At 48.8% G+C, this 142,217-nt stretch overlaps 2 protein-coding genes across 13 annotated transcripts; both read left to right on the forward strand.

The window, feature by feature from the left end:
- The first annotated feature begins 5,859 nt into the window (after window positions 1–5,859).
- Window positions 5,860–69,824, forward strand: NFYC (nuclear transcription factor Y subunit gamma). Of its 12 annotated transcripts, none has more exons than XM_058553814.1 (10): window positions 5,860–6,022; window positions 40,662–40,774; window positions 48,236–48,307; window positions 49,689–49,802; window positions 53,232–53,327; window positions 58,406–58,579; window positions 61,781–61,939; window positions 65,019–65,126; window positions 67,606–67,665; window positions 68,605–69,824. In XM_058553814.1, the coding sequence occupies exons 2-10, from the start codon at window positions 40,670–40,672 to the stop codon at window positions 69,034–69,036; spliced, it is 1,320 nt and encodes a 439-aa protein (XP_058409797.1). In that variant the 5' UTR covers window positions 5,860–6,022; window positions 40,662–40,669; the 3' UTR covers window positions 69,037–69,824. The 12 variants fall into 12 exon arrangements, with proteins under 12 accessions (XP_058409797.1, XP_058409798.1, XP_058409801.1 ...); XM_058553815.1 differs by having other exon boundaries at window positions 5,860–6,018; XM_058553818.1 differs by lacking the exon at window positions 5,860–6,022 and adding an exon at window positions 6,040–6,061.
- Window positions 69,825–80,683: 10,859 nt separating this feature from the next.
- On the forward strand, window positions 80,684–133,579 carry KCNQ4 (potassium voltage-gated channel subfamily Q member 4). The gene is made up of 14 exons (XM_058553825.1): window positions 80,684–81,111; window positions 110,935–111,025; window positions 111,687–111,813; window positions 112,030–112,205; window positions 112,922–113,047; window positions 113,426–113,536; window positions 113,705–113,800; window positions 116,677–116,765; window positions 118,459–118,620; window positions 125,712–125,932; window positions 127,662–127,761; window positions 129,986–130,117; window positions 132,404–132,533; window positions 133,332–133,579. Exons 1-14 carry the CDS (start codon window positions 80,798–80,800, stop codon window positions 133,542–133,544), a joined length of 2,088 nt encoding a protein of 695 aa, XP_058409808.1. The 5' UTR covers window positions 80,684–80,797; the 3' UTR covers window positions 133,545–133,579.
- Window positions 133,580–142,217: the final 8,638 nt, after the last annotated feature.

Here is a 142,217-nt window from a genome sequence, read left to right on the forward strand (position 1 = left end):
TCCTCCCAGCCATGAAACCTGGGAGTCATACTAAATATCTTCATTTCTCTTGCTCCCCACTCCTGCAATAGCCAATCAATAGTCAAGTCCTTCCAATCCTATGTTGGCAATACCACCTCTGCATTTGTATCCTCTTCCCTCCATTCTCATTGCTACTGTGTTCAGGCCCTCATTACATCTTGCCTGAACTATTGTGGAAGTCTCCAGTTGCTTATTCTGAAATCCTGTTCTGTCCTAATCTCTCTGCTAGATCGTCTTTAAACACAGTTTTGACCATGTCACTCCTCTTTGTAAAATTTCTATCATTGGGAATGTAAAATGGTGTAGCTGCTGTGAAAAACAGTGTGGTTGCTCAAAAAATTAAACATAGAACTACTGTATGATCCAGCAATTTTACTTCTGAGTATATATCCAAAAGAATTGAAAGCAGGGACTCAAACAAATATTTGTATGCCATGTTCATAGCAGCCTCCCACAGTAGCCAAAAGATGGAAACAATCTAAATGTCCATTGACGGATGAATGGATAAACAAAATGTGCTATATACACACAATAGAATACTATATTCAGCCATAAAAAGAAATGAAATTTTGGTACATGCTACGACATGAAGGAACCTTGAACACATTATGCTAAGTGAAATAAGCCAGACACAAAAGGACAAATATTATATGATTCCACTTACGTGAGATACCTAGAATAGTCAAATTGATAGAGACAGAAAACAAAACTGGTTACCAGGAACTGGGGGAGGGGAGGATGGGGAGTTATTGTTTAATGGGTACAGAGTTTCAGTATGGGCCCATGAAAAAATTCTGATGAAAAAATTCTGTTTGTAATGGTTGCACAACAATGTGAATATACTTAATGCCGCTGAACTGTACACTTAAAAATGGTAAAACAAAACCAAAAACCTTCCACCACTGACTCTCCACAGCAGAAAATAAAACCCAAGAGCCTTAATCTGACCTTAATATATCTTTTCAGATGATTCTTCTTCCTTTCCCTCTTACTCCATATTTCCTCAGTTGATCCCTGGCTTCCTATATTTGCTCTAGTGGCCACCTGCATGTATCATGTAGACCTAATTCTACTTATTTTTCAAGACCCAGTTCCAATATCACATCCTTGCAAATCTTGCCTGAACTCCTCCCCTATTTTTCACAGTAGGTAGAAGTAATCTCTCCCTTTTTGGAATTCCTACAGCACATGAATTGTATTTCTCTTTAGCACTTACTGCTTTTCTTTTAGATCAAAGAAGGCACACAATGAGATAGAGGGGTATAGCTTAAGGTAGTCCAGCAGGCCATCTAGACAGGTCCCTCTACAGTGATATAACCTTAAGGAATTTACCGTCATCCCAGAACTGGTCGTCAGCCTTGCAAATTCAGAAGCCTGATTTTAATAGTAAACATAGAGTGGAGCCATCTTCCAGGGGGGCTCTTGTATTCACTAAATTCACAGAAACTGATAGTTATATAAACCATAATCCAATAGATTAATGTAAATTAAAAATGCAATTATCAAAAGAACTGGGATCCTCTAAAGATATTCCACGCTCATGGATTGGAAGAATAAACATAGTTAAAATGTCCATATTACCTAAAGCAATCTATAGATTCAATGCAATCCCAATCAGAATCCCAATGACATTCTTCATGGAAATAGAACAAAGAATCCTAAAATTTATATGGAACAACAAAAGACCTCAAATAGCCAAAGCAATCCTGAGAAAAAAGAGCAAAGCTAGAAATATCACAATCCCTGACTTCAAAATATACTACAAAGTTATAGTAATCAAAACAGTATGGTACTGGCAGAAAAACAGACATATAGATTAATGGAACAAAATTGAAAGCCCAGAAATAAAACCACACATCTACGGACAGCTAATCTTCAACAAAGGAGCCAAGAACATACAATAGAGAAAGGAAAGTCTCTTCAAAAAATGGTGTTGGGAAAACTGGACAGCCACATGTGAAAGAATGAAAGTAGACCATTATCTTACACCATACACAAAAATTAACTCAAAATGGATTAAAGACTTGAAGGTAAGACGTGTAACCATAAAACTCCTAAAAGAAAATATAGGCAGTACACTCTTTGACATTGGTCTTAGCAGTATCTTTTAGAATACCACGTCTACTCAGGTAAGGCAAACAAAACAAAAAAGAAACAAATGAGACTACATCAGATTAAAAAGCTTCTGCAAGGCAAAGGAAACCATGAACAAAACAAAAAGACAACTCACCAACTGGGAGAAAATATTTGCAAATCATATATCTGACAAGGGGTTAATTTCTAAAATATATAAAGAACTCATACAACTCAACCACAAAAAAACAAACAACCCAATCAAAAAGTGGGCAGAGGATATGAGCAGACATTTTTTCAAAGAAGATGTACAGATGGCCAACAGGCACATGAAATGATGTTCAACATCACTAATTATTAGGGAAATGCAAATCAAAACTACAATGAGATATCAACTTATACCTGTCAGAATGGCTATAATTAACAAGACAAAAAATAAAAAATATTGGAGAGGATGTGGAGAAAAGGGAACCCTCATACGCTGCTGGTGGGAATGCAAACTGGTGCTCTATGGAAAACAGACTTTTCAAAAAATTAAAAATAGAAATACCATATGATCCAGCTATCCCACGACTGGATATTTATCCAAAGAACAAGAAATCAACAATTCAAAGAGATTTATGCACCCCTATGTTCATTGCAGCATTATTCACAACAGCCAAGATGTGGAAGCAACCCAAGTGCCCATCAAAAGATGAATGCATAAAGAAGACGTAGTATATATATACAATGGAACATACTCAGCCATAAAAAAGGACAAAATCGTACCATTTGCAACGTGGATGGACCTTGAGGGTATTATACTGAGCAAAATAAGCCAGACAGAGAAAGACAAACACCCTATGATTTCACTCATATGTGGAAGATAAACACATGGATAAGGAGAACAGATTAGTGGTTACTAGAGGGGAAAGGGGTCAGGCGGAGTGCGAAAGGGGTAAAGGGACACATATGTATGGTAATGGATAAAAACTAGACTATTGGTGGCGAGCAGGATGCAGTCTGCACAGAAACTGATATATAATAATGTACACCTGAAATTACACAGTTATAAGCGATTATGACCTCAATAAAATAATTAAATTTAAAAAAAAAGGAGCTGGGATCCTCTAGAAGGCAGATCACTAGATTCTGTCCCTATAGGTGAGACATTTGCTGGGTGAGCACAGAATCACACCAGGAAAGCATGTTGAAGCATTTCTTAGCTGAGGCAGCCTGAAATATTCTCACCCACTACAGGGATAACATGGACAAGGAAATCCATGCCAGTGCTTGCCTCTGTGACTGCCTTGTGGCTGTCATGGCTAATTAAGCCCTTTGGTTCACAGAATCTCATTCCAAACAGAATACAGAATGATTGGTTGACAAGATTGATTAGGCTTCCATTTATTAAATTACAATCACATCTGCCTTCTTCAGATTCCTCCCATATGACCTGGATCAGAGTTTGGTTTGTTTTTTAATCATGTTTGTAGACAAGCTCTTGGCTTACCCCCACAAATAGCTAATTTCAGGGCTATATTAGTCAGTTTAGGCTAGCTAGGTTATGTGGCAGTAACAAACAACTAAAATAATCTGAGTGGCTTACAACAACAAAGGTTTATTTCTTACTCACGTTACATTACATGTCATGTATGTCTGCTGTGGCTCTGCACATCTTCATTCTGGGACCAAAGCTGGAGAAGCAGCTCTATCTGGGACATGCAGCTCTCATGGCAGAGGAAAAGTAATATGCCAGAATCATGAGATGGCCTATACATTTCTGCTCAGAAGTGCTCATGCCATTTCTACTCACATTTCATTGATCAAATCAAGGCCAAACTTGATGACATTAGGGTGAGAAGTATAATCTCCTAGGGACAGGCCACATGGGGGGGTTGTTTACAAAAGGAGGGGCAGAGAATATTGATAATAGTCTACAGCAAGGACTAATATTCAGCCTGTATGCACCAGTGTGGCTGTTACCAGTTACAATATTGACTACAAAAATATTGAAATACTTTCATACTAGCTGGTAAACAGCTCCTGTCCCAAGCCTCCTGACAACTCCCCTCCCCTGGCATCCCCTGGGGCCTACTATTCACAAACTAGCAACTGAAGGGTTAACACCTAGCACAGAAGGCTATCTCCAGGACCCATCCTGGACTTCAAATTTGCTAGATCAATGCAAATTAATGCTAGATTAATACTCATATTAAATATTTTTACTATCACCCTTGGCTAATTTCCTCAACTATGTAAACTCTTATTAGTCTAATTCTGAGGGCAACCTGATTTCCAGGCTCTCGGAGGGAAACTGACTGCAGCCTCTATGCACTGTCGATACTTATTATAATAATAACTAATAATACTAATTAGTGCTGCTCCCTACACATTTTTCCTCTCTTTTGCCAACATAGTATAGGCAGTAATTGCTCAATAAATATTTGTAGAGACTTACCTAGCTTATTCCCGTTAGCTAAGCTCATCTCTCTACTATCTCAACATAGTATTTCTTATTTTCGGTTTGCCTGTTTTTAATTTTTTATGCCATTTCTATGTCTGAAAATGTCATCATTATCACTAACTTCTTTATGACACTTTTGCAATTTACAAAGCACTCTTCCTTACACTATTTCATTCAATCTCCCCGATACTCCCAGGAGGTAGGAATTAGATCATTTTACAAATGAAGAAATTGAGACTCAGTGAAGTCAGGTGTCTTACAGCTAGTTAGGTTTCATGCATTCATTCATCAAATATTTATTGAGTACCTGAAGTGAGATTTACTAAGGTTGGATTTGCAAACAATTCTCCTGAATTCAAGTCAAGGGTTTATTCCACTATTCTCAACGACTTTATCACCAGGGTCATAAACTCAAAGGACGGAAACAATAGTGTGTTGCTTTTATTGGACCCCTTCAACACAAGTCTCAGAAAGGCTCCAAGGTCATTTGTAAACTTCAAGGTGACCACCAGCAGGAGCAGTCTCATTTCCCTCTGTTTGCTACTTAATGCACTGTTTCACTGTAGATAATTCCATTCAATACATATTTGATGACTTTATCTACGGGTTTCGGAGCTATTCAAATTGAGTTTTCACACTTACTAGCTGTGGGACCTTGATCAAGTTACCTAACCCTTTTGAACTTCAGTTTTCTCATTCGTAAAACAGAAATAATACTAATGCCTTTGGACTAAGTGGTTGCGGAGATTAAAGAAAGTATGAGAAGATGTAATGCTCATTGTAGCTGTGGTTTCTAATTGTCTTTGATGAAGTTTTTAACTCTGCATTCAAATGAGAAAAACAATGTCTATGTCGACATAAGGTTACAAGCTGACCATTCTTGGGAAGTGCTGTTCTTCATCCTGGAGTATATAATTTTACAGTTTTGGTGTTAAATTCCCTCTTTTATGGTATTGGTAGCTATCTTAACGGCGCACTTAATCTGGCATCCCCACGTCGTCCTTCCTCCCCCAGCTCTTTCCTCCCAAACTAAAAAAAGAAAATAAAAACTACTTATTCCCTAAAAATCAAGCGTGCGCAGCACAGCAGATTCACAGGGAGAGAACGCCCAGTGGAGGTCACCAGGCAACGCCTCCGGATCCCCTACAAGGGGGCGGCGCCAGAAGGCTCTCAGATCTCATTCCGCCTCACCATGTCGTCCCCCTTTCCCAATTCTCGCGAGACTTCAAGCAACTTAGCTTCTGCGCATTACAAGATACTGGGAGTCGAGGCGCCAAGGGAGAGGGAGGGGGAGGGGGAGGGGGAGGGGACGGGGGAGACGGTACAAACGGCGTGGCCGCCATCTTGTTTGTACCCCCGCTTCGCGCGCGCTCCGTTCTCCGTGACGCACGATTCCCCCTCCCTTCCGCCGTGCCCAGGCCTCTGCATTGCTCCACTCCGCAGGAGCAGTCCTGCTCTTCCCTGACTCCTGAGCAGAGGCATGTGAGTGTGCGGGAGCGTCTGCGGGAGGGAGGGTGAGCGGTGAGTGGCGGCGGCGGCGGCGGGGGGAGGGGCAGCGCTTCCCGCCGTCGGCGGAGACCTCACTTCCCTCGCACGGCCGCTGCTGTAGTTCGGTCCGGTCTGCCCGCCGCCATGTTGTATTGTCGCCCGGCCCTCCGCTCTTGCTGCCGCCGCGCTCGTGGGGTCCGTGCGCCTCGTCGGCCCGGCCCGCGGGCTTTCTCCCATTGGCGGAAGGCGACGGCGGGGGGGCTCGCTCGTGATTGGTCGATGGCGGGGAGGCCGCGGACCTGGCACCTTATTGGTCGCGCTGTCTCCGGCCTGGGGGGTGATGAAGGAATCCGAGGCTGCGGGGATTCGCGCGTCTTGGGCTCGGACTGCGGGGTGATGACCCCCTGCGGCTCAGCAGTTGAGTGGAGGCTGAGGACGAGCCTGGAGGCCTTAGTGGGAAAGAGGGTGATGGTCTGGCAGGTACTTCGGAGGTATCCTGTGCATGGCCGGAGTGGTAGACACTCTTAATTCCAGAGGTACTCTCCTTGGAACATGAGGGGTCCAGGATAGGGGCGTGCAAGCCCCAAAAGTCCTAGGCTTGGAAACACTGAAACCCGAGTTACGGGCTGAGAGGGTCTTAGAGATCCAGGGATGCTAGGCTTGGAGTGTAACAGGATTTGGGAGTGACTCTGATGTCCATGGAGGGCAGGTCTGGGGGCATGGTATAGCATCAGTGTCCTAGGGACATATCTGAACGATGAGATCAGATCAGGGGTTCTGCTAGAGAGTGCCAGCATTGAAACACTGAGGTTTTGGTGGAGCCCTGGAGTCCAAATTTACCGGATCTGGGATGTGGTGTGAGGAGGAAGTAAACAGACTCAGGCTAAGGGAGGGATGCTGTTGGACAGGTGTGCCCTGTCTTAATAACTGAATCCCAAACCAGGAGGCGTAGCATTAAGTAGTGACAGAACTGTAGGAGTGAGAAAGTACGAAGCATTTTGGGGAACATTTTCAGATTTGGGAGTTATATTGAGAGCAATTATAGATTATTGAGTCTCAGGACCATGCAGCTAGTTTTGAGATGTTCTGTATGAGTTCTGCTCTAGGAAGGATACAGGTCAGGGCTGAGTTTCCAAAGCTACGCTTTCTAGCAAAGCAAATATTAGATACTTGGCAAATATTTGTTGAATGCATATTGTTAGGTTCCTCTTTAGTGAAAGAGAGCTTGACAGAGATTCTGGATCTTGGCTCATTTATTTCCTTTTATATGTGCCTAAAAAATACACTCAGTCTCTTATGTACTTAATTTTTTTTTTTAGTTAAGCAGCCCAGAACGAAAATAATCTAGTGCATAGTTTCTTGCATCTTGTCTTAAGTAACAGGACTTGTCAACACTTTCTGGTTCATGTTTCAAAAAGCTTTTGTTCTAATCTAGAGTTGTTAGAGTCAGCTTGTTGGGGGTACATTCCTTTTTCCATTGAATTGTAATGACTTGGTTTGTTCTATCTTTGCTCCTCTCAAGGTTTGAAGATCATGGAAATACATTTATGTTAAACTGCTATGTTTTCCTAATTTGTGTTTCCTTGTCTGTATTAGGTGGTCCTTTCTAGCTTTAGGTAGATGTTACACTTCCGTTTTTATACTAATTTCAAGAAACTCCTGTGGTTTTCAAATTTGGTTAGTTCTATGTGAATGCAACTACATTTTCGAGAGAAGGGGAAAGTAGTATAGGAAGATTCTGATGTCTTGGGGCACATTTAATATCACATTCCTGTTACGTAGGCATTATCCCCATATTGCAGATGAGAAAATTGAGATCAGAGAGAGGTTAAGTAGCTTGTCCAGTGTCACTCAGTAGTTGAGCTGAGATTCAAATACTAGTTGCCTGATGCCAAAGCCTGTAGTTGTATGTGCTGCATCATGCTATCAACATAAACTGGACTAGTTGAACTCCAAGATAGTTTTGTATTTCAAAGTGGATCATCTTTCTTTGATTTCTGGTTGTTAAGAGTGTATTGAGTGGGAGAATATAATTAGTAAGAATTTGTTGTACTGTTTCAAAGATTCAGACCACAGAATGGTAACCATATGGAATATAGGTTCTTCAACTAGGTATTTAAATCATATTCCTTGGTTTCTATTGTGAAGGGAAAGATTTACAAAGTAAACTGCTGGAGTTTTCCTGAACTCAGGTAGATAATGGGGAAAAACACATACAGAAAGTTTAAGAATCTGCATTCTTTAAAAACTAGGCTTCGGAATATTGGGGACATAGTCTTTCTATATATGGAAGTGATTAATGCTAAGCAGTGAGGAACTACCAAGTGCATAGTGTCAAGAGCTCACTAGGGAGCTTTTTCGAACATCACCACTTCTTTAGGATGTTTGTCTGCAAACACTGGGACCTATCCAAAGCCTAGTGCCTTCTTCCAACCGTGGGCTCATGATTCTAGGATATGCTTATCCTGGATGATGTGTAAAATTAAAACTGGATACAACAAAATATTTGCAATTCCAATTTTGCGTGGAAACCTTTAAATCAGGTTTCAGGGGAAGACTAGTAAATTGGAAGTCTTAATTGCTTTGTGTATTGAAATGATTAGGTGAGAGTCTCCTCCCTTTTATTTGCAATTACATTGCAGTGTGAAAGAGTAAGAATCAAAAGTATGAGGGGAATTTGGGCTTGCCATGCATTTTGTACATTGGTCATCTCAGCTTCGTTTGGCTTAGTCATGAAGTTAACCAAATGTGAAGAATGTAACGGCATCCATTACTTAGTTTCTTTTTTAGTAAGTCGAGACAAGGTTACAAAAACAATTATATGCATACCTCTTTTTTATTCAGCAAGCATTTCTTGACTACTTGCTCTTCAGTACCAGTGGCCACCATCATTCTCCTTAGACCCATGGCCACTTGCTGGGCCTTGTTATCATCTGGAATTGACAAATCTGGAACTCCCAGCAGGTCTGGATAGGTCTGAGTTTATATTAAAAACTTGTGAACATCAGCTTTGTCTTTTAAGCAGAAGTCATGCCAGTGCTCTATACTTTACAGACTGTGTCTATGTCATCTTAATTAATCTTTATAACAGATAATTCTGTTATCTCATTTATGCTTACACTGTTTTCCATTTGTTCAAAACTGATTCATTGTACTAGAAGATACAAGGTTTCTTATCCCCATTTACAGAGAAATGGGGGCAGTGAAATTAGGGGCCATGCTAGGTGTCTCTTTAGGCAATTTTGAAATTCACATGTCTTATCTTTTAGTTCAGAGATACTGAGCCACTAAAGATCTGTGAATCAAACTAAGGAATAATATCATAGTTACTATCCTTTATTGAGTGCTTATACTGTACCAGCTAGGGTATAAATGTATTATATAAATTATCCTCACACAGTAGGAGGTAGATACTATTACCACCTGCATTTTTACCTGTGAGGAAACTGAAGAGTTAAGTAATTTGCTCAAGGTCACATAGCCAGTAAGGGGCAGAGCCCAGATTCAAACATAGGTCTGTAACTCTTAATTCTTAACACAATTTGTGGAGCCCTTACTCTTAAACACTGTGTTCTCTTGACACCATAGAATATTATGAGAAAAGAAAAATCCTTGCATCTTAGCTCAGAAAGTGACCTTCAGTTCCTTTAGGCTTGTCCTTTGTACTGAGGCCCTAGAGTGTGATGACCTTGACAAGGTCACTTAACGACGCAAGGGCAGAGCCAAGTCTAGCCAGATCACTGGATTCCCAGACCAGTGCTCATTCCACTGGACAGCATTGCCTCTCTTGTGGAAGCATTGACTTGATAGCAGAGATGACTTTAAGGTACCTTTTGTGTTTTGACAAATTTGCCTCATTCACAGGAGGGAGAATGGCAGAGGACATTATTAGGGTCACAAATGACCTTCTTGAAGTTCATTCCAGCCTCAGGCATACCACCTAGGAAGAACATTCCTTAGCCAGCAAGTTGTTCTTTTCCATTCTATTTCTTGTACTCAAAGCAAACTGAGTTATCTGATGTCTTACAGTCTCTCTTTTCATTTTGTTTATGCAGTTTTTCATGCATGCACTGTGACTAGTTAGGAAGGCTACAAGGTCATTTTAGTATTTTCCAACAGAGACTCAAAGCACCTAACATAATTTAAGTAGATTAATTGTAGGAGGAAATGGATTTAAAATACTTTGGGCAAAAGGTACCTTTGGAAGGGGCGCTGACGTTGGAGTCAGACCTGGGAAAGAACTCTGTCTCTGCAATGCATTTACCCTCTGTGTAAGCTGGGGGTCAGATTCTTAACCTGTCTGAGCCTTAGTTTCTTCCTTTGTGAAGTAGTGGTAATAATACCTATCTTATAGAGTGATTGTGAAAAATGAGTACAATAGCATATGGTTGGTGCCTGTCACTGAGTGGGCCTTAATAAATGAGACAGCATATCACTTTCTTTTTAGAGCAGCATAAAATCTGTCCTGACAGCCAGTTAGAGCTTCCCTGGTGAGGAGGCCTTTTGTAATTATCTGCTCTGTGAGGTAAAGTAAGCTTTCTACATGGGGGAGCAACCACTTGACATGAAAGAAATAACCTAATTTAGTTGTGCTCTTGTGGTTTAGGAGCTGATTTACAGTGGACCAGTGTGAGGTCAGTATTACTTACGAATGCACAAAGTGTTAGAGTCAGTTGTTTCAGGGTTGGGTTGTCTCCTGATTGCCTCTGTTAATCCTGAGGTTCCAAGTGGTAATGATTCTGATGAGATAAAAACTTCTTCATATTTGCCAAATAGCAGTGATTATTGATATCATGACAACTAGTTTTATCATTCTGTCCAGAAAGAGATTTGTATTATAGTCATTTAAAATTTTTGCTAATTGTAGAAATTGTCAGTTGAGTGGGACTGTCAGTTTGGTTTGTAGTCACCTGGGTAACGTTTGCTTTGAAGTAGGCAAGAAGACAACATTGTGGAATGGTTCCGGACAAAATCTTTCTGCCTGCAGAAATTTTTGCTAGGTTGCAAAATTTGCTGCATCCTTCCCACACTTCTCCATGTTTTATCAGTGATGTACCTGATAGCAAGGAGGCAACACCTGTCCTCATTTTCAGCATGGGACTTGTATTTTCCATTTTGGTTTAAGTTCTTGCTTGTCGCAGGCAGATTACTTCTAAATTCAGTGTGCTTTCTTTTATATGGTGAGAGCTTTCTAATGGATAAACTTCAGGTGCAGTTGAGAGAGAGAGAACTAGTCTAACCTTTGCAATTGAATGCTTCTAGTAGAATAGGTTTAAATTAAAGGTTCAACTCTCCATGTCCAAGGTATATAAGGTGTCCTATTTAAATGAATACCCTTCATTTAAAATCAACAGTATGTCATTGTAAATCAGATTCAAGAATTATTCTTAAATACATTCATGGATATGAGCAGTGCTTCAATAAATGCTTCAGTGACTCATAGGAAATGATAAAGGAGTATAGGATATTTTGTATCATGTCACTGCCTTAAATCTATTAGAGTTACTGAAGGTTGTCACAGTCCCTAATTACTGTTAACCCTGTCCTCAGGAACTGCAAATTGTCCAGTGATCTATATGAACTGGGATTCTTTCCCAGTATTAAGAAAATATATCTCGGGGCTGGCCCCGTGGCTTAGCGGTTAAGTGCGCGCGCTCTGCTGCTGGCGGCCCAGGGTTCGGATCCCGGGCGTGCACCGACGCACCGCTTCTCCGGCCATGCTGAGGCTGCGTCCCACATACAGCAACTAGAAGGATGTGCAGCTATGACATACAACTATCTACTGGGGCTTTGGGGGAAAAAATAAATGAAATTATAAAAAAAAATTAAAAAAAAAAAGAAAATATATCTCTTTACCAGTGGCATGATCTGTCCATTTAAAAGAGAAAAGAGAAAGTATGTGCTATCTGCACTGTTGAGCATATTTGTCATTTTTACCTGTCTTAAATTATTACTGTACCCTGAAGGTCAGTAGCTTAGAATTTGCTCATTATCAAATAACAAAGTTGGGGCCTTTTTAAGAAGCAAATCATACTTGGTTGGCAATAATTTGGGAGGCAGAGGGTTGCTATTTATGGTGATATTGAATGTCATTTTCAGTAGGACTAAATTAAAAAGGGAAAAACCATAGTGTGTGTAAAACTCCAACCTTTGGAAGGTGGTCAGAATAGAGTTGCCTGTAGTCTTCTTTTCATTCCACTAAAATTTGTAAGTTGGCTTACAGCAGCATTTCCCAAGCTGTTTCATTGAACATTAGTTCTTATACAATACTAATAAGTGTTCTCTGGGGATGAGAAAAGAATCTGACAAAATAATGGCCAAAGTGAAATGCATCTCTATACTGCAGAATTAATATTCAGAGTCTTTGTGCTCATGTGCCTTATGACCCTTCAAGAGAAAGGGTACATTATGCAGTGTTTCTCGAACTTATTTAGCTGTGGATCCCTGTTTGTAAGAACACCTAATAAGCATTTCATGTTATGACTAGTGTGTAGTGGAGCCCAGTTGAGCAGTTCTGATATAGAGAGTTTCTGAATAAAAAATGAATCCTTTTGTATAAGACAGCTTGGCCAGTAATGGGAAAGGACTTTTCTGGGAACATATATTTCTCCAACTTAACATAGACTCTTAGTGATTTTAAAGGTCATCTAATCCCATTGCCAATAACAATAACAATAATAGCAGCTACTATTTTTTGGAGCATTTGCTGTTTATTAGGCACAGTGTTGTTATTCTGCATGCATTATTCACCACTGGTTTTAATGATTTTTTATCTTCTTAATATTTCCCATTCATCTACTTTTTAACATCTCCACTACTACCTTTTTCAGTGACTAGATTACTGCAGTGTCTTATTTTTCCTGTTGTCTGTCTAGAGCGCTGCCATTCTTCTACCATGTCCCTTTCTCCATACTGTACCCAAAATGATCTTTTAAAAGGGTAATTCTGTGTGCCAGTCCCATGCTTAAAACTCTTCAGTGGCTCACCATTCTCCTCAGAATAAAGGTCTAGATTCTTAGCCTTGTCCAGCCCTGTTTACTTTTCTAACTTTAATTCTAGCCTCTTGCCTCTGGGCTGCTGCCATTCCAAACTATAGCCCTTCCAGAAATGTAATGCTTTCTCTCAGCTCCAGGCCTTGGCACGTGTAGTTTGCTTATCTGTCTCAGTAGGTTTCTATTCTTCTTAGCATTTTAAATCTCCTGAGAAGCCTTCTGTGATCAGCCTGCAACTGAGTTAGGCCCTGGGTCAGGTGCTCTGCTTATGTTCTTTTTCTTTTTTTTTTTTAAAGGTTTTTTTTAGTTCATCTATGGTTATGGTTCCAATTTTTTTTTTTTAATTTTATTTATTTATTTTTTTCCCCCAAATCCCCAGCAGATAGTTGTATGTTATAGCTGCACATCCTTCTAGTTGCTGTAAGTGGGACGCGGCCTCAGCATGGCTGGAGAAGCAGTGTGTCGGTTCGCGCCTGGGGTCCGAACCAGGGGCCAGCAGCGGAGTGCGTTCACCTAACCGCTAAGCCACGGGGCCGGCCCTGCTTATGTTCTATACTATGCATTTGTCTCTCTTGTAACTCTTAACACATAGTACTATGTCTATTTTAATTTTCCTGTTATAATAGACTTTAATCTCCTTGAGGACAGGGACTGTGTCTTGTTGAAGATCCCTAGATCTTAGTTAGCACAGTGCCTACACATATAAGTATTTATCGAATGAATGAAAGTATCCTAAATCCTTACAACCTTGCAAAATGTGTTACAGTTTAGGAAATTGGCCTCAGTGGGGTTAAGTAACTAGCCAGAGGTTACTCAGCTAAAAAGAGGTGAGGAGGGAATAGAATCTAAATCTGTTTAGTTGCAAAGACTGGGCTTTTCTTTTCTTTTTTTTTTTTGAGAAAGATTGGCCCTGAACTAACATCTGTTCCCAATCTTCCTCTTTTTTTTTTTTTCTCCCTACAGCCCCAGTACATAGTTGTATATCCTAGTTGTAGGTCCTTCTAGTTCCTCTGTGTGGGACCTCGCCTCAGCATGGCTTGATGAGTGGTGAGTAGGTCTGCGCCCAGGATCCAACCAGCGAACCCCGCCGAAGCGCAACGTGCAAACTTAACCGCTGCGCCACTGGGCCGGCCCCAAGACTGAGCTTGTTTTCCCTGCTTTTTCACGTGGCTACTCTTTTTCATCTTATCTTCACATCTTCCTTTCAAGTGTTCAAACAGCCTATGCTAAAACCCCATCCATAGCAGCTTGTGGCATCTTTGGACAGCTCTGAGAGCTGAAATAGGTCCCTCTTAGAATAGTTTTCCATCCATTGGTCTTAATTTATGCTTTGGAGAATATAATTTATTTTTTAAAAACAAATAATTCAGAATTTATAATCCACTTAAGGTCTCATTTATTAGTTTACTGTATTCATTTATTGAGCAAGCATTTACTGAGCACCAGCGCTATTCTTATGATGTTATCATTGCTCAAAATGTTTCTGGGACTTCTTTGGGAATTATCTTCAGAACTTCTGTCAGATTCTTTTGAAAATACGTCAACATACTTTTTTGTAAACCTTGAAGGTGGATATAATTTGGGAAATAGCTAATAGTTGTTCAGGACCAAGTCAGATGAAAGATATGGGTCAGAAGTTAAAATCAAGCAGCTCTCAGTTTTCTTTGATCTGCTTATAATTTTTAAAAAATTTGAACTAGTATTGAAAATGGAAAGATTTAACATTAAAACCATCCGGTTTCCATTTTGTTTTGTTTTAATTAGACAAAGTGATACTATTTATGAAGCTGTTGCAGTTCTGGAAGAGATAATGAGGGTAGTTGTACAAGGAATGGGCTTAATGGATGTTCTCTGCAATGCTATTTATAATATTTTAAAATTGAAGACATTGAAATTATTCATTAATATAGAACTGATTAAAAATTTGTGGTACATCCATGCAGTGGAATATAATTCAATTATTATAAATGATATATATTTGATATGGAAAATTACTCACATTTATTTAAGTGAAAAAAATTACAAAACAGTTTGTATAGTGTTGTCTAATAATGGGGGGACTAAGCCTCGTTTCTCATTTACATAACAAAAATTTCTGAAAGTATATAACCCAAAATACTAATAGTGCTTGATTCTGCATGGTTGGATTAAAAGTGTTCTTAAAATAATACTTTGGGGCTGGCGCTGTGGTGTAGTGGTTAAGTTTGGTGTGCTCTGCTTCAGCGGCCTGGGTTTGGATCCCAGGTGCGGACCCACAACACTTATCAGCCTTGCTGTGGCAGCAACCCACATACAAAATAGAGGAAGATGGGCACAGATGTTAGTTCAGTGCCACTCTTCCTCAAGCAAAAAGAGGAAGATTGGCAACAGGTGTTAGCTCAGAGCCAGTCTTCCTCACCAAAAAAAAACCTGTTCTAGCATCAACTTTTTGTGTCCAGGATCTGGCTTTTGCTTCTTTTATTGAATCTGAAGCTTTTAGTGCAGCAGCCCAGTATTCCTCCATGGCCCTTGTCAGGGGAGCTGAGTACTGTAGTAGATGTCTCTTTAGATGGGACATGCACTCTCCAGTTTTCCTCAATCCCCACTACTCTCTGTTATTTCATTGACACCATGGCTAAGGTTGGGTTTGATTTCTAGCTCTACTAGCACTGGAGATGTAATGTGGGTATAAATAAAACACAGTCGCTGCCTTCAAGAAGTCCTTCTCTGGTAATAGAGATAGGGTAAAAGGTAATTATGATATGTGACAAGTGCTGTAGTCAAGTATATATTTAGATATTAATTGAGCACCTACCACGTGATAGGTATTAATGCTAAGTGCTTTCACTTACCTCATTTAAGCCTCAGCACTCCTGTGAGTTGGTGTTATTTTTTCCATTTTATACGTGAAGCATTGAGCTCAGAGATGATTAAGTAACTTGGCCAAGGTCTTACAGCTACTAAGTAGGTAGCTATGATTCAAAATCAATTTTCTGACCAAGAGCATCACTTCCCACCCTGCTGCCTTTGAGAACATTAAAGCTTGAACCATGTAATCAGAGGCACTGATTTTGTCTCGTGATCTGGGAGTTTTTTAGGGCAAGACGATGCAGTTGTCTGGTGTAGAGGACTGCTGAGATCCAGGACCAGGGAAGAATGTGAGTTGGAATCCCAGAGATCCCATGAGGCTCTTAGTTCACAGTAATGACAGGCTAGTGAAGGGAAAGCTATAGTAAGTGAGTGGATCAGGCTGCCAAATGGAAATTCCAGGATAATTTGAATTCTCTTCCCACTAATGACCTGAATTCTACTAAGGTGACTGTTGATGAGAAATGGGGGTTGAAGTGTTTTTCTTGTAAACTGCCAAGAACTAATAAAAACTATGCCAGAGACCTTCACAGAGTATCAAGGGACACATTTGGTTTAATCTGGTACATCAAAAGCAGAGTCGAAGAGTAGGCTTTTGGAACAATAACCAGACCTCGGCCAGGATTGGTGGTGAAAGCCCTGGTTTTCTGGCATAAAAACTGGGGAAGATTTTTAGTAGCAGCTGGTAGTCCTCCCACACTGCCCTTTATGGCTCAGGAGTTGCTTTCTGCAGGGTTGCAGGGTATACTGGGGATAGAAGAGAGACATTCCTTCATAGTAGCTTTAGGGCCTTAAGGAGATAGGCCTCTCTGAACGTTAACCCCCGTGTAAAACAGGCATTTGGATTGGATGACTTATAGCACTTTGCATTTTTTCAGTGCTTATTCAGGCACAGTACAATATACTTTACATATGTTAGCTCGTTTAATCCTTATAGTGGCTCTGTGATATGGATGGTGATAGCCGTATATTACAGATGAGGAAACTGAGGCTCAGGGTTAGTCCAGTGTCGTACAGTTAAAAAACAGAGGAGTCAGAATTTGAAACTAGCTCTGCCTGACTCCCAAGTGCTTAGTCATTTTGCCATAGTGACACTAATTAAGTGGTGTGAACATGTTCTCCCTATTCCTCTGCCTCCCTCCCCTCAATTGAGCTTCCTTGCAGCTGACTTGACCCCCACTGTTGGGGGTGAAGGGAAGCTCTAGTGTGGATAAGGCACACAACTGGCCTATTGGCCTTCTGCCTTCTCTTTCCAGGCTGGTAGCTGTTCAGAATCTGTGATCTGGGCCGGCCCCGTGGCTTAGCTGTTAAGTGCGCGTGCTCCGCTGCTGGCGGCCCGGGTTCGGATCCCGGGCGCGCTCTGACACACCGCTTCTCCGGCCATGCTGAGGCCGCATCCCACGTACAGCAACTAGAAGGATGTGCAGCTATGACATACAACTATCTACTGGGGCTTTGGGGGGGGGAAATAATAAATAAATAAAATCTTAAAAAAAAAAAAAGAATCTGTGATCTAAACTTTTGGGAAAAGAACTATAGTACCTGCAACTCTGTAGCTTCAGGAATCGCCCCACAATGCACCCTGTTGCACTCTGTTAGCATAACTAAACTCTTATTTAGATGCCATAGTGAAATTGCCGTGCAATCCCTTTGTACTTTAATGTATACTGTTTTTAATGATTTAGTTGTTAATTGTTTCAAGTCCTTATAAATTATAAATGTGACTTGCTGCTGGTTAAATGTTCCTAATAGTTTGGTTATAAAATTGGTATCAACTTATAGGGTGCTGTTTTGTCAAATACTTAGTTAGCTAGGTCTCTAACCAACAGATCAAATTCAACATTAGTCAAATTTCTAAATTTTAAATGAATAAAGTTGGATGTAGTGGTTATGCTATCTGTACATAAATGTGACACCTAAGAATTTCCTTGGATGTGTCCTGAGGTGCTCCATGTCTTGGTAAGCAGTGTGGTGCAGTGGAAAGAGTACTACCCTAGGTGGGACCTGAGTTTGCATCCTAGATGTATGGCTAGGGGTCAGTTGTTAACTTCTCTGAACCTCACTCCTTCTCACATGTAAAAGGGGATAGTGAGGAATACAAGGGTAAAGTCGGTAACGTACCTAGCACAGAACCTGGCACTAATTGGTGTTCAGAAATTATTTCATTTCACTGTGGGAAATGAGTAGAATGCATGTAGAGAAATTAGTATGGCAAAGTGATCAGACAGACCACTTTGCTTCTGTTTCAGGGCTCTGCCGAATCTCTGCATATGCCCACAATGACCTCTCATGTAAGATCAACCGAGGTATTTCTAGAAAAGATCTCATCTACCTGGCAAAACAGTTGTTTTCCTTAGTCCTGGGATACTTAGCTTTGATGGGAGGAAGCAGATCTAAGGAGATTATTAAAGGCCTCAGGTAATAGTGAGGTGTTTCTATTTGAATATTTTGTTTAAAAAAATTAAATAAAAGAAAAAATAGGGACATGTTAACTGATTTTCACCATATTAGGAGGCTCCCTTAAAACATAAATAGTTGGGCCTAAAATCCATAAGCAAATCTTCGACCACCACTGGTAAACTTCAGCACCCCAGAATGTCTTCAGTAACGACAGTACTTACAATGTCTCTCCTGAGGTCAGCCCTGCTGCTTATTCTTGAAAATATGGTAGAAAAGTTTATCCTCTATGATAGCACAACTCTGTAATATTAAAAGCTAATCAGTAACATTTTGTGACCATCCTAAATAAATTAGTTAATCCATCAAACTATAATGTGCTTTAAATAATAATATAGGCGCTGATGTTCTATCTTTGCCAGTTTTTTTTCCCTTTGTCATTGTATTTTCATTTTGGGTTCCTGGTAGACTCTTTGGAAATGCCAGTGTCCCTATCACTAACTTCATATATTACCCCAGAATTTTCCTATTTAGATTAATTTGTTTCAAAATAAAGTAATTTGCTTTGGTACTAATATGTGCTTTTAAAATTGCCATGAATGTAATGACAGATGCCTTTTTAGAAATCCTGCAAACTATCGTATGGCCATTGGTATCACTCTTTGTTACTGTTATAAAGAAGCTGCATTTTCTTTGGAGCCATTGGATTAAGTCACCCAGTTTTCTTTTTCTTCTGCTGCTAAAGCTCAACAGAAAACTGAAGATAGTTAAGTCATACAACTTTCAAACCTTGTGCACATTGCTTCTTTGGTTTACTGCCATAGGATACTGTAGCAATATCTTACAGACATCTTTGATGGCCAATCAGAAGCAGTTAAATTACCTTAAATTTTTTAAATGGAACTCTGACAGCCAATAAGAAATCCTTTGGGTGGGAACTCTAACAGCCTTTTCACATGATTTTAAGAACAATTCTAAATTTGCAGTATCCTCTGTTTTGGAAGCACATGTGGCCCTAGTGCATCTGCTGTGTGCATTTGCCAGGCATTTCCAAGGCTTAAGTTTCTCATAGTTCGAAGTCTGGATCTGACCCCTGTTCTGCTTCTCAAGGTAACTTTAAAACAGGAAGTGTACAAAGGAGATAACTGATGACGTGAACAACCAATCATGGCTTTGTGTTCTTAGCCCTAAAGCCGCTCAGCCAATGGGACCACTCTGGAGGCAAGGTTTGGTGTCAAATAGCATGCTAGATTGAATGCCTTTGACTGTTAAAGTGGAAGGAGGCTGCAGGGTTTCATTGGAGCCTCGGAGTTTTTCACTGAGGCAGGGGTCAGCTGAAAGACAAAGAAAAATGGCGAATAGTTTGGTGGGGGGTGGGAGGACAGCTGTTCGGGTTTTCTCTGGAGTGGACATTCCAGACTCAGGTTTCTGCATCTCCTGCTGCCTTTTGTTTCCTCCGTTCTTTTGGGGGGGAGGGATAGGAGTGACTTAAATTCTCCCTGTCCATGGAGATATAAATAACTACATGTAAAATTAATGCAGTTCTCGGTAAGTTTAATTCTTTGTTTTGTGTTAAAATGGTAGAAACTGTTTAGCTTCAGAGAGTGTAGACAAGTTGCACTGTTTCAGAAAATGGCCACTTTACATTCCATGCATACCTTTTGGTGCACCTAGAATACCTTGCTCTGTTTAGATTTTGCATGCCCTTCAACTAGGATTTCTTTTGCTAGTTGAGTTTCGACAAGATCAGGTACATGAGAAAGGCTAATCATTTTTTAGGGGCACACAGAAGCAAAGCACTTTCTCTTTGCATTGGGTAAACTTAACTGTTTTCCAAATAATTTTCCTTTGTTCAAGTGCACTGAAGCTTTCCTACAGAATAAGCTGAATTGTTGTAAGACTTTTTCTATTTCCATGCACTTTGTTGACATCTGTGTTTTCAGAGGTAGAAGCAACACTGTTGCTGTTCTAAATTTGTGTGAAAATAGGATTTGCACTGATGGAGGTTCTAATGGTGAAGGCCCACATGCCAATGTGAAATTCTCCCATAACTTTCTTGATTTACCTGCCTGCTTCTAGATTCTGATAAGTACCAATTAATTAAGTAACAATCTTTGTTTTAAAATGCACATTTTAGGTTAGAATGCTGGTTAGGAAATACTTCTCCATTATATTGGCAGTGACAAGAGCAAATCTTTCTCTACCAATTTCACACATTTTGTCAGGCGTTGATTTGATTCTTTAAAATGATGTGAACAAAATGCTTTTCGTTTTCTGTATGAAATATTTGAAATCTTAATTTACCTGCAATTTGTGAATAGGAAAGTTAAGAGGACAGGCACTCTTATCTTTTGCCCTTGATGTTTTTTCCTCTTTAGGGATATGAAGCTAATGCAGGTTGCTAATGTGTAAGCAGCCAGTTCTTATGAATAATGAAATCTACTACCTCATGGACTAAGATCTGTAATACACTTGATTTTAAAAAGCAATTATTTGTTTTCTTTTTATTTGCAAATATGGAATGAAGGTCATTGGAACATTTCTGCAGCAGACTCAGTGTGGAGCAGTGAGCCAGCAGCCCTCAGTCGCTGGGTAGGGAAAAGGAGCAGGCCCTATTAGAGGAAAAGTTTGGAGGGTGCTGATTTGCCTTTCCCTCGCTTCCCTCGCTTCCCTTTGAGTAAAGGATTTACCTGAGAGCATGATAGGGGTTTAGATTTTGGGCTGTTCGAATTGGAGTGGTATAGCCAAGTTGCTAGATGCAGGCCTCTGTCGTTGCTCGCAAAAGTGACCTTGAAAAACTGCCGGAAAGATTGAAGGACGAAGTTTGTTTATACAGATTTGGACTGAAAAAGCTCTATTTGAGATGAAAAGAGACTGTACTTCTGATGTTCAAGTTGAGTGGTTAGTAGGAATATGTTCTAGATTCAGATTAGGAGTTGTCAAGCAGTAAGACAATAGGACTGCATTCATTCTCTCTCCCACTCTTCTCTGTTCCCTCCCCCCAGCAAAAAAATTCTGAATCCTTTTGGTATGATAGTTTAGTGAACTGCCTAACAGATTCAGAATTCCTTGCACACTACCTTGTCTTCTGTGTAATCTAAAGGGTTCTTAGTGAAGAATGGTATTTAAGGAGTTCAAAGTAGTTATGTTTGTGAAACTTCTTTTGGAGAATTGGAGTGCTTATGGTAAGAAAACAGTCATTCTGGGTAGTTAAGTCCTAAGGGAAAGGAGTATGTGTTAAGGATTACATTTTAACAGATAATTATTCTAATTTAAATTTATTTTTTACAAGTCATTGATTTATATATTATCAGTTGCTCCAGGTTTTATATATGATTTAAAAAATAGTTGTAGATACTGAATGACCCTATTGGCCATGGGAGAAGGCCTGGAGCAGGGGAGGCAGAAGGTAAGTGGGGCACAGTATGAGGCCTAGATAAAACTCTTCATATGAAGAACTTTGTGGATTTAGCTTCTTGGAAAGATATCTAGCCACTACCTCTAGCCTGGGTTCTTAACCTTTTTAGGGTCATGGACTCTGAGAATCTGACCCACTACCTGGAAAAATGCACATAGGCGTGCCTATGCAGAACTGCTGGTGACTAAGATATTTTCCAGTATATGTCGAATGGTGTTTAATGATCTCGTTTAACACTTTAGCCAGATAAATGTTTCCCAGAGAAATGAAGAAAACTGTACTTCCATAAGGAGCAAAGACCTTCTAGAGCTAACTATAACTTAGACTGGGGGTGTGTGTGGGTGGGGGAGACAGGTGGGGTTTGAGAGTTGGGCATTCATTTACTCTGATTACAGTTTTTGAGGCAGCATGGTGCAGTAGCAAAAGCAGGGCATTGAAAGTCAGGAGACCTGTATTCAGGTCCCACTCAGCTATCACCAGCTTTGTGAGCTTGGACAAGTCAGCCATTTAGTGTCAGCTTCCTCACATGTAAAAATGGGACCTAAAAATAGCGCCTTCCTATTTAGTGGTGAGTCTCAAATGAGATCATGTATGTCAAAGTGCTTTGCAAATTTCGAACTGCTGCATAAATATTAGTTGTTACTAATCTAGACTGTTAGGGGGTTAAATACTTAGGAAGATAGTTGTGGCATCAAAGAAAAAAATGCCAGTGTTTTAATATGTTTACAAAGGAGTTTGTTTAAACCCGACACGTCTCTTTTTAAACTGGTTCCACATGCCTTCACTTGCATATTCCTGTTTATGCTGACATGACCCTATGCAATGCACACATTGAGACCATCAAACTCTCCCTTACCAAGATTCCTATGAAAGAATTTTAACCCCTTTGTCAAAAATTAAGGGCCTCTCAGAATAAGATGAAATGGGAATGCTGATTTTTTAAAAACCCTTATTAGATTTAGGAACCTCTCAGAATAAAATCTGGAAATCTATTCTGATTGGACACTAAGATTTGCATTATAATGCAAGTAAGTTGTAATAGTTGCAGATGTTTACCAAGCAGAGGTTACATCTTTAGTTTGTGCACCAAATATTTATAAAGTACACCGGAGCCGTTTTTTTTGTTTGCTTTGTGGTCATATGATCTCCTTTCTGTCAGTTTTAAGCCTGGGAGGTAGTTACAGCTTGCAAAGTAGTAGCAAGCAAGCAACTGTTGGGATGAAGACTTTTTTAAAAAAAATAATTGGTCTCTCATCAAAACAAACACTAGCATAAATTTCGCACAGTTGATACCTACTCTGAGATACATTTCCAAGATAAATGATGGAAACTCATGGGGATTTCTTTTCCACCCGTTTTACATGCCTGTTGTCATCTATTTTCAGGACTTTTTTTTTTGTCCCCCTTCCCTGGGGTGGGGTAGATATTTTGTGATCTATTTGATTTCCTGTCCTATTAAGTCCTTCCTCTCAGGCATGGTCAGTCAGCATTGATGTCTGCCTCCTTTCTGTGCGTTGCAAAAATCATATTCAGACAGAATAAGTTTTGGCAAAATTGCCATTGGCCTCTCCAAATAAAATTCCAGTTCCAGGGATGTGTATGTTTGAAAACAGCGATCATGGTCACTGTGGACTCTGTGTTCCTAAAACAAGATGAGATCTCAGTTTAAAGAAGCTATATACTTTTGTGGAGGCTTCAGTAACCCAAAAAGCATTCTGTTTTTTTTTTGTGAGGAAGATCAGCCCTGAGCTAACATCTGCCAATCCTCCTCTTTTTGCTGAGGAAGACTGGCCCTGGGCTAACATCCATGCCTGTCTTCCTCTACTTTATATGGGAGGCTGCCACGGCCTGGCGTGACAAGTGGTGCATCGGTGCATGCCCGGGATCCAAACCGGCGAACCCCGGGCCGCCGCAGCAGAGCGCGCACACTTAACTGCTTGCGCCACCGGGCTGGCCCCCGAAAAAGCATTCTTAAAGCTAATCACTTATACATGGGCTTCTTCATGAATGAAGTTATTTTTGCATATCTCTATCCCCAATAATAAATGCATACAAAGTTTGTGTACTCTTAAGTTAGGCTGATGGAAATTATTTAGGGATGGTCTAGTTCCCTTCTTATAAAGTGGGGAAGTTGAGGCCCAGAGAGGTTAGGTGCCCCAGTCTTTCAGCTTTTTAATGACTGGCCTATGCAAGTTCAGAGATTCAACTCCCACTCAGTTCATTCCGTGTTCCTTTTATTCCTCTAGGTTGTTTTTACTTATTATTTTTCATATTTCTCTTCCTTTTGGTCCATCTGTGCAGGTTTGCTATTTGAACACAGAAGGAACAGAGAAAAAATGGGCCATGGAAAAGGTTCAGAAGTCTCCACGTGGAGTCTGTTAGTTAGAAAGTCTGCTGTGGCAGCAGACTTACCATCCCTTTTGGGATCTGAAGATCTGTTGCCTCAGCCAGTTGCTTATTCAGAAAGCTGAGAATCAGCTGGGAAGCTAATGGTGCCCACCTGGCTGAGGTGTCCCAGAGAGCTGGGTTACTTTTATACATGCAAGGAAGTAAACTAAGGTATGCAAATACAACCTTCGTGCCACTTAGTTGTTTCTTTTTTTGTTTTGTTTTGTCTTTTTTGTTAACACACCTCAAGAACAAGCTAATTCCCAAACAAGTTTGGGCCTGGTTCTTCAAGTGAGTCCTTAAGCCAACCTGTATTTAATAAACCAAGATCCCAGGATCATTTTAAGGCATTTGACAAGACTGAAATAGAAATCATTGTCTATATACTCCCAAAATAGTGTTTTAACTATGCCAACTTTGCTCTTGACCATCAGCAAAGTGGTATTGTGTGTCTGCACGTGTGTGTTTGAGTAGTTGGGGATTTGGTTTTTGTTCTTATTTTGCATATTCTCTGATAGACTAAAATCTACTGGAGACCTTTTCTCTTTTGTAGTTGGATTTCTTTTCATCACCTTCATATATTTGAACAAAAGTTATAGTTTATTGAAAGAAGGAGCGCTGGAATGATGTAACTTACGTAATATTTAAGTCCTGAGGTATACTGTGACTGAAAATCAAAATAGACACAGCTGGATAGTATCTACCTCATGTCTGCATTTCCCAGAAGCTTGATTTGCTTTTTAATCTGTTCTTTCTGCTACCTCACTATTGGGCCCAGCTCTATAGAACTTGTCAGATTCTGTTTGTATTATCACCATTATCTTCCCGTCTCTCACCTTGGCATCCCAAAGCAAGACCTCATTGTTCAATAATTGACCAAAAATTTTTCTCTATTTGGGGTTTTTACTGTAAATTAAGTTACAGTTCTGTACCCTGCAGTGAAAAAGAGCAGTTGAAGGGTAAGAAATGAAGGTAAATTCCAGTGTAAAGGCAGAAGTGAAGGAAAAAAAACACCTAGTAAATGTTTAACTTTCAAGTGGCATAACATAGCTTGTGACCTTGTGTTCCTTAGTTCAAAGGAAGAAAGGAGACTAAAATAACCAAAGCAAATAGCAGTGCTGATTCACTTGGTTATCCTTTTTTTGGGAAGTACTATCATTTTGTTCTGTCTCCATAGTTTCAATTACATAGAAAACTAAAGGGAAGACCTGCTTGACTGGGAATATCCAGATGAAATGAATTTTTCCTTTAACCACTTAGGCTATGTAGTTCTTACCTTTGAGAAAATACTAAAGTTGGATGCTTTACACTTCCTTTCACTAATTCACCATGCATGCATGCATGCCTTTCACGTGGTGATTTAAAAAATGTATACAAATACAATTTTACTCCAGAATCTAAATCTGGTAAGGGAGACAGATGATGCATATCAAGTATATGAAACTGTTATGGAAAGTACAAGCAAAGGACACAGAATTCAGAGGAGGGCAGACCTTTACTTTTGGCTTAGGAATGAAGGAAGGCAGTTTAACTGGGCGTTGAACTCAGGGAGGTAGGGACAAGGGCATTCCAGGCATGGAGAACAGGAGGAGCAAGGTCGTGATTCAAACAGTGCAGCCTGGCCTGAAGAAAGCAGTAAATGGTCCAGTCTGCTTAGAGCATAAGGAGATGAGTTAGGGACAGGAGGGAGTGGCGAAAGAAAGAAGTCTAGAGAAGTAAGTTATGGTCAGATGTTGGAGGGCCTTGACTGCCAAGCTAAGAAATTTGAATTGTCTCTGCTTTACATTGGTGAACCATTGAAGATTTTGGGTAATAGGTTGATGTAGCATTATCAGAGCTGTGCTTTTATATAAGACTTATTAAACATCATTGTGTAGAAATGAGAAGAATTTGAGAATACATTAGAAATAGTGAACAGTGCAGTGAGTTTACCTACTAGATTCACATTACTTACAGGATTGTTAGGAGGGTTGACAGAGATAGCAATGTAAAGGGCTTAGAAGCATACCCGGCACATGGCACTAAGTGAGTATTAGCTATTATCATGATCATTATTTTTATTATTATTCATGGAGGTGATGAGGGCCTGAACAGAGGTAGAGGCAGTATGAAGCAAGATGAACATTGTTGGACACTCTTATTACAGAATTTAGCAGTTGGTTAGAATTGAAGAACAGAGTGTCCAGGGTGACTCTGAGATTTCAAGCCTGGGTGACTGGAGGATAGAAACAGAAGAGTTAGAAGGATCAAGCTTGGGGAAAGAGGAAGATAGATGTGATTTTGGCGGATAGATGGAGTTTGGAGTTCTGGGCGGCTTTCTAGTTGGAGATGTCCAGCAGGCAGCTATACATGTAGGCCTGGAGCTTTGGAGAAATGTGAGAATTGGTAATGTATATTTAGAATTTAAGCTCATAGAGATTATAGCTGAACCTGGGGAATGGATGTGAGAGAAGCAAGAGAGAGAATGGACAGAAGGACCAGAAGAATAAAGCTTCATTCATGTTAAAGATGGAGACACAGAAAAGTTGAGACATCTAGAAAGGAGCATGGAGGAGTCTTCTAGGTCAGTGTTCTCTAAGCTGTTTTGATTGCACACCCCTATTATCTGAGCGTGCAGCTCCCATATGTGAATTAGTATTCTTCACTCTAAAAAGTCACGTGTTAATTTTTTAAATGTTAGTTTAGTTAAAACTAAAGAATATCTATAACTTCCCTTACCCAGGCATGCATAACAAAGTAAAGGTGTCGCTGCTAGCCCACATTTTTCTCAGGATACTTAGACAGCATGTGTGATACACAATCTTGTGACAAGTTAAACTGAGTGAGGGCATCAGTATCAGCCCATAGGTTAAATGTTCAGAAAGCTAATACTAACATTTTCTGGTTGTGCTTTGACATGTGCAAGATTAGAAGTACTGCCCTAGAATCTGATGGCTGTCACTTGTTCTGAAAATGTACGAATGTTTTCTTGAAATGTTATTCAGTAGTTCCTTGAGATTAGTTATATATATGTTTATGTATGTATGTTGTGTATATATATAACCTTAAGCTTTCTTATTTAAACTTTTACACATCTTATTTAAACTTGCACACGTCTCCATCTTGTGCAAAGACTAGAGATTTTTTTTCTGAGTTGCATTGGGCTTAATCTTACTAATGTTAGCTTTGTAAAATCTCAAATGGCAGCATTCTGCATGAAGCCAAACATGTACACATGTAGGAATTGTCAGCATTTGCTTAGCAAGTAATTTATAGCCATATGATTATGATAACACTGATGAGCAACACACAATAAATTACGGGGAATAGCATAGGCTCATCTATAGCAGAAAAATTATAAGGCACTTATATTTAGTTTCTAGGCTAGGTATGTTGTAATTATCCTCAATCTAAAATAAAGGCAATAAGAAAGTTTTCACTAGAGAAATAATGGTAAATTTCCAGCCATCTTAGCTGGTTATTTATATCCTGAACTCCATGATTATTTCTCTCCTGATAATTAACTGGCCAAATGCCCATGAAGCTGCCCTTAAAGGTAGTTAAGCAATGGAATCGTATATGATGTTTATATAAAGCATAGTACTTTATAGTTAATGGAGTAATTTTATATTTAGTCTCTCACTTGGTATTTACCTAAAGTAGGTAGGACAGAGGATTATTATCCCCATTTGGTGGGTGAGGAAAGAAGAGGCAGAGCCTAGTGATACAAGCCCTGTGCTCTTTGCACTATAACTTGTTACTGTATATGAGAAACAAGCTGTAGCTGTCTCCATCTTATGGGACTAATTCCTCCTCCCACCTCCCTTTTTCCTTTGTTTGCTCTTCCTTCAAAAGGCACAGATTTAAAAAAATTGGGAATTTTCCCAGAGTTCTTACATAATCTTACATTATAGGACTGAACAAGTTGATCATAAAAAGAGAAATATAGAGTCAAATTGACTTATTTTTTGAGTTTTTATCAAACAAGATAGGTGAACACAGCCACCTTTCTTTTCAGAACAAAGCATAGTGTAGATAGATACTATATGAGTGCTACCAGTGTGTTAGGAAGTTGTCTTTTGTGAATCCTAAATTCACTAAGGTCAGATAAGTAGTTGAACTTTTTCCAAATAGATATGAGGGTAGAGTTGTGTTATGTATTCTGTGGTGTGCCTTAGCTGTGCAAATGCACACTTTGTGGTATATATTGGGTACCTCCTAGGTTTGGGTTCTTATCTTAAACCACAGAGATTGGTATTTTTAGATGTCATAGTGTTCTTAAATAATCAGTTGCTTTATATTTCCTAGCTGTGATTTATAGTCCTTGCTTTACCCCTAATGAGGTAGTTACAACAAAAGAATTCTGATTTCTTGGACTGATGGCTGCATAATTAAAATAACATTGTCATCATGTTCACAATGTAGCAATAGCTATAATTTTGAAACACTGCATAGAATTTAGCCAGATGATTCCTCCTGTAAATGTGCAGCTATGGAAACATCTCCAACAAGGGGACTAGACTAAGGCTATTCCTCTAAACTATAGTGAAAGGATAGTGACTTCCCATCACCAGGCCCCCAGTGAGTGAACTTGATCTTCCAGATCTTTTCATCGCCACTCTTGGTTGGTGACCACATATCCCCAAGTCCTAGTCCTTGTGTTCAACTACAGCTTTAACAAACTTGAAAACCTTACACTTTCCACTTTGAAATGTGTAAGAATCTGGCATCTTGGCATTTTAGAGTACTTTTTCCAGGAGAATGATCAGGAAAACTAAAGGTAAAAGGGCTTGATGGATTTATGTTCCAGGCTGAGAATACCCATAGGTTCTTAAGTTTTTGGTCCTCTATTGAGTTATCAATTCTAAAGAGGTAGGAGAGCATGCGGTGACAGAGCACAGAACTGAGAATCAGGGCATATGGGTTTTAGTTCCACCTCTGGCAGATGGTTGCCCTGTGACCCAAGGCAAGTCCCTCAGTCTGTCTGGATCGAGTATCTTTATCTGTCAGAAGGGAATATTAGTACCTGTGCTGTGTTTGTAGTGAAAAACAAATAAGATAATGTAAAGAAAGCTACTGTAATTTACAAGGTGTAAGGCGTGTACAAATGTAAGGGATTAGCATAACCATCTCAGTTGCTTTGCACTCTTTGAAGTTGTCTTTACATCTCAGTTCCTGGCAGCTGTATACATGGAGGTGGGGGATTTAGGGTTTGATTGGCTTGGAGGATTTGTTTTTTCTCATTCCCTGTCTCTCTCTCTCTCTCCCCCCCCCCTCCTCCGCTCCCTCCCTCCCCCCCCATCAGGGATGAAAGACAGTAAGCAGAGGGCAGAATTCAGTGTATCTGTGAATCAGCAGAAGCCATACAGCCAAATCAATACAGCCAAGCTCATATTGACATTCTTATAACACCCTCCAGGTTTTTAATTGGGAATTCTCTGCCCAAACTCCCCTCCTCACCCCTCAGTTTTTAGATGGATTAACTCACCAGCACAATATCCCATTTTCCAGTGGAGTCTATGATTAGATAATTGTCTACATTTGTGCTACATTTTCTAAAGTAGAACAAGTTTCTCTCCATCCCTACTCTTTTTTGACTTTTCCATTGGATTACTGCTCAAAGGTGTTTGCACAGCTGAGCACAGGTACTTAAGAAGGGATTTCCCCTTAGGCACATTGCAAAGAAAAGAACCCAGAGTGAGGCCAAAGGTACTTGGGGTCTTAAAATTGACCCCAATTTTTGAGGTCAATTTTAAGGAGGAGCTTGAGGAGCTTGTGTTTGTTCATTCAATAGATGTGTGTTGAATCCCCACTATGTCCAAGGCATGTTTCCCTTGAGGATGTGCCAGAAACAAAGACAGTTACATAAGAACTGGGGAAAAAATAAGAGCATGGAAATTTTAAGTTTAAGAAATAATGTGCCTTGGGCCGGCCCCGTGGCTTAGCGGTTAAGTGCGCACGCTCCGCTGCTGGTGGCCCGGGTTCGGATCCTGGCCGCACACTGACGCACTGCTTCTCCGGCCATGCTGAGGCCGCATCCCACATACAGCAACTAGAAGGATGTGCAGCTATGACATACAACTATCTACTGGGGCTTTGGGGGAAAAAAAGGAGGAGGATTGGCAATAGATGTTAGCTCAGAGCCGGTCTTCCTCAGCAAAAAGGAGGATTAGCATGGATGTTAGCTCAGGGCTGATCTTCCTCACACACACAAAAAAAGAAATAATGTGCCTAATAATAATAATAATATGTCACACAAACAAGTCTGAAGAAAGTGAATATGCTAATTGTAGAAATAGATTTTTGTGTGTGTGTGTGTGAGGAAGATCAGCCCTGAGCTAACATCCATGCCAATCCTCCTCTTTTTGCTGAGGAAGACTGGCCCTGAGCTAACATCTGTGCCTATCTTTCTCCACTTTATGTGGGACGCCGCCACAGCATGGCCTGACAAGCGGTGTGTCAGTGCGCCCCTGGGATCTGAACCCGGGCTGCCAGCAGCGGAGCGCGCGCACTTAACCGCTACGCCACGGGGCTGGCCCTAGAAATAAATTTTATTGGGTGCTGGGAATGGTTTCTTGGGGAGAAAAAAATTTAGTGGTCACTTTTGAGTGAATGTGTATATTTAATTTAATTTCTTCTAGTTGCACTGTAAAAGCAAGCTTCTTAACAGTGCTGTTCCCAAAAAACCTTAAAAAGTTGATTTCAATCCATGAGATAGTCTCAAAAAACTCTTGCTTTCAAAACATGTTCAGTGTACTCCAGGATCTTGGATGGGAATGGAAGCAGCCAGAGCTCTCTTCAGAGCTCAAAACACAATCTTTTTCTTGGGTGGTGGGGCCAGGTGGGGTGAGATGTTGCCTAGACTGCAGATCTCCTCTACCCTCCAACATAATAAAATTCCTTCTGCAAGAAAACAGCCACACAGTCCTAGGTTACAGAAGTCTAAGGTGTCCAAGGAGACGTGTTCTAAGAGTTTAAATGGTTTTGAATTAGTCTGGAGGGAAAACCTGCAAAGCTACTGATCATTGACATTTCCAGGGATTTAAATTCAGAGGATTCCTAGTCATTTCCATCTTGAATTCTTTGCTAATTTGGAACTAGGACATTCATTCTAAATTTAATAGTTTAAAGGGCTTTAAAAATTATTTCATGTTTATAAAAGACATGGGAGAAGATTTCTCTCTGTGCGTTTGTTTCCATGCTTCTGAAACTGGATTCTTAGGAAACATGTTAAAAACTAAGTAAGTAGTCTAAATTAGAGAGAGAAGGAAGCAAGTTGGGTTACTTGCTACAGTACTTAAAGGAGATTGGTCTTTGGGCTTGGCACTGTGTCTGAGACTATTCAGGCCAGGGGTAGATGTCTTGTCTAGCTCTGTGCAATGATGGTGATATGCCATCTGGCTTTTGTATGATGCTTGATATTTTTTGAGGCCTTCTAACATATTTTCCCATTTGTGTGCTGCAGTTGCCTATGAGGTGCTGCTGTATGTGAACAGAGGCCCCAAGAAGTTAAGTGATTTGCCCAAGATCATCAACATACAGCAAGTTAGTAGCCAGAGAGCAAGAAGCTCCAGGTCCAATACATTTTCTTTATGTACTTACCTGTACTTTACTGCCCCCCACTGGTCACAGCTGCATATTCATAGGTGCTACTGACTGACCTAGAGATATGCAAAGGGGAAGGATAAATAGAAAAGAAAAAAGAGTGACAGAGTATGGAAGGAGAGACAACAAAGAAATAAGAGAACGATGCTCATATGATAGGAGACAGCTTTGCCATTAGCATCTGCTCTTTTATGATTGCCACAGTGATGTTGGGGGCAAGTGAATAAAAATGATCTTTTGGGTTAAGGATTTGAGTCAGTAATCCAAACAGAGACTGTTCATCTCTCTGAACAGTTATATTGAATATACACATGCCTTAAAACAGTGCAAAAAGTGAGAGTGAACAAGCTATACTAAATCAAGAACAGAATTTTAGAGCTTTTGTATTTCTGACTCCACCATTTACTATATTGTGACCTTTAGCAAGTAACTTAAGATACCCAATCCTCAGCTTTCTTATCTGTCAAATTGGAATAATATTGAAATCTTTATCACTGAGCTGAGTGACGATCAATTGAGGGTAAGGTATGTAACAAGTAGTTTGTAAACTCTAAAGCTCTTAAGTTGGCATCTTTGAAACATTCTTCAGAATCACACTTCTCACCTCTCCTGGGCGTACACAAACACCGGATCCTGCCAGAAGCTGGGCAAGTTGTTGTTGTCAGGGTTTCTGAATCCCAGAAGGCATCCAGTAAGCCAAATGGCTCTTTGTTTTAGGATACAATTTAACTCAGGCTGCAGGCACTATTTCTCTCTCTTGCTCGTGTCAGAATTCTCTTTCAGGCTCAGGGCCTGAAAAACCAGTTACTCACCATTCTTCCTGCAAGAATTTATTTACTCTCATTAGGTTGCAGGGTCAAAGAGATTAACAAATATTTCTGTGCAGCAGAGGAGGCTGGCCTAGCTCACTCCTAATAGAGGCTGAACAGGTGAGGGAGCCATGTAACAGCTGTGTGATCTAGGACCAGCTTCTCAACCTCTGGCACTCAGTTTCCCCATCAGTGAGTGAGTGATAACACTACCTCTGTCATGGAAGGATTCAATGAAATAAAACACTTAACGTGTTTTAGAATGAGGTTCTAAATATTATGTGATCCTTTTTTGGTAAAAGGCCAGATAATATTTTTGGCTTGCGGGTCATATGGTTTCTGTTGTAACACTTCAAATCCACTGTTAACAGCGTGAAAGCAGCCATAGATAATATAAATGAAGGACAGTTGCAGTCTTCTAGTAAAACTTAATTTACAAAAACATGCTGCAGGTCACATTTGTAGGCTGTGGGCTGTAGTTTGTGGGCCCGTGCTTTAGAATACCTCACTAAAATATTTGGTCTTTATTCTCTGTCATACAAAATACTGATAGTGTTTTATTGCTGCCGTAAATGCAGGGATGGTTGAAGTTGAGCATTAACAAAGGAATGAGGAAGAAAGTGTGAAGTAAGATGTTTACATAGCATTTCTATTCTGCAGGAACAGGTTTTAAAATGTTCTGTTCATGCTTTCCTATGAGTTTCATTGCTTATACCAGTTGCTGTGCCTTCATTTTTTTCTAGTTATACTATAGCTGTATTATGATCTAGCACCTATTTAAAAGATTATGTTGTAGTAGATAGCAAACAGAAAAATGTTTTTGTTTTGAAGGAGAAGCGTCTCTGCTGCCAGTTTGAAAATGTGTCCTTATGAGCAGATCTTTAGGGAGAGTAGTGTGCAGCCAGTTCCAACCCTTAGTCTTTTGGGAAGCATGGTTTTTTCCAGTAGGCAGTTTGAAAAGCTGCTTCGTACTTAGCCTCTTGGAGCTAGAGACAGATGCATTCTCAAACGCTGAACTTGGCATTAATCAGGGCTGGAGAAAGGGGTCTCCATCTCCAGTAAGGCTACATTATTCATTCTTATAGTAGTGGGTACTGTGTAATAGCCTGCCAGTATGATCGTTTGGTATCCAGTTATGTAAGGGTTAAGAACCTAAGTAGTAAGGTTTCTGGCACTAAGCTTAGTGCTTTCTTGCTTAAGAAGAAACCTTAGATGAGCTTAAATAAAGACTGTTGAACTCTCTTTTCTCTGTAGTCACCCTGCTTTTCCCTTGTATCCATTCATTTATTGCATCCTCAAGTAGTGAATGTAGGCCTTCCATACCAGACCACCCCTTTGGCATATGTGTTCAGTGTACATCACTCCTGGAATGACTTAGTCGAGTGACTGGCCCAAGGCCAGCAGTGAATAGGCAACAGACCAGTTCTCAAACATGGGTCTTTTAATTTCCAGAGCAGTGTTATATTTCTCCTTTTGAAATTGTCAATTTGAGATTGGTTTTATTGTGGAGAACATATGCCTCCTCAAGGCTTCAAATGATTTTAGCCATCGTGATTGATAATAGCATATGTCCTTAGGTCCATCTGCACAAACATAAGAACCAAATTGTCTGTTGGTGGAATTGTTTTGTTTTGAAAATCTCAGTTCTCCAATGTAGTTTTCACTTTTCTTTGTAGTTTGGAAGAATATCTAAAATAGCAAGCACAAATTAGCTTAAATTCTATCCCTTCTTCTTATCTATTTATTCATATTAATATTTTCTTTCTCTTTATCTCTCACTCACTATTTGAAATATAACATCCCAACAGTTTTAGCCAATTCAAATAAAGAAACCTGTAACTAACTTCAGTGAATACCTGAGTAGTACTGGAACATAAAATGCAGGTGATAGGGCTGCCAATTGGGCAAAATAAAAAACATGTCATCTAATGACAAAGGAAGACATGATCAAAATGCAAGTCAAAAGAGGGAGTAAAGAAGCTGCGTGCTTTGAACGTAGGGCGATACTTGTTGATATATGTGAAGTTGGAGACAGACAGGAATGACTGGGAACACGCACAGCATGAAAGGCCTAAAGGCTGCAGGTTGGATTGGGGGCCATTAAGGGGAAAGACGGTTGATACCAATGTTTAGATTTGTTTTTCAGTCAAAACTGGGCTAAGAGATATTTGCTCGCATTTGACTATAAGCATTATTTTTAGGTAAAACTTGACTGCCTCGGATGGGTCCACTCTAGTACTTTATTTTTTATTTTTTTTCCCCCCAAAGCCCCAGTAGATAGTCATATGTCATAGATGCACATCCTTCTAGTTGCTGTACGTGGGATGCGGCCTCAGCATTGCCGGAGAAGCGGTGCGTCGGTGCGCGCCCGGGATCCGAACCCGGGCCACCAGCAGCGGAGCGCGCGCACTTAACCGCTAAGCCACGGGGCCAGCCCCGCTCTAGTACTTTAATAGGAAGCAGCATTGGTCAACAATTTGGCTTCATTTTAGGGGAGCTTCCTGTGGTCTTTTTTCCTTGCACAGTTGTTGTGATGTTAGGGTTTTAGATATTATCTCCTGACAACATCTGTTTGGTTTTAGTTACTTCAACAAGCTATATTGTGGGTTTAGGCGTATTATAAAGGACTTTCGTAGAGAGAATGGGGTATACACCAAGAAATAGAGAACGGAAGCCTAAAGGTACAGAGTTTTAGAAACTAGGGAATATTGTAGCAAAGCCTTATATTTCTTTGCATTTTATGAGTTTGATCATTTTGATACATCCTGTTCCATGTCCAGGCATATCATTATGGGAGGATTTGGCAAGCATGGTACCTGGTCAAAAGCAAGAGCTTGAAAGATTTCTAAGACAATCTTAAGAGCACTCTGCTTCTGGGATGTTTTGAAACCTGCTTAGGTCCCTTTTTCCTTCTTCAAGAATGATAAAGAGTACTTGCATATTAGAGTGACGGCTAGATTGTCCACCTCTGAGTGATCTGATTGAATCATCTCATTTCCTCCATGGTTTTCTCCTTATCTTCCTGTGAATGGATGGCCAAACAGAGGTGTTTGCCCTTCTCCTCCTCCTGCTTACCTATTGTCATTAATTTTTCAAACATTTCTAATCTATCTAAGATTCTGACTTTCAAAAGATTTACATTTGGTGAGGCCGGCCTGGTGGCATAGTGGTTAAGTTTAACAAGCTCCACTTCAGCAGCCTAAGGTTCACAGGTTCGGATCCCAGGCGCGGACCTACACTACTCATCAAAGCCATGCTGTGGCAGCAACCCACATACAAAATAGAGGAAGACTGGCACAGATGTTAGCTCAGGGCCACTCTTCCTCAAGCAAAAAAGAGGAGGATTGGCAACAATTAGTAGCTCAGGGCCAGTCTTCCTCACACACACACACACACACACACACACACACACACACAAATTTGCATTTCGGAATGGTACGCACCCATGTTTCCAGCCTTCCAGTCTGCCTTGCAACTTTCAGGACCTTCCTGTGTGTGTGTCTTACTATCATGCCCTTTTATCTTAAATTCACTTCAGTAAGTCAAGTGGATTTCTGATTGTAGTCCTTTTTACTTTAAAGGCCCAGAGAGAACCTCATTTATTCTGAGCTTCCCAGAATAGTTTGTATAACCACTTTCTTTGGTGGTTCAAACAATCCCAATAAGTCTGTTTCAGAGCCAAGCTTTCCATGAGGCCTCTTTTTCTCAGAAAGGCCATACCTAGCAACTCTTCTTCATTCAGGAGTAATTACTTATCAGACTGTGTGCTAGATGCTGTCAGGATCCAGAGATGAATCATACTCAGGTCCTACCCATGAGGAGCTTGTAAACCAGAAGGGGAAATATGATAAGACAAACACATAAATTATGATCATACAAGGTAATGTAGGTGGGGGCAGAAAGAGGTACAGATCAAGGGCTCTGAAAGTTCACAGGAAGGAGTGATCACTTCCAGATGGGGATATTTAGAGATGACTAGTGGAGAGATGGCAATTGAGTTGAGCATTGGAGAAGCTGCCTTTTCATGATAGACTTTGATTCTTCCCTTTCTAACTTTGGAAAGCAAACTGTACTTTTTGTTTGTTTGTTTGAGGAAGATTAGCCCTGACCTAACATCTGTGCCCGTCGTCTTCTGTTTTGCATGTGGGTCACCACCGTAGTGTGGCCTTACAAGTGGTGTAGGTCTGCACCCAGGATCTGAACCTACGAACCCGGGCTGCTGAAGCGGAGCATGCAGAACTTGAACCACTCGGCCACAGAGGTGGCCCCTGTAAACTGTTTTTAAAACCAAATAAATTAATGGATATTGGGAGTTGAGATTACTTCCAGCAACAGCCATTCAATACTTCATCTGATCCTTAAGTCTTTATTAAATAGTTAAATAGGCAGTCTTATTCAAGTATTTATAAAATAATTAATGAACATGAATGATAAATCTGTTATTAATAATGAATTAAATCTGGGAAATTCTATATTGCATTTTTCATAAGAATGATCTAAGCTAATGTGGCTTGGTCTTAAGGCAGTTTTGTCCTTGTCAACTGTATATAAATAGCTTCATCCTGTGATAGAGATAGCAAGTTAACATGGAATAAAAAGGATCCTGGAATTACAAATCTCTTTCTTTCTTTTAAATGCATCCCTTCTCTCATCACCCTGGAAGATGAACCTGGCATATTTTCCATGGGCTGTAGATGTTATAAATAGGTTACTTCTGTAGCAAAATCAAATCATTTGCAATTAATGTATTAAATATTAAAATAAGTGATAAGATAAGTAAGGTTACTTTATTTTTTTAACATGTTGAGGTGTTTGGTGAGCAAAATTTGTTTGTGTTTATGATTAGGTTTTATTCTTTTAATGTTGTACCTTAGAAAATACTGAGAACATAAAATTTGTTGCTTGAGATTCGGTCTCATTTTTAAAGCCCCGTGTAAAGACTGGATCTGCTTTAAGGAAAGCCTTTTGAATAAAAATACTCATCTTTTCTAGGAGTTTACAGTAACAATTTATTTTCTCCCAAGAGGAAATTAAAAGAATTAGCTACTAATCATCATCATCTCTGTGCAAAGATGCTAGAAAACATGCTCCAAACCTTTTTCTCTTTTTCCTCATGAGAGGATCTTCTGTCCCTGATGAGGAGACTACCTTTGTTTTTTGAAGTCGGGAATTTATAAAAACAGGTTTCTGGATGGAGAAATCTTAAAAGCTAACTTTAAAGCCAAAGCTCAGGGCTGGCCCGGTGGCTTAGCAGTTGGGTGCGTGCGCTCTGCTACTGGCAGCCCGGGTTTGGGTCCCGGGCGCGCACCGACGCACCGCTTCTCCGGCCATGCTGAGGCTGCGTCCCACATAACAGCAACTAGGAGGATGTGCAGCTATGACATACAACTATCTACTAGGGCTTTGGGGGGAAAAAAAAAAGGGAGGAAGATTGGCAATAGATGTTAGCTCAGGGCCAGTCTTCCTCAGCAAAAAGAGGAGGATTAGCACAGATGTTAGCTCAGGGCTGATCTTCCTCACACACACACACACACACACACACACACACAAAAAGCCAAAGCTCAAATGGAACTTTGTTTGTAAATTCAACTTAATATAAAGAAGAACCATCAGAGCTGTCCAAAGATGGAAAAGAATGCCTTACCAGTAAGCCAGTTTCCCAGAACTGGAGAGGGAGGCTCCATGTTTAAGCTAAATGTGACCACTTAAGGTCAGACTGAGGAGGTTGGGCAGAGGGTGAAGTAGAGTTGTATCTTTTAGAGGGGTAGGCCTGGGTGGCTCTTAATGTCTTTTTTAGTCCTGAACTTATATGATGCAGTAAAATATAAAGGACATTACTACTGACTTATGTTTTTTGCCATTATCCATTTGTGATTTTCTGGTTCAGATGGGCCTCTCAAGTTACAAACTTAACCTTTAGTACATTTTGAGTTCCAGAAAGATTTGTTAACTTCTGTTTTGTACTCAACCCCCACTCCAACAGTGTGTGGCTCTGAGCCAGCCAAAGATTCATTCATGATCTATTGACAGCACAGATGTTTGGGAACTGATTGTGCCAGCACATCCTTAGTTGGGGCAATTCGAAATTTAAGAGCAGACTGTACACAGACTGTTTTAAAAGTGCTTCTTAAATCTTGCACCTTTTAATGTTTGTGGGAAGAGATCAGAGGACAACCAAAACTTGCTACCAACTTTCTGAATCGCACAGACCTTTGCACTCAGAGTAAACCTACCCATTATTAGCAAGTATCCAAAGATAGCACACTGGCAATTGTGCATCTTCTTTCTTTGACCGTAGCAGTTGTTATGCCAGATTTTGCTAAGATCAGGCCTGTCTGTGGATCCATCCAATAAAAGGTCAGATTTTAAAGTTTTTGATGATTATTTTCATTTCTAGAAAGATTTTTTTTTTTATTTAACTCACTCTCTTCATTGTCATGGGTACCTCGTAAGAATCTATTAATAAAAATAGTTAAACTTCTCTAGATTACCTCAATTTCTTTGTTCTTGGTACATCTAAGAGAATAGTGTATAGGCCATGTGCATATGGTAATAAGTGAAAATGTCATGGGAGGTGAGTTGAGGGGACCTTTCTTGGTTATTTAGGACAAAAGATTTTATCTAGTCATTTCCAACTTCAACACATTTCCATTTCAACACTCTTCATTTTAATTCCCTCCAGAAACTCCCAAGATCATATTGCTTCCTAGTACTTAGAGTTCCTGTTGGTGTATAGAGCTGCTTCTAGCCCTCCAGCACCAGAAATTGGCTCTAAACCTTTTCCAATTACATCATCACCCGCTAATGTCATTACACCAGAGTGAACTCTGCTTTGAAGATTGTACTCTTGTTTTCCTTCCATTTCTTTCTTATCATCATTTCCTTTAGAAGGAAAAAGAAAAAAAAATCAGAGACCTCTAGGACAATCCCAGGCAAACATTTAAGAGTGAATCAAACATCCTCACAGTCTAAACCTAGATTTATCAGCCTTCATTCCACTCTGCTGATGGAGTGATCTGCCCGCATGCAGCCACATGAAGCCTGGAAAGTAACACATTTGGTCATGTGACACTTGGCTTTGGTGCTTTTCTTTCAGGCCTTCAGAATTAGTTCTTAATGACTTACGTAGCTCTCCACCAGCATCCATTGAAACCTTTTCAAATAATTGCCCAGACTAGAAATTCTTAGGACATCCTTAAATTTCTCATTCTTTGCGTTTAGTTAAACTGTTCCTTGCATTTAAGTATTTGCCAGATAAGCATTTAAGCCATCTGGAGTTTTTTACTTTTCCCATGTAAATCTTTTAAGACATTACAATATTATATACAGTTATAGCTGATGTGGGGATCCTTATTCATCTTACCTCCCCCATCACAAAGCAGTTGACCAAATGCAGGTCTGACCCTCTTCTCTCTATCCTAAATTTAATTCCCCATGGTTTTTTAATCATCTTTTAAAGCTTCCAGGTGATAGTGTACTTTGTTTGGCTTTGTGCCTAAGAGTAAGGTTCAGGTAAGGAAAGAACTGGGAAGTAGTTTCAATTCAGAGACTTTGTGCCACCCACTCAATTATTGGCCTAGGCTTTAGTGCTTTTGTGTCTTTTGAGGCAGATTAGCTTGAGATGAGAAGGAATAATAATATTATCAGTAGCCCCAAAGAAATGGGGGCACAGTGCCTAAAACAAAAGCATAAACTTAGCACTTATTTTTTCGAGACTTTGGGTTTACATTTCTGTATAGTATTCATCACTGGGGATGCATAATATATCCGCTGCAGGCTATGGCATGGAGTGTGAGAAGCTACATTGAACTTGAAAAAACATTGGAGGGAATGGCCTTGAAAATTATGGACCAGACTAGGGCAACCAAGTACTTTCTTCCACCTTCTATCCCCCCAAGATGAGACATTAAAAGCCCTTGGCTTGATTCACATTAGGATTTCAGTTTGGTTTTCTAGCAATTTTAGATTTTCTAGTTGGAGCTCCTTGATAGTCTCTGTGGTATAAGCTGGAGAGAAGGGATAACTTCCCTTTGTGTGTTTTTGCTAAGATTTAAGTCTGTGTTAAAAACCTCTTCACAATATACCTTCTTGGATTGAAAATTTTAATGAATTAGTAAAAATACCCACAAAGATATAAATAACCTGGGCAAAAAGTCTGGCTTTATTATTTCTAATGTGTCTCATGTATGTGTTTTCAGTTGTCAGAATGTCCACAGAAGGAGGATTTGGTGGTACTAGCAGCAGTGATGCCCAGCAAAGCCTACAGTCCTTCTGGCCTCGAGTCATGGAAGAAATCCGGAATTTAACAGTGGTAAGAAAGAATGAGAAACTCTTAAATAGTATAAAGAGCCATGAGATGAATAACCAAAACTTAGACTAAAACATTTTTAATCTCAAGCACATTTACAAAGGTATAGTTCATTTCCTGACCTTTGGTTGGGAAAATGAAAGTATAATTTACCTTAGGTGAGGTAACTAGAAGGATTTTTTAATATCTTAGTGGCTTTCCTTAGGCATGTGGGTGTGTACTGGACGCTTTGACTTGGAGATAGTTTCATGTGAGGCATATCTTTTAGAGGATACAGAAAAGCAGAGCTCTCATTTGCCTTTAGTAGCTGTGGCTCATTTCTCAGGCCTGTTTTAGTGGCTCTGCCAAATTTCTAGAACCTGATGAAAACTACTGGGCAATTTATTCAACAACAAATCTGTTCTAGGCAGGCAGTCTTTCCAGGTGTTAAAAGATACACTTAGAGTAGGGTTTCTCAAGAGCAGCATTATTGACATTTTGGACCAGATAATTCTTTGTTGTGAGGGATGTCCTGTGCGTTGTAGAATGTTTGGCAGCATCCCTGGCCTTTACTCACTAGATGCCAGTAGCACCCGTCCTCCAGTTGTGACAACCAAAAATGTCTCCAGACATTGACAAATGTCTCCTCGGGGCTAAAATCATCCCCTGGTGAGAACCACTGACTTAGAAGAATCAAATATAACACTGGCCCTTGAGGAGCTTACAATCTGGTAATTACAATGAGAGTCATTTATTCAATAAGTATTTATTAAATATTTACTGAGTTAGGTGCAGTGTTGAGTCTGAAGCAATACAAGTCAAAGTGCTCTGGGAGCACAGAGGACGTAGTGCTTATTCCTCCCTGGTTGAGTTAGGGAGGCTTTAAGGAAAGGGGACATTTCTCTTGGGTCTTGAAATATGGGTAAGCATTCACTAGATGGGGAAGATGGGAGAATATATCTTAGGCAGAGAGAAGGGCATTTGTAAATCATGGAAGCCCAGAGGGGATGGCCTTATGTTTAGAGGAACAGCAAGAAGTTCCGAATGGGCTGGAGGTTACTGTGTGGGTAGTGGGGGTGGGGATAGGAGTAAAGTGGTGTAACAGTTGATAGCAGGAGGTGAGACAGGTTAGAACTGGAATATTTTCAGAGTATAGTGTCATGTCCTTAATGAAGAATGTTCCATTTGGTGTCATCTCAGCAAACACTGAAGGAGCTCTCTGTGTTAGATGTGTCATTCCTGCCCTGAAGGTATTAGCATCCTGGCAGAGCAGACACTGGATTCCTTCCTAATGTAGAACTCATGTTGCAATTTCTTAGAGTTAGCGTGGCCTTTAACCTCTGACGTGCATCTCCTGTGGCTGTCTATGCTGGATACTGTGGATCCAGTAGTGAACCGGACAGACAAGATCATTGCACTCACAGGTCGGGGAGACAGACTATAAACAAATAATGAATGAATAAAATAAACAAAATAACTTCTCATTGTGATATATGCCCACTGACTTCAGGGGTAAAAAACTAATTCATATTCTGGAAGTACCTGTGGGATATCATGTTTGTTTATGTGGGGGATTTTCAGCAGTTGAACTTAATTTGGCCTCTCAGAGTGGCCTGTGTTCACAGGTGGATTTCCACTGAAAAGTCATTGTTTCTCTTCTGCAGCCTAAAGATGGCAGTTCTATACTGCCTCAGATATAAAACAGAAGGGAGGAAAAAATAAAAATAGGAAGTCAAAAGCGAGGTGCTTTTGTCCATATTTTGAAGGGATAGTCTCATGGTTAAGCTGCTCAGGTTTTAGCACTGGAGTCAGCCTGGTGTAGAACTGGTGCCCTGCTGGGGTGTGGTGGGGCTAGACCAGTGCATCAAGTCTGCGCTCCAGGTTGAGTGCAGAACAGAAATCCAGGATCAGCAAGTGGCCAGATAAACTCTGGAGGTTCAAGCTCAGCACTTAACTTTTCTGTGTTTTGTTGAGGTTTGGTTTTTTAAAAAAAATTTTGGTAAAAAAGCAAATGAAATTTACCATATTAACCATGTAAAAATGTACAGTTCAGTGGTGTAAAGTATATTCACATTGTTGTGAAACAGATCTCCAGGGCTTTTTCATTTTGCAGAACTGAAACTCTATCCCCGTTGAACAATAACTACCATTTTCCCCATCTCCCCAGGCCCTGGTAACCAACATTCTACTTTCTGTTTCTATGAATTTGCCTACTGCAAGTACCTCATATAAGTGGAATCATATGGTATTTGTCTTTTTGTGACTGGCTTAGTACACTTAACATAATGCCTTCAGGGTTCATCCATGTTGTAGTGTGTGACAGAATTTCTTTCCTTTTTTTTTTTTTTTTTTTTTTTTTTTTTTTTGTGAGGAGATCAGCCCTGTGCTAACATCCGCCAATCCTCCTCTTTTTTTGCTGAGGAAGACGGCCCTGGGCTAACATCTGTGCCCATCTTCCTCCACTTTATATGGGACGCCGCCACAGCATGGCTTGCCAAGCAGTGCGTCGGTGCGCGCCCAGGATCCGAACCAGCGAACCCCGGGCCGCCGCAGCGGAGCGCGCGCACTTAACCGCTTGCGCCACCGGGCCGGCCCCATTTCTTTCCTTTTTTAATGCTGAATAATATCCCACATACACGTGTATATACCACATGTTGTTTATCCATTCATCTGTCAGTGGCCATTTCTTGGCTATAGTGAATAATGCTGCAGTGAACATGAGCATGGGCTTTGATTTTTATCCTGCTAGGTTTAATTTAAGTTTGCTTGCCAACAAAGCCAAATTGTGCTGTTGACCAACTTCTAGTACCTAGAGAACTAGTCCAAAGTGGATTACTTGGAGGGATTCCGTTTTGGTTTGTTTTGTTAATAAAGAGAAAGAAGAGCAAGGAGGAAAGTTGTCTTGAATCATTCTTCTGTTGATGGCTAACTAAAAGTTTCCTCCCATGTTCCCTTGAAAAAGACTCCTTGACTGCTACCATGGTCTCTCTTACATCAGATGGATGCTTAGAACAACGTTTGGCGTATAATAGGTGCACGATAAATATTGGAATGAATCAGACTCCTCCACTTCAGCTTTAGTGTGAAGTAACATCAGTGCCAAGTTTGAGTGAGAATGCAATCCAGCCAAGTCGGGGTGATCTTTGTCCTTGTAAGACTCTGCCTGTGGCACATGAAGGCATCTCCTTCTCTGGCTGCACCTCTGCTGTGTAACATGACCAGATATTTTAGCATTTAGTCTGTGCTTTCCAGAACTCAGCAGCGCTTATAACCAGATTATGATTCCTCAGATATGTCAGACTCTCTTAGGTTGACATCTCAAAATGTCTAACAGACTTTTTACAATTCAATATGTTCAAACTGTCCAAACATAAATAAATGTTTTTATTATAATAAATAAACATAAATAAAACTTATGAGCATATTCATAAGGTGTTGTGGTCTCTCTAAGACTGAGACAAAGATTGCTCCAAAAACAAGTAATTGAAGTTTGCTAGATGATATATTTATGATGTATTGGAAGCACTGGCCCCAGTCATTTTGGTCTGAGTTCTGCACAAGCAATTTATCTTTCGTCTCAGCTTGGCCATCATGCTTTCCTCACTCTTAAAAGCTCTGTATTTGTCCATAAATCCAGGTGGTGTTCAGCTGGGATTGAACTTGGTTAAAAATCATACCAAAGTGCTTGTACACCAGGATGATTGTGTAAAATACCATATTCCTGCTCAGCAGAGCTCTGGGAACAATAATTAACAGACTTCTTGGCATTGAATTTTACACCTTTAGATCTCTTTCAAAGTGAGGAAGAAAAAGCTGACTTTGTCCTTTTTGGGGGCTGGTGGGGAGGCAGCAATGCTGAATCTTGAAAAGAAAAATGTAATCCTCCCCTAATTTATTCTCTACGTCCCATTCAACCTTCAGTTAGCTGTAATTTAATGCCTAGGTCACTTTCTTTTAATTGCCAGTTACGTCCTCTCATTCTTCAGTGCTTCCAGATTGGATGATGACATTTCTAACATTACAATCAAATCAGATAACCATTTAAACAAGAACTTGGAGGTGAAGGTTGGTGAACTGTTACAAAACAGGTCCTGTGCCGTTTGAGCCCTTCCACTAGAGCAGTGCTTCTCAAACTTGGTCTACGTGAACCACATGAGGATCTTGTTAAAAATATAGATTTTGATTTAGGAGGTTTAGAGTGGAGCTTGAGATTCTGCGTTTCCCTTGCGTTCCCAGGTGATGCCATTACTGGTATAAGGACCTCAGTTTGAGTAGCAAGGCTTTAAAGCGGTGATCCTTAACTCTCGCTGTGGATCATAGTCACCAGGGGAGTTTTCAGAAAACGTGATGCCAGGACACCACCCTCTAGAGTTCCTGATTCAGTTAGTCTGGGGTAGAGCCCAGGCATCTTGTTTTTGAGAAGCTCTCCAGGTGATTCTAACGTGCAGCCAAGGTAGAGAATCAACTGCCTTAGAGAGGGTTAGGATCTTGACTGCTGTAGTGCGTGACGGGGTAGGTCTGGAAAAGATTTCTCATCATTATTTGAAACTCCGGATGTTCTTTAGTGTTGCCCGAGACCCATTGACTTTTCTTTGGCTCCAAACTCTCATTGAGTGAATTGAGACTTCTTGACATTTTACAGTCTCAGGTGGCAGCGTTTGTAGTGTAGTTTGTTGGTTGTGGTTCGGAGCACGAGCATGTTGTGAGAGAGAGTCTGCTCTTCCACCTTGCCGATATCACTCCCAAGAGTAGAAAGAAAAAGTATGCGTCAGTTGTTCCTCCACTTGGGTCAGCGTCAGGAGAAGTGAAATATTATTCACATCAGTTGCATGTTTGCCAGTGTAAGGGGAGCCTTGAATTGAAAGCCAATTTAGTGGACCTCAACCTACTGATAGTGAAGGGGCACCCCTCTCCAGTAAGCTTGTTAGAAACCCTTACATGTGCCTGGACAGCTAGGATGAGATTATAGAAAATTGGACTATTGTCAGCAATAAGGAACCACACACACATCTGAAGATCCACTTTTCACACACCGCCCCTTGAGATCTCAGGGTTTGAGGAGCATGAGAAAGTTTCTCACAAAAGAAAAGCTTGGGGGTGCGGTTTAGAGAAGAGCTTTTTGTAAATTTCTGCCTTATTTTATATCTCTCCAAGGTGGAAATGACATAATTTCTTCATCCTTGACCCTTTCTTGTTGCTTTTGATTAAAGAATAGTCTCACAAAAAATAAATAAATAAATAAATAAAATAAAGAATAGTCTCATAGAAATTCTAACAGTACTGTTTTGCTCTTTCAAGTTGAGGAAGGAGGTCTTTTTATCAGTTTTGGGCTTTGGTTAAGTAATCTCAGAACAGTCTTATGGAAATTACATTAAATAATCAAGCCAAATGAGAGCACACTTGCAAGAGAGCTAAATCTTGTAGTCATAATCTTGTGCTGCGTGTATCATCCTGGGAGGCCTTCCGAAGGCATTATCATCCCTAGCATTCTGTTTGGCATTTCTGTTTAGCATCGTCATTCGTGTGATATACCACACAAGAAGGAAAACCGTGATTGATTTCTGTGGTTAAGTGCTTTTTTTTTAAAATCTCTTTAGGGTCTGGTCCCAATCCAGCATTCCCTTTCCTGCTGCTCAACTCTGTACTAAGGTCATACATCTAAAACTTAAATAGGCCATGTTTTTTATGTCTTTGGGCTTCTGCGCATGCTGTTCCCTCTGTCTGAATAACATTCTCATACTTTTCCGACAAGCAAATTTGTAGCATCCCTTTGACACAGTTCAGATGTCAGCTCCTCTGTGGAACATTTGCTACTCCCCTCACCCACTCCAACCCCCCAGTGCCAGCTGGTTATTTCCTCCTTTATCCCAGTGGGCTTTTACACCCCCATTCTAGTGTAGGACAGAGGATTATACTGTTTGTACGTGACAGTCTCTAACAATTAAACTATACGCTATTCAAAGGTAAGAATAGATTTGCATCTTTCACATAGTAGTAGGTATCATACATTTGCTGTTAGTTGAGTTACATGAATGAGTAAATGAAAGAGGAGGAGAAAAAATAAGAATAGAAAGGATGTGTCCTGCTGTCTCCTTTTGGTGCAATTTTAGTAAACTGGACTTCTAAGCCTCTGCCACTCCAGGGTTAGTGTTAGTAGATGCTTCATGGAAAACGTTGATACTTAATTTGAAAAAGGAAAGATGAAAAATTGGTGTTGGAAGTTTGCAGAGGTGAGTGGTAGCCCAGCAGCTTGTTGGGTCTGAGTGGAGAAACTAGAAGTCTTGGTGTACATTTTGTCCTAGTAGTTGCTCTTCCTTCTGTAGTAATAAAATGGACTCTGGGAAGGCTGGTGATGTTTTTCCAAAATGCTCCACTGCCTTCTTCGACATAGAGTTGAGGTTTTCTGTTGATCTTGGAAAAGAAAGTTCACCTATGTATGTTAATTATACCAAATCTCAAATAATAGCTGTTCCTTTCACAGTGTGATGATGCAAATTCCCAGGTAAGCATATTGGGTTTGGTGAGTCACATTTCAGACCACTTATAGAATCAGTCATTTGACACCTAGTCCCAGTAGGAATTTTGCTGATTTAACTAATCTCTGCCTTTGCACCTTTCTCTTCATTGCAGCTCTGAAACCTAAAATTGATTTTTATTTCTAGAATTGCATCCATCATTGAGCATGTGTTTAAATACCAGTTGTATCCAAACAAAACAAAAAAGAGCTTAAATTGCAAATAATCGAGTAGTGCTGGTCAAGAAGCCCTTTCCTAAATCCTATCCATGGTAAAGTTATGTGGTTTCCCCCCAGCCCAGTCTTGTTTGTTAAGAAAAAAGTTCGTGGGCTGTTCCTAAAAGGCAGCTGATAAATTCACCCTCACGCTTTTTCCATACTCGTCTACCCCCACCCCCAAGGAAATTTTGGAGACAAGGCCTTTGCTGCTGTGATGGGAAAGGAGCGCCTTCCGAATTTCTTGTGTGAGGTTAGTGCAAAGGTCAGAAATAGCCATAGCACACTGGCTGAAGAGAACTGTGTGTTACTAGTCAGGTGCTTCTGACACTGGCCCTGTAGTCCCTGAATAGAAGAAAACACTGGCAACTTAGAGGAATGCCCCTGAGGCAGAAATCTCATTTTAATCTGCATATTACAGACTGGTAAACTTTCTTGGAAAAAAAAAAAAAGACTCTCACAATGCACCTCTATATTGTGCTGGCAAGGAATCTGATATTGTTTGGGGCTACTTTTCATGAGGGCACTGTTAGAAGCCATCATAAGTTTATCCTGAAACCCTTTAATTGTTTGAAGCTCTGCATAGGTTAAGAACAGTTTTGCTCTGGATCTTGTATTTTCTTCATTTCATTTGTACCTCCTTTCCTACCATATTTTCTGAAAGGAAGGACTAAGCCAATCAGAGTGTTTCATGCTGCCTGTCGTGTCGTGTTGATTGTCCCCGCCGTTTATGCACGTCTTGTTACTCGTTTCAGAAAGATTTCCGAGTACAGGAACTCCCACTGGCTCGTATTAAGAAGATTATGAAACTGGATGAAGATGTGAAGGTGAATTAAATTCATTTTTATTATTCATATTGAAGCTAAAATGATGGGTAGGTTATTGCTCATTTCTCTAGAGCTCAAAGTTTAAACAGAAATGAAAATATTATTGTCTGTTGCTTTTTGGTTTGGTTCCTATCTAAAATTAAGTGAGCTAAAATTGAACAGTTTTAATTATCATATGATGCTTCTCTGAAAATTAGAGACATCCTGTTTTCTAGATGTTGAAAAGATGCTGAATGTTTGCTTTTTGAATCACCCAGTTCTTTTCACCATGTGGTATAAACATGTATCATCAAATCAACAGGAAGTGCCATCTTCCTAGCATCGTATTGCCGTCTCTAGTTTGTTGATCTGAGCTCTAAGAAATGTTTGATAACGATATTGCACCTGTTCTAACTTTTCAATCTGTGAGTTGTTTTACACAAATTATTCCTGTGAGGGTTTACTTGGGGGTGGCTGTTGCTACCTAGGATTCCTCCCATTACAACTCTCTCAGGAAAAGAGCAACTCTCTCTCCTTACCACTCAAAATTAAGTCTCTTATATTTGTGTAGAAAGCTAACAGTTCTTAGCAATTTTCCTTTTTATTAGCTCACTTCCTCATGGTAACCCTGTTAGATTTGATAGGATAAGAATTATTTGTTCTATTTTATAGATATGGAAATAGGCACAAAGAGGTTAAAAGTTACTCAGAGTAGGAGAACCAAGATCCCAATTCTCATCTCCTGCTTCCGTAACTCCAGAGCTTTTCCCATGGCTTCCCTACACAGACCACCTCACCAGGGGTTCAGAGCCTTGTTTGACCAAGAGCTTAAACTTTGAAGTCAGACATGGTGAGACAGCTTACATTACTGGAGCACTTACTGTGTGCCAGGCCCTGTGCTGGGTACTTTTACATATATTCTCTCATTTGACTCCCACAGCAACACTGGAAAGTTATCCTTTTTTTCAGTATGTGAAAAATAAAGCCCAAAAGGATGGGAAGCCTGAGATTTTACCTAAATCTGTTGACTCTCAAACTCATTGTCTTTCACTACATTATCTCTCCTTGGATTTGAACCTAAATGCTACCATTTACTGGCTCAATGGCCATGGCAAGTCTTCACCTCTCCTAAACCCTAGTTTCTCTGAAAGGCTATTATGAGAGTAAAAAAGTACATGATAGGTGCTAGATAAGTAAGTATTCTTTCTCCCTCTTCCCTTCTTCTACCTGCTACCTGCTTTGTCCCTACTTTTGGATTTATTTTACTTGGAATCTCTTGAGGCTACCACCTTCTCATTTGCCAACCCTTGCACCGTAGTCTGGTGGTAGGACATGAGGTAAGGGACAAACTGATTTGAATGACTTGCTGGTGATTGACAGGGAGGGCCTACATCTATTGCAGATGATCAGTGCAGAAGCCCCTGTGCTCTTTGCCAAGGCAGCGCAGATTTTTATCACGGAGTTGACTCTTCGAGCCTGGATCCACACTGAGGATAACAAGCGCCGGACTCTACAGGTAATATCGTAGACTTACATCAGGAAAATTGGGCAAGCAGCTGCCTTTGCCTGCTTCTCTTGCATGGCTTTGGACCAAAGATTGTTCTTCCTTAGGCCTCTGTCAAGCTGATGTGTGTAATTGGCATCTTCCTCTACTGTTGGGAAGCAGGCATACTTTATAGCCATGATAGTATTTCCCCACCAAGAATCTTAATTTCCAACTCTCTCATGGTTTTAACAGCTCAGTGACTAAATTCTTCACTTGGTGAGCCCTCACTATAAACACAGGCTTGAGTGTTTATATTTCCAGATGTAAACAGTATCTGGTTGGAAGCCTTGAAAGGCTCCAGGAAAGGACAATCCCAGGAAGAATCAGTCTCACTAACCTCGGTAGCCTTTTTGTTTCTTGTCTGCTTTCCTGGGAAGCCTTTCTTCCTCCTTTTCATTTTCTTTTTATTTTAATTCAGCAAATCAACATTCATATTGTATGAAGACCCCTTGATCGTTGGCTCTAGAGGCCCTGCTCTCAACAGCCAGGCCCTAGCTCTTAGAAGAAAGGTTTCCCAGATGTAAGAGGAAAAGTAAATGACAGATATAAGACAGTGACAGTATTTTAACAACAAAGCCAAGAAAGTAAAGTGTTTTCTTCTCTTGTTTCCTTTTACCTCCAAAACTGAAAATGCATGCATTTATTCATTTATTCTACAAATATTTATTGAACACTCAACAATGTACCAAGCACCATTCTAGGCTCTGGGGATTAATACACAAAACAGACAAAAATCCCCACCCCTGGGAAGCCTACTTTCTGTTGCAGCTAGACACTGAGAACTACTTTATGCTGCCTTGAAGGAAGTCTGTGGATCTAGAGAGATCCAATTAAAGCTACCTTCAAGATCAATTCAGATTAAAAAATAAAATGGGCAGAACACTTGAACGGGCCCTTCGGGGAAAAAGATATCCAAATGACCAATAAGCATATGAAAAGGTGTGCAACATCATTTGTCATGTGGGAAATACAAATTAAAACCGCAATGAGATACTGGTTTACACCCACTAGAATAGCTAAAATAAAAAAGACTGACAATACCGAATGTTGGCGAGGAAGTGGAGTGACTGAAACTCATATACTGTATTGCTGGTCAGAATGTAAAGTGGTAGACATTAAGCACTTTGGAGAACTATTTGGCACTTTCTAGTAGAGTTAAACATATCCCTATTCTATGACCCAGCCATTCCTACTCCTAGGCGTACACCCAAAAGTGTATCAGAACGTTCATAACAACCTTATTTATAATAGCCAAAAACTGGAAACAACTCAAGTATCCATTGAGATGGGAATATATAAACAAGCTGATGTATTCATAAAATGGATTACTACTCAACAATAAAAAGAAACAAGTTATTGATCCATATAACAACATGGATGAATCTCAATAATATGTAAGCAAAGGAAACCAGAGAAAAAAATTACATAGCACGTGATACCATCCAGTATCCCCATCTGTGGTGATAGAAATTAGAGTTGTAGTTGCCTCAGATTAGGGGAGAGGGTAATTGACTGGAAAGGGCTAGAAGGAAACTTTATATTCTTATCTGGATGATAGCTATCTGGATGCCTGTATTTATTAAAATTCATCAAGCTGTGTATTTAAGATTTCTGTATTTTACTGAATATGAGTAATAATTCGGTAAAATATTAGCATTGAAAAAGGCAAAATAAAAATGTTAAAAAGACCAGTTTATGTTAACAAAATCCTGTAGAACACTTTGGTGTATATTTGGAGGTGATTATCATTTCTTTTTCTTTTTTCCCCCTCATTCCATCCACAGATGAGCCATTTAGATAGCTTGAGTAGGTGACATCACCAAGAATGTGATACTATAGTGTACTAATCTTAAATGAGACCTGGCAGCCTGAGGATGTGCCCTGCTTCAGTTGGGAGGGTTTATTATCAAGCTGGTGGTTGGCGAGAAGGGTGGACTGGAGTTTTGCATTTCAGTGGCTTGGGGCCATCACAGAGACAAGAGAAGGAAAAAGCAGAAAATTTCCATCCCCTCCTATTTTATCTGATGAGTCACCCTCTCTTAAGATGTGATATATAGAAGTTGCTAAGGATTTCTGTTAGCATGTTGACTTTTCTCCCTAACGTTTTATTGTGAAAAAATTTAAACATAAGCAGAGTTTACAGTGAACACCTGTTAACCTATCTAGATCCATCTAGATCCTACCGTTAACATTTTACTCATTTTATCTCCATATCTATCTATCCATCAAGTCATCTCTTTTTAAATGTATTTCTTTTTTTTTTTTTATAATTTTATTTATTTATTTTTCCCCCAAAGCCCCAGTAGACAGTTGCACGTCACAGTTGCACATCCTTCCAGCCGCTGCATCTGGGACGCAGCCCCAGCATGGCTGGAGAAGCGGTGCACCGGTGCACGCCCGGGATCCAAACCCGGGCTGCCAGCAGCGGAGTGCATGCACCCAACCGCTAAGCCACGGGGCCGGCCCATTAAATCTATTTCAAGGTTTATTTTCCTCTAAATACTTCAACATGCACATCATTCACTGGATAGAGTTCACTATTTTTTCCTGGTTTTTTGTTTTGCTTAAATATTTTCATACAGTGAAGTACACAGGTCTTAAGTATACATGGTATGTTGGTTTTTAATGTAAAAATCTCTTTATTATTTAAAGAAAGAGAATGTCACTCTTAGAAAGAACCCCATTGGAGCAGGCCTTGGTTTTAGTATCATTAGTCACCTGACTCCTATGTTCTCTACCCACCCCTTCCTCTATTCTAGTAACTTCAGACTTCCAGTATTCATATCACATTAAGCGAGATTTAAACCATGGATTTAACATTGTGATTTTGAATTCCAAAATACAAATCATAGCCTTGTGGGAACTGACATCTATAGATCCAATGACTAGAAACTATTGCAGAAAGTTATTGACTTAGGATTTCAGCTAAGAGATTCAAAACAGATTATAATTACTTTTGAACCAAAGAGGCAAAATATTATTTAGGGCCATAAAAAGGTTATACAATTGAATGATAGCATGACCTTGCTAACCACAGAGGGAGCAGAAACCTGCCAGTTGAGATTGCTAGATTTGTACAGATTGAGCTGAGGGATGATAATTTAACAATCATAGGACCTTCGGACAGGATCCAGCAGAGGCAGTAGTAGTTGGAGGCTCAAATATTCAGTTTGTAGAGCTTGAGATACATGTATCTCTTTTTTGTCGATGTCTGTCCATCAAGTCTGATCATTTGAAGTTTATAAGACTTGGGCTGTGCGTATTTCAGCTGTAGACTGGACCGTGGGTACGTAGTTAGGCTTAGAAGTCTTCGTCTTATTTTACTTGTAACTTGGAGGGTATAAAGCCACGTGAACTAGTTCTCCCCAGGCTAATTTTATACCCTTTTCTTTGTTACAGAGGAATGATATCGCCATGGCAATTACAAAATTTGATCAGTTTGACTTTCTCATCGATATTGTTCCAAGAGATGAACTGAAACCTCCAAAGCGTCAGGTGAGCTGAGAAGGCATTGCTGCTGCTGCAGCCTGAAGAGCACCTTGCATACTGGTGTCAAATATGCTCCTTTTCTTTTCTCAGCACAAGTCATTGGCTATTCCTTTTGCTTCTCTTTCTCTAGACCAGATCCATCCTTAACATCTCCTTCTGTTACTCATTTATGGATACTTTTAACTCAGTGCCTCTGAGGTGGTATTTCAATGAAAAGGGGCTAAATGAAAATTAAAGATTTTAGTTACAAACAGTAAAGTTCATTTTAGTGTTTCCTAGAAAGTCTATGAGAGTTCTTAATCTGGGATGGGAGAACATTTCCAGGGAGTTAACAGATTTTAGATTTTTAAGACATAGCTTATGTGCACAGTGGTGTTTGGAGTGAGTGGACCTGGGTTTTTCTCTTTCTCTAGATTGAAGTTCTCTGTATAGTCCTCTGGCTGCACATTAGAATCACCTGTTAGGGTTTAAAAACTACCAGTGCCCAGGCTCCACCCCTCACCAGCTGAATCAGAATGTGAGGGGGAGGCCCAGGCATCAGTACTTTTTACAGCTCTCCAGATGCTTTTAATGTGCAACCAAATTTGAGAACTACCACTTAAACCGTTTTCTAAGCAATCATGAGAAAGTATGTGAATGTCTGCCTTTCCCTCTCTTCTGCCTGCTCCTCTCCAAAGGTCACATCGATTGTTTTTCAGCACCTTGGGTGCATAAAACTCTTAATTGCAATTGTAATAGACCTCTATCCTGTATATAGCTCATTGTTTTAGGCACACAGGTTGACTCATTAGGTGTAGTCGAGACACCTGAGGAATAGTGGCAGAGTCTGGCAGGAGAAAAGCTGTGCCTTGTACTGCTTGTTTTATTTTGTTAATAAAATTTTAAGTGTTTTTAATGAATTATTTCATTATCTTAGAAACAGAGTCATTCAGTGACAGCCATTCTCCCATGCTGTCTCATATTAATAACCAGTCAGAAAGTATAGGAGAAGTGGGCATCCTAAAGGACATTTGTAATCCTGACCCTGCCTGGGGGCCTTTGTATTAGCAAGCCCTCTCACCTCCTTACTAGAGCAGGGTGCCTCACTGCATCTCCGTTCTTCCTGGGCAGTCTTTGCTACTGTAAACATCCTTGACTGGAAGCTGTAAGGTGTTCAGAGGAGCTTTCAGTCGGATGTTTACAGCGGCAGGCTGCCACGGTCATCCCCGGCTATGCATCGCCTTTGAAACGTTGCAGGTTTGTGCCCAGGGGCTCAATTCCTCCTCTTGGGGTGCTTCCCTCCTCTGAGAAGCCACTACAAGAGCTCAGACCACTTCTCTTCCTTCCAAAACAAATGATACCATACACCTGCTCTCCTTGTTGAAATTGGTTTCAGAAGCCTCCTTTAAAAACAGGGTGGTGAGCTCTGTGACAAAATCAGGTCTTGCTCACGCTCATTATGCTAACTCCTGGTTGTTCTCTGTGGGCTGCCTGCTGAACCAGCTGGCTGGAGAGAAGGGTCATATCCTGTCACTTCCTCCAAAGTCCTCAGTGCTTGGCTCTCTGGTGTCAGAGAGCTCCTTGTTCCATCCTAGCCTGACTCAAAATACTGTGATCCATCTCCTTTTAAAGAGTGTCTAGGTGAAACGGCTCCTTGCTGCCTGGATTCACTTCTTTGTAGGTGTTCACGTCATTGATTGGCATCCTATTCGGGACAGCTGCTGCCTGGCCTTTGAAAGGTTGAGATTGCTGAAAGCTGGTCTGAAATTCTAAGATAGCACTTTTTAATCCTCTGTAGACATGAAGTTTTCCCAAGCTCCAAATTGGCTGGCACTTCCTTAAGTCCTTTGAAAAAGCGCCTACTCTCCAAAACTCATCCTTTCTGAAGGAGGCAGCAGTTCACTCTTGCTACTGAAGCAAATATACTTTTTCCGGTCTGAGGCTGTCTGCATAACGCTGTAGTGATGGCCCTAGGATGTGCTGCTGCTCGTTCTCTCGCATTGTCAGTCTCCACTTCTGAGAAGATTCCAAGAGCAAGTCCTTTGGTTGGGGAGGCCACTGCTGAAGCTAGGCCAGTGCCCCATTCTGGATTAATCCAGTCGTTCAGAGATTGTTTTAGTACTTGGGTGATGTCCCACTGCTGGGGAAAGGAACTAGCCAGAAATATTGAGTTGTGGGTCTAAGGCCCTTGACTTCTCAGAGATGCTTGGGAATTTCTCTTGTTCTTTGGGGAAGCAAATAAAGACTATTCGAAAGCAGAAGGTAGTTGATGCCTGACTTCTATCCAACTAAAGCTATGAGTTGAAAGTTCCTGCCCATTGAAATGTCATTTTCTCTTCACCCATTTCTTTAATTTTATTTATTTATTTATTTTTCCCCCCAAAGCCCCAGTAGATAGTTGTATGTCATAGCTGCACATTCTTCTAGTTGCTATATGTGGGACGCAGCCTCAGCATGGCCAGAGAAGCGGTGCGTCAGTGCGCGGCCCGGGGGATCCGAACCCGGGCCGCCAGCAGTGGAGCGAGCACACTTAACCGCTAAGCCACGGGGCCGGCCCTTCACCCATTTCTTTAAACCAAGCATAATCATTCCCTTGCTAGCTTGACCTCCATTGGCAGAATGAGTCATCATAATGCAGAAGGACCTTAGATGTGTCTCCTTTATTCTAGTGATTTGAGAACAGTCATGCCTTGTCCTCACGACACAAACCTGGGTGCCTCTGCTTGATGCTCAGTGTCCTAGTGACTGGCTACTTCATAAACAATTGAGAGAGTGTAGTAGGCAGCATAGGAGAAGCTCTTTACCTCCTCTAACAGCTGTTGACAAGGGGTATTTTGCTTTTGAAAGGGGTATTTAAAGTTTGCTCTTATCTGACAAAAAGGCCATATTCACTTGCAGATCATCTGCAGTCAGGAATAACTGGAGACTGAACAATCACAGGTCAGGGCAAGGAATGCCTCCCTAGGTCCTGACTTCCTCCAAGTTGGTTCTGAGGGATCTCAGTCCTCTATACCGTCTCATCACCCAAGAGCTTTTTCAAGTTAGGTCTGGACTTGAGTGATTGACGTTTTTTATAAAATGAGGAGAGAGATCTCAGGGGAAAATAAATACATTGAACCTACTCAAGAGCTTTGAAAAGAGCAGTTGGCCTCTGTTTCTTGCCTAAGCAGGATATCAGTATTTTATCCCTGCCACAGCCAAGATCTAGTTGACAGGGTGACCTTTATTTATAATGTTGAGAAGATGGAGTTGAAATGGAGGTGGTGGTGTCACAGTTAAGATGTTTTGGAGACTGAGACCTAGATGAAAATAAAAGGAGACTTCTATATTCTTCTGCCTCAGCATGATCATGTTCAGAGTTCAAACTGTTTGAGTCTGAAGCACAGAATACATTAACCTAGAAAGTTGGTTCCTGTTTGAGAACTAGCTTAGAAACCCAGAATGTTACAAGTGTCTGTTTAGGCTGGTTGGATGGCTATCAGCAAACCTTGTCACGCAGAGACCCACGTTTCTCAGAGGCTAGATGTCAGCAGTCCTAGTTTTAGTATCCTGGGCCCCCAGTCACCAGGCAAGCAAAAGAATGGGCCGTGTTCTACAGGGGACATGCATTTCTCCCCGCACTGTGGCCCCAGAATTCTAGAGATAGGAAAAGAGAGAATAGGGACACTTTTCTGTTGGTAACAGCTGTTGGGTTCAAGAGAATTTGTCATACTACCAACTTGGGTTAAAACAAGTACTTTCCTACCTGCAGCTGTCTGCCTGGTTCTACAAGTCCATTCATAATTCAGCAAGTGCCTACAAAGGACTGAATGGTAGGACAGCGGGGAGCAAGAGAGACCTAGGCTTTGCTCTTCTAGGGCTTCTATTCTAGCAGAGGAGGCAGTGAATTTGACAAGTACAGAAGTAATGAGGAAAGGACTGTGGAAGGGCAGATGGGGGCACCTAACCTAGTGAGGGGATGGGGTCAATACCAAGTTCGTAAATGTCACTCTGAGGAGCTTTGAGGCAGTCTGCAGGGTCTGTATACCTTGAAGAAGTGTCTTTTCCTCTTTTCTTGAACCTGGCAAACTTAGCCCAAAACAAGGAAGTGAGTAAATTTGGCTGATATTTTTGCTCAGCCAGCCCAAGTTGTTGTATGTTTCTTTTGTTTTTGTTGTCCCAGGCAGGGGCACCGTGTGTCACAGGGCCCTCCGGAGCAGACGCCGATCTCTGTGTCGGTGGTCAGGGGCTGACCAACCCCGGACCCTCAGGCTGTAACCATGCCGTAGTGTGTGTAAACATCCTACACTCTCAGCTGTGAGCTCAAGGTGGCTGGGAGAGGGTTGTTTACTCCTTCTGCCATGGAAAACGTCAGCTGAAGAAGGAACAGTCTCTTCACCCAGCAGATCGGACAGGATGCGACCTCCCTAGTCAGCCAAGGCAGCACCCCAGCGGAGAGCTGTCCTTCAGGCCCCCTGGGTTGCGCTTCTGTGCCTGAGTACAACCAGAAGCAGATGTGACGCTGGATAGATGTGGCCCTCCATAACCACAGAGCTCTCCACGTGCTGTGAAAAGCTGGGCACTTGCCTACCCGTGCTCTCGATTCTGACCTTTAATTCTGAAATTCCAACCTAGGAAAAGCCCTGTTTCCCTTTCCCTTGCTCTGTCCCTCCAGAGGTGGTGGGAACAAAATAAAGAGAGTACTGCTTATTTGGGAGTTTGGGAGCCAGCCTGAGAGCATGTTTGGGTAGCATCTTCCCAGTGCTCGCAATTAGCACTGTTCTCAGATCACAGGCCTTGACAGCATTTACTGACAAGCACTGCTGGTGCGTGGTTTTAGTTTCGGTAATTATTTGCTCATTTGCAACTCATCACGCAATGGGTGATTACTCCGTACTTCAGAAAATTGGCTGTATGTTTTGTGAAGCCTATGGAATCTGTTATTTTTAGTTTGATTTAGCACAACTGGTCTCTCCGAATTCCACTTTCCCTTGGCTTCAAATGTGGAGAGCTCAGCATTCAGCAGGCAACTGTGCAGAGCCTGTTTGGGGGAAGAATGGAAATTCACTGCAGTGGCTGCTGAATCAGTTCTTTTCCTCTTACCTGCCTCTCCTTCTACCCCACAGGAGGAGGTGCGCCAGTCTGTGACTCCTGCAGAGCCCGTCCAGTACTACTTCACACTGGCTCAGCAGCCCACTGCCGTCCAAGTCCAGGGGCAGCAGCAAGGCCAGCAGACCACCAGCTCCACTACCACCATCCAACCTGGGCAGATCATCATCGCACAGCCTCAGCAGGGCCAGGTCTGTGCGCTGTGGAGGGTGCCCACTCAGCAAGACAGCCCCTCTTAGGTTTGGGATGGAGGGACCTTGACCAGGGCAAAGAGGCAGTCAAATCATTACAGAACACTGGATTTGAAGTCTAGAAACCTGGGCTTTTCCCCAGATTTAGCCACTGAGGTGACTGAATCTCTCTGGGCCCTGGTTTCCTCACGGGTCAAGTGAGGAAAGTGCAGTGGACAAGATATTCTTCAGGATTCCTATGAGCTAAAAAATTTTAGAAGGAAAAAAGTCTCTGTAATGCCCTTATGAAGACTAGTGGCATCTCTGTAGAAGGTATTTTAAGTGAACTCCATGCCTGCTGCCTGTGTGTCTGCATCAGAATTGGAATTTGTACTCTTAAAAGGGAGATCAGACATCATTACCAGCTTGCATACCTTTCCTTCCCTTCTCACCGTCATTTCTCTGTCCTACATATTTGTGTCAAGTGACCTTCTCTTCTTACAATAGTAATCGGAAGTTTCTTTCTTTCCCCAGTAGTAGTGTTGTGAGAGCAGTAACATCTACGTTTACTGGGGATCATGAGAGGCTACAGAGAACTGTTCTCTAAGCTGCAAATCCCAATTCCCTGTCAATCATTAATTTATTTATTCATCAAACATTGAGCATTCTCTGTAAAGTCCTATGCTATGTGTTGGGGATACAAGCATGAATAAAATAGTCCCTGTTTTTAAGAATTCACAATCTAGTTGGGGCTACAAATACTTGGAGATTATACCACCACGTGGGAAGTGTAAGATGTTATGGATTGTGTAGAGGATGTTATGGGAGCACATCAAAAAGAGGGACCTAAAAAAGACGTGAGGGAGGTGGTAGAAGAGGATGTCAGAGAAGGTTTCCTGAAGGGAATAATATGAGTCTTAGAGGGAACAGTGGAAATCAGTCAAAGAGGGGAAGGAGGGCTTTCCCAGTAGAGAGCACAGCACAAGCAAAGGCTTGGAGGTGAGAAACAGCACAGGGATTAGAGGGAAGGTTAGGTCAGCATAGGGAACATCTAGGCAAGTCTGAAAAGATAAGCAGAGGACACATCCTACACAGCCTTGTGTATTTTAATAAGGAGCTGAGTTTGCCTAGAAGAAAAAAAATTGAGGCAGAGGTAGATTTAAATATTAATAATGATTTTAGGATTTAGTCCCTATTCATTTTTTTATCCAACAGACATTTATTGAGTGCTTACTCTTTGCCAAACACCACGCTAGGCAGAAGGGGTTCAAAGGTGATCGCAGCCCAGTCCCTGCCTCAAGGTGTTCACTGCACCATGATGTCTAAGGGATCTTTGGCTAATGCTTGTGCCTTTGCAGTGGTGAGAGCTTTATGGGCCAAAGGCCTGATTCCTTTATAGAGCGAACTTTACGGGAGGCTGCCAAGGGCTGGCTCTGTTGGCTGATCATCCTAAGAAGCTCATGGCTGTTGTGCCCGGACAGCAGGGCACACCATACATAATTTGATAGCTGCCAAGCTAACACAAGCCCTTGTTTTCCTGAAATGGTTTAGAAATACCTTGGAAATCCTTTTGGGAAAATTTAGTTGGTATAGTACAGTGATGAGTTGGCAGTATGCACTTTTTTCAGTCAGCAAGAATTTCATCTCTCCTCTTCTCTGCCACCCCAGACTTGCTCAGCTTGGAGCTAATAAGGCTTGTGAGGATGGTGAAGTTGGTCCCTCTCAGCATCTCCCAGCTATTGTTTTACTGTCCTGCTGGTTCAGGGTGACCTTGTGCTGTGTCACACCTCCTTGAACCCCTAGTAATCGCTATTTTAAGTTGAGTGCAAATATCCAGAATTAATATTAAAGTTGGAAGGAAAGCATATTTTGGTTAAGTGAATCCTGTGTTTTCTGTCATAAAATTGGCAACCTTTATTCCTGGAGGTTTGAGGAATAGGCTGAGTTGCAAATTGTGGTGTGAGAACAGGAGGTGTTTCCCGTTGTCCGAGCCCACTGCGTGTATTTTTACATAGATTCCTCTGTCATCTTTCTTCCCTACCCTCCTCCAGTTTATAGTAATTTCTCCTTATCTAGTAATCCTTTGAATCTCCTCTGTAGCTCCCAGAACACATCCCTTTCCCTTGTAACTTGAGATGCATAGTAGACCTATGCAGTCAGAATGTAAGAGCATCAGAGTAGCAACATTGATTGAAGCCCATGATTCATGGAGACTCCCAGAGCCGCCTTATTAAGGTGATTCTTAATTCAGAGTGGGGAGAGATCACATCCGAATTGGAGGTCCTCCCACCACCACCACCAGCAGATGAGCAAGATATGCTGGGCTCACTGCTCTAGGTAATCTGTAAAAGGTCACATCGAGGGCTGAAGTTTTGAGATTTGAAGAAATGACTGACTTTTTTGACAGTTCAAGCCTTTACTGTCTCTCAAAGGAGCAAGTTTCATAGGACTACAATCCGCTAATTGTGTGTGTGAGAGACACAGAATCTGCCAAGTCGTATACATTGGCAGAAATTTCTTAAATCTGAGTTTCCTGTTTCTAGAAAGTTAAAGTTCTTACTTTCTCAGATTCTCTTACTTAGGGGTAACCTCAGTTAAGATCCAGGTCCTAAGTCTGTCCAGGTGTTAACAGTGTTTGTGTCTCCTGTGGGAAGCTGTGTTGTGATCCAGGGCAGCCAGCTGGCTGGTGTGGGCTGGAGTCTGCTGCTTGAATGAGGGTGAAAGCCAGTGTGCACTTTATTTTCCTTCCAAAGTCTTGCATACCTAAGAAGGAACCCAGGATCCTGAAATTAGTAAATTCACACTGACTCCATTTTCTATTTAGTTTGCCCTCCAAATTCTCCTGCTCCAGATTTGACTTTGGCCGTTTCTCAAGTGAACTGTCATGGTTGCTTTTGATTCTTTTGTACTGTATGTGCCTTTCTATCATTGAAGGGGCTTGAAAAGTTGCAACATTTGAAGCATAGAGATGTTTGGGGCCTAGGCAAATATTATGAGCCTAAAAATCTGTTTGGCTTTCCCATCTTTTATTTTGGAGAGTGACTTGAACAGTGCTCTAAGCCAAAGGACTCTGTAGGTTGAGTATTTTTATTAGTGTTGCAGTGAGTGCAGGCATTCATGGAGGGGGTTTGCTCCTAGTTAACTGCTCCTTGTTGACCCCTTAGTAAGCCTGCTGGCTCTGAGCCAGAGCTCAATCAGCTTTCTCATGACTCTTCTTTGCAGACCACACCCGTGACCATGCAGGTTGGAGAAGGTCAGCAGGTGCAGATAGTCCAGGCCCAGCCGCAGGGTCAAGCCCAGCAGGCCCAGAGCGGCACTGGACAGACTATGCAGGTGATGCAGCAGATCATCACGAACACAGGAGAGATCCAGCAGATCCCGGTAAGCCCTGCCCCGCCTCCAGGTCTGCATGGCACTGTGCTCAGGGTTACGACAGGAAACAGTAAAGATTTTATACACACACACACACATATATAATATTGTATGTACGTATGTGTATGTATGTATACACACACACTTTTTTTTAACCTGTATTCCCGTTACGCTAGACCGCTCCACTGTTTACTCACTGCTTTCCTTTAATCGGAGTTTGGGTTCACCACTGTGGGGCAGCTCCTCTCAAGTTCCCCTCACTCCACCTATGCAGAGAAATCATTGTAACCACGATTCCATGCCAAGGCCCAAAGGCCCTGTGAGGCAGTCCTGTCTTTTGATTAGCAGAGAATAAGAGGGAGGTGTGTAGGGAAGGCCATAAATACACTTGTTGCATATTCATGAGTCAGTTCCCAGTGGAGCCTGCAGCAAAGTGTATTTTTGGCTTTCATTTAACTTATCCATTCCTTTGCTGTGGACCGATCTGCTTCCTGTGTGCCTTGAGGGATTTCATTTCTTAGATTTGTTGACTTTTTTACTTGTTCTTTTGTAAAAAATATCCTTAACACTTGCCATCTATACATTGGTCATTTTGCCACCAAAAATTGTGGAAAGTGAGTGACATGGAGCAGTCCTCCTATTTCCTGCCCCTGCCCTTCCTATTGTAAATGAAATGTAGGCAGATAGAGAAACTCACTTGGACTTGGTTAACCACTTCCTCTTTGAAAAAAGCTCAGAAAGTATCCTCAACTCTGTTTTTAGAACTGTCTTTTTATTAACATAGTAATAGGTCAAGAGAAAGCTTAGAAAAGTGGAGAATGTGCATCTGTGTCTCTTCTGTGTCGATGTCTCTCTCTCTCTCTCCCCCTCCCGCACGCACACACACACACACACACACACACACGCACGCTCACGCATCCAATATCCATCAATTCCAGGTGCCTTGCTTCACTGTTTCAGCCAACCCCAAGACCTCTCTCTTGAATGGTTCTCATTTTTGTATGTGAAGGCACCAGAACAAGTTCATTTAAGCCAGAGAAGAGTTCTCCCTTCGCAGCGTGTTTTTAACCCTCTGGGGCACAGAGCTTTAGCATAGGAGATTTGTTGCAGAATGCAGGACCTCGTCTTCACTGTTCTCAGATACCTTCTGCAGGAGTTGGCGTTTCTGAACTCAGAGTACTCACGATCGTGATGACCTTCAGGAAGGAAACTTTGCTTCTCTTTTGAAAGCCCAGCGGGTAGGATTATTTGCTCTGTAATTAACGTAAAAAAGCTGTGAGGATCCCCAGACCTATCTAACCTTGTGGTAGATGGACTAAGGGGCAGAGCATCACCAGATGTCTAAACCTAAGCCTAAAAGAAGAACTTCTTGCTTCTAAGAACTGCTTGGAACTCTTTGGCTCACAGCTTTCCAATCACATTTGCGTTTTTGCAAAGAGCTCTTCCCAGCTGGGAAATGTAAAATCCCTATGGCTGTCAGTACACCTTCCCCCACTTCTAGGACAAGACTTTAGTATTTCATCTTGTGTTCCTTGGCTGGAGTTCTGCTGACTCCTGGGACCAGCCACCATCAGTCTGGGCAGATGAGATTTCCCAAGCCTCCACCCAGCTGTCTTCATCCCCACAAGCAACTTGACGTTGTTGCCTGGAAGCTGCATTATGGAATTTAGGTGGGGAGTTTGGGCTTGGCCTCACAACTTCCCAGCAGCAACCCTTGGCGTATTCTCAGGAAAGAAATGACTGCAAGTCACAGTATCTTGCCCTGTCTCCTTTGAATCAGATTCTTAACGGGTTTAGATTTTGTGTCCCTCAATCTTGCCTTAAGCGGACAATTCTGGTCTGCCAGGAACTTCAGTGTCAGTCTTTTCTTGGTGGTTCAAATCCTCTTTGAGGCTGGAAGTTTCAGAGCAGTTTGATTTAACACTGCATGCAGGAGTATAGCTTCATCCTATCAGCATTTTCCTTGTGGAGGTAAAATTCCCTGCAATGAAGTTAGCTCTTAAAAGTAGGGGAAAATTTGCTCCAGGACAAAGGCATGACTTGCCTGTTAGCCTCGAGAAGCTCACCCTTGCAACAGAGGCAGGCTGAGCCCCCAGACAGAGAAAAAGACCAAATCTGCCAGTCTTCCGGGAACCTCTTTCACCCCTCAAGTCCCAAGTGTGAACGCAGTCCTCTTCTGCTAACTCGTTTCTCGCTGAGCCACAGTTCCTCTCATGTTGTAACCGCGTTGGTCGTCTCCTCATCCTCACGCTCGAAGCACCAATACTTTTATGGTACACTGGAGCGTTAAGAGCCTGAGTTAATGCTTTTAGCACACAATTAAATGCAGAATGTGGTATTATTGTATTATCTGAGACTTAATCTTAAGCATGAGGGACTCTAAGGGCATTTTTATAGCTTTGGTTTCCCATGATTGGGTTTTCTGTGAAAAGTTGATTGATTCATCTTCCCCTTGGGAGGTGTTTGGCCAGAAGCTAGTGCTGAACACCAAGGATCCTAAAAGTCACAGAGACCCCCGTTGGTCCTGGCTCTGGGGGACAGAGATGGTGAGGCAGGCCAGCTTTTTCTTCCAAGATGTGCAGTATGGGGTTGGGCAGTACTAGGGCTGTGGCACGGAGTGATGGCCATCTGCTTTGGGCTCCTGGAGGACACTGGAGCTCTTCTCAATATTAGGTCAGCCATCCTGGGAACTGGGATGGGAAAGTGTGGGGATGGAGGCGAGAAAGGCCCACACTTAAGGTACAAGCATTCCAATCATGTCAGACAGTCTCTGGATAAAATCCTAAGATAAATTGTGAGCAGACAGCTAAGAGCCAGTGAATGCTGAGGGGGCAGCCATGCTGTTCTCACATATGTGCCCAGATCCTCTGGGAATTGTTTCCAGGTCCATTCAGGGAACATATCTTCTTTTGTGTTGTGTGACTCATGAAGTGGAGATGATGTGGTTTTGCTTATTTTGACCTTTGTTAACAAAAAAGGAACTTTTCAGGGGGTGGTAGGGGACTATCACCATCTCTGGTCATGGAAAGTTTGCCCATTTGAGGTTGCACTCAGTCTGCTGTGGTCTGTTATCTCTGCCCTGCCCTAGGTGCAGCTGAATGCTGGCCAGCTGCAGTATATTCGCTTAGCCCAGCCTGTATCAGGCACGCAAGTTGTGCAGGGACAGATCCAGACGCTTGCCACCAATGCGCAACAGGTATGTGCCTCAGAGATGCAGAGCTTGAGCTGGGGACCAACAGGAGCTGGCTTCTAACCAGACAGGAGTGCTCAGCACACCACTCTCTCACCACCTCATCCTTCAGCAAGAGCCACCTCCACACCCTGCACATCTATTCTGCACCCCAAAGAACAGATGGGGTTTATTGGAGGATTGGCTTCAAAGTCTCTCTCTTACCATCTTGTTCTCAAGGGACACAGAAATGCAAGGCAAAGGAAGTCTCAAGGATACTTGAAGAAAGTCTAATGTGTGTGTGTGCATGTCTGACCAGAGGAAGCGTCTTGACGGACTGCCTCAGTCAGGCTGAGTTTCCATCTTTAAACCTGAATAGCTGTTGTGTTCTGGCACCTCCTGTGCCCTTTGGAAAGCTTACTTAGATTTTACCCCACCTCCTCATGCACCTCCTAAGCAGAGATTACCCCCCTCATCACCTCTCATGCCCTAAGATATTGAAGGCCATGAGCCACAGGTGCTGAGGGGGCTGCTTCCCTGACCTTGGGAGTTGGGGGACATGGACATCATTTGCAGGGGCTAGGGGATGCTGGTCAAGGGGGAGGTGTTGTTAATGGATTCTTTTGCCTCAGACCCAAAAAAAAAGCAGCAATCGTTTAAGAGCTGGACCCATCTGGCCCAGTTGCGTTTCTGGTGATGTATCTATTGACAGTGGTGACAGAGCTGAGTTTGTAGAGCAGGTCTCTAAAGATCTCATTTGGAAAAATATGAGGAATGAGCCAAAAGCAAAGCTTCTGAGTTCCATATAGTCTCTGGGATTATTAAAGGGCCCACTCTAAACCCATTCCTTGGCTCACAGAAGGACTTGGGCTTCTCGCTAATTTCCTTGGGGTTCACTGACTTGGAATCAGATCTCAAGACTGGTCATACCCTTGGGTACCACCCCCCTCTATCTTCTTAAAAAAAAAAAAAACCTTGTGAGATTCTAACCTGGGATCCAAAAACTTTTTATGGCATGGGGTGGGAGGAAATGAAAAGGAAGAGTTCTTGATTTCCCAGAGGTCAGTTTTGGGACCAGAACTAAAGCTAGGGAGAGTTGGGTGTACAGAGAGGAGGAGAAGCAAGAAGACGGCACCTGAGGGCAGTCAGAGTCTGCCTAAGAAGAGATTGTAATCATGACAACCTGCACTTGGTAGGTGCTCAGTAAATGTTTGTTGAATGAATGCTGAATAAATAATATGTAAAGGGATGTAAAGCTAAATGAAACTTTCTTCTCAGCTTATGTGAAGGGCCCTCCTGTCTGGCCACAGGGCACAGTTAACCTTCTCAGCTATGAGCAGTATTTTCCATTTGTCTCAGGGTCATTCATTTATTCTGTAGACGTATCTTGAATACTTCCTTTGCATTGAGAGGTATAAAGACAAAACTTAGTTCCTGCCCTCAAACAGCTTATAGACTGGTGGGAGGAGAAAGACCCAAAACAGGAACAATTGTAAGAACCCCTCACACCTGAAAGAGTAAGACACTCTTTCACACCTGTCCCCTCCTTGCTCCTCATAGCCTCATGTCTAGGCCTGCTGGGTTGTTTTTGGCGGTTGTGAGGACACTCGAGAGGACAGTCTTTACCTTGCAGGTTGGCTGTGATGATTTCAGGAGATGGTACACAGAGGACATTACTAGTCACGTGTTCCATAGATACACATACGCACACAGGCACGCGTCAGTCTTCTTTCTAGTCTACCAGGCTGTCTCCAGCAGCTAGCGTTATATATGATGTACTTCTGCGTGTCAGTAAATTTCTTTTAAAGTCCCCACATAAGATTTTAAGTACATGTAATAAATGCTTTCCTTGCTACCGCCCCCTCCACCCCTGCCGGCCCCCTAGCCCAGAGGGCTGCACGTGGCCTCTCTCGGAAAAAGTACTTCATAGGTTTGCCACAAGGGCTTGCAGGGCCAAGGCTACCTGCTCGCCAGGGTGTGTCATATTCCAGTCAGATAATCTGGGTGATATGGGTTTGGTTTGGAGCCCACCTTCTAAGAATGGAAGGGACCATTTGGCACTTTGCCCTGTGTTTTGCAGTCTGCCTTCACTGGCCGAAAGACAGACTCTTAGGGTTTCTGCCTAAACCGTAAATGTTATGCCCTGTCATGTCAGCACCTAGGAGCTAGGTGTTTTGTTTGACTTGAGCCTCAGGCCCCACGAAGACCTTGCGGTAAACGTGGGGGAGTAGATGGTCATTAAGAGAGATGGTTGTAGAAGTTGTATATTAGTCCAGGGTCCTCTATGTGGTGCCAGTTCTGAGTAGCCATCAGTGCCAGGGGGTGGGGAGGGCGGGGCCCCTGCTCTCGCCTGCTCATCAAGCACATGTTCTGTGCTAGGCCTCATTCTGGGCACTTTATATGCTTTGTCTCCTTTGATCTTCACATCTCTCTCCTTGGTGGTGGGCTGGTGGACTAGATAGAGCCTGCAGCTGACATGCCTACTCTGTCATCTTGACTCCTACAGATCACACAGACAGAGGTCCAGCAAGGACAGCAGCAGTTCAGCCAGTTCACAGATGGACAGGTAGGACACCCAGCCTGGGGAGGGGCAGAGGGTGAGGAGTTGTGGGGAGTAGTGGGTGATATCTGTGAGTTTGGATGGTTAGGGCAACTGTCCCATCTTCTGTTAACAATGAGTGGACAGAAATTGTTAAAACAGGTGCAGTCTTTAAATCAGGGTGACTATCCTTTAGTTATAGACTTGTGGGAGCTGCAAATAATCTTAGACATTATATAGCCCCAATCCCCCTTTTACAGATAAGTAGACTGAGCCCTAGAGATGGGAAGTGCCTTGTCTGCTCGCTCAGCTGTTCATTGCAGAACCAGGACTAGAATGCATCCTCTGTAGGACTAGTTTTTCTCTAAGCCATGCTGCTATTTAATAACATGGATCAGTTGAAATGCAGAGAACATGTGATCTCTCAAGCTCTTTTGGTTCCTGGAATTCAGTAATTCTAAACTCACACGAGGAAAGAATCTTCCCTTTTCCCTCTGCCTTTCCCCTCACACTTGGTCCCAGAGACATGCCCAAGCTTGTGTTCTCTGCTGCCCAGAAGGGAGAGGAGCTGGCAACAGGACCCCCTTCTGGCTTTTGCCAACACCAGGTGCTAGGCTCATATGCCAGGGCTCCTGTGGCAGGGGGTCTTGATTTTGGTTTCTTTTGGGGACACCTGAGAAATCAAGTGTCCACTTGGCCCTAACCTTCCATAGTGGCTATGTGAGCATCTTCTCCATCCCTCACTGGTCTTGGCTGTAGTAAGTGCTTAATCCCAGGCCACCTCCTCAGCTGGGCCCGTGTAGGAAATGCAGGTTCAGCGTAGCCTCAACCTAAGCCAGATACTCTGAGGAAAGGAGGAGAGGGGGTAATCCTACTGCCTCTGCCAGTGAGGATTACCAAGAGTTGGGGAAATGCTGACTTCCAAGCTGCTGGTACAGTGGTTCGAATTGCTTGTGTTTGTCACAGAGGAACAGCGTGCAGCAAGCTCGAGGCTCTGAGCTAACGGGAGAGGCAGAGCCCAGAGAAGTGAAAGCCACAGGAAATGCAACTCCCTGCACCTCTTCCCCGCCCACCACACACACCCCCTCCCACCGGGCTGGTGCCTCCTGTGTCTGCTGCTCCCAACCCCAGCAGAGCTCCACATCCCCTCCTCCCTCTGACGCCTTGCAGTGGGTGGTGGTTGAGGTATCTGGGGCCCCCAACCAACTCGAGGCCCATAGGGAGCTGCATGCCCCTCTCCCAGGGGTGACCTCACTCTCTCCTCTCCACCCCTCGCAGCAGCTCTACCAGATCCAGCAAGTCACCATGCCTGCCGGCCAGGACCTCGCCCAACCCATGTTCATCCAGTCAGCCAACCAGCCCTCCGACGGGCAGACCCCCCAGGTGACCGGCGACTGAGGGCCTGAGCTGGCAAGGCCAAGGACACCCAACACAATTTTTGCCATACAGCCCCAGGCGAAGGGCGCAGAGTCCCTCCCCAGAGGACCCGGCCGACCTCAGCGCCTCCAGCAGGCTAGGACACTGGTGCACTACGCCCGACATCTGGGCGCCGAGATTCTCCAACAGAAAGATGCAATATTTTTTATTTCTTTTTTTTTTTTTTTTTCATTTTCTCCTCCAAGGAATCAATATTTCAATATGTTGAGCTGTGTGTCCAATGCTATGAAATGAAAATATTAAATGACATATTTATGGCATTTTCGTGAAGAGTGTGGTTAAAGAAATATTTCTTTTGTTTTCTTTTTTTTTGGTTCTTACTGCCACTTCTTTATAGGAGCAAATCTTCTCAGGGGTATATGTTATCTCCTGACTCTTGGAACAGCTGCTGCCCCCAAGATTTGCTGCCTTGTGCTGCCCTCAGATTAAATTAGGTGAACGCGTGTAGCTTCTTTTTCACTACTAGTCCTCTCCTTGTGCCCTGCTCTTGCCCCAGACGTCTGCGTATTGGCATCCAGAAGCCATGGAAACATTCCTTGCTTTTAAGAGATGAACTCATTTGCCACCAGACTGGATGGTTTCATTCCCAAACCCTTATCTTCCAGGGACCCAAGGAGACTAGAACTTTGTGCGTTTGCCCCCCCGACCCACCTATTTTTTATTTTTTAAATGCATTAAAAATTGTGCTAGTCTCCATTGCTGCATGGACTTCAAACTGCATGAAATGCAATAAATCTCATTTTAGATAATTTAGAGTCTGGGTTTCTGTGTCGGGGGGCATTTATGGGGCCACTTTCCTTGGGAAAGGCTTGGAAAAATTTGTTTGCCCTCAGGGTGAGTGTCTGAAGGAGGGAGGGGTGTCCAAAGCTAAGGGAACTTAAACTGCATATCTGATTCGAACTGAGGCCGTCAGCTGATTTTAAAAATGAGCTTCATCACAGTCTAGTTGCTGCTCAGAGGTACCTGCCTGCCTTACTTCCTAGACTACCGCATGTGGGCCAGATTGAGCTGTGTTTGCTCTGTTGGAGGGTCAAGAGAGCATCTCTCATGGAGAAAGCTCTCTGTCTTTCAGACAAGGACCCAAGTAAATCCCTCCACTCCTGCCCTGGCATAGGCTGGCACTCTGAGCTGCCTGCTGTGGCCGTGCCCAGTGGCATCTGCCGTGGAGGGCAGCCCAAGCTCCTGTCAGCCACAGATCAGAAGGGTTCTACAGCCAGGGCCTGCTTCCTATTAATTGAAGCAGGAAGAATAGAAAGAGCATTCCACTTCTTCATTGGTCACAGAGGCCAGTGGTGAGCCATTTTTCTTACCTTTACCATACCATCCTTTCTAGAATGAGGCCTGTTCTCCTGGGAAGAGCAGAGAACTGGGTGCCAATAAAAGTAGGTGTTAATTTCTTCTCTGACAGTAATATGCCATAAAACCTTGGGCAACTCCCTTCTTTTTGGGACTGACTCAAAGACTGGGAGAGTCAGGGGTTGGGATGGAGAAGAGGTTTTAATATTAGATGATTTCAACTCCGACCCTGATGCCCTTATAATTCCCCAAATATCCCCCACTGTCAACGATGGTTAAGTACTTGGATATCTATGTCATCGATTCCATTTTCAACCATTTACCTAAGTATACCTTACCTTATTCCACAAGAAAAATTAAGATGGCTTACATGAAAAACAATACACAATGAAATAAAATATGGCAAATTAGAATTAGGAAGGATATATTGATTAGGAAATCAGAATCTTAATACAAGAACACAAATACTCTGGCCATAAAAACCTATGTAGTTGTTAGAATTAGGTTTTGCCTTTGATCCTGGGCTTCCTGGCCACCAAAACAGAGATGGGACCAGGTAAGAGATTTACACTATGAAAGCAAGAAAAATAACATTCTTTTGCAAAAGCAAAGATTTTCCTAGTTTTAAGGTTTTGAATACATAGTACCCCTCCAGTGTCATCAGGGTAGGTGAGGCAGGTGATAGTGTCACCGTGAGTGAGTCTGGGGCAGCCCCACAGGCTTCTGGCTCTGAAGTTCAATGCCCCTCCTCCTCCTGTATCCAGTTATCTTCATTCTAGCTCTGGACGTTTCTCTGCATGGGGTCATCTGGTCTTTCTCACTGTCCTGTACCCAAACACATCTCAGTGAGAGACATGCAAATATCCACTGATTAGCTGCGTGCCCAGCCCTATGTGGGGGGGGAGAGAGCAAGCGGGAGCGCACAGAAGGGGCACTGGCCTCAGAGAAAAGGGAGGAGCTCAGCTGTTTCATTTCCTAGCTAAACCCCCACATTGAGGCACTGCACTGTACCACCTTGCTGCTCTTCGACTCATTCTTGAAAACCCAAGTGTAATTGGAATTTCAGGCCAGTCAATGGTCCTCATTTTCCCATAGACTTCCATTCTTATTTTGGAGATGTTTCGATCAGTAGTGATTGGCAAGCAGCTTCCTTGCTGAGCTATTTCCCTTTAAATTTCCCCGCCAGCCGGGCCCATCAGGGTGTAAACAAACGCTTTGGTGCAGCCCAAGAGAGCCCCTGTCTAATACCCAGCACGATCCCCTTACATCCGGAGCATTCTTCCAACATTTTTCCTAGCTCTTGCAACATCCGTCCTCCCGATGATCTTCACGGTGACCCTGCAGGCAAGACAAGAAGGGGGATTGTGATCCCTGTGTTACAGATGGAGACATGGGAGGCCCAGCGAAGTACAGTGACTTGCCCAAGGTCATTCCATGAATAGAGGTGGAGCTGAAACCGAAACATTGGTCTCCTGACTCCCTGTGCATACATAGCTGGCAAAAGGAGGGAGGGAGAGAGAGGGAGAGAGAGAGTGTGTGTTTGTAAGAACAAGGCTTTACTAAATGTGACTGCTGACTCCTTTTACTCTGTCTCCCCAAACCCACTGGCCAATGTGGAATAAATAAAGCAATTGGATCTAGTCTGGCAGCTGGTGGTTTCCAAGAGGCTGATGGAGGAGACTGGAGGCCCCTGGGATTATGAACAGACCACCTTGCTTGCCTCCTTGCTGCTCAGTTCTGCAGAGGCCACAAGAGGGCAGCATGCAGCACTCACCCAAGTCTCTGGGAAGTGCCCTGTCCCACCCTCGCCCAACTTGAGACAATTCTGGGAACTACAGGGTAGAACTGTCTCCTTTCTCAATGGTGCTAGATCCTTAACCCTCTTCCGGACAAGACTCTTTAACTCTTGAAGGGAGGGGCCTCCCTAGGGCAACAGTGAGGACTGGAAACACTACCCTCTCCAGAGCATTACTTCAGGGCAGGTGGTTAGATTTCAATAAGGACTTTCTGACAGCCCAAGTTCATTCAAGGCCCTTTCCATCTCCCCAGCTTTGTGTCTTTCCACTCCCCTCTCTCCTGCACCCTATTCTCCTGTCACACTCAATTACTGGTCCCTGAATTCACCTCCATATTTTCAGAGTGTACTGGCCCCAATGCCTGGAATGTCCTTTTACTTCCTTTTCTACTTATTGATCTCCTATACATCCATCAAGGCCTAATTTAAATGGCCCTTGCTGAGAAAATTCTAACTCCTGGGGCAGAGTTATCAAAGACCTCTTCAATGCTCCTGTAGCAACTTCTACAGCCTCTATTATTAGTGCTCATATACACAGTCATTCAGCAAATATTTCTTTGGCACTTTCTGTGTGTCAGACATTGTTTTGGACATTGTGACGACAGCTGAAAACAAGTCAGGAGGTTTGTGCTATCACGGAGCTTATATTGGGTTGGGGGCAGGGAGAGAGGTGGGAATGGGAGAGAGAGACAACAAACACAAGACCATTTAGGCTCTGAAGAAACACCTTATCACTGTTAGAATTTTCTGGTTTTGGTTGTCTTCTTTACAGACGGTCCTCCTCCAGTTCAGGGTCATCTCTGCCACCTCCAGGGCCCAGCACAGGGCCTGGCAGCAAGAGAATAACAGTAACTGATGAGTGAGTGGAGGAACATGAACCCTTCCCTGCCGACAGGGCCTCCAGCACTGCACACCATCCCACCTCTGCTCGTTGGCTCTCACTGTTGCTTTTTTCTTGTTAACAATTTGTTACTGAGCACTGATAATATGCTAGGCAGGGGTATTAGATGGAGATGATTCTTTTAAGAAATTTCTTTGTAGGAAAATATATATAAAGCTTGGTACCTAAATGGATTATCTCATTTCATCTTCACATCCTCATTAGGTAGGTATTCTTCTCATTTTATAAGTGAGAAACTGAGGCTCAAAAAGGCTAAGAAATTAGCCAAGAGCACCAGCTGGTTGAGTGGAGCCAGATGCTCCAAGAAGCCTCCTGTCCCAGCTGGCTCAGCCCCATCGGTCTCGTCCTCCCTGTCTGTGATTCTTTTCCTACAGAGAATGAGAACACCGGCCCCCCCCGCCCCAACTCCTGGGTAGGGACCTACCCTTTGTCCCACCACGCCAGGCATCCATAAGCCTCTGTAAGGTGGCATCTGACCTCCCAGGAGGAGAGGACCCTAAGGTGGGTCAAGTGCCTGGGCACATGGGCAATGTGGGTGTGGCCTCCTCAAGGCCCCCTGAGCCGTGCTGGCAGCGTTACCCCCCAGCTTGGGTGCTGGGCCACTACCATGGCCCAGGAATGGGGGATAGGAGGACAGCAAGGCTGGCACTCAGCTGGGCCAGGCTGGGCTGGGCTCCTCTGGCTGGCTGGTGCTGAGGAGAGGTCCCAAACAGCCCAGCCTCTTTCCGCAGCCCTGAGCCCCATCATCCCTACAGCTCTCAACCCCTCCCCCATGCCCCTGTGCACGTCTCTTTCAGTGAAGGTCTGTGGGACAGAGCTTTCTAAGATCTGGTATGTGTCAAAATGTCTTCATTTTGCCCTTTATTTAAATGATGGTTTGGCAATGTATAGAATTCTAGGTTTGCAATTACTTGCCCTCAGCACTCTGAAGATACTATTCCATTGTCTTTTGGCATCTGTTGTTGCTGATGAGACGCTTACTGTCAATTCAATTATTGGACCTGTGCAGATAAGCTATCTTTTCTCTCAGGTGGCTTTTAGAATTTCCTTTTATTCTTGATATTCTACACTTTGGCTACAAGGTGTCTAGATGTAGTTTTGTTTTGTTTTTAAAGATATCTTACTAGGCAGTCTGCAGGCCTTTTAAATCTAGAAATTCACATCTTGTTTCTGGAAAGAACCTAGTCACTCTTTCCAACTAGAGTTTCTCATTCAATCTGCTATGTCTCTTTTCTTTCATATCTTTAATCTCTATATTGTTCTGAGGAGGATTTCCTCAGTCTTAGCTTCTAATTCACTAATTCTCTCTTCAGCTGTATTTACTCACCCATCTAATTTTTTAATATCAGTGACTTTAGTTTTCATTTCTAAAATTCCTAAATAGCTCCTGTCATATCTGCTACATGTTCCTGTTTGATATCTTTCTGTTCTTGTTTTATAGATGCTATTCCTTCCTTTACCTTCTTGAAGATTTTAACTATATTAAACTTCCTTTCAGATTGCTCCATTATCTCTAGGTCTTTAAGTATGAATTCTCCCATGAGAGAGATGTCTCTCAAGATGTCTTCTTCTTATGTGTTGTGAAGTTTATCCTTGAGATAGTTATTTTCAGCACATTTTCCTGATTGTACCCTGGGATATGGAGGCCACCCTAAGGGATGATTTCTTAGTCGTATCTGCCCAAGCCATGTGGAAGTGCACCTGCCCCAAACTAGCTCTTATATTAGTGTCTTGGTTTGGGATTTTGGCATGTTGTAAATATCAAATTCTGAGCCCCCACCCATGTGGACAAGCTTGAGGTGTCATACTCAGATGGGTACTCTTTTTATCCAATGCCAGGGCCAGGTAGCTAGCAGGCAGTGATACCTTAGTCCTGTTTATGGCAGACAGCACTTTCCCAGACCCAGCTCTAAGCAGGGAGCCTACTGTAGCCCCTGCCACTGGTGGGGTTTAGAACTACACTTCCCATCCCGCTGGAAAACTGAACCCCTCCTCAGAGGTACAGCTTCAACTCCTGCTCACCTGCTCACCACCAGAATGCCCTCTCATTTCTGGCCCTTAGAGATTTCTCATTCTTGCTTTTGAGCTTGGATATATATTCTTTTAATTATCCAGAATTTATCTTATATGTCTAATATTTTAAGGAGGAGGGACTTCAATAAGTGTTTGATCAAATTTGACCTGGAAGTCCCACTCCCTGGGCCTCCCAGCCCTGTCACTGAGCCCCTAGCCTCCCTTATGAGCCCCCATTCTCCTCCCTGAACCCTTGTCTCCCTTACCAAGTCTCACCCCTTTTCTGAACTCCCTTCCCTGCTGCTCCATCTGCAATCCCTCCTACTCACATCATCTCCCTCCCTGAGCCCACTTGCAAGTTTCTCCCCAAAGCAGGGCAGCTTTTCTCCATTGCACTCTCAGCAACTCAGAAAAGTCCTTCCTCCTCATTTTCCAACCGACTCCACTGTCCCAGTGGCTCTCAGAGAACATGGAGCCTCCCAGAAGGACCGCAATAGTGTTGTCTTCTGCATGGTCTCCCAGGAGTTGGAGTCAAGGAGGAAGCATCCCGAAGACAGAGGAGGAGCAGTATGAGAAGGGATGGCTTTGACCTTCATTTCCACACCCCCTTCTCTCTCAGTGTCTCCTCCAACCTCCAACCCTGAGGATCAATGGGCGTTCACTTTCGCTGAGCTCAGCACACTGCTCCCTCCCCACTTCCTGTGGCTGGGAGCTGACTGGCCCAGCAGGTCATCCTGGTCTGGGCTGGGGAGAGCTCAGTGACACACCCAGATCTGAGGGGAGAGAAATTCCCCGGGCCCCTCCAGCACCTCTCACCTGCTGGGTGGCCTAAGTCTCTTGTCCTCTCAGGGCCACATTGGGAAAAGGAAGCAGGCTTGGTCTTTCTCTCCAACTTCCTCCTCCTGCTGTCAGTGGAGGTGGATCCCTAGAGGTGAATAACAGATGTGATGCCATCACCCCATGAGCACCCCCGACTCCAATCCCCTCCTCCTAGGAGCCTTCCCAGACTGAGAAGAGCTGGTAGGACTAGGGGTTTCTCACAGCACCTCCCCTCTCCACCCAAACACACACCTGAAGAACGGTAAATCTATGGTTCAAGTCTGTACAGCTTCCTATACGATCATGACTTTTTGCACACATTATTGCATTCAGTCCTCCTGATAGCTGGGGAAGGTGGGGCAAGGGGGAGTGACTTGCCCAAAGTCACCAGCTAGTCCAGAGGTAGAGCCAGGAAGCCCAGCCATGACTTGTAGTTCAGTGCTCTTTCTACCCCTGGCACTGCCAACCTCCCATTCCACCACTCCTGAGCTCTCTCCTGCAGAGCCCCAGGCTCTGCCGTATGCCCAGGCTCTGCCGCATGCCCAGGTTCAGGCCCTGGCCAGGCTCCCTGATTCCTCTCAGGTCAAACTAGACCCTTCAGCCTAGCATTCAAGGCCTCCTGTGTCCCCCTTGCGAAGCTTGCTCTTCCTCCCTCATGCTCTGTAACATCATCGCCATCCCCACGCCCCACCTGGACACACACATACACTACAGCACAGGGCTAACGAGCTATACTAGGCAAGACTCTTCACTGATCCTCAGTCTTCTTGTCTGTAAAATGGGGAGTGAACAGTATTACCTCACAGGGTTGTTGGGATGCTGAGACAATGCAGGTAGAGCATCCTGCCCGAGGCTGAGCATTTAGCATGGGCCTCACTGATGGTAGCTGCAGGCATTATTGGTTGCACTTCTCTGCACCTCTCCAAGTCCTCCCCACCCCTGTCCCCAAGGGGCTCCCTCAGCCATTGCCTGTGGAGGTTTCTTCCTCACCTGAGCGCTACCAGCCCTTAGAGCTGTAAGAAAACCCAGGGCGTTTCTGGGGTGTGAAGAGGAAAGAGGAGGAGGTCTGGTGGGTGGTACCCTGATCCCCTCACCCCAATTCAACCAGAACACCTCTGCTTGAATGCTTTTTACACTTTGGGGTGCTACCTTATGATTCTGTCTGTAAAAAGGATTCCATTGCTAATGAAGTCTGAAAACCACTGACTTAAACCACCCCCTTCCCAGTCTAAGAAGGGAATTGAGCCCTTGGTTGACCTGTGGGAATCAATGACAGGCTTGACCCCGGCCCCTGGTCCAGCCACTTCCAGACCTCAACCGTTTCTGACCCGGGAGTCTCTGCCCCTGCAGGAGAGAGTCCTTTAACAAGGACTGGGTCATCTGTTGTTCCCCTCAGCCCTCAGCACTGATCCCACAGCCCAGTGCACAGTAGGTAGGTGCCAGCCAGAGGAGAGGACAGGTCACAGACAGTTCTGGAGTCACCCATGGCTGTGTATCCTTAGCCAAGTCCCTGCACCTCTCTGAGGCTCAGCATCCTCATGTGCAAAGGGCTGCCCTTGCTCCCAGAATGGGCAGGGCCTGGCACATAGTTGGTGCTCGGCAAATGGGAGCTCTCTCTGCCCACCCTTGCTCTCAATCAATACTCACTCCACTGATGGATGATGGCGACAGTGATGAATTACAGGAGGTCTTGGAGCCCTGCTCCCTTCTTGTACAGATGGGAAACTGAAGCCCAGAGCAGGGAAGGGACTTGCCCAGGTGGGACAGTGAGGGAGTCTGGGCAGAGTGGGGACGAATTGGCAGTGTGACAAGGGAGAGATGTGGGAGCTGGGGGTGGGAAGGAAGCTGCTGAGGGTGGGCTAAAGGGAACAGGTGGGAGAGAGTGAGGGACAAGGGTGGGAAACCACAGCACTCCCCACCCCCTCCAGCAGGGGGGCTGGCTGAGAGAGCCAGAGACAGCTGTTTGCTCAGAGAAGTGTCTTAGTCACTAAAGGCTGCGGTGGGGAAAGTCCATCCTCCTAGTCATGTCCTGGGAATCCGGATGGGGGCAGAAATTCTGTCGGTGACCCTCAGAGTGGCCACCTGTCCTCTCTGAACCAAACTTTCTCCTCTGCCTCCTCCACTCCCCTTTGAGTGCATGTGCTCACAAACACACACACACCCCAACAAAACTGCTTACAGCCTCCTAGAACCAACTTCCCCATCCCACTCACCCCTTAGAAAGTGTTCCATGTCTCTCCACTTTATTTTTTTTTTAATTTTTATTTATTTATTTATTTTTGTCCCAAAGCCCCAGTAGATAGCTGTATGTCATAGCTGCACATCCTTCTAGTTGCTGCATGTGGGATGCAGCTTAAGCATGGCCGGAGAAGCAGTGCGTTGGTGCATGCCTGGGATCTGAACCCGGGCCGCCAGCAGTGGAGCACGCGCACTTAACCGCCAAGCCACGGGGCCGGCCCCATGTCTCTCCACTTTAAAAAGCAGTGGGCTTGTCCCTCCACCACACACGCACCTGCAGGAGAAACAGGCCTCTGTGCCCTATGAAAGTCCTTCCTGAGATCTAACTTCCATCCCTCTAGCTGCAACCACAGTCTCTTTCCTTCTCCTGCTGCCGTCGAGGGGGTAACCTGGAGCTGGAGTTAGGAAAGATGATGAGAGACCCTCTCCCCACAGTGGGGGCTCCTCACAAGGAGAGGAAGAGACTTTTGCAGACCCGCAAATGGGAAGAGAGGCATGGGGTCCAGAGTTGATGCTGAACTCGAGGATGAGATTTCCCAGAACACACCCAATTTCAGATATTCTGGGTGTTGATAAGGGCAAGCTGGATTCAAGCGCCATTTATGCCACAGAAGAGCCTCAAAAAGACCCAAGAAACACCCCCAGATCCCTTACAACTGCTTTCCTTCCCACCATTCAGTCCCCAGAACTTAGGCCCACCTCCGATGACCCCTGATTGACAAAGCCCAGACAGGCAGTCCCCCAGAGTCTGGGAGGGTACTGCCACCTATCTAGGGGTGCTAGCTTCAGCCCATAGGGAGAGGATGGGTTAACCTAGCCCCAGCATTGCATCCACAGCTGGGGTCTGGGGTCCAGAAACCTTCCCCAGCTACCGGTGAGGACGGGGCATAACTTGCCCAGGGGCACCAGGCTCTGGCCCTGGGTGCACCTGGAGCCAGGAGCAGCAGGAGAGATTCAGGTCAGACCTCAGAGGCCACCCCTGTTATGCAGAGGGAAAAGGGTCACTATCGGGGTAGTGGTGTGGGCCGGCTGCCAAGCCCAGCTTGGGGAACCCGCAAATTCCTGCAGCCCCCTCCCTGCCCTCCCGCAGCTCTGCCTCCCTCCATCTCTGAATGGCGCTCAGCAGATCAATGTAGCCTTTGCTGACAGCTGAGACTCGAGCTCGCCTTCCCGCCCCCTCCCTCGCCCCTCCCGCGCAACTCCGTCCCCGGAGATCCTCCCGGAGGAACCGGGAAGAGTTTGCTGCGGAAGCACTTCACCCCGGGCCAGGGCCTGCGGAGGGGGCAGCTGGTGTGGCCGAAGCTTTAGGCAGGAAAAGAGGGAAAGATGATGGGGAAACGCACATGACCACTCCGTGGGCAAGAGGGCTAAGGGAACGAAAGGGCAGCCCCCTACGGCTACAGCTAGAGGGAGGGGAGGCACCAAGAACTTTCCAGCTGGAGAGGGAGTCCTGTGGGAGAAAGTCACCACCTTTTTGGGTGGGATTCTGTGGGGCTATGGGGAGGGGGATGTCCAGCCCACAAGGCTGGCTCAGAGCTCACCTCGCAATATCCATGAACGTGGCTCCCTGACCTGGGAGCCAGGCGAGGGAGCCCTTCAGACTGGGTTGGCAGGGAGCAGGCCCCTCAATCAGAGGAGATTCTTCTTCGGGGTAGGGTGGCCTCACTGGGGGGCTCTTCGCCCATCACGAAGAAGGGAAGCTCGTAGATGTGGGGAAAAAATGGACACACCTGCGGCCCACTGTGCTACACTCATTCTACACACCCCGCACAACGTGCAAAGGGCACGACCCGAAGGGGTACCCCTCATCGCTTACACTACCACTCCCCAGCAGGGCCCGGACTCTGCACACACACCTTCACACCCATCCGCACCCTACCCATGACCCACACCTCCAAGGCCTCGATCCCACCACCTCGCAGACCCACAGCCACCCACTCCGCACACACAAGCAGACACTTCCGCACCCACTCACACCTAAACTCCACAGGACGCCGAGTCCCGTCCACGACTGCGGCCACTACTCCACGCTCCACGCCGCACTTTCCACAACCACACACGAGGCGTCCCACCCCCAGCCCGGCCCTCGGGTCTACACAGCCCCATGCAGCCGTGCACGCCACTGGCACCAGGCCAGCCTTCCGGCCCCGTGCGCTGTCCCCGGGGGCCGCCGCCACGCGGTCCAGTCCCGGCACCAACTCGGCGGCCCGCGCGGCCGGTGTGCCCTACCCGCCGCCTTCTCCGCGCGTCCCCTCCCTCCGCCCGGCCGCGCTCGCTCCCTCCCGATTTGGGAAGGCGACCGCGGGGCGGGCGGGGGCGGCGGGGGAGGGGCGGGGCGGGGGAGGGTGACATGTGAGCAGCGCGCCCGCGGCAGGTGGAAAGGCGAGCGGCATGGAGCGCGTAATAAGAGAGTTGGAGTCGGAAAGAGCCGCCCCAGTCGCCGGGGAAGCGGGCGGTCAGTGCGGGCTCCGGCGGCCCCTAGGCTCCGAGCGTCCGCCCCCGGCCCCGGCGCGGCCCCGGCCCGGGCCCTAGCCCCCGCCGCCCGCGCCCGCCCCGGGCCGCCCCGCCGGCCCCGGGTCCGAGCCATGCGCCGCTGACCGCCCTGCGCGCCCCCACCCCGGAGCGTACCCGGGCCCCGGCCCCCCCGCCCGGCGCCGCCCATGGCCGAGCCCCCCCCGCGCCGCCTTGGCCTGGCCCCCCCGCCCGGGGACGCCCCCCGCGCCGAGCTGGTGGCGCTCACAGCCGTGCAAAGCGAGCAGGGCGAGGCGGGCGGGGGCGGCTCCCCGCGCCGCCTCGGCCTCCTGGGCAGCCCCCTGCCGCCGGGCGCGCCCCTCCCTGGGCCGGGCTCGGGCTCGGGCTCCGCCTGCGGCCAGCGCTCCTCGGCCGCGCACAAGCGCTACCGCCGCCTGCAGAACTGGGTCTACAACGTGCTGGAGCGACCCCGCGGCTGGGCCTTCATCTACCACGTCTTCATGTGAGTTTGAGACCCCGCGTCTGCGCCGCGCCCCCGCGCTCCCGCCCCGCGCGGCCCCTGCCGGAGCCCGGGCTCCCCCGGGACGGCGCCCCGCCCTGGCTCCGCCTCCTGTACCCCATCCCCGCCACCGACCCTCATCTCTCTCCTCCCAGGCCTGAGCCCGATTTCTGATCCCCCCAGCCTAAGCCTAAGCCCCATGTCCAAGTCCTGACCCCTGCTTGACCTCGCTTCCGACCTCCCGCCTCAACTTATATGCATCTGATCTCCAACCCCTGCTCCTCTGTTCCTGGTACTCCCCACACCCAGCTGCTTGTCCCCATCCTCTCTGCAGTCTGGAGCCACTCAAATGGGGCTCCCCTTTTCTCTTTCTCACGTCTGTCTCCCCCCACACGCTTTCTCTCACCTTCTCCCCAGCTCTGTAGCTACAGTGGGCTCCCACCTGGGCTTCCCTTGGAGATGCGCCTCTCCGGGGACAGCCTCCACCCCAGCCCAGGACTGGCCCCCGATTGTAGGTGTTTGGGGGTCCGGGTGAGGCACCTGGGCCCTGACACTCGTGTGTGCTGTCTGACTTCTCTGAGTCTTCACTCAGTCTTCCCTTCCACCCTCAACTTCCCAGGGGCAGCAACGGCTGCCCTGCCTGTCCTGCCGGGTGGGCCGGTTAGCTTGCCCAGCTCGCTGGCCACTGCACCAGGCCTGGTCTGGACACTCCAAGGGAAAAAGAAAGAGGAGAGGGGTAGATTTAGAAACACTGCCGCTGCAGGGGCGGGGGGCTCCTCCCCTTCCCCAGGCTCCTGCAACTTTCAAAAACACTGACCCTTCTTGGATGTAAAGAGTGAATTTTGGCAGCTGAGAGCTCAGTCTTGGGGGATGGCCTGGCCCAGCTGGGAACTTGAGAGGCCGGGCGGCTATCAGTTGAAGGGCTCGGCCTGGCGCTGGGACGTTCAGAGGTGCCTGAGAGAGACCTCTGGTCCCTGGAAAATGTGCCACTGTTAATCTCTTCTTGCTGCCTCCAGAGAGGACCCTCTGGTCTTGGGGTCTCCTGGGTGGTCCCCTTGCCTGTCTACCTGACCGTCTGACAGTCCTTCTGTTTGTCTCACTGTCGCTCTGCCCAACTGAGTTTCCACCTGTGTGTGAGTCATCCTGTCTGTTCATTTCTCTGTCTAACTGTCCGACAGTCCTTCTGCTTCTCTGTTTCCATCTCTCTCTTGGCCTGTCCAGTTATCTGTGTGCCTGTCTGACCACCTGTCTATCCGCCTGTCCACCTGACTGTCTCACTCTTCTTCTATTTGTTTGTTTCTACCTGTCTTTTGGTCTGTCTTCCTGCGTGACCTCTGGTGCTTGCTTGCAAGACTTTGCCCTGTCCTCAGTGGGCCCGCAGAATTTCAGAGGTGAAGGAGAAGAAATGCTGGTAAAAGAGCCGCTGGAGGGTAGCAGAAGAGAACTTTCTCAGCCATGAGGCTCCTGGGGGTGCAGCCTCGACTTTGTGTGGAGACTCTGGCTGGGCTGGGACAGGGGCCGAGAGTTGAAATTGCTCAGGATGTGAGGTCAGGCTTAGGGTCAGGGTCAACGGTTAGGAGGAGCCCAGCCCCCAGTGCCCCCTGGGAGGGCCTGGGATGAACATTTTTTGCTGCAGAGAGGGCTGTTGGAGTGAGGAAGTTTCCGTGCTGGGGTACCAGGGATGGTGGAGTTGGGGTGAGGGGCAGGGGACTGCTAATTGAGTGGCGCCCTTGCCCACACTGCAGCCTGGGGTGCCCAGGAGTGAGACACTCCACAGAGAGCAGCTGCATCCTCCATGGGCTCTTCTTGGGAGATGACTTTTCCAAGGCAAGGCTGGGCCTGAGGAAGCCAATAGGGCTCTGAGGTGGTGTCCTTAGTCACCAGGCCTGGCCTCTCAGCCCCCACAAGGGTCACTGGAGGTGAAGGACCCACCTCGTGTCCCTTGGCCGGCCACTGTCTTCGCCTTCTCTGGAAGGGCATCTCCTTCCTTTCCAGGAGCTAAATCCTGTGGTACCTTTGCCCCACATCCTGCCCTTTCTGGATGCCAGGAGTGCCCTGGCCAGGGGCAAGCTTGTTCTGACCACTTGTCCCCAGGAGCCAGGGCAGAGGCATCTCTCAGGAGCTCTGGGGAGGGAGATGCAGCATGAAAACCTCCAGATGTTTAAAGATTTCAGGGAATTGGTCATCCACCTTAGAGGTCAGAGGGGGCTGTGGGGGCAGGATCCCCACCTCTTGTGTGCTGTGTGATCTTGGGTTGATCTCTGAGCTTTAGAGCTGTAGGCTGTCAAAGTGGGTAGAAATCCCAACCCCGTGTGCCTCCCTCCTGGGTGAGGTAATAGGTCAGAAAGAGCTTGGTGAGCTGCAGGGCCTCTTGAAGCATGGAGGATGGATGTCATTATTGGGGCTGCGGAGGGGGCCTCACAGGAGGCCTCTCCTGTTCTTGAAGAGCTCCAGATGTGGGGTTTCTTAGTCACTGCGGAGTCTTGGGTAAGCCAGGAAGTGCTTCCTGCTATCGGACTTCTAGCCCTACTGCTGCGCTTTTAGTCAAATCCTTCCCCCGCTCCCCAGTGGCCCTCAGAGGCAGCCCAAGTGAGGAAAGTCCCATGTGCACAGTTAGCTAGGACCCCCTTTCTAGAGACTCCGGCCCTGGTAGGAGGGGCCCCAGCAGAAAAGCATGGAAGGGAAGGGCTCAGGAAGGAGGGAATTGGGGGGAGCCGAGTCCATTCACCCCAGGAGACACCTCCCTCACACCTGCCAGCCAAGTCCCCACGCAGAACCGGCACCTTTTCTGGCACCGAGGTGTGGGAGAGTGCCCAGAGGACAAAGCGAGATCCACCTCTCCTGCCGGAGCTGCGGCCTCTGGGAAGTAGAAATGGCTGATTCCCATCTTCTCTGTGTTGAGATCCAGAATGAGGAACTGCTGGCACCTGTCCGAGCTCTCCTTCTTCTCTTTAGGCCCTAGGCCCTAGCCGCCTCCCTGCCCCCAGTCCCTTATGTAAGCATTCAACCCTTCACAGCCCCTGCTCTCTGAATTTTGAGAACACATTACTGCCCATCCCACTTTTTGATCCTTTGAGGGGAATGCTCACCTCCTTACTGCACCCTCTCACAGGCCACCCTGGCCTCGCTTTTGAAGTCAGAGGGCCGGAAGGGGCTGGTCCAGAGGAGAGCCTCATCTCCCCCCATCCTCCCTGCAACACTCTGTTGCTCCCAGCCCTCAGCTGCCCAGCGAACTTTCTCTATGTAAAGGTTTACGCTCTGTAAACATCTTCTGGCAGCCTGGCCCCTGGGGTCAGAAGCTGTGGGAATAGGGAAGGAAGGAGGTGGCGGCAGCTCCTGGGGCCTTCAGACTCCTAACCCTGGAGCCCGCTGAACTCCCACCCCAACCATCTGAGAAAGAATGTCACCTGGATTGGAAATAATCCTAGTAAAGTGTACCCAGAGCCCTCAGGCGTCCTCCGAGGTGGGTCCTCACATTTTGACAGCCCCATTTTGCTTATAAGAAAACTGAGGCTCTGGAGACCCAAGTCACAGGGTAAATCTGTGGCAGATGCAGGACCAGACCCAAAGTCTCTTGACTGCCTGTCCAGGACCTCCCCTGCTCCCTGCGGCCACCTGCTGTGGCTCTTGGAGTTTGACCTGAAATTTCTGATCATGCATGGAGCATCAGCTAGATGCCGGCGCTGTGCTCAGCACTCTATAAACCACCCTCACTGTGTCCTTCAACAGCCTGGTGAGGCGGGGGCTGTCATCCTCCTCATTTGACAAATGGGGAAACTGAGGCTCAGGAGAGGTCACCCAGTTAGTGTGGAGGAGGCTCAGCCCAGTGCTGGGTCTGGCCCAGAGCTGTCCTTCTCCTGAACCTCAGCTTCAGGCAGCACCCCAACCCCAGGCTCCTCAGGTGCCACACTCCTGTGTGATTTGTCTCTCTGTCCCCAGCACCCAGGCGCAGGGGGTAGGCAGTGGCAGGATTTTGTAGAATTGAGTGGAAACTGCCCAGCTTCACGCAGTGCAATCACACTTGTGTTGTACACGGCTTTGCTCAAGCACACATCCCCCTGCTACACGCCCATCTGTCTGTCTCACGCATGCACTCGCTGCAGCTTGGACGCCCATGCCCCTGGATGTCACAAAGGCACGGGCAGCGTACATCCAACTAAAAGAAATCTCATGGACAGCTGCTGCTACCTTTTCACTGACTTCACAGACGCACACCTGGGCCTGTGGCCCCAGCCCAGGCCCCTAGGACAGAACAGAGTTGACCCCACTCCTTGAGTTTTCCCCCTCACCTGTCCACACCGCGGTGCTACCTCTGTGTATTTGTGCATCCGCCTTGGAGGGCAGCCTCAGAGCCATGTGGGAGCCAGCCGGCTGGCTTCCTAGGACGTTGCTGGCCTTTGCTCCCCCTGAAGGGCCCTCGGAGATCCTTCTGTCCAGCCCTGAGGTGTACTGCTGGGTACACCAAGGCGCAGAGAGGGGCAGATACTCGTCCAAGCTCACACCTGGCGAGTCGGTGGTAGAATGTGCCAGGAACCCAGGCCTTCTGCCTCCCAGATCAGGACTTCAGATAATATTTTCCTCACCCCAGCCGATAGGGAAGACTGATGCCCTGAGAACTTGGCCTGTGATGGGGAAAGTCTCAGAGTGTGACCCAAATTTTTTGTGCTGCTGTTTTTCAGTCCCCCTCCTTTTGTTTGGTCTTTGTAAGAAGGGGGTGAGTGGAGAGACCATCCTGCCAGCCTTCTAGCCCCCTCCCTGCCCCTTACACCCTTTGCTCTCTCCTTCCCCAGTTCTCCTTTGGGGTCACTGGAGCAGGTCAGATCTCTCATTGTCTGCTACCCCACCCCAACTCCATAGCGCACTCATTCCTTCCATTGAGGAAGCCCTGCTGAATGTCTGCCTTCAATCCCTACTGCTGTGGAAGCTTGTGCTCTCACAACGTTGGGGCTATTAGCGTTTGAAGAGGCGATTATTCTTGGGCTGAGGGCAGCACTTTGAGTGAGTGATTGATTTAAGGTTCTCTGAGGCAGTCGAGGGAGCTGAAACTGTCTGGGGAGCAGGGAGAGAGGAAGGCTCTGCAGACCGGGCCAAGGCCCTGCCCCTGCCCCCAAAGGAGGCTGCAGGGAGCCTCCCCAGACTCGGAGCAGCCAGCTGGAGGTTTCCCACCCACTTCCTCCCCTGCATGGATGTGGGTCTTTGGCCAGGGCCCTCTTGTACCTTTGGCTAGGTCTTGACCTGACCTCTTGTACGCTGGGGGGCCCAGCAGGGAATTCTTTTTTTTTTTTTTATAATTTTTATTTATTTATTTTTCCCCCAAAGCCCTAGTAGATAGTTGTATGTCATAGTTGCACATTCTTCTAGTTGCTGTATGTGGGACGCGGCCTCAGCATGGCCGGAGAAGCAGTGCGTCGGTGCGTGTCCGGGATCCGAACCCGGGCCGCCAGCATCGGAGCACACGCACTTAACCGCTAAGCCACAGGGCCAGCCCCCAACAGAGAATTCTGAGTGTCTGACCTGGGGCAAGTCTCATTAACATCCCTAGCGTGGGAGTTGTGGGGCTGGAGTGGAGGAAGAGGGGGAACTTTGCATTTCTGTAGAGGCTGTCCCACAGGAGGTTAAGAGCACGGGATCCGAGTCTGACAGATGTTGGTTCATTTCTGGTTCCACCCTTAGCAGTTCTGTGTCCTTGGGCAAGTTACTTAACCTCTCTGAGCTTCAGTTTTCTTATCTGAAACATGGAAATAATAATCCCCGCCTCTAGGACTGTCAGGGCTGAATGAGTTAAGGCACCCAACGCTGTGCTGGGCACAAACGTTAGCCGTTGTCTGTCATCATCACCGTCACTATTATCTGTTGTTATCACCCTCATTCTCCTCCCTGGGGAGAGCTTTGACGGCTGTCCTTGGCTCAGCATGGGCACTGTGTCGGTGTGCCCAGGAAAGAGTGGGAGCTGTGTTGCCTGGATTGCGGGGTGAGCGGCTCTGCACTGGGAGCCGGAGGATGCATCTTGTGGACTGCCCAGGAGCATCGGGGATGTGCCCCGCCCGCTGCGAGCCTCTTCCTCGCATCTGCTCATTAACCCTCCCAGCCGTTGTATCAGGCAGCACAGTGTATCCTCATTTCGCACTTGGAGAAAGTGAGGCTGGTGAGGGGACGGCACCCACTTGCCCAAGGTCACACAGCCAGTGAATGGTGGCACCTGGACTCCAGCCTGAGTCCCTGGGACCTCGCTGATTCTCCTTTTTTGTTGTTGTTGTTGAGGAAGATCAGCACTGAGCTAACATCCGATGCCAATCCTCCTCTTTTTGCTGAGGAAGACTGGCCCTGAGCTAACATCTGTGCCCATCTTCCTCCACTTTATATGGGACGCCGCCACAGCATGGCCTGACAAGTGGTGCGTCGGTGACCAGGATCTGAACCGGCGAATCCCGGGCTGCCGCAGCGGAGCGCGCGCACTTAACTGCTTGCGCCACAGGGCCGGCCCCTTGCTGATTCTCTCCTTCCTTCACCTGACAAGTATACCTAAAGAGCATCGACTCTGTCCCAGGCCTGGGGAGGCAGAGGATAGACCGTGCCTGCGCCCTGCCTGGGGGAGGGGCAAGCCCAGTGAGGAGGCTGCAGAGCCTGCCCTGACCACCCCCCTCTCCTGCCTCCTCTCCCAGTGACTCGCAGAGAGGTCTGGCTGAAGGTGTGAGCGTGTCCGTGTGTGAGTGTCAGTGGGTGGCCGAGGTGTGGGCCTCATTGTCAAACCCTGCAGGTAGCCTGGCCCCAGGGAGGTGGAAGTGGAGCCACCATGCTCAGGGGTGACAGCCAGGGACCCCTGGGAGAGGAGGGCAATCCCCCACTCTCTCCTGAGCACAGCATCCTGGGGAATGGGGACAGGGAATTCTCAAGGGGATTTGGAGATCTCAACACTTCCTGGGAAGTTGCCCACCCCCACTCCTCCCCAGTCCCTGAGCCTCACTGTTCCCCTCCATAAAATGAGGCTGAACAGGAAAGTGGACCACTCAGGGCTGCCTGGCTTGGAGGGACTCTGGATACATGGGAGGAGCTGTTGTCTCAGACCTCGAGTTTTGTAGGGTGGGGGGTGGGGAGTTCTTCTTCCAGCACCTTCTCCCTGGGCCCCTCAGAGGACGGGGCAGCACTTAGAAGAGCACCCAGGAGGCTGCCTGCCCCTACCTGGGGCTCCAAGGGGCTGGGAAGAGGGTGCTAGTCAGAACTCTGGGGCCCCCATAGAGCCCCTCAGGACTCCAGGCTTTCTGGGCAACTCTGTCCCTAGGGCAGGATCTGCCTGCCCTTGGGGGTTGGCACCTGGGAGCGGTGAGGATGGAAGGGGCAGCCCCAGGCAGCAGACTAATTGGGCTGGGAATCCATGAGCAGCGCCTGAGGGAGGCAAAGGGAGCCTGCAGCTCAGCGATTCCTTCCCTCTTCCCTCTCAGAGATTAGGGGAACAGTGGGTGTATCAGGGTCTCCTGCCTAGGGGCCCTCACAGTCCCTGCAGGGAAATCTGGGGCTCACTTTCTTCTCTACTCCTCGGACATCTAGGTCAGGCAGGTGGGACAGGGGGACAGCTTGCTGGAGATAAATGGACCCACTGAAGCAGGAAGGATGGAGGTCAGACAGCAGGAGGGACTGACTGTCCAATAACCAGGAGGTAGAGTGAGATTCCCTGGAGTACTCTTTCTAAAGCTTGGGAACTCATGTCTAGCTGGGCTGGACAAGATTTACTCTGCTAATTATCCCTGTCAAGCAAGTGGCACCCGTCCCTCACAGTATGAAGGAAGGAGAGTAGATAGAGCCTGCTCCCTTTAAGCCCAACTCTGGGGGGATCTGGAGGGATCAGATCAGGTACCCTTAGGCTTTTGGGGAGGTGGTGACAGACTGCCTCTCCTCCACCCTTCCTTCCCTGCCGCTCCTCCCTGGGAGCTCAGGCCCGTCCAGGTCACCGTCTTTGGGTTTATTTTTTGCTGGGCTTGGCTTTCCCCTGGGAGGGGAGGGGGTAGGGAGAGAAGGAGGGGAGAAGGAACAGCTTCGTCAGCACAATCCCAGCGCCTCTGCTCCTGCCCTTCTTGGCTCTGCTGCCACCCTCTTCTGGAGGGACCAATCTTGGGGACAATGGGGACCCAGATCCTTGTGGGACCTCCTCCCCTGGGCAGGACCAGCAGATCCGGAACAGGCCTCTCTATCCTCATCCTTTCTCCATTCATCCTGCCACAGATCATCAGAGCCAGAAGGGCCTCAGAGCTCAAGCAGCTCACGGCTGCATTTCACAGATGGGGAGACCGAGGCAGGGTGAAAGGACCTGATGGCCCAAGGACACGGCACACGTGGGGACTTCTCCAACACCCCTCCTCAGTTGTACTGGGAGTTGTACTGGAAGAATGCTGCCTCCCAGTCTGTACTCCGAGGGAAGGGAGCGGCCCTGATTTCAGCCACTCATCTAATTTTCCGACCTCTGGGGATTGGTGGCCGTCTGGTGGGAGAGACAGAGGACGGGGGAGGAGAGTGTGACCTGTGGCCCAGCAGAGGGAGGGAGGCTCAGTCTGGGGATGCAGTGAAGGCGGAGCGAGGTTGTCAGCCCCCTCCCCCCTGCCCTTTATCCCCCTTTTTGTTAAAAAATAAATTAGCCCTATTTTACAGATAGGGGAATTGAGGCCCAAGGCCAACATAGCTAATAGGCTGTAGAGGAAGGATCGGAACCCAGGCTGTGGCTCCCTGGGATGCTGCCTTCTGAGGGTCTGAGCCTGCTGGGCCCTCCCTTCTCGAACACACCTTCCCTCGACTCTCTTCAACCTGCCTTTCTGGCTCTTCCCTCTTGGTTCTGTCAGCAGCTCTGCCTCCTCTCTCTGCCCCTTGAATGTTGCGGCTCCTCGGGCCTCTGTCGTGGGTCTTCCTCTCTGTACACAGTTTCCGTGAGGGGGGGCGTCTCATGCACTCCTGCCATGTAGGGGGTCACCTCTGTGATGACAGCCTCCCCCTCTGCAGTTTTGTCCCGGAGCGTCCTGTGTAGCTGCCTGTGGACGCCTCACCTCCACACCCCCTAGGCACCTCAAACTCAGCATCTCTCTGCAGACCTACCCTCCTCCCCCCAGTAGTGACTCCCCAACCCCCAGTGCCCAAGTCAGGAACCCCCTTCCTGAAGCATCGTTTGCTCCTTGACTAAGAAGCAACTTGTCCCCAAATGTGCTATTTAATGCTCCTGGTGTTTTTCTTCTGCCTCAAACTCCCTCCCCTCTCCCACCCACCCCATCATCTAGCGAACTCCTATTCATCCTTCAAATCCCAGTTTGAGCACCACCTCTTCTTGGAATCACTCCCTGCCTACCCCACCCCTGGCTCGATTGAGGGCCCTTTGGAGCCCCCACAGCTCTGCTCACCCACCCCTATGTGTTCTGTGCTCTTCTGTGTGGTGGGGGTTGAGCACAGTGCGTGGTTGGTAATTAGTGAAGGTTTGCTGAGCCAGGGAATGAAGGTGGCGTTGAGGCCGTGTTGTAAGGATGAGAAGGGTTTTGTCAACTAGAGAGAAGTGGAGAAAGGACCCTGGGCCCTCTGGCAGGCGCTGAGCTGGAAGCTCTTGTGATTTTTGTCCTGAGTGCACTCCGGGGGGAGGACATGGCTAGAGCAAAGGCTTTGAGCTGGGACTCTCTTCCTCTACCTGCTTTGCCCCAGGACCTACAGAGCCTGGTGTGTCCAGGGCCCTGAAGGTGGGGCCTTGACCATCAGGCTACGGAGGTGGGCTCTGCCCTGTGGGCAAGGGGGAGCCATAGGCAGCGGTGGGACAAGGAGGCACCACTGGCTGGGAACCAGGGCTTGACCGATCTCTTCCCAGGAGCTAGTGCTCTGCAAACACTAGGCCATTTAGTTCTCCAGTGCCCCTACGTGGCAGGCACTATTATCGTTCCCATTTTGCAGATAGGAAACTGAGGCTCAGAGAGGGGAAATTATGTGCACCGAATGACGTAGCTCCTCCATGGTGCAGCCAGGATTCGAACCCGTGCCTGTGTGACTCCCCAGCCCAAGCTCCAAATGGTTCCCAGACACGTCAGCAGACTCGTGGTTTTCAGTGGCCTAAGGCAAAACCAAGGGAAATAAGGACAAGGTGGTGACTTTTCCATAAAGCTAAATTTATTCCATTTAAAGGACTGTCTTTTAGCCTGAGATTATGTCCTTTCTTTTATGAAATGATAGGGCTGGGAATTTTTTAAAAATGTTCTTACTTGGCAAAATAAAAAGTTGACAACCTTATGCAGTCCCCAAAGTGTTTTTGAAAATTTTACCGATGCGTGAAATGCCTGAGTCTGGGCGCCAGCCTGCCTCCTCCCTCCCGAGCTCTGGGGCCAGAAGTGGGTGGAGTCTGGGTGGGGACAGGAGGATTAGAGGGATGGAGGAGTGTCAGTCTCCACTGTCCACTGTCAGGCCCACTCCTCCTGGGCCTCAGGGCCTGCCCGCCCTGGAGGGTAGTGAGGACCAGCCCAGGGCTCTTGCCAAGAGTGTGCTGGTGGGGTAGGGTCAGCCAGAATCAGGGCTCACCCCTCAGTTAAAGGAGCACTAGACCAGGAGTCAGCAGGCTGGGGTTCAGCTCCTGCTTCTGCTTCCTAAAGGCTGTGTGACCCCAGGCAGGTGACTCAACCTCTCTGAGGCTCCAGCTTCCGTCTATGTAGAATGGCTGTCATCTCTACCTGCCCACCTCCTGCTCAAGTGCTTCATAAACCACAAAGTGCTGTGAAGAACAGAGGGCTGTGTGTGCTTTATCCCGCCCCCACAGCCTCCCTCTTCTCTTGGGTCCTGGGCCACTCATCTCACCCTCGCCTGCACTGGTTTGAGCCCTGAGGAGGGGACACTGGGGGGCGTGGTGGGTGGTAAATAGGCCCTGTAAGAGCATATGGATTGGACTGGCATCCTGTCCTCTAGAGCGCCGCCCAGGCTGGAGGCTGGGGCACTCTGTGACAGCGGTGCCCTCACCAGGAGCCGGAGTTTTTATATGGTAATAAGATTCATAGTCGAATCTACACCAGGTATCCTGCCCGAGGTTTTCCACATACTACTTCATTTAGTCCTTCTCAGAGCCCTGGGAGGAGGCCATTGTCATTACCCGACTGTGCAGAAGAGGACACCGAAGCTTAGAGGTTAGGTGTGTGCCCTGTCACACAGCCAGTAAGTGGTGAGTGCCCAGGAGGATGGGAATTGAAGCCTGAGTGTGCAAGGAGTCTGTGGTGTGAGAGGGCAGAGCAGCTGTGCAGGGCTGCAGTGGGGGCGGTGGGGGGCACTCACAGTGTACGTGGGGGGTAGGGGGAAAGCAAGAGACACTTTCCTGCTGGGTGGCTTTCAGCAGTTGCCTCCCTCTCTGGTCTCAGCCTCCCCTCCTGCTGTGGCTCTCAATAATAGTAAAGATAATAATAGCAAATGCTTATGGAGTGCTCACCGTGTGCCTGACACTGCTCTGAGAGCTGGCCGTGGTTCTCTCACATTTTCCTCTCAGCAACCCCTGGAGGTCGGTACTGTTGTTATGCCCATTTTTCAGATGAGGCGGCGGAGGCACAGAGAGGTTTAGTAACTTGCCTGGATTCAAACCCCAGACGTCCAGCTCGAGAGGCTGGGATCTTACCCGCCACATTGTGCTAACTGGCCCTGATGGGCCGGCCTGCTGGGAGGCGGCATGAGGATCAGTTGAGCCTTGAAGTTCAAGGCCTCGTTCCCCCCACCCCCCAGTTCTACACTGCGGACTCATCCCTTCCTTCCCGCTGTCTCCTTTGGGAAGCCGTCACTACAGTCCCTCCGGGCCAGGCCCTGTCCCAGATGCTGGGACAGAGCAGTGAATCAGCCCCTCCCCTGCTCCCTGGGGGAGATGGGCCAGCAGGCTGGCAGATGAGTCCTGGGGGAGCCCAGCATGGAGGGGCCAAACCCAGCCCCAAACTGGGTGTGGCTGGGGAGGCTTCCCAGAGGAAGAAGTTTAAGTTGAGACCTGAAACGTGAGTTAGGAGTGAGAGTCAACCAGACACAGAGGATCAGGGAACAGCATTTTAGGCAGAGGGACTAGCATAGGCAGAGCCCAGAGGAGAGGCTGAACATGCATTTGCAAAGACTGCAAGAGGTCAGGAGAGTGGGAGCCTGGATCGGGCAGGAGGTATGCAGAGAAGAGGCGGGGACATGAGCAAGGCCGGGCTGAAAATGCCAGGCTGAGGAACAGTGACTTCCTGGAGGAGACTGAGTTCAGCAAGGAGCTGAAGACCGGAGTGCCATGGCAGATTGGTATTTAGAAACACCTCTCCGGTCTGGCAGGGAGGATGGTGGGGGGAAGACTCCCGCAGGGAGCCCCAGAGATGCCATACACTTGGCCCCTTTTCCCTCTGCCTTCCCCTCCCAGCCCAGCCCCCTGAGCGGCTCCTCTGGAGCTGCCCACTGACCCTGCCAGGGCCTGGCCAGACCTGGCCTGAAGCCCTAGGACTTTGCCTGTAGGGAAAGTTCTGCTGCTTATGCAAAGCCCAGCCTCGGGGAAGGTGTGTGTGGCTGAGCTGGGGGAGGCCTTGGAACAGAGGGGGCTGGTGCCAGCCCTGAGGCGGTCTGCAAAGGGGGCCTGGGGATGTGGGCTTGGGGTGTGTGGGGGTCCCCAGGACAGTGGCCTTAGAACAGCCCCGTGGGAGTACCCAGGGATTTGGCCCAGCTAATGATGGGGTGCCCTGAGAAAGCGGCAGAGCTGGGTGGCTCAGGCTCCTCCAGCTCCTTGTTCCTCCCTTTCTCTCAGCTCAGTAGGGTGTGGAAATCACTATTCTTACCCAGTCCCCTCATTCTACTGAAGGGGAAACTGAGGCCCAGAAGAGGGCATGGACTAAACTTAGGTCAGTGGTAGAACCCAGACCTGAGCCCAGGGTCAGCCCAAGCATCTCAATTATCCCAACAACAATAAGTAACAGTGAAAACCTTTTGGCAGAGCTGGCCTGGGCTCAGGTCTTCACATCTCAGAGCCTCGGCCTCTACCTTGTGCCGTGAAGGAGGTCCCCTCTCCCGCCTGATGGTCCACAAACACTTTAAGGTATGCCTGGCCTATCGTGGGGCTTAATTAATGTTTGTTCAATGAATCCCACTGAATTCTCATAACATCCCTGGAGGAAGATATTATTACACTATTTTACACCAAGGCTTAGAAAGGAGAAATGACTTGTCCATGGTCATTCAGCTGAGAAGTGGCTGATATGGGGCTGGAGCCTACGTGTCCAAGCACCTGTCTAGGACCCCTGGTGGACACAGCCCCACTTTTGAGCCTCTGCTCTCAGTGAAAATTAGCTGATGTTCCAAGCAAGACCCAGCAGTCGGCTGGGCACTGTGTGTGTGTGTGTGTGTGTGTGTGTGTGTGTGTGTGTCTGTGCGTGCAGCGCGCATGGCTGGCCTGCAGGCTCTTACTCAGCTCACACCAACCCCGGGCCAGGCTGCAGCTGCTGCCCCACGGGGAAGGAGGCCTTCCCACTTGCCCTCCTGCATCAAGGGTTTTTCTCTTGACCTGGCAGGCTGGGGAGAGGAACTGGCAATGGCATGACCTAGAGGGCCCCTGTCAGCCCCTCCCACAATGGGGTCTGGCCATCTAATGCCCTGCACATGACAGGCATGGGATGGGCCCCAGGCTGGGAGAGGGATTTGCACTGTCCTAATCCGGGGGCTGCACCCCTCCCTCGGTCTTGGCCAGGGCCGTGGGAGAGGCTTGTCCCTGTCCCCATGCCCAGAGGCCCCAGCTCAGATCCCTGGCACACACCCAGCTCCTCTGCTTGGGGCCTTCCCCTGCTCATGCTCCCTACCCTCCCACTATCTGAGCAGAGTTGGGACATAAGGGGGCATATGCTGGGGCATTTGGGGCTGATGGAGATGCAGTGCTGTGCAGCATTTGGGGTGAAGGATGGGGGCAATGTCAGGAAGGTTTAGGGCCCATGTTGGGGCAGAGTGAGGGGGAGGATCTGATAGGGGTGCAGAGATGGAGTGTTTGGGGCTAATCCTGGGCCACCCCTTCCTGGAGAAATTTGGCTACAAGTCAGGGAGGCAAATGTGTGGGCCATGCCCCCCCTTGCTGGGCAGTAAACACAGCAGTCACCCAGGAGACGGGCCCAAACATCCCGGCCCCCCGTGGTTATTTATACCAGGACTCCCTCTCCTTCTCCGCCTGGCCAGGCCTCTCAATCCACTCCGGAGCTGGGTGACCTGAGTTGAGGGTCCAGCCCCCTGTCAAGGCAGGAGGCCCCAGCAGCAGGCCTGCTGGAACCCCAGCAGGGACTGGGCTCTCACCAGCTCCCAATGGCCCGTCTGTTGGAGGCACTGGGTTTCACTGATCGGAAATGTGCTCATGGAGGCCAAGGCCTGGGCAGGAGGCAGAAGCCTGGGACTGAGCCCTGAATTTGCTCTAACCTGCTGCATGACTATAGTCCCTGGTACCCCAAAACCTCAACTTCCATTGTGTTTAGAAGGAGGGAAGGGTCTAGATTACTGCTCTGCAAACTGTTTTAAGCAGTAGATCTGGTTCTTTAAGTGAAATGTGACAAAGAGGTGCAGTATATAAAACCCATCAAAGCAGGGCCACTCTGGGTGGAGCTGATGGTGGGGGCCCAGAATTCTGCCCACTCGGCCTGCATGGCCCCACATACCATCAGCCCGGGGCCTGCACACGGCCGTCCTTATTCTGGAACACATGCCGGGTAACTCTGGAGTTCCCTGGCCAGATCCCGTGCTTCCAGAGCTTGCACAGGCCTCTTTCCCGGTTCACCATCCCAAGGGCCACCGTTGTGTGAGCACCCCTAGACCCAAGGGCAGCTCTCTGCAGCCAGTGTAGACAGAGCCTGGAAGAACAATGCAGATGGCTCCTGGGGCAGCCACAGGAGTGTACCCACGGCCCCTCCTGGTGAGAGATGAGTCCAGTGTGGGAAGAGAAGAGGGCACACCATGGGCTGGGACCCAGAGGGTAGCAGGGGCTGCCTGTCCCTTCCCTGCCAGATTCCAAGATGGGACTCCAAGGAGTCCACAATTTTAAATTCAAACCTGGCCTTCCAGATCGTTATGAAGATATATGTGTCAGGAAGTCTAGACCAAATTATTTTTTTTAATAATTTTATTTATTTATTTATTTACTTTTCCCCCCAAAGCCCCAGTAGATAGTTGTATGTCATAGCTGCACATCCTTCTAGTTGCTGTGTGTGGGACACGGCCTCCGCATGGCCGGAGAAGCGGTGTGTCGGGGCACACCTGGGATCCGAACCCGGGCCGCCAGCAGCGGAGCACGCGCACTTAACCGCTAAGCCATGGGGCCAGCCCAAGAACAAATTTTTAATTTATAGCTTGTTAGCTTGATTTAAACTTTAAAATATTTAGACTTATAGTATGTGGGTCTCCATTTGTACTTTTTTTTTTTTTTTTTTTGGCTGAGGAAGATTAGCCCTGAGCTAACATCTGTGCCAATCTTCCTCTATTTTGTATGTGGGTTGCTGCCACAGCATGGCTGACAAATGTTATAGGTGTGCGCCCGGGATCCAAACCCACGAACCCGGGCTGCCAAAGCCAAGTGCACTGAACTTAACCACTACGCCACAGGGCCAGCCCCTCCATTTGTACTGTTTCCCAGCCCCACAAGTGTCTGGGATGGTCTTGGATTGGCCCTCTCCCCCACCTCTCCACCTCTGCAGCAACCCCAAGACGCCCTAACTCAGAACTCTGGAGCTTCACAGGACAGTGGGAAAACCCCAACTCACTGATGCTCAAGGCCCTGGTGACCAAGGTCTTCCTATTCCCTCCTAGATACTGTCTGAGCATCTACTTGGTCAGCCTAGGGCATGTGGGGGAGTTAGAACTGGCCTTGCCCTTGTGGATGGATCCTAATAGGTGCTGGTGGTGGGGATGGGCAGAGGGAGGAACAGCCTCAACACAAGGGCGTCCTGGGGTGCCCAGAGGGGGCCAGGAGTCCCAACGAGGGGCTGGGGGAACATTTCTCCCCAAAGCGGATCAGAGATTCTTGGGAAGGAAGTGGAGACATCCCAAGGAGAGGAGAGAGCACAGAAGTCACCAAGGTGGAAATGTACAGGGTATCGGGGGTGGAGTGTGGCTGCTGCTTAGTGTGTGTACAGCCTCAAGCTCGGGGCTGAGGAGCTTGGGGCCGAGGAGCTTGGGTTTTAGGCTGTGAACAGTAAGGAGCCATGGTATGATTATAAATGGGGGAGGGGCACTCAGACTGCAAGCTAGGTGGATTGGGGGTGGGGTGGGGGTGGGGGTAGAGTTGGAATCATGGTGGAGTCAGTGAAGAGGCAGCTGGAGGGAGGGGGAGTGGGCAGAGTGGGCTGGACAGGAGTGGGAATTGACCAGCTAGGAAGAAAGAGGTGATCCCAACTCTGCCTTCTGGAACCTCTTCTCCTTTTTCCTCCTTTACTCTGTCTCAGTTCTTGTCTCCTTCTCCCAGCATTCCATTGCCCTGGGTCTCCATGCTGGGGAGAGGGGCACCTCACCCCAAGTCCCCTTCCCCAAAGTAGATCACTTCACGTAGACGGCAGGGCGGGAGACCACAGCTTTGTAAGAGGGGACCATTCATTCATTCATTCATTCACTCAACAAATATTTATTGAAAACCTGCAAAGTACCAAGCCCTGTTCTAGGTGTGGGAGAGATAGTGGTGAACAAGATAAATAAAATTGCTGCATTCATGGAGCTTACATTACAGGGGCTTGGGGGACCAGAAACTGTATCTTTCCCTGGTGTCCACTCTCTGGCTCTCTAGTCCATGCCCTTGGATGTCTGGGAGCGAGGACTCTCTCCATTACCCACTCATTTGTTCCAGCTGCCCTGGTATCAGCACCCATCTCTCACAACACTGAGGAGGGGGGTCCTGACCCCAGGGACCACCAGTCTCCATAAGACGAGCCCAGGCTTGGGGGTTAGGACCTGGGCTTAGGCCCTAGTTCTTTTCACTCACATATGACTTTGAGCCCCTTAAAGGACCTTCCTGGCCTCAGTTTCTTTATCTGTCAAGTGGGGCTTTGGGGAGGCCCAGAGGAAGTGAGGGGAGGGAAAGAGCAGTCAACTCTGGTAGTCCTCATTAGTGGATAGCTCCATTGGCTGTGGGTGGAGGTGGAGGGGTGCCAAGGACTCAATATCATCATTATCAATACAAAATAATAAGAGCCGCTATTGTGCTCACTGTGGGCCAGCTTTCTGCATCTTCTCGTTTAATTTATTCCTCACAACCAGCTCTCTACGGTCGGTGTATCTTCCCTCCCCATTTTCCAGATGAGGAAACTGAGTCTCAGTAAGGTGAAATGACTTTCTCGAGGTTCCACGCCAACCTACCTGACTCTGGGAGCCCTTAAGGACGGTGCTGTGAGGGTGCTGCCTGGCACCTGCCCCTCCTCCCACTCAGCCTCAAGAGTAGTAACCCAGCCCTAGTCCCTCCCTCTTCAGCCCCCTTGGGTGTTGGCACCACACCGAGCCTGGGCACTGGGTCCTGCGACACTGGCCGGGGCAGTACCAGGGGCCGGATCAGGCCAGGACCCGACGTGGGGGCCTTGGCACCTCTGGGTCCTGGGGCGCTCAGTCCCCGCACCCGGCGTCCGCGGGTGGGCTAGCCCGGGGCAGTCAGGGTGTCGCGTCCCGCTCTCCGCCCCCGTCCTCGGGGACGCAGCGGCACCTTCACACTTTCCGCTTGGCCCGCTGCTCGCCTTTCAGGCCGCAGCGTTTTCAATTGTTAATTTGGAAACGGAAAAAGAAGCCGGCCGGGCGGGGGAGGCCGCAGGGAGGTAACCGGAGCTGCAGCGCCGCCCCCCGCCCCTCCCGCGCGCGGTGCCGGTGTCGGCGAAGCCCCGCCCCTCCCGGCTGGCCTGGAGCCCTGCCCACCGCCGCGCCCCGCCCCCTCCAGGATGCCCCGCCCCGCGCCGAGACGGCGGGCCAGCCCAGGGACCCCAGAGCGCGGAACGGCGGCGCCTTCGTGGGAGAGGAGGGGGCCCCTGCGGGGGAAGGGGGCGGAGGGCCGTGCCAGGGGAGGAGTCGCCCGCGGGCCCGCCTTCCCAGGAACCCCTCCCTCTCTCGAGGAGCCCCGCCTCGTGTCAACCGCCTCTGTGTCCCGAAGTGAACCCGAGCCTTTCTGCAACCCCTCAGCGCCAGGTTCATCCGGGCCAGACCTTGCCTCCACACTGCCACACCAGGGATCATTGGCCCCATTAGAGAGATGGAGAAACTGAGTCCCAGAGAGGGGCAGTTCACATGCAACCAAGGCTGAATTCTTGAGCCTGGCAAGGGTCACTGTCAAAGCTGAATTCAAGCCCCCCCTTTTGGTTCTGATACGTGTAGGCTTCTGTCTTCCTCAGAAGAGAAGGCGGTGTTAGGACCAGAGATACAATTTGTCCCCTTCCCCTGACCTCCAGCATCCTTTCTGTGGTTAGTGAGCTCCTGGAAGTTCTGCTTTTGTCTACCCTAACTCCTCCTTGCTATCATTAGTCATTCACGGAGGAGTTTTGGAAGTGGAAGGAGGTCCCTCCAGACTTTCCATGCACAGGAGCATCATGCAAATGAAATGTAAAAGACCCTTCTCCAGACTCAAAGTGCCTCAGGAATGGCAGCTTCAGGAGCTGTCTGGGGCCTCATTTCCCATTCGGGAAGCTGAAATCACGAGTCTCAGAGGGATCAGCAAAAAATAGGGCCCTCAGAGACCTTTACTCAACCCCTTCCTCTCGCTGAGGACTAAACAGACTCAAGAGACAGCTTCCCAACTCCTCAGCTGAGTGATGGCAGAGTCAGGGTAGAGAGAGCCCATGGACCCAGGTTCCCAGCTCTGTCCACACCCCTGTGCCTCCCCTTCTGCTCCCCACCCCTGACACCTCTCTTAGAGCCACCAAGCAGACTGTTGCCTTTTAGAGGACTCTGAATCAGTCAGAACCACAAGCTGGGCAGCCTCTCCCATTTAAAGGCCGAGGAAACTGAGAAGATGTCACAGATGGGCTTCCAGCTTCCAGCCTAAGACCCTCCTAACCACTTTTCCACATTGGCTGTGGAACAGGCCCAGAGAAGTTGCACTTCTGGCCCAAGGTCACACAGCAAACCTTTCCCAGCTGTCAAGGCCCATTAGAGTCAGTCTTGCTGGATTCGGTCTGGCTGGTCCTGGATTTGGTGTTCCCACAGGGAGCAAGGCTCTCTGGGCAGCTGCAACCAACTGCCCCAGGTGTGGCCTGTGAATTTGCATGCTGCTTTGCTTATTAGCAGCAAAGGCATTGAAACACTCCTCCCCATCATGCCCCCTAACCTCCCACTAGGTGGGATCCTCAATGGCTGAGTCTGCAGAACTCCCAGGCTGGGCTCAGTCTTGGTGCCTGTGCTCCCCAGGGGGCCTGGCCCTCCCCAAGCTCCTGTTCCACCCTGTCAGCTCTTGGTGCCCTCTCTGCACCGAGAGTGCTGATAACCAAGTGGTGGGGACTAAGCTCTTTCCCCTGTTCTGGACTGTTCTCTCCCTCCCCCTTCCCCCTTTGCAAAGGTTCTGCTGATTCAGAGGACAGAAGGCTCCTTAGAGGTGACCCTGACCCTGCCAGGCTCAAGTAGCTGGAGGCCTGGGCAGTCCTTGAACTCAGTGCCACCCTGTCACATACAGCAGGAAGGGCAGGGGCAGGCCCCAGCCTGAGGCAGGATCAGGGAATTTTTGAGATGGGGGTGAGGGGACAGGTACCTGGGTCCTTCTACAGAGAGAGGAGAAATCAAAAGAACGTTACCTTAGGAATCGGGAAATCTGGGTGCCGGGCCTGGCTCTGCCTCTGATCTACTGTGTGATCATGGGTAGGTCATGCCCCTCTCTAGGACTCAGTTTCCCATCTATAAATGCGAGGATTGATTGACTCTAAGGGATCTTCCAGTGCCAAAATATCATCAGTATCTGATCACCCCTTGCCACCACCATCTCTTGTTTGGATTATATATCATTAGCTTCCAGCTCATGTTGGGGCGAATGCCGTTGCTCCCTCCCCCCAGCCCCTCACCGCACCATAGTCTGTGCCCCACTCAGCAGCCTGTGTGATCTTTTGCAAACATAAGTCAGATCATGTTACTCCCTGCTCAAAACACCCCATCTCACTTGGATTAAAAGCCCAAATCCTCACAATAGCCAGTAGATGATCTGCTTCCCACCTCTACTGCATCTGCCCTCGCCACCTACTGCTCTCCCCCTTGCTCACTCCACTCTGGGAGCACTCTTTCTTAATGGTTCTGGAACATACCAGGTACCCTCTGGCTCAGGTCTTTTGCACTTGCTTTTCCCTCGGCTCCCAGAAACCTGCAAGGCTCACTCCTTCATATCTCTGCTCAAATGTCACCTCTCAAAGCTGCTTTCCCTGACCACGTTCTGTAAGATAGCCCTTGACTCCCATACCAGTGTTCCTTGTTTCTCTTTCCCACTTAATATTTCTCCCTCATCATCTGGCATTTTGAACCTTTACTTGCTCATTCAGTATTCATCTCTCCCACGAGATGTAAGCTCCCTGCAGGCAGGGACATTGTCTGTCTTTGTGCCTGGCCCACGGCGAGCAGTCAGTCAAGACTTACCAAATGAACGCATGAATTGGTGAGTGAGTGTGTGCTCTGTGGCTCTGGTCTGTGTGGTTCCTGGGAGTTGCTGCCTGCCCTGGTTCCCTCCTGTCCCTCCTGCAGGATGGAGGTGTGGAGCCAGGAGGGGCCAGCAGGACATCTGCACCCCGGGGAGATGGGTGGTGCCAGTCAGAGGTCCAGTGATGAGGTCGTCCCTTCTCTCAGGATGTTTTTCCTCAGCACCTGTTCTGAGTTGGGCAAAGGGCATTCAACGTGAAAAGGACAGGACTCAGCCAGCCCTTGGTCTGTAGGAGTAGGCAGGCCATGATGGAGGTGAGCATAGAGATGGGGATGGGGGATTAAAGGAGCATAGGATGGAGGCTCCCACCTAACCCAGCTAGGCTGGAGGAGGGGCAGACACAGCAAGAACAAAGGTGGAGAGGGAAAAAAAATCCCTGCTTGCTGTTATGGGGGAACAGAGCTATGACAAGGGAGTATCAAGTGCCAGGCTGGGCACTGAGTGGTGGAGAGTGAGGCGGTGGGGTGGGTAAGGGCCTTCCTTGCAACCGTGCTGAGGGACTTGGGCCTGAGCCCTCAAGTTGGTGGATTTCACCCTTTTTAAAAAACCAGCAAAACTCTTTGTCCAAATGAAATCTTATGCCAGGCCCAGCATGTAAAACTGAGTCACCCAAATCCACATGGAGCTAGCTGCTCAGGTGGAACCAGGGAAAGGTTTCCCTTGGCCGTCTTGTTCAAGTTTCCAGACTCCGACTGCCTGTGTTCCACCCCTTAGTGTGCTTTCACTTCGCTGGCCTCCTGCTTGGGAGCCCACACTCCGTTCATTTGAGGAATCAGCGCTGCCTGGCGGCCCTGAGCAGATGGATGGCCCCTGCACCCTCCTAGTTCTGACCCTTGGCTCCTGTTGACATGTTGCTCAGCCTGCTTACCTGGTGCACCAGGTGGTCCGGCTGGCATGGCAGAGGGAAGCAGTGAGAACAAGTGGGAGGGTTTGGAGCTGGTTCAGGGGGCAGAGGACGAGGCTGTGACTCATTAATACACCTTGTCCAGAAGATGCTGCCTTCCGTATTCTGGTGGGACTGAGACTCTTCACACTAGCTCAAGAAAAATTGGCATGTGGAAGTGGAGGACACCTACTGCAAGGAAGGGGAATTTCATAGAGGCCTCATGGCAGGGAGCACATCTGGGCTTCGTGGAGTAGAGAAAGGGAGAGGAGATTCTGGAGCCGCAGTCTCATCTCCACTTCTCTCTGCCAACTTTCCTCTCTGGTTCTTGGTTCCATCCCTGAGAAAGACAGTGTGATCGGTTCAGCCCAACCTATGGTGGGACCTTTCTTGGGTCAGTGTCCAGCTCTAGATGAATCAGTGGTTGCCAGGAGAGGGGCATGGAGTCATGCAGTACCACATAGGATTGGCGCCCTTCCAGGGCTGCAGTGGCTGTCAGGGCCATCCCCAGGGCTGCCACCCATCCTTGTGCATCCTGTGCAGTGTAAAGGATGGAAATGAACTCCAGCCTGTGCTTGGGGTGGGTCAGCCCAGAGCAAGGGCCACCTGTTTCCAACCGGGCCATCTAGAGGGGTCAGCTTTTTATAATTCTTCAAGCTAAAGGGAATGCCTTTTCTAATTGGTCCTCCATGAGGGGGCATTTTTTTCATAGTTTGCACTATGTTCTGACAACTGCTGTTCCTCCAGAGACATCCTCAAAGAATCTGGAACTGAGCTGAGGGCCAGCCCTCTCCATTCCACCCTGCTGTGGAGAGTCATAAGGCTGAAGGGACTTTAGCCATCGTTGGCTTGTCCCCCACCTTCATGTTGTGCAGAGGGAAACCTAGGCTCCGTGGAGACCTCAGCCCTAGCCCTAGCCCGGAGTGCTAGCGCAGGCCTCTGGCCCGGGGAAACAGCGGCTGTGGCAGCAGCAGCCCTGGTGTGGAGCCCTGGGTCACGTGCTTTTGCTCCCTTTGCCATATTTAGAATCGCTGGATCAGGGGAAACTTCTCGTCCCAGCCCCTGAGGATTCTTGGAAAGAGCCTCACTCTGAGGCCTAGCTGACTGGCCCTCCCCTTGATCTCCGTCAAAGAGAAAGTAAGAGCCCCCTCTCCCCAGAGGAGCCACACGGTAGCCCCCTGTCAGGAAGTGCCTCTCAGGTCTAGCTGAAGTCTCTTCTTCAGTATCAACTCTGGTTTGGGGTTTAAGAAGCCCTTTTCTGCTGGAAGGTGGCAGGTCATGGCCTCTGCCCTCGAGGAACCTTGGCTGAATGAGGACAGACTGGCCCAGGGTCCCCCAGCTGAGGGAAGACAGAAGCTTGCCTTTGGAGTTCTGGTCTAGGGGGTGAGGAAGGGGTCACACACTCCCAAGGCCAGATGCAGAAATGAGGGAGCCAGCTGGTGGCCAGGCAGGCGGCAGACACTGGCAGGGCTCCGTCTGGGAGGAGGGACACTGGAAAGAGAGAAGGAGGGAAGAAGGCCTAGGAGGAGGGAAGGGGCAAGGCCTGGATCTGCGTTGACTTTGGCCTGCTGGGGCGGGGGGAGTGGGGGCGGCCCCTCATCCCACACAAGCTGCTTCCTCCTTCAGGACCATCAAGCATTAAAAACAAACAAACAAAATCAAGAATGCACGTGTGAAGCACCTATGATGATCTGAATCTTTCCTCCCATCCTCACTGTTGAGGGTCGTGGTCCTGTGTTCCCCTGGGACCCCTCCCAGGGCCTGGTCAGTTCCCTCTGCCATCCTCCACACTGGCTCTTTCCCCCTGCTCCCCACCTCTGAGAAGCCGACTAGCTTCCTCTTCACAGAGGAAGTCGAAGCCCCCAGTGGGAGCTCTCTGGCCTCCCCTGTCCCCCAAGGTCCCCTCCCACTTGGTCTCTCTCCCTTCCCGCATGTCACCATGGCAGCTGGCAGGGTCCTTCCTGCTCAGCACCAGCCCCCCTGCTTTGGATCCCAGCCTCCCAGCTGCCCTGGGGACTTCATTCCTTTGATCACTCCCTCTCTCTCTCCTGCAGCTTCAACTTCTCTCTCTCTCCTGGCTCCGTCCACTCTGGCTCTCTCATCTTAAAAAAACCCAAACAAACCATTCCCTGTGCTCTGTAGCCTTCTCCAGCTACTGGTCTCGGCCTCTGCTCTACAGTCAAACTTCTTTAAATACTTAAACCTATACTCACTGTCTCCACTTCCTCTCCGCCCCTCCGCCCTTCTCACCAGATCTGGGGCTGCTCTGTTCCTCCCCTCCCTCTGAGGCTGCCCTTATCAAAGTGCCCAGTGACCAACTTGTCACCAAATCCAGTGGACATTTTTCAGGCCTTATCTCGCTTGACCTCTTGGCAGCATTTGACACTGTCGTCCACTCCCTCCTTCCTGAAACACTTCCTTCGCTTGGCATCTCTGCCGCCTCTCTCTTCTGGGTTCCCTCCCATCTCTCTGGCTGATCCTTCCTCGTCTGGGTGGAAGGTCTCTCCTCCCTCTGTGCCTCTGGGGATCCATCGGGTCCTCCTCTGAATTAGCCACATGCTCTCTGGACTGCTTAGCCACTCCCATGACCTCAGTCACCACCTCTACCCCAATGTCCGCCAAATCCGTATTTCCGGCTCAAGTCTGTCTTCATACCCACTGTGTGCCCAGTGTCCACAGCCCTCCCAACATGTCCCAAATGGAACTCATCACCCCCACACCTACTCCTCCTTTGGGGTCTCCCATCTCAGTTCACTCATGGCACCTTCATCCATCTAGTGCCCAAACCAGAAATATAAGAGTGATTCTCCCTCATTGTCCCCATGTCCAATTAATCACCGACTTCCTAAAACTTTCTCCAGGCCATCCACTTCTCTTTAGTGCTGCCACCAGCATCTCTCATCGGAATGATTGTGGAGCTTTCTACTGCTTTCCTGGTCAGTCTCTCCTCCTCTAGTCCATGCTCCACGCTGCCCTGGAGTGGTGGTCCTGAAATACAAATCAGACCGTGTCATTCCTTCTCTTAATACTCTTCAATGCTCCGCATTGCCTTTAGGATAACGTTCATAATGCCTGAGGGTGCCGCTGTGGCCCCTGATTTCTCCGCTGCCCCTTCACTTTAGGCTCACGCCATCCAGAACTGCTGGGCGCCCTGGGCTGCCTGCAGGCTCCCACATCTCTGTTGCTTGCACATCTTGCTTCCTCTGCTTGGGGCGCCCCCACCCCTGTCTTCGTCTCCTCCTCCAACAAGTCTTCACTGATCCCTCCACTTTGGCTCTGCTAAAGCCATCTTGGGGCCCCCCCAATCCTCTGGGCACACTGTCATCACTTCTTCCATCTTGTCACTGCTGTGTTATACTTGTTAATTTCTTGGGGGTCTGGGTTATTCATTTCTGGCCTTATAATAAACCTGGCTGAGTGTAGATGGAAATTAACATTTCTTAAGTGAATGTGGCAATAACCAGAGAGAGGTTAGGCAATAACCTCTTTTGTGCTATACAACACGCACCCCCCGCCCCACCCCGTATCCCCATCTCTCCATCCTCCCAGCATCTGTCTTTCCAGGGACATCCCCAGAGAATCTGGAACTGAGCTCACGGCTAACTCTGTCCCTTCTGCCCTACTGTTGCAGAGTCATAAGACTGACGTCCCCCACCTCATGTTGCAGACAGGGAAACTGAGGCCCAGAGAGGTAGTACGGCTCAGTGGTCCAGGTGGACTTGGGTTCAGGTCCTGGCCTTATAGCTTTGGACAACCTAGTATACTTTTCTTTCTACTTTTTTTTTTTTTTTTTTGGTGAGGAAGACTGGCCCTGAGCTAACATCTGTGCCAGTCTTCCTCTATTTTGTATGTGGGTCGCTGCCACAGCATGGCTTGATGAGTGGTGTGTAGGTCCACACCTGGGATCCGAACCCGCAAACCCCGGGCCGCCAAAGCAGAGTGCGTGAACTTAACCACTATGCCACTGTGCCGGCCCCTTTTTTTTTTCTTTTAAATAACAGCTTTGTTGAGATACAATTCACATACCATAAATTCCCTCCGTTTAAAGCATACAATTGAGTGGTTTTTAGTATGTTCACAAAGTTGGGCAGCCGTCACAGTATACCTTTCTGAGGCTCCATTTCCTCACTGGTCAGCCTTGGGTGACTGTGGTCCTGCTCTCGTGAGGTTGTTGCGAGAAGTGGTTAAGGATGCCATATGCATGTAGAGGGCTGGGCACAGTGCCTGGCCAATAGGAAGCCCTTGGCCACCAGAGCAGTTATGGGGTCACACAACGAATGAGAGGTGAAGCTGATGTTGGTACGAGATCCACCTCCCCAGCAGGGCTTTCCTCGCTTCCCCTGCCCTGTGGCTGCTTCTGGGCAGTGATTTGGGGAAGGCTGTGGGGGCAGCGGGGTGGGGGGCAGAAGGCAATGATTGCACTTGGTGTGTTTTGGGTTTTTTTTTTTGGTGAGGAAGATTAGCCCTGAGCTAACACCTGTTGCCAATCCTCCTCTTTTTTGCTGAGGCAGATTGGCCTGGGACTAACATCCATGTCCATCTTCCTCTGCTTTATGTGGGATGCCTGCCACAGCATGGCTTGATGAGTGGTGCGTAGGTCTGCCCCCAGGATCCAAACCTGTGAACCCGGGCAGTCAGAGCGGAGTGCGCGAACTTAACCACTATGCCACTGGGCCAGCCCCTGTACTTGTTTAAAAAGCCTTGACTTGGCTAATAATTGAGTCAGCCACAACCATTCGCATTAGCTAAGCCAGTGATTCTCACAGTGTGGTCCCTAGAGGAGCAGCATTAGTGTCACGAGAGGACTTTGTAGAAATGCAAATACTCAGACTCGACTTCATACTTACTGAATCAGACAACCTAGAAGTGGGGCCCAGAAATCAGTATTTTAACAAGCCCTCCAGGTGCTTCTGATGCCCGCTATAGTTTGAGAACCACGGTTCTAAGCAAACCGTTCACCTATTCCTTACTGCCCTCCTGAATGAGTGGGATAGCACAGAATGGTTGGGGGTTGGGAGGGTTGTGATAAGTCTCATGATAAGCCAGCCAGGCAGCACCCCCTCTGCCCCTTGGGCTGGGCAAGGGAGAACATGGGCAGACCTGATGAGCAAAGATGCTCCAGAAAGTAGCTGCCAGTCTGGCCCCTCTGCAGGGGCGATAATAGAGGTGCAAGCCAGCCAGCTCCTGTGTACCACCTATACTTGTATAGCTGGAGAAACCGAGGCCCCAGACAGGGCCAGAGATGATCCTCAGACAGTCCTTACTTGTTGCGTGGACGAAGTCACACTCTGGTTCTGGCAGACACAACCAGGCCCCAGCTCAGGGCTCCTTCGCCCTGTCTCCTCCATCTCTAAGCTCCAGACATTGATCTCCTGCTGTCCCAAGAGTGGGTCTCCGTGTGAGGACCCCTCAGGAAGGCCAAGGCAGCTGGGGGGTCAACCGGAGCTGGGGTTCTAGCCCCAGCTCTGCCGCCGATTCACTGTGTGATCTTGACAAGTGTGTCTCCCCCTGGGCCCCATGTCCTCATGTGGAAGATGGGGATAATTATTAGGGTGCCTGGAACACGAGATGTTCTCCATCAGAGGGAGTGTATCTGTTCACCTGTACTGAGCATCTAGGTGAGGAAACTCCTAGCCAGGGTAGGACACAGGGAGAGGGGAAGTTCAGGGGCTTTTTAAATAGCGTCTACCAAATGGAGCCAGTCAAGGTCAGAGACTTGCCTTCTCCTCCGTTCTCAGGAGGATACTGGGGAGCCTGGCAGGTCACGGAGGGATGTGCTTAGTGCTCTGGGAGCCTCCTCAGTGGGTACAAACTGGGGGCTTTGGTGACATGGTGTCTTGATATTTGTTTAATGTGAATCTCTGCTATTCATTTCCTCAGCATTTCAAAGACGCCATGAAAAAATAAATAAATAAAGCAAGATAAGGGGAGAGAGAGTGGGGATGGGCCATTATTTTGGATAGGGGGTGGTTGGGGAAGGCCTTTCCAAGGAATTGATGTTTGCACGGAGACCTGCATGTGCAAGGGAGCAATAAATAGGCAGAGGAAACAGCAAAGCAAGTGCAAGCCTGGTGGTGGGAATGCGTTTGGTGTGTTCCAGGGATGACAAGGAGGTCAGAATGGCTGGAGCACGGTGATGGAGGGGCGAGAGGGGAGATCATCAAGTTCAAGGGGTGCGGGTGGGGGACCAGATCTCGCAGGGCACTGCCAGACACGCTGAGGAGTTTGACTTTCCCTCTCTAAGTGTCACCGGAAGTCAGTGAGGAGTTCTGAGGAGAGCGATGGTTCCTGGCTTTGCGTGGTAGGAATATCCCCCAGCCGCTTTGAAGAGAGGGGGTTACAGCAGGGAGACCAGTCAGGGGCGAGATGGTGGCGGCTTAGTGAGGATGGTGAGCCACGTTCTGTCCATGGACATATTCGGAAGTAGAGCAAACCAAGATTGGCCTACAGCCCTTCCCAGAGGAGGGGGCTGGACGAGATGACCTCAGGGAGGACACTTCTGCCCCTGAGCCGTGTGTCAGCGCAGTCCCTCTCCCGTGGATGTGGCCGCTGCGTTTTCTGTGGTTAATTATTGAACACGAGGAGCTGGTGCTCTCCCCCTCCTCTCCCTGTGCCTTATGTCTTCGCTGACTCAGCTTTTGTTGGAACTGGCCAAGGCAGCCGCCTCCTCACTCATTCATTCAAAACTCTGTACCCACATCCACCACCTGCCTCCTCCACCAGGGGCATGTGCTGGGACGCGGCCCTAAACCTGCCCTCCAGGAAGGCCCGGAACCCCTGTCCAAGGAGGTGTAAGCGGGCCAGGGTGGAGCCAAGCCCTTTCCATGTCTTCCCTCCTGTCAGCCCCCACTTTACAGATGAGGACACTGGCTCAGAGAAGGTAGATGACTTTCCCAGGGCCACATAAACACAGCAGGATCAGGATTCGAACCCAGGTCTCTGACTCCGAGCCCATGCCCCTGCCAACATGAACACAAAAAAAGCCATATAGAAAGTGACTTGGGACAGATACTGGGAGGCAAGCATTGGGAGGGGGAGCTCTGAAGGGGGAACAGGGGAGTGGGGGGCATCCCAGCAGGCCCCCCGGAACTGGGAGCGTTTGTGCGAGGGGAGGGTGAGCAGAGTCTCGGCAGACGGTGAGGTGTTGGAGGCAGAATGCAGTGTCAGCAGTCTCAGGTGGGGGACTGAGAACATTTGTGGAAGGCAGTGGTCAGTGTACCAGGGAGGCATTTCCAGAGAAGCCCATTCCCTGGGGAGTCTCCTCCAGGACACGTGCATGTCCAGCACACCCCTGTCCCAAAGAGGAGTGCTTCTGGGAGTCCAGCCTCCTTCCCTTTTGCTGCATCTGCAGCCTGTGCCCTCTCAGCTGTCCTCCCTCACGTGTTCACACACTCCCGAAGCCACCAGCTTCTCTCCTCATTCCCTTTCCCTTCTTCCCATCCACTGGGAAGTTAGGAACCCTGGCTCTAATCTCACCTCTGTCCTGGACAGACTGGGTGACCTTGGGCCAATGCCTTTCCCTCTCTGGGCCTCAGTTTCCTCATGTGTGCAGTTGGGGGTTAGGGAAGTGTTGGATGAGTTAGGTTCTAAAGTTCCTTCCATTTCTAAACATCTGGGCTGGGCCACTCAGTAGCTTCCCACTGTCCTCAGGGGAGTTCCAGGCCTTGATGGTATGGCTTCACACTGCCTGATTCCCCTCCCCATACCCTCTCCCCCTCTGCATCCTTCCCTCCCTCCCTGTCCCCCCCCCCCGATCCCCTTTCCTTCCATAGCTGTGTCATTATTTAATTCCATAAGAGCCCACAAAGGCCGAGGCAATTACCCCCATTCTGCAGATGAAGCCACACTCCTGCCACCTTGGAGTCTGTAGAGAAGGGGTGTCCCTCCTTCAGCTGCTGACCTTCCCTGGCCCCCCTGCCTGACCTCTGTGGCACTTCTCTCAAGACAACATTAAAACTTAGCCAGGGGCTAAGGCTACCACTTATGAGTGGCTGAGCGTTTCCTGACTGCAGGAACCTGAGCCAGTCTGTTCCCACTGCCAGCCCAGACAGACCTGCCACTCACAGCTGAGTGACCACCTCTCTGAGCTGTAGCCTGCATCAGGGCAATTAAGAGGGTTGTAAGGTGTCTGTGAACTCAGCAGCCCAAAGCTCGGGGGCATCTCTCTTTGGTGTCCAGCACAGAGCCACAACTCCAGGCAACTCTGATTCTGATTCTGCTTTCCAGATACTTCTTCCCAAATAATGCTTCCTTCCTCCTCCGACTCTGCAGCCCCCTGCCAAAGGCTCCTTGGCTGTCCTGTCCATCCAGCAGTCTAACCCTCTCCTTCATGCCACTGTTGCAGATTTTTGCTGGTCTTCAGCTGCCTGGTGCTGTCCGTGCTGTCCACTATTCAGGAGCACCAGGAACTTGCCAACGAGTGTCTCCTCATCTTGGTGAGTGCCGGAGTCCCCGGCTGAGGGAGGCCGTGTGGGGCAGCATCTCTGGGGTCAGGGTGAAGGTGGAGAGAGGCTTCTCATACCATGGCTGAGAGTGGCTTGCTGTGCTGTGTTCCTGAGCTAGTGGCTGCGCGTCTCTGGGCTTCAGCCCCTGCTCTATAGCAGGTATTGGGGGACCTCCTGCCTCTATGCCAGGGCTTATGATGGGCCCAGAAAAGAGGTGAGTAGGCCCCACTCCTTCTCAGGACAAAACCTGCTAACTCCACCCGTAGCGTGATGGGTTGTTTTTTTCCCCTTAAACAGAAGCACCTCGTGGGGGACAGCTGACAGACAGCCACCCTTGATGTCACTCAGTCAGGCTTAGAGAGTCTGGGATGGCTGGAAAGGGGAGGGCTGGTGAGGAGAAAAACCCAGACAGCTCATGGGGACAGAAAGGGGAGGACAGACTTGAGCTTTCAGTCTCTTCGGAAGACATGGAAGGGGCCACCTGCCTTCTGGAATCCTCCTCAGGGCTGTCCAAGTGTAAGAACCTCCAGGAGAGGTGGTCTGAGGAAATCCTAGCACTGCTAACCCAGGGACTCCAGGCTGGGTCGGTGCTGTGTGACCTGGGCCCTGGTCCTGGAGAGTGGGGACCAGAACTCAGGCCCCTGCCCCACAGGAGTTCGTGATGATAGTGGTGTTTGGCCTGGAGTACATCATCCGGGTCTGGTCTGCTGGATGCTGCTGCCGCTACCGAGGATGGCAGGGCCGCCTTCGCTTTGCCAGAAAACCCTTCTGTGTCATCGGTAAGAAGGCCTACCCTGCCTGCGCCTGACCCTTGACCCCAAGCCCCAGGGTTGACACGGGCTACCTACCCCTGACCCAGACCTTGGCTGCTGACACACTCAGCGGACCCTCCTGATGCCCCCCCGCGGTCCCAGGAACCCCCGACCTCAGGTCCTGACGGGGGTGGGTTGGCTCCCCGGCGCTGGCCGTGACCTCGCCACTCCCCGCCCCTGCAGACTTCATCGTGTTCGTGGCCTCAGTGGCCGTCATCGCCGCGGGCACGCAGGGCAACATCTTTGCCACGTCTGCCTTGCGCAGCATGCGCTTCCTGCAGATCCTGCGCATGGTGCGCATGGACCGGCGCGGCGGCACCTGGAAGCTGCTCGGCTCGGTGGTCTACGCGCACAGCAAGGTGCGGCCGGGTGGGGGCGCGTGGGCCGGAGCAGGAGGGCAGGGCCCGAGCGGAGCTCGGGGGTGGGGGATGACTAGGGACTCAGCAGGGGCACGGCCGGAGGGGGCTATCTCTGGGGCTGGCCAGGGGCGGGACCTGGGGGGGGCGGTGGTTGCTCAGGACCAGGGCAGGAGGCGGGGCTTAAGGGGCAGGGCGGGGTGGGGGGGGACCAAAGCCGGGCCGGGGCGAGTCCTAGGAATCAGGACAGGCTCTCAGGAGTAAACTTGAGGGTCTCACTTGGAGGCTACCGGGTTCGGGTATCCATGCTCACAGCAGAGTGAGGGTGGGGCTGGGGGATTAGATGGAGGGCCGGATCGAGGCCTGGAGGTGGCGCTGGGGGCGCGGGGAAAGGTGGGCTGGGGCGGAGGCCTGAGCGTGGAGCCTGGAGGGTCAAGGGCGGGGCCGGGGCGAGCCCTGCGCTTGTAGGAGGGTCTGGCCGTTTCCGGAAGGCGGGCAGGATCGTCTTGAAGGGAGCTGCTGAGACTGACAGGCGGGCCGAGCCGCCGCCAGGGAACTCCGAGAGCTGGGGTACTTTTATCCCCTTCCAGAACACGCCTCACAGGTCGTTCTGGGAGCCCCTCAACTCCTCGTGTCTCCCGGGTGGGCACAGCGTCCCCACTTCCTCACGCCCCTCCGCCTCCATCCTCCCCGTGGTCTCACCCGTTGCTGCCCCGCAGGAGCTGATCACCGCCTGGTACATCGGGTTCCTGGTGCTCATCTTCGCCTCCTTCCTGGTCTATCTGGCCGAGAAGGACGCCAACTCCGACTTCTCCTCCTACGCAGACTCGCTCTGGTGGGGGACGGTGCGTGAGGGTCGGTGCAGGGCCACCCTTCTCCCTGGGACTGTCCCCGGCCTGACCGTTCTGACCCCCACTCAGGGTTGAGTGGGCCTGTCCCTGTCTTCTCGGCTAGGGCTGGGACCCCCTGTGACACCCCCCACCCTGCCCCATGGATCTGCTTGTGTCCTCATCTATTGCCCACCTCAAGCCCTTGTGGCCTGTACTCCTTCCTCCTGACCGGCCCAGGGGGAGGGGGAATCCATCCATGTCCCTGACTGGCTCCTGTGGGCAACCACAGGGCCCCTTCCCTCGTGACCAGGGTCCCACCTGCCTGTGCCCCCAGCGAGCTCCTGTGGGTAGCCTCTGTGACCAGCCCTGCGGGTAACTGGTTTGTGTCCCCAGATTACACTGACGACCATCGGCTATGGTGACAAGACTCCCCACACATGGCTGGGGAGGGTCTTGGCTGCTGGCTTCGCCTTACTAGGCATCTCCTTCTTTGCCTTGCCTGCTGTGAGTCCCCCTCCGCTTAGGACCTCCCGGCCTGGGGGAGAGGGGGCCTGGGGACAGAGCTTTCTAAGCTCCTGTCCTGCATTTGGGGGGGGCTGGAGGGCACCTCAGATGGGCAGGGATGGGGGTCCCACCATCACCACATTGCCCCAACGAGGCCTGTCCCCCTAGGGCATCCTTGGCTCCGGCTTTGCCCTGAAGGTGCAGGAGCAGCACCGGCAGAAGCACTTCGAGAAGCGGAGGATGCCAGCGGCCAACCTCATCCAGGTACAAGGCGCCCAGGAAGCCCCTGAGCTGAACTGGTGTGTCAACTCTGTGTGCTGACCCATGTGTCCCCGCTTCACAACTGTGACTCCACTTTGAAGCTCAGAGAGGAGAGGTGTCACATGCCTGGGGTCACATGCCAAGTCAGGGACGGCGCTGGGATGCTGACTGAGAATGTCAGAAACTTAGTCCCTTGTACCAAAGGCCCAGTTTAGGGCTAGACAGAGCTGCCCCAATGCCCGACTACATGGCCTGAAGCGGAGTGGAACCCAGACAAGAGACCCTAGGCCCCTGGTGGAGACCCAGTCCTGCTGCCCATCAGCTGTTCAGTCATCAGTAAGCCTGCTACACTCCCAACACCTTTATTCATTCCACAAACACTCACACAAATGAATGTCATAACTATAAACTGAGATACACGCCTTGAAAGAAAGAAATGGTTCTCTGAAGAGCATTTAACAGGAGACCTGGCCTGACCTGACCTTGAAGGGGGACTCAGGGATGACTACTCTGGGAAGGTGACACTTGAGCTGAGAGCTGGAGGATGGGTGGAGTTAACTAGGTGAAGAGGTGAGGGGGGAGCTTGCAAGGTAAGGGAATAGCATGTGCAAAGGCCCTGTGGTGGAAAGGAGCATGGTGTGTTTGATGAACTGGAAGGAGGCCAGCAAGGCTGGAACAGAAAGCTCAAGGAGGAGTGTAAAGTAGATAGGTGGGTGAGGCCCAGACCTGGGGGCCACAGAGAGGAGTTTAACATTTCCTTAAGAGCAGTGAGGAACCGCTGACAGGTATGAAGCAGGGGGAATGGGTGACATGATCAGATTTGTGTTTTGAAAAGTGGTGAATGGGTTGGAGGGTGACCCAGGTGTGTGGGGGAGACCAGATAAGAGGCTCTGGCAACAGTCTGGGAGAGGCGGGGTGCTGGATGACTTGGAGTAATGTAGCAACAGATGAGATGAAAAGAAATGGGCAGATTCTGCATATTGAGGAGGTGAGTGAGGGAGAGAGAGGTGGTAGGGTCATTTCCAGGTTTCTGGCTTGCCCAACTAGGTGGTCGATGGCCCTGCTTCCTGGAGGGAGACCAGATCTGGGGCATGAAGAATGTGAGTTTGGCTGGAGCATGTGGAGTCTGAGACCCCAAGGGGTGATGTTGAGGAGGCGGCTGGATGTGCAGGTCTGCAGCTGAGAGGAGGGGACTGTGCTGGGCAGAGAAGGTTCGGGGCCATTGCATTAGATGGTAATGGAACCCTGGGCACGGATGAACTTGCCCAGTGGGGAGAAGAAAGAAGGAGAAGGGAAGACGGTCCAGAACTGGGCCTTCAGGAACCTCCACATTTCATGGCTGGGTGGGCAGAGTTGAGCTGGCCAATGAGACAGAGAAGGAGCAGCCAGAGGGATGGGGAAAACCAGGAGTGTGTGGTCTCCGTTTCCCCTGCCGTGCTGAGGCCCTCTCACTGGGCATGGCCTGAGGCGAGGGCTCTGATTTTTTGTGACTCTGTGACTCAGCCTTGGCATCTCTCCAGTCGGGGTGTGTGCAAGAGAAACCCCTCCAGGAGGTAGTTCAGGGAATACTGGCACAGCCCCCCAGTCCAAGTCCGACTCACCCCCCGTTATCTCTCCTCTGCAGGGTGGAGCCCCCCTCCCCATCCCTGCTATCTCCAGCCACTAGCCCAGCCTTTCCTTCTCAGCATCCCCTGGGGCACAATGGCCACTGTCCCCTGGGAGCTGGCCTTCCGAGGGGCATCGTAGGGGCAGGCGGCTGGCACTGTCCATGCCGAGAGACAGCTGGTATTGTGGTGCCCATAATTAATGAGACAGCTCTGGCAGCTGCTCTCCAGCCCAAGCCAGCGGCCTAGGCAAGCAGGAAGTAAAAATATGCCTGTCCTGGGAGGGTGCCTGGCCGGTGAGGTCAGCGCTGGGCAGTCCCTTAAAGACAAGAGGCAGCCAAAGAAGGAGGGCATCCAGGGCTCAGTTCTACTCTGTCTTGCTTAGAAGCTTCCCTGCCTCCCTGCCCTTGCTGATCACCCCACTCACAGTCCCTCCCTGGCTCTTCTCCTTACCTGGAGGGGGAGGGACAGTCCTTCCTCTTGTCTGACCCTCATCCCTCTTGCTGCAGAGGAAACCCTGCAAATCCATGGATGCTGAGGGGTTGGTAGATGATATTCTTCTCTTCTCCTCCTCAACTCCATGGGCAGTGACAGGCAGCTAGGAAAGATGGGGTGGGGTTATTATTAGTAATAATAATTCACTCAGTCAGTATTCATTCCCCATACATTTGCAGAACACTTACCATGTGCCAGAGGATACGGCGGTGACCAAGACACAGCTTACAGTCTAGGAGGAGAGAAAGACATTAGTCAAATGCACAGTGAATAGATATTTCTCAGCCGTGGTAAGGGAGATAACAGGGGTGTTTAACAGGGGCACTTGGCATAAGTGCCTACTATGTGCCAGGCACTGCCCTTGGCATTCGATAGATATTCGCCCATTTAATCCTCACAACACCCTGTTAGGTAAGTAGGATTATGTCCATTTTACAGATGAGGAAACTGAGGCTCTACAGTTTCACTTAATTTGTCCACACGAGTAAAAGGCAAAGCTGGGACTGGAAACCCACGTCTGCCTGATGACAGAATCCCAGCTCTTAACTCCCGCACTCTAAGACCCCTGGCTCCGATGCGGATCTGCTCGTCACCCTGGGAAAGCCATCTCTCTCTAGGCCTCCATTTCTTTGGCTGGCCCTGCTGGTGGCTAAGGAATTGGAGCTGTCCTCTGGTTCTTGGTACCCTTCAGCTGGCCCAAGGCCTGGGTCCATTCGGGGACAGAGGGCTGGTGGGGGGCTGAGAGGCCTCGCTGATGCCTCCCTTCCCCCATACCACCAGGCTGCGTGGCGCCTGTACTCCACTGACACGAGCCGGGCCTACCTGACGGCCACCTGGTACTACTACGACAGTATCCTCCCATCCTTCAGGTAGGCCCTGCTGTGGGGTTGGGGGGAGGCGGGGGCTGACAGTAATGCCCCTTGAGGACAAGTGGCTGAGATTCAGCCCTGGAGGATGGGAAAGGGAGCATGTGAGGCTGGCTCTGCAGATCCTATGTAACCCAGAGCCTGAGTGTCCTCTCTCCCACTCTGCTCTGCCCAGGGAAGGTGGTACACACTGGACACAGGGCATGGGGTGGAGCCCTGCCCCACTGGCTGGGCCAGGTCCTGGAGTGCTGGCAGTCACGTGCTCACCCATAGTTGATGCCACTCAGGGCAGTGGCACAGCCAGCTCATCTCCCCTGTCTGAGTTGGGGGCAGTGTTAGCCCTTGCCAGCCTGGCATGTTGCAGCTGGGTAGAGAAAGTGTGGGATGGACCAGAACGGCTGTGCCGAGTTGGGTGCGAGGACCCACACAGCACCCCTGTGCGTGAATATGCACCTACTTTTACTGTGCCAGGCAGCAGCCTTAGGGCCCAGAAGTGGGTTCGCCCCACTGGCCCAGGCCAGGGTAAGACCGCACTGGGGATGGCTCCACGCAGGGGATTATTAATAGCATCACCAAGGATTGTGTGGCCAGGGGCCTGGCCAGGCCCTCGGGCAGGAATGAAGACCATGGAGGATGGCTCAGTCCTGCCGGCAGGCGGGCGTCAAGTGCGCGCGGCTGGGCCAGGCTGCTGTGCTCAGCGCGTCTGCGGGAGCCTTTTTTTGCCTCATTAGTTCTCCAAGAGCAGCTGTTGCGTGATCCCACTCACCCCTACACCTGGCTGCCCCCCTGCCTGCCCCCTCCCAGCCCCAGGGGCTTCCCAGGGGAGGAGCAGGAGAAGAGGGGCTGGGAAGGAGGGCTCCTAGAAGCACACTGTTCCCCCCCATCTCTGCCCCTGGCAGAGAAAAGCTCCCTCCTCACAGACAGAGAAGGTGGTTAGATCAGAAGCAGCTGCCCTTCCAGGGGTAGCCCTAAGGACTCAAGGCCAGGCCATGGGGAGTGGGGCGGGGGCTGGTTTGTGAGAATTATGATGTGTGTGAGGGGGAGGGAAAACTTAGGGGCGGGTGGTCTTGGGTCCTCTAAGAGGGACAGAGCCTGGTTTGGAGATTCTGGGTCCGCTGGGCCTCCTGCTCCCTGGACCTCTGTTTCCTCATCTGAACAATGAGAAGGCAGAGGAGAGATATCCTCCGTGGGTTCTGGAAACAGGAAATGGCCTGGAGAGTTTCGAAGAAGCTGAGCCCCAAATCTAGTCTCCAAGAACCCAGTGCTGCAGGGGAAGGAAGCTGGGCTAGCCACCCTATCAAGTCCGCTTCCTCAGCATCTGTTTCCCCCTAAAATCCAGAGTCAGATCTGAGGACTTCAGGGCTGCTGCTCACCTCCACGTGGGCACAGCGCTATGCCCAGGTACTCAGCTTGATTAGCAGAGGAAGCTGGATTGGAGCTCCTACTTTCCACCTTGTGGAGGTGCCCTTGAGTTGTGCCCAGCCGGCATCCCTGAGGATTTCCCAGGAAATCCTGGGATCAGAAAGCAAGAGAGGAAAGCTAGTCTCTCCCACCCCTACCCCTGCCTATTCTGGCCTGGGGTGTTTGCTGAGCACCTCTAGAGACTCAGGGCCTGGCAGGATCCGAGCTCAGTGCCCACTGATTGAGGGGGTGGTGCCAGGTCCCTGCCTGCTGCTGATGGCGCCCTCTCCTGCAGAGAGCTGGCCCTCTTGTTTGAGCACGTGCAACGGGCCCGCAATGGGGGCCTACGGCCCCTGGAGGTGCGGCGGGCGCCAGTACCTGACGGAGCGCCCTCCCGTTACCCGCCCGTTGCCACCTGCCACCGGCCGGGCAGCGCCTCCTTCTGCCCTGGGGAAAGGTAGGGGCCCCCAGGGCCGCCACCTCCTCTTGCTTCTCCTTCTCCTCTTCCGTTCTCTGTCTCATTCTCTCTCAGCTGCTACGTGGGTGTCTGGGCCTGTTCTGGGGACTCCCAGGCCTTGTCATGAGGCTGGGCAGTTGTCTTCGGATGGCCTGACAGGTACAGACTGAGAGCCTCTCTGGAGAGGCCAGGCTGGACTCACCTTTTTGTCACCTGGGCGAGTGGGGGAGATGTCCACCCCATCCTTTGCCATCATCTCCTCCATTCATTCCCTTGTCCTCTTTCTTTCTCTGTTTCCACGTCCCCCTCACTCTTCCATCCCTGCACCCCCATCCCTCCCGGGAAGCTGGAGAGAGGAGGAGGCCGCTGGCCACAGGTGCTTACGGCTCAGGTAATCGTGGGCACCATTCTGGGGTGTGAGGGCAGGGAACCCCCTGCCCCAGCATGTTCCTCTAAAAGGGGCTTGACACTGAACTCGCCTCTCAGGACCCAGATGCCAGCTGGAAAGAGAGCTCTGTGACTAAGAACCGCTGTAGGACCTGCGTAAACTCATCCAATGACTAATGCTCTTGTCTTGTGCAGCCCTGTCCACGGCTTTGCTAATCCTAGAGGGTGCTCCCGGGGTTCTCCCACAATGCCTTTCTTCCTTACTGAGGGATATTTTGCTACTCCCAACAGTCTCTTTCCCCTTGACCTGTTTCTCCTGGAGCTTTTGCATCTTGAAAGAAGAACAAATAAAGAACAATGCTTACCTCCACATAAATGTTCATAAATAGTGGAATTTCAGGTGTATTGGGGTAAGAGAAGCCCACTAACTCACACATGGGAAAGTGGCTGTGCCTATAGAGGTGTAGCTTTGAGGTCAAGGATTCAGTGCCCCCTCAATCCTCCCCTGTCCCTTACCCGTCTCTTTGTTCTGTCTCGTCTCCACACATCATCCCTGAATCAGCCAGGTGGACATTTGGGCCTTGAGCCTCAGGTATGATGCTGTCCTGGGTCCAGAACAAGGGCGGGGAGAGGAGGTGAGCCACTCAGTGAGCAGAAGGAGGAGGTGCAGTGAAAGCTTACCTCTGCCACCTGAAACTGTATGTCCTTGAGAAAGGCATCAAGTCACTCTGAGCCTCTAGGTCCTGGGCAGAAAATTGGTGATACTTAGGCTGATCAGGGCCTCTGGGCTAAATAGGCCTGGGGAACCAGGAGGAGGGGGTTTTAGTGTAGAGGATTCTGGGAACAGCATTCCTTCCCTCTTCTCAGGAAGGTCATTTCTGGCCAGGGCTGAATGGGAAGTGGCTGGAGAGGGAGAGCCCCTCTAGGTCTGGGGCTGGAGGGAGGGGAAGCATGACTGACCAGGCCAGGCTGGGAGCTCCCTGGAAGAGAGTCCATGGTGGGCCTCACTCTGATTCTCTGCCGCTGCCTGAAGGCCCCTCATTGTTACCCCCATCCCCCTCCAACCATGGCTTCCAGGCAGAAGCTCAAAAGTTCTGGCATTTGAGCAACCCTGCCCAGGGCCTCAGCTGGGGCTCCCTGTAGCTTCCAGTTCTGCTCTTCTCTTCCCTGAATAGGAAGGCTCTGGGAATGGAGATTACCTGGAGCCCAGCCCCTGTGCCATCTCCCACAGCTGCTCTGGGTCTCTGGGCCCACCAAGGCCTAGGAACAGATTACTGCTGAGGGCATGGCCATCACTAACTCTCAGCCTTGTGTCTGTCTGCCCTGGAGTGTCTCTATGGCTGGGGCTCATGCTGATGGTGGTGGAGTGTCCCTTCTTCCCAGAGACCCCAGGGGGCTGAGCTGTGACTTCTAGATCAGTCACCAGGCTCAGGCCAAATGGCCATATCCTTATTCTTGGCTGCCTGGGCCCTCTGGGGTGGGGGCCCCAGATAGGACCCCCCCCACACACAGACACCTGGCCACATCCTGAGTGTTTGTGGCTGGACCCAGGCTGAGCACCTTCCCAGGACTACAAGGAGCGGGACTTCCTGGGGGATGGCATAGTCAGGGCCAGCATCTCCTCTCTTTGGGGTTTTGCGATGAGGCGCTAAGCAGTGTTTCTCAAAGCGTGGTCCACTGACCTCCTGCATCAGCATCCCCTGGGGTGTTTGTTCAAAATGCAGATGCCTGGACCTCTCCCCGAGCCCACAGCATGAGACTCGCTGGAGAAGAGGCACAGAATTCAGCATGTTTAACATGCTTCCCAGGAGATCCTTATGCAAAGCTTGAGAAGCTCCACATTCTGGGGATGTGGGCTGGAGGATGATTTGGGTGGGGGTCCTTCTCTCCCACCAGCCACAGGAGGCCAGCCCCATCCTGGCAGCTCCCCACGCCCTACCCATCTGCCTCCTTCCCACTAACCTCTATTTGTGTCTTGTTCTCAACTTTCCAGCCAGATGTTTAGTAATAAACGGAGTTTCTTTCGGATTCACGCCAGCTGGAGACCGAGGTACCCCCTCGCCTGCTCCTCCTGTCCCCACTCCTCCTCGCCCGACCATTTTGGGGGCTGGAGAGGGGGACAGGAGGGGCCAAGGAAAAGGTGCATGTGCCTGCCGCCTGCCGTCTGCCTTGGGGCCCCGACGAGCCCCTCGCCTTCCTGGGGATGCCTCTGCCAGGTCTGGGGGCGTGAGCCTGGTGCCCAGTCTGCCAGGAGGGACACTTATAGGAGCCTTGGGATAAGCTCTGGCTCTGCCGCTGACCCCTTATGTGACCTTGGCCAAATTGCTTCCCTTCTCTGGACCTGAGTTTCCCATCTGTGAAATGGGCAGATTGAACTAGAGGCTCTCTGAGGGTCCTTCCCACTCTGACTTTAGCCAGGCCGTGGGTTTAGCTTCCTAGTGCCGCACTGCCCACCTAAGGACCCAGCAGATGCCTGAAGGAGGTGGCATTGGCACCTCCTTCGCCAACTCCAGAGCCCAGCTCTTTTAGCTGCGTCACCCCCACATTCCTTGGTACCTGCCCTGTGCCAGGCCCCGCACTAGGGACATGGTGATGAATAAAACATGGTGCCTGGAGAGCTGCAAAGAGTGACTGCTATTCGGTGTGATGAGTGGAACAAAAGGAGGAAGCAGAGGCGCCATGGAGCCTGGGTCAGGCACTTCACCAGAGGCCCAAAGAGGAGTGAGCGTGAGTGAGGGCATTCCAGGCCAAGGAAGCAGTGTGCCCCAAGGTGAGAGGTGAGAGCACAGCCATGGCAGAGGAGCGGGCAGCCCAGTGTGGCCGGATCTGAGAGCGGGAGGTCAGGAGCTGAGGTTGGGGGCAGAGCTGGGTCACGAAGAACCCAAAAGCCCAGTGTGTGCTTCATCCTGTTGGCACTGCACTGCCTGGCAGCCCGGGCTCATGGAGTCCTGGGTTTCCCAAAAGTGCCTCTGGAGCCTTGTTGGGGGGGCCCATGAGTAGAAGTTGAGTGACAGAGCTCCTGGCTGCTCTACCAAGAGGCATGTTTCTTAGAAATGTGCATTCTGGATCTGAACCTGGCCACCACTCACTAACTAGGGGACCTTGGGCATAAGCCCTCTGTGCCTCAGTTTCCTCAGATGTAAAATGTGGATAGTAATAGGATCTGCTTCCAATCCAACTGTGCCTAGCTCACAGGAGGTGCTATGGAAATATTGGCCTCATTTGATTTGGTATGTTGAGCAGTTAAGATCTTGCCTACTTCAGAAAACAGCTTGGAAACCACGGCTGTCGGAAACGGGAACACACTGAAGGGAGAAGCCGGGTCAGATCTGCCCCTGTGCAAGATTACTTGGGCTGTCTGGGTGAGGTGGGCAGGAAGGGCAAGGCCAGAGCCGAGAGGCCAGCAATGAGGCTGTTTCCATAGTCCTGAGGAGAGCGGCTGTATGCAGCACCCGAAGGGGTAGGCTGCCCCCCCCCCCCCCCCCCCCGTGATCTTGGCCTTTGGCAGGCAGATGATGAGTCCTTAAAGAAATTCCTTGTGGAAGAGAGGTTGGGGGTTGGGTCCAGCAGGGCAGTCAGAGTGCAGCCTGTGCCCAGAGCTTGCCCTCCCTCATAGGACAGCCCCAGTCAAGCCCACCCCATCCTTCTCCCAGGCACCGACAGACCCCTTAGATCAGAGCTTCTTGACCTCACACTGTTGACATTTTGGGTGGAGTAATGCTTTGTTGTTGGGAGCTGTCACAAGCATTGTAGGATGTTTACCAGCATCCCTGGTCTCTGCTCACGAGGTGCCAGGAGCACCCCCAGTGTGACAACCAAAAAGTGTTTCTAGATATTGCCAAATGTCTCCTGGCAATCACCCCCAGTGGAGAACCGCTGCCCTAGACCCTATCCTGATCGCTTGTCCCGGAGAAAGAATGCCATCTCTGAAGTCAGAGAAAGCTGGGTTCCAGTCCTTGCTCCATCCATAGCAGCTCTGTGACCCTGGGCAAGTCATTCTACCTCCTTCCACATCCATAAGATAGGGGCGGTAGGGGCCAGCCCGGTACTGTAGTGGTTAAGTTCGGGCGCTCTGCTTCGGTGGCCTGGGGTTCACAGGTTCAGATCCTGGGTGTGGACGGATGCACCACTTGTCAGGCCATGCTGTGGCAGCGTCCCACATATAAAATAGAGGAAGATGGGCACGGATGTTAGCCCAGGGCCAATCTTCCTCAGCAAAAAACAGGAGGATTGGCAACAGATGTTAGCTCAGGGCTAATCTTCCTCACCAAAAAAAAAAAAAAAAATAAGGGTGGTAAATATGGAAGCCACCACATCAAGTGGCTGGAGAACTGGAAGAGTTCAGGCCTCAGACAGGACCTTGCGTCTTCTAAGGAGCCTGGGGAGGGAAGGAGCTCTTTCGATGTCCACCGAGTGCCAGGTTTCTTTCCATTTTCTTTGAGCTTTTAGGCTCCAGAGAGGCTGACGTGAGCCATTCTCTGGGCCCTGCCCAAATAGCTGGAACCCAGGGCCACCCTGTGGGAGAACAGTACCCTCTTACATTGAAGAGGAGCCCAGGGCCTCTGGCTGGCTGGAAAGTTACAGAACCCCACAAACCAGGCTGGAAGCTCCTTCAGTCATCACAGAATCAGAGCTGGAAAGGGACCTTTCAAGGCCTCTAGTGCAAGCCCCCAGACCCCTCCTCCATAAGTCCTGCTGAGTGCAAGCTTAGTCTTGCTTGCATACTTGTGACAGGGAGGTCACTCCCTTCCCCCAGAACGCCATTGGAATGATGTGCTGGGCACAGAGATCTAGACTTCCAGGCCCTTGGCTGAGTGTCAAGGCCTCCTCCACCCCCCTTACGTCCTCTCCCCCTTGGAGGAACGGAGGACAGAAGGAGGGGTTGCACGGGCCAGCGGGGTGGGGGGTGCTTGCCAGCATGAGGAGAGCCCAAAGGAATGGCTCTGCAAGGGAAAGTTTGGGAGAGCCACCCTCAAACTTGGTTTGGAATCTGTGGGGTGTTGAGTGGATACTGGGCCAGCAAACAGCATGCTGGATTGGGGAGCCACTCCTGTCCTTCCCTTCTCATATCCTCAGGGCCCCAATCCTTAACCTATAACCTCTCCCCTCTGGGCAGAGGCCCCAACCCCTAAGGATGACCCTACATCCTGGCCGCCTTCCCGAAGGTGCTCCTGGTTTCGAGATCTCCCTCACCTCGGCACCTTAGCTCTATACCCCATGCCCTGGGCATGAGGGACCCCGACTCCCACCCAACCCTGAAACCAGAATCTGTCCTCTGCTCAAGCCTTGATCTGAAAGTCCCTGAGAGTAGGTGACACAGTCTCCTCCCCCAATTCCTGCCCCACCTGAGGCCTCCTCCGCAACTGGCTGGCGCTATCCTGAGCCAGGGCCTCAGACATTTGGGATGGAAGGGCCCAGAACCTGTCTGCAGAGGGCCCTCCAAGAGGCAAGCCACACCCACAGCAGGGAGGCAGCGGTGACACCACAGGGCATGGGATGGGGACGTTTGCATAGGTCCTACTCAAACTGCGATAACATGGTCCTTGAACCTCTTGGACACAGAGTTACTCTGCCAGGTATTGGTTACCAGGGCCTGGCCTGGGGAGCCTGAGGCCTCCCCCCACCTGTCTTCCTCCAAGGTTTGGGGGATGTGGTGGGGAGCTGGGGTGTGGGAAGGGAAGTCTGAGCGCACGCACAGACATGCACGTGTGTGTTCACATGCACACAGACATGTGTAGGTGCTGTTGAACTGGGGGCTCAGTAGGCAGTGGTGCGGGTCTGGGAGGGGAGATCCATGGCCGCATGGGCAGCATGTCAGTCCAGAAGCAGAGCTCTGGCAGGGGAGACCACTGAAGAACAGGTTATAAACCTTCACTGGGAGGGCAGGCACCAGGCATGTCCTGGCATACATGTGGGCCCAGCAGCTAGACCCACAAGGCCAAGACCCCCAGCAGCCAGGACACTGCACACCTCCAGGGGCGCTGTTTACACTGAAGTCTGTGTGATGGAGAACTTTGGAATTTTGCAGTGCACTGCCTGTACAGCTATACCAGGTCCTAAAGTCCTGACCAAACCAGTGTGGGATCAGATAGCTCCAGCAGTGGGGAAAGGAGGAAAAGATAAATCGACACATGTACACACACGCACACATATGTACACATGCTGGTACCTGTGTGCCCACACTGTCACCTGCATGCACGCAAACACACGTACACACACTCATACCCTCAACTCCACACAGCCTGCCTCTGTGTCCAGTGAGGAGCTGGAGGCTTACCTTAGTGTGCATGGCCAGGTGAGCTGCTCCATCCCTTAGCAGCCTGTCTGTGCCCAAAGGGGTCACTGCCTCCACTCCACCCACCCACCTGGCCAGGCCAGCTCCCCTGTCCTCCTGTCTGTCTCTGACTCTCTTCTTGGGTTTCTCTCACTCCTTCCACTCTGACATCTGTCTCCTGTGCACCCCTTATCTGTCCGGGCAATGAGGGTGGGAGGTGGGGGTGGGGAGAGGATCTGCTCAGACTGACCCTGGCTCAGCTTCTTGTCAGAGTCAGGGCCGCCCTCACCACACCCTGTCCCATGCACTTGGTGGAGAATCAGGACCCAATAGCCACCCCCAAGCCCTAAGTCAGCTGTGTCCCCACTCACGCCCCCCACCTCTAGCTCTGGCTAACTGGGCTCTCTCCCCCACCGACCGGTCCTGCCAGCAGCCGAATGGGCATCAAAGACCGCATCCGGATGAGCAGCTCCCAGCGGCGGACGGGCCCCTCCAAGCAGCACCTGGCACCTCCGCCGATGCCTGCCTCCCCGAGCAGCGAGCAGGTGGGTGAGGCCACCAGCCCCACCAAGGTGCAGAAGAGCTGGAGCTTCAATGATCGCACTCGCTTCCGGGCATCACTGAGACTCAAACCCCGCACCTCTGCGGAGGGTGAGCCCCTGGGGGTCTAGGGTCAGGACCTGGGTGGCAGGGTAGGGACAGAGTCTGGGCTAGGGTGGGAAGACTTGGTTCTAGTCCTAGCTCTGCAACTGAGTGACCATCTTTGGGCCTCGATCTTCTGGTCTGTGAAATGGGCATCATAATACCCGCTGGGTTGGGCTCCAGACTGTTTGAGAATCTGATGGGAATGCGGAGGGTGGAATTCGGTAGTGGTGAGGAGCATAGGCTTTGGGGCCAGGTGGCCTGCGTTTGAATCCTGGCTTTGCTGTTTGTCTTGGGCAAGTAACCTAATCTCTCTGGGCCTCATTCTCCTCATCTGTAAAATGGGGACAGTAATAGTATCTGCTTCATAAGATTGTTGTGAGGATTAAATGAGATTATCCCTGGAAGGTGACCAGAAGAGTTTCTGGAATATAGTAAGTCCTCAACAGAAGCCAGCCACATTCCAAGTGCTTTGGAAGGAGCAAGAGTCATCCTTGCTGAGCCCTGACTGTGCAGCCCCACACTGGATTTATCTCGTTGACTTCTCCCAACGACCCTGGGAAGTAGGTTCTGTTTTTATCCCCATTTTACGGACGTGGGGACTGAGATCTCTCGGCTAGTCAGTGGCAGAGCTGCTGTCCTCAGCCAGGTCTGTCCATCTCCACAGCTCATGCTCCCCACCCTGCCAGTCTTCACGCAGCCCAGCCGGTGGGTATGAGACTGTGAACCTGGTGGGGGTCGTTTTTTAACCAGTTCAGTCACTTTTTTGAGTTCTAGCTCTGCTCCTGACTTCCACTGTGACTTAGACAAGATACTGCCCTTTCTATGCCTTGTTGTGCTCTTCTGGAAAACGAAAGGGTTGGACCCAGTCCCCTGGAAGATTTCTCCCAGCTTTGACATGCTTCAGGCCCCTGGTGGGAGAAGGAGGGGTGGGTGGACAAGGATGGAGGACGGGGACAGGAAGCCCCTTCGGCCTTGGAGGGAGGGGACCCAGTTGCCTCTGTCTGTGCTTGTCAGCCCCCAAGATGTTGCTGGCTGACAGCTCGGACAGCCTTTTCCTAGAAAGTTACAGAACCCCACAAACCAGTCTTTGGGAGGTGCTGACCCACGGGAACCTGGCCATGGCTGGTACCCCGGGCCTCCTCTTCCCTGCCTAAGAAGCTGCCTGGCCTCCCGCCACCTCCTGGCCCCGTGAGGCCAGGATAGTATCACCTCCTTGTGCAGTGCAGGGCACCACCCTCGGAGAAGCCGTTTCTCTCATTGGAGAGAATGACTTGCTTTGGGGGCCTTGCCCAGTAGCAGAGCTGGGCACAGGAGTCAGCCCCTTGAGCTTCCTTCCCTCTTGGCTGAAGAATGACTGTGTGCATGATTATGTATAGAAGCTGCAAGCCCCTTTTCTCTTGGGCTCATTGTCCTGCATGGTGGGACCAGTGGGGCTTCCTCCAGGGCTGGGTGCACTTTGCCCCAGGCCAGACCAGATGTGCCCTAAAGCAGCTCCCACTTGGCCACCAGACAGCTGTTTACCCTGACTGGCCACAGGGCAGATGGACGTGCAACAAACTGGAGTTTTCCACCCTAGGTAGGGCAGCCAGGGGGCAGGAGCCTGGTCTGCCTTGTGCCCCCAGGAAGGTTCTGGGCCCTTTCTGGGCCTCTGTCTCCCTGGTACCTCAGCAGGTGGTGGTAGGGGCTGGGAGTGGCCTCTTCTGCTGCCACCACCTGGGCCCCCCTGACCTTCCAGAGGGCCCCCCGGAGGAAGTGGCAGAGGAGAAGAGCTACCAGTGTGAGCTCACAGTGGACGATGTCATGCCTGCTGTGAAGACGGTCATCCGCTCCGTCAGGTGAGACTGAGGCCTGAGGTGGGCCCCCCATCCGTCTGCCCCGCGCTGCTGCTCCCCATCTGGGGCCTGCCCTCATGGCCAGGCCTGGCCTAGCTCCCGGGCACGCCAGCTGCTGCTCACCTGGCACCCTTGGCGGTGCTGGGCTGGCAGAGACCCTGGAGTGTGGGTGGGGTGGGGAGGTGGCATATGGCTCCTCAGGTCTGAAGGGCCAGCTGGGTGGGGCAATGGGCAGGCTGCCCATCACAGTCCCCCTCTCACACCTGCAGTGTCCTGTCTGCTTCTCTCTCCTTTCCTCTGTCTCTCACTGTATGTCAGTCTTTCTTCTCTTTATTTCTCTCTCTCCCTAGCTGTCTGTCAGCCTCTGCCTGCCTCTCCCTGTGTCTCAGTCTCATCCTCTTTTTGCCTCTGAGTCTCAGACTTTCTCTCCTTGGGTGGCTTGCCCTCAGCCTGTCTGTCTCCCCCAGGACTCCCTCTAGAGCAGCGCTTTTCAAACCACAGGTCACAACAGTTTGAAATCAACTTAGTGAAATCAATTTAGTGCACCATGGTCAGCATTTTAAAAAAAAGAACAGAATAGAAAATATCAGAGTGCATTCCTCATAGTAAGGATAAAGAATGTTTGTGAAATTTATATTTCAGATATGTATATGTGTGTACCGGTTTCTGAGGTCAAATGTTGGGTTTTGGTCAAAAAGTTTGAGAGCCCCTGCCCTACTGGCCATCTCCCTGTCTCGACAATGAAGGGGGGACCAGTCTCCTGAGCCCTTCAGCCATGGCTCAGCCATGGCCCAGCCATGGATCTGGCCCCCAACCTCCTCGGAATGGAGTTCCGGCCTAGTCTCTGTCTCCAGCCTGCAGCCCTAGCTCCAGACCCCCCTCACCCCCAGCCTTGCAGACTCACCTCCTCTCTTCCCTGGCTGATACACCCGCCCACAAGCCTCTTCCCTTTGTGTTCCTTTTAAAATCTGAGTCAAATGGACCCCCCCTCCCCTAGAGAGTCGGAGGCCTCTCCCCACCCCCTCTATACACATCCTGTCTCTCCCCTCCAAGTAACCAGCTTCTTGAACACAATGCCTGAGCTGCCACCTGGCTCAGGTCAGCTCTCCTTGGCCATCCCACAGACCCCTCACACCCAGCATGCCCCAAACCTGCTCTTCCTCCCATGTCCCCATTTCAAGCAGTGGCACCACCATCCAACCTGTCACTCAAGCCATGGGAGTCATCCTGGACTCAGACTCAGAAGTCTTTCATTTCCATCTTCTGAACTGCTCAAAGTTGCCCCGTACCTCCACCCCACTGGCCCCTCCCAGCTCAGGCCTTGGAGCTGGTCTTCCTACCCAAGACTCTGCCCCTCCAGGGCATTCTCCACATAGGCAGGCAGAAGAGTCATGCTAAAGCAGAGTAAACCACATGCCCCCTTCCCCACCACCCCAACTTCCCATTGCCCAGTCTCTGCCAGGGATTCAGGGCTCTTCAGAGTACCCCCCTCCCAGTCTCCTTCCCAAGGCCAGTCTCTTTCCCTGTCTTCTTATACTGCCCACTCCTCGACCAGGTGGATTAATCCCTTGTCTTCACATCCAAGTTCTGGCTACTCTGAGCTGACTCACTCCCACACCTCCATGCCTGTCTGTGTCCAGAAAGCTGCCCTTCATCCCGCTCCTCTTGCCCAGGGACTGGGAAGTATCACTCCCAAGACGTGTCACCTGACCTCCCCTTCTCGTGGTCCCAGCCCTCTTCTCCATTCCTTGACTCGGCCCTTGTCACCCCATAATATCTGTGTCCTCTCCGTCTCCCTCCCCAGACCAGGGCTCCTGAGGCCAGGGATCGGATCTGACGCCCCTTGGGTGCCCAGGGTGCAGCACAGCAGTGCTAACAAGCAATTGTGGAGTGAATGCAAAAATGTCTTCCCCCCTGCTGCCATCATCAACAGTGTGCACAGAGGTCTGCCCTGTGCCCCATCTAGCAGAGAGAGAGCAGGCCCAGTCCCTGCCCTCCTAGGCTAATGCGACTGCAGTACAGGCATAGTAAAAAAAAATACCAAGCAAACCTACAGGGGGCCCTGGGGTGGGAGCTGAGGGGTAGGCAGGAAGGCTGGGAGACCCAGCAGAGGCTGTGTGCAGTGGCCCAAGCAGGAGCTGCCCTGGTGCTGGACAAGGGGGTAGCGAAGGGACAGAGAGGGGGCTGGAAAAAAATCCCTTCCCTCTGAGACCCGCTACCCCGACAGGATCCTGAAGTTCCTGGTGGCCAAAAGGAAATTCAAGGAGACGCTGCGACCGTACGACGTGAAAGACGTCATCGAGCAGTACTCGGCAGGGCACCTGGACATGCTGGGCCGGATCAAGAGCCTGCAGGCTCGGTGGGTGCGCCCGCCCCGGATGGGGTGGGGGCGGCAGAGACGTCGGGCCCCAGCCCGGGCAGGAGGTCTGCGGGCGGGAGACCCTTCGCAGGCTTCGAACGCAGCCCCGAGCGCCCCCTAGGGGCCGCTGCGCCCCCTGGCGTTTCCGGCCTCGGCAAGGCCCCTGGCTTGCAGCGCGGCCAAGGCCAGACCCCACACCTGTCTCGAATCTGAAGAACGACCTAGCCGACCTAGCCGCAGGTCCTCTGTGCGAACCCTATTGACCTGCACGCCTTGGGGGACATTTTTAGATGACTGTTTCCTACTCTTAAAATAATAGGCTTAAAAATAATCAGTGACCACCCATCTCCCCGGGGTTAGGCAAATTGTTCTCAATGCTGCCCACCTCTTGCCTCTGGCATCACCCACCCCTCCACCCCCCACCCCCCCACCCCTGCACATCTTCTCTCAGCCCAGCATATAGGAAGAATTCTCACACCGAGACCTCAGTCACCTACACCGGGCCCCTTCTGTGGCTGCATTCTCACTGCCCTTCATTCATTTGTTCTCTCAAGAAACAGCCATTGGGCATTTGTTACCCACCAGACAGCAGGGATATGGTGGAAAGCAAAGCAGAGTCCCTGCCCTCAGGGAGCTTTCGTTCCTGTGGAAGGAGAACAGATGATAAATAAGTGCACCAGAATATGTCAGGTGGCGATAAATGCTAAAGAGAAAAAATAAGGGTTAGGGTGTTGAGGTTTGCAATTTTTAATAGGTGAGAAGGTGATATTTGAGGAAAAAATTGAAAGTGAGGCAACCAGCCCTGTGGCTGTTTAAATAAAGAGTTTCCAGAGGGAACAGCAAGTGCAAAGGCTTTGAGGTGGGCAGGTGGCTGGGGTGTTGTTTCAGGAGCAGCAGGGAGCTCAGTGTGTTCTGGCGTGAGAGAAGTAGGAGCTGAGGTGAGAAGCTGATGGCACTTAGACTGTGTAAAGTCCTGAAGGCCACTGCAGAGACGGGGCCATTCATCCAGGGTGAGATGCAAACACTGGGGGGCTTTGAGCAAAGGATGGACAAGATCTGAGTTCTATTGTAAAAGGATTACCCTAGGTCCCTATGAGGCAGCTGGGTGGAAGCAGGGAGACCAGCGAGCAGGCCACTTCAGACGTCCAGGCAAGAGATGATGGGGACTTGGACAGGGTGGCAGCCATGGAGGGGAGAAATGGTCAGATTCTAGATATATTTTGAAGGTAGAGCTGACAGGTTGTCTGATGGGGTGTAAGAGAAAAAAAGAGTCAAGGATGAAGACAAGGTTTTTGGCTTGAGCAAGAGGAAAAAGTTGCCGTTGATTGACATAGGGAAGGCAAGGAGTGGAGCAAGTTTCAATCAGGAAAGTTGGACTCGTTGGGTTTGTGATGGAGTGGAGTCAGACATCTAAGTGGAGTGTGGATCTGGCAGTTAGAGGAGTGTGGAGTTCGGAGGAGAGGTAGAGGCTGGAGATAGAGACTTGTGTCAACAGTGTATAGAGGAATTGAAAATCTGGAACTGAAGACATCACTTAGCGAGTGAGAATAAATAGAGAAAAGAGGTCCCAGGAGTGAGCCTTGGGTCCTGCAATATTTAGAGGTTGTGGAGATAAAGGAGGAACCAGCAAAGGAGACAGAGAAGGAGAGGTCAGTGAGGTAGGAGGAGAAGTGGGAGAGGGTGGTGTTTGGGAATCCAAATGAAGAAAGTGCGGGAAGAAGGAGTGATCGGATGTGCGGAGCGCTGCCAATAGTCAAGCGTAATGAGGACCCAGAGTTGATCATCGAATGTAGCAACATGGAGGTCATTTGGGATCTTGACAACAGTAGTTTTGGTGAAATGGTGGGAATGAAAGCGTGATTGGAGTAGGTTTTAGAGAGAAAAGCAGGAGAGAAATTGGAGATAGAGGGTAGAGGTAACCCTTTCAAGAAGTTTGCTGTAAAGGAGAGCAGAAAAACAAGGTGGGACCAACTCTAGCCTTGTCCACCTTATAACTCACCTTCCCGCTTGTGTCTCTCCCTCTTTTCCCAGTCCCCCATCTCCCACCTGTCTTCCCATCAGGTGGTTATTTTGTCATGCTTGTGTGTGGTGCCTTTGCTAGGCTGGCTGGAAAACCCCCAAAGCAGCAGCCAGGTCCCTCCATCCAACTCGGTCTCCATTGGCAGGGCAAAACGGCCCCCTCCCACCGGTGCAGGCAGTCTCCCCTTTCAGCAGGCAACCTCGAGTTCTTATGGGAGGGTCCGTTGGCGTGTGTCTGGGACCTTTGACGGTTCCCTTTCCCCACAGGGTGGACCAGATTGTGGGCCGGGGCCCCGGGGACCGGAGGGCCCGAGAGAAGGGCGACAGGGGGCCCTCGGACTCGGAGGCGGTGGATGAAATCAGTATAATGGGACGCGTGGTCAAGGTGGAGAAGCAGGTGAGTGTGGGAGGGAGTTTCGCTGGTGTGGTGTTGTCGACTGAGAAGCTCTGGAAGGCCGCGGGGACAAGCACTGGGGGAAGGTGCGCTTCTCAGAGCCGCAACCCGGAGCTGGCCGGGCCCGGCAGACCCCAGCCCCACAGATAAACTCCGCCTCCCAGGAAGCCCGCCCACTCCTGCTGAACAACCCGATAAACCCACCGTCTCCTGCCACCCCCGCCCTGGGTCGCTATAGTCTCAGATAAGCCGGTCTAAATCCAACCTACTTCATTTACCCCCGCCTCTCTTGTCTCTCTCGATTGCCCAGACTATCCCAAGCAATCACAACTAAATTTCGCGGGGCGGGGAGGGGGGGGAAGCGGAATAAGCCCCAGGTTCCCAGCTTCGTCCTGCCCTCCAGCCAAGCTCCGCCTTTCCTGTCGCACTTCCTCCCGGAGAGGCCGCGTCTCCCAGACGCGCCCTTCTCTGGACAAGCCCGCCTCCCCAGCCGCGTCCCGCCCCCAAGTCTCGCCTGCAGTCCAGGCCAGGCCCTGCCTCCAGCCGTTCTCCCAAGCCCCGCCTCCCAGCCGCGTCCCGCCCTCGGGTCCCGCCTCCGGTCCTGCTCAAGCCCCGCCTACATCCGCTCTCCTCCCAAGCTCCGCCTCCAGCCGCGCCCCGTCCCGCTCAAGCCCCGCCTCCAGTCGCGCCCCGTCCCCCTCCTGCCCCGCCTACATCCGCTCTCCTCCAAAGCCCCGCCTCCAGACTCGCCCCGCCCCCAAGTCCTGGCCCAGCCCCGCCTCCAGCACGCCCCGCCCCCAGGTGCAGTCCATCGAGCACAAGCTGGACTTGCTGTTGGGCTTCTACTCGCGCTGCCTGCGCTCTGGCACCTCGGCCAGCCTGGGCGCCGTGCAAGTGCCGCTCTTCGACCCCGACATCACCTCTGACTACCACAGCCCTGTGGACCACGAGGACATCTCCGCCTCCGCACAGACACTAAGCATCTCCCGCTCGGTCAGCACCAACGTGGACTGAGGGGCTTCTCAGGGACGGGGCAGCACTCGGCCAGCCCCTCGGCCCAGCGCTCGGCCCCGCCCCCTGAGGCCTCGGGACTCCTCTCTTACTTGAACTCGCTCCCTCCCGGGGAGAGAGGCCACACGCAGTATTGAGCTGCCTGGGCGGGCGAGCTACCGATGTGGGGGCCAGCGACCCGGCCCACCTCAGGAGCGCGAGATGCCAGGCCGCACGGAAGGCAGCAGCAGCGGCTGCACGCGACCTCTGGGCCCCGCAACGCCCTGCCCGTTCCATCAAAGCCCGACGCCGCCCGCCTGGCAGGGGCATTGCCCGGGGAGTGGGAACCGGGCGCTGGGGCCCGGGGCCCTGAGCCCTGACCCAGCTTCCAGCTATGCAAGGTGAGGTGTCTGGCCTGCCCTTTGGACAGAGCAGGGAAGCCGTCCCGCCAAGCCCCGCCCACTTGAGGGTGGGCCCAAGGTGCCCCCACAGGTACCCCCAAGCACAGGACCCTGCCACAAGGCAGGTGGGCACCATATATGCAAACTATGTTAAATATGCAACTTTGGGGACCCCCATGGGGTCCCTCTGCCCCTCCCCCATTGGGAGATGGGCCTCCAGCAGTAGCTGGTCTCAGGCTGCTTGGCCATCACCCCCATCCCCATTCTTTGGCATATCACCCCCTCCCCACCCAGCATGGGGCCTGTTTCTCCCTTGTCTCCCCCAAGGGCAGTGCCTAGGCCTTCCTTCCCATCTGCAGGTGTCCCCTCCCAGTGGCTCCCTCTTCCTGCTGGATGTCCAGTCCCCTCTTTGGCCGTGTAGATGCCTTTAATAGCACAAGTTTCTGTATTCTCCCTCAAACCTCCCGCAGACAATGCTCCTGCAGTCCTACAAACATGTCCCTTTAGTTTCCCCAGACATGCAGAAAGTCTCTCACACTCACACTGACACATACAATCACACACACTTGGAGATATGAGCACAGAGCCACTCAGCCTTTCTTGGGCCTTTGCAGCTGAAGCCAGTAGACTGGCCTTGCAGGGTGATGTCCACTGTGAGGATTCCCCCACTCCATCTGGGTAGGAGAGGGAGCTCTGAAGTGACCCCAGGTCTCTCCAGGCCCCACCCCAGAGCTTTACCAGCTCCCTTTCTCAAGAAGATCTACTCCTCAGTGGTCCAGGAGCCCTAATTGCTGCCTCTGCCTGCCCCTGAGAGCCCTCTTCGGCGTCCCCACAGCACAACTCAGGCCTAGGCCTTTGGGGCCTGGACAGCACTGGAAAGGCCCCAGGCGCTTCCCCAGGTGGTTATCAGGCCAGCTACTATCTAGGCTTCCCCCTTTCTAGTCACTCTAACTCCCAGGGAAAATAATAATGCACCTAGCAACTCCCATTTTTCAGGCACCAACTCTGCGTCTGGCACTCACATGCACTGTTTCCCCTTCTTCCATGCCCCACTCTTCACTTTGGTTGGCAGCCCCCATACTGGCATAAGCCCCCATCCACTCCAGGCCCCCAGCACCTCTTTGGTATCCCTACCCCTTTGTCCCTCTTCTGCAAAGCCAATGCAGTTGGCGGGGGGGTGATGGGTAGTGGACCAATGGTGACCCTCTGTGGGGTGCCAGCGAACAAGGGGCTCGGGCCCAGCTGCCTGCGTCTCATGACTGGGGACCTGCATGCACCAGCGCCAGGGCTGGGGTTGGGTCTTGCTCAGCCCCATGGTGCCCAGCCTCTGCCCCAACATGCCCTCTGCATGTGACCATCGTGCCCTGGATGGAGCCTGTCCTGGCTCACCTCACCCGCACTCCACTGTCCTCAGAGAGCCACCCCTCCGCCCACACAGAGACAGAGCTGTGGAGAGGGGCAGGAGAATGGGATTACCCTATGACCAAGGGAGACTTGGCAAGAAGCCTGCCCTCCTTCCACGATCAAGATTCCCCCACCAACCTGGTTCTCGGATATGCAAGTACCTCACTTTGTTAACTTATTAACTTATTGGTTTCATTAAAGTTTTCAGTAGGAGGTGGTTGGTCTTGGCTGTTCAGCGGCTGTGGGGTGGGGCACTTGGTCTGGGGGTGGGGGTGAGGAGATTTGAATTAGGACTCTTGGTTGTAACAACAAAAACTCAACCCATTATGGCTTAAGCAAAATATGAAATTTATTGGCCCAGATGACTAAAAAGTCCAGGGGAAAGGTTTGGCTCCATGCACTGCTAGATCTGGGTGCTGCACTGTGTCAGGGGTCTGTCTCTGGTCTCAGTCTTCCTCTCAGGCAAGCTGACCTCTCGCGGTGACCCCCAGCACTTCCACATTTACTTCCTCCTGGCATAGTGGCCCAGGGAAGAGTGAGTGCCACTTTCCTAATAGTTTGTATCAGTCAGAGTTCAGTCAGGAAAACAGAAATTACACTAGGTTTTTCAACAAGGAGAATTTACTATAGGGGACAGGTTACACTGATGTAGGTGGGCTGAAAGAACAAAAAGAGAACATTGAGAGAAGCTAGAGAAAATCAGGCAGGAAGCAGCTTCCACTCCTAGAGCTGCAGGAATATAGGGAAGGTGTTGGGGTTAGCAGAACCCACAAGTTTGATTGGGGGAGCTGTATAGTGGGGGACTCAGAGGTCTGAAGAGGGGTGCTGTCTGCCTGTGCCAGTACCTCTTAGGTGATACAATGAAGCTTGTCTGGCAATGCAGAAAGAAAACTGAAGGCTGGGATCCACTGTGGCTACCAGGCTGTTGCTGATAAGGTTACTAAGCAAAGGAAGAAAGAGGTCTCCACTCCTCCTGCCTTTCAGTCTTTCCCTAGTGCCCCTTATTGTCGAAGCCAGCTAACAAAGGAGTAATGTGGTTTGCAGAGTCCCAGCCCCGGTATCACAGAGCAGAGCATAGAAGGCTGCGTTTGGAACTAAAAGACTGTGCTTAATAACTAGCGCAGTCTATCCCTTTGGACACTCAGTATCCATACACATCAATCCACACATATTTGAACCTCCATACAGCAACGGTAGCTCCCACTTAATAAGATGAAACTATCTTGCAAACAAATGAAGACACTCTAACCCTCTCCCCCAAAATGGGAAAAACACAAAGGCCCACCATCCAATAGATGTCTCCATCTCCAGGAGTTAGTCATTGAATCCATACTTCGGTGATGTTAATTACTTCTCTCATTCGGTCACAATCCCACCTGCAGTTAAACACTAAACTGTTAAGTTAGGGGAAAAGGAGGAGGGAGGAAAATATTAATTACTTAATAAGACACACACACACAACAAGCAAGGGAGAGAATATACATAGCTGCAATAGACCTTGTAACTGGTCACAGTGCCATAGTTGATCTATACTATATCTATCTATCTATCTATCTATCTATCTATCTATCTATCTATCTATCTATCTATCTATCTATCATATTTCTTCCACTGCCTTTCTGTGTTCCCTTTGCCCTCAGCCAGGGCCTCAGCTGATTTGGCTTCTTGATGTGGTGGAGTGACCCAAACAATCATTCCGCAACAGTCTGAATCCTCAGTGGTCCTGCATGGTTATGGGTGCCCTAGCTTTCCATTGACTTGCACTATTGTACGTGGAAGTACTAAGAGGGACCCTATAGAATCCCCTGGGCTCTAGACCTGGTCCTCCTCACCCTTGTTTTGCAGCAGCATCCCCATTTCCTCTTGGGAATGAGGATCAGTCAGGTATCCAGTACATTAACTCTTTCTTTGCCTGTTGGTTTAGTGGCACGAGGAGCCCAAAACGGCAGTTAGAAATTTCAACTTCCAATTCAGTGGAAACCATGTTACTTCCCTTCCCTTGAGAACTAAGACTGCCAAACTAACAGAGCCCAATGTTGCGGGGACAAGAAACAAAAGTCTTGTGAGTGGGTGTAGTAGCCTGAATAATGGCCACCCAAAGATATCGGGTCCTAATCTTTGGAATTTGTAAAATGTTACCTTGTAAGGAAAAACGATCTTCGTAGATGTGATTAAATTAATGATCTTGACATGGAGAGATTATCCTGGATTATCCAGTGGGCCCTAAATCCAATTGCAAGTGCCCTTTTAAGAGAGAGGTGGAAATCTCACACACATAGAAGAGGAGGAAGCAATATGAAGACAGAAGCAGAGATTGGAGTAATATGGCCACAGCAAAGGAATGCTGGCAGCCACCAGAAGCTGGAAGAGGCAAGGAACGGATTCTGCCCTAGAGCTCTGGAGGGAGTGTGGCCCTGCTGACACCTTGATTTAGGCCCAGTGAAGCTGATGTTGAACTTCTGGCCTCCAGAACTGTGAGAGAATCAAGTCTGTTGTTTTAAGTCACCAAGTTGATAGTAATTTGTTACGGCAATCCTAGGAAACTAACGCTGTGGGTTATTTGGTAAAATAGCGAGAGCAGCCACTTCCACGACTTCATTTTGATTCCTGGAACCTTATATTCCGGCTTTGTTAGTGAGGATGTATCACTGCCACTCTATGATGGAAAGGATCCAGTGGAATCAACCTGGCACCAGGTGGCTAGATGAATCCCTGTAGAATGGTAATATATTGGGTATTCCACATTTGTCTCTACTGATGGTAGGTTGACATACAGTAGTGGCATTAGCTGGATCAGCCTTGGTGAGGTAAGCCCATATTATTGAACCCATAAATAGTCTCCATTCTTGTTGCCATCACCACACTGCAGAAGAGCATGTTGAGCGTGCACTGGAGGGACTGCAGAAAGAGGCTGACAGACATCCATGGGATGTGCTATCTTAGCCATCTGATCATTGAGAGCCTCCTCTGCCATGGATGCCCTTTGATGAGATTGCACTTGGGATAGAAGTATCTTTACACTCTGTGCCTATTTCTGAAAGTCCATCTAAAAACCTCCTCCGAAGTCTTCCTTATCACAGTCCTCCAATTCTGTGCTTTCTGAGTCCCTGAACATCCAGCCAAACCATTAGCTGCTGCCAAGAAACCATGGTAGATTCATACTTCTTGTCACCTCTCAATCCAGGCAAAGTGGACAACCAAATGTACCGAAGGATGAGTAGGATTTAGCCAAGCATGGAAACTGGTGGTGGTGAGTGTTTCCACTGGAGGGCATAGCATGTGTAAAGGTCCAGAGGCACCAAAAGAGTGTGGTACATGAAAAGAACTGAAAGAAGTCTCTGACTGGGCCCAGAGAGCAAGGGAGAGAGTGGCGCAAGATGAGACTTTAGAATTAGGGGTCAAGGTTTGCAGGATTTCATAAATCAGTCCAAAGAGATAGGACTTAACCGTGATGGCAGCGGGGAGCCAATTAAAGATTTTGATCAGGGATCAAACCAGGATAGATTTGCATTTTAGGAAGTTTTCTTCGTAGGATGGAAGATGGATTTGAGGGAGCAATCTGGGTGCAGGAAGACCAATTAGGAGAGCAGGAGATGTTGGTAACCTAGACAAGTCCCATGGCATTTCACTAATTGTGTAAATGTCTACAGAGCACCTGCTATCTGTCAGACCCTAGCTCAGCACAATCTACAGGATGAGCAGACACAGGAGACCCAGTTAACGCCCTGAGGTCATGCAGCCCCTGGGGGAAACAGATGCACAATTAACCAATGCACATGCCACTCTTTATCTTCTAAATTTGTCTGGCTCAGCAAGGAGGGTTTGCAGGTGGCTACGGGGGTCCCCAAACTGACATAAGATATGGCCTTGAGAGCAGATAGGATTTTAGCTTAGTGTGTCATTTATCTATGGCTTGTAACAACTCACTCTAAAATTTAACAGCTTAAAACAACAACCATTTTATTTACCCTTGATTCTGTGGGTCAGCAATTTGGGCTGGACTCAGCTGAGCAGTTCTGCTCTCACCTGGCATCACCAATGTGGTTGCAATCATCTGGCATCTTGACTGGGGCTGGATGGTCCAAGACGGCCTCACTCACATGTCTGGTGTTTGGTGCTGGCTGTCAGCAACCTGGTATGTCCACGGGTGGGATGGCTCGTCTCTGCTCTGTGTGGCTTCTCATGCTCCTATAGATTAGACTGGGCTTCTTCACATGACAAGAGGGCAAAAGCAGAAGCTATACGGGCTCTTGAGGCCCAGGCTCAGGAGCCGTACCAAGCAGCCTGGGACTGCAGTGCTGCAGGGGCTCAGCTCCCTTGGCTGTGGGATGCTCTGAATCTTTGCAATTTTTACAAAGAAAACCATTCTGTGTATTTCTCAATTTAGGTAGTAATTTCATGTACTTTGGAGAGTTTCAGTTGTTAAAACAACTTTGTTTTCTCTCTGAGAAGTTGGGTGGCACATCTGCCCCTTCCACCCACCTCTTGTGTGCAACAGGCTTGTGAAAGCTGCCACCCTGGGGTATTACTTTGCTGGGGCTGCCATAACAAATGCTACAGACTGGGTGCCTTTTTTTTTTTTTTTAATATACCCTTTATTGCTTTTTCTTATATAATTACATTGGTTGTTACCTTCTTTTTTTTGTGAGGAGATCAGCCCTGTGCTAACATCTGCCAATCCTCCTCTTTTTTTGCTGAGGAAGACTGGCCCTGGGCTAACATCCATGTCCATCTTCCTCCACTTTATATGGGATGCCACTACAGCATGGCTTGACAAGCAGTGCATCGGTGCGCGCCCAGGATCCGAACCGGCGAATCCTGGGCAGCCGCAGCAGAGCGCACGCACTTAACCACTTGTGCCACCGGGCCGGCCCCCAGACTGCGTGCCTGAAACAACAGAAATTTATTTCCTCACCATTCTGGGGGCTGGAAGTCCAAGATCAAGGTGTGAGCAGGGTTGGTTTCATTCTGACGCCTCTCTTCTTGGCTTGTAGATGGCTATCTTCTTCCAGTGTCTTCACGTGATCATCTCTCTGTGCATACATGTGTCTGGTCTGTCTCTGCCTCTCTCTCTGTCCTAATCTCCTCTTCTCATAAGGACACCAGTCATATATTGGATTAGGGCCCACCCTAACAACCCCATTTTAACTTAATCCCGTCTTTAAAGGCCCTAGCTCCAAATACAGTCACATTTTGAGGTACTGGGGGTTAGGGCATCAACATATGAATTTCGAGGTCTCATAATTCAGCCCATAACATCTGGAGTGGGGGTTTGACCCTCCAACCTGGTCCCCTTTCTGCTGTAAATGCACAGGGCTGAGAATACATTCTGGGGCTTGCTGCATCTCAGCTGGACAGATGCAGACACATGCCCATACATCATGAAACCAAGTGGTTTGGAAACCTTGTTTTTTTAGCCCCAGGACCTATGCTACAACATAACCTATTTGGAATCCCAGTATAAAAGATAAAATCAATGCAACTAAAAAATGGGGACCTCTCAGAGGTGGCCTCAATTCTCACCCTGCACACGTGTTGAGCACATGCGTAAATTGCAGAGTTGGGGCTTGAACCCAGGCGGTCTGGGGACCATGTTCTTCTATTTTACTGTGCCTCCCTACAAGGGAACACTCCACAATACATTCTTTATTGATTGTAGTAGATTGTATCATTTATCTGAAAGTCTTCCCTCCTCGTTGTTAAGATGGCTACCTTTGCGTGGAGTGTATTTCTCTACCTGCCCTACAATGGATTTCTTACAAACAGGTTCTGAGACAGAGTGGTATGTGGAAAGTTTATTGGGGAGTGCTCTCAGGAGATTTATCTGTAAGGATGTCAGGAAGGCAAGACTGGGCAGAGGGAGAAGTTGATCTGCAATGCAGATTTCAACTGAGGCTTCTGCTCATCTTCAGGAGCTCTGGAGCTCAGATAGCCCTTCAGAGTTGTGCCAAATTGAGGCAAGGAGGAAGGCCTTTGTTTCCACGCATCAGCCAATCACTGGCCACAAGCCGCCCCCAGGGAGGGGCATGAGTTTGGGTGAGGCAGTTCCCTATGGCCAAGGGCAATTCCCAGTGAGTGACAGTTGTGAGTCAGCAGCTGCGACTCACAGCTGAAGGGAGGATCTGAGCACCATAGCATCCTCTCCACCACCCCACTGACTTTGGGCTTGGCCATGGAATTTACTCTGGCCAGTGGAATGTAGGGGAAAGGGCAGTGTGTTTATTCTGAGGGAAGGCCATAAGAGGCATGACAAGTTCTGCCAGCCCTCTTGGTGCTTCCTCCCTCTGCCATGAGAAGACTCAGATAGCTGTTGTTCCTTCATCCTGGGTCCAGAATGCAGACATGAGGAGCAGACCTGAACTAGAGTCAAAGTTGGGAGTCTAGCCTGGGCCAACCAGCCTCAGCTGAACTACAGTTGGCCTAGAGACTTAGGAGTGTGAAATGACATTTGATTTTGCAAGCCACTGAGATTTGGGGTTTGTTTGTTTCACAGCACAATCACAGCAAGACCTGACTAATACAGCTATTGAGGTGGATTTTACTGGAAGCAATGAGGTCGAAGGTTTACATTGCACATCACAAAGTGGAACATTCTTTAAGCCTTCCTTAAACATCTTTGTTTTTGTCCCAAATGGCTTCTCTGGTCACCAGACAGCTCCTCTTCTCTTTCTTTCTCTTTTTCCCACACAGCATCTAAAATGGGTGGGAGACATGGAGGATTTCCTGGAAGAGGAGATGAAGATTGCTGGGAAGCAGATACCCTGGGAGGAGGACCCAGGCTGCCCGGCCTGCTCAGAACCGGGGAGGGGTCTGTCCTTACCTCTTGCTCTCATTCCCGCCAGACTCCCCCTCAGCTCCTCTCTGGGACTTCATGACCCTCCCCGTTCCCTGT

This window comes from Diceros bicornis, chromosome 13 (assembly GCF_020826845.1).
Source record: "Diceros bicornis minor isolate mBicDic1 chromosome 13, mDicBic1.mat.cur, whole genome shotgun sequence".
Classification (NCBI taxonomy): Eukaryota; Metazoa; Chordata; class Mammalia; order Perissodactyla; family Rhinocerotidae; genus Diceros; species Diceros bicornis.

Coding starts and splice junctions, on each gene's coding strand:
- KCNQ4 (XM_058553825.1), top strand. CDS start 80,798: ATGGCCGAGCCCCCCCCGCGCCGCCTTGGCCTGGCCCCCCCGCCCGGG. Junction 111,026..111,686: donor ACGAGTGTCTCCTCATCTTG/GTGAGTGCCGGA, acceptor CCTGCCCCACAG/GAGTTCGTGATGATAGTGGT. Junction 113,801..116,676: donor CAGCGGCCAACCTCATCCAG/GTACAAGGCGCC, acceptor CCATACCACCAG/GCTGCGTGGCGCCTGTACTC.
- NFYC (XM_058553812.1), top strand. CDS start 6,497: ATGGTCTGGCAGGTACTTCGGAGGTATCCTGTGCATGGCCGGAGTG. Junction 61,940..65,018: donor GAGAGATCCAGCAGATCCCG/GTAAGCCCTGCC, acceptor GCCCTGCCCTAG/GTGCAGCTGAATGCTGGCCA. Junction 65,127..67,605: donor TTGCCACCAATGCGCAACAG/GTATGTGCCTCA, acceptor TGACTCCTACAG/ATCACACAGACAGAGGTCCA.